A 144,179-nucleotide genomic window follows, 5' to 3' on the forward strand; every position below is an offset into this window, starting at 1 on the left:
ACTGCAGTTAACTTCAAGCCAAAGCAGGGAATTCCTAGGCAAACAGATTCTAGCAGAGGTACTGCAGGTGCTTTTTCTTAGGGTTAAGAAGAAAGGAAAGTAATTGAACAAAGCAACAAGATAGCCAGGAATGAAAGGAAAAGTTAAGAGAATGAAGGCCCCTTAGATTTTCTAATTATTATTATTTTATAATTTTTTTTATTTATATATAAGAGAGATTGCTTCATGTTCTTGGGCATAGAAATAAATCACTGTTACATGCACTGAAAATTACTTTAACGTGACGTATTTAAGTCACTAATAAGGAAGAATCAGATAAGGTAAATAAAACAAATCTGAAAGCAAAACTCAGGTGAAAATACTTCTTTTCAGGAAGAATGTGAGGGCCTTATCTGCAGATGCTTGCAGAATGATTCTTGCTCAAAGCTCTGTGCACAGAGCTAGCTATGTCTACAGGTTTCCACAGCCACAAATAGAGTATTTTACTATTAAACCCATTGACATTACTTTTACTTTATGTGCTTCAGGATAAGACACATTCTCTCTCCCCCAGCAAAGTCTCAGAGGAATTAGAGTACTACACAACTCAAACACGGTGAAAGTTTTCTCACCAACCCAAGCAATAAGATGGAAGTCTTTCTCACAGTTGGCATGCCCAAGAGTTACTGGCAGTCTTACTCTGATTAGGTAAAGAAGACTGGGCTTCATGTCTGTTACCCAGGAAGACTGAACCAATCCTACATGTACCCTGCTTTTACTTAAGACTTTTTGCCATCAAAACCAGATAGCTTTACTACACATAAAAAAGGAAAATACTTTCCTTTAGATCACACCATTCTCCTATTATCCTACTTAATATTACGACTGCCTATGCCAATTCAAAAGTCATCTCTTTTCATGCATTAGTTGGACTTTATTCCACTAAACAACATGAAGAAAACCCCACCACGTTGCTTTTGCCTCCAAGTCCTGTTGCATGCATTATCCAAAATAAAAATCAGTTGCAAGTTAAAAATCAGAAAAGTTATGGAATAGTTGTGGAAAAGTTATGGAATAGTAAGCATCAGTGGAAGCACATGAACATTCAATAGTTGTCGAATAGAACCAGGTTGTATGTAACCAGGTCAACTGAAGATCAAAACATTTTTTCCCCTTTCACCCCAGCTGGAGATACTGTTCCCTTTAAAAAGCCTTTAACAAGCATAAGAGTAGATAAAGTCTTAAGTGTTATGATGACAATGGTTTTTTCCATTCAAATATAACTTGAGTATATCTGGATTTACCTCTACATTCTGAGTATCACTTATTTAGTAAAAGACATACACTTTCAAGAAGCAGCATAAGGCAGGATGAATCTTGCAGTCCTGACTCAGGCAAAACTGCCACAAACTTTAAAGGAGATGGAGCTTTACAGCTTCAATCATTAGCACCAGGGGTACAACTGCAAGACTATCAACCTAGTACAAGAAATTGGAGAGTTTTCCTTATATCATGACATACAGCATACAGAGCGCTTCTTTCCCCCCCTTCAGAGTCCAAACAATTTTCTGGATCCAGCCTTCTTCACACCTCTGAGACAAAAAAGGATAGGCACATTTAAAGGCTTTTTTTTTTTTTCAAACACTGTTAGGCAGTTATTAAAAATAAAGCGGCAAAAGCTTCACCATGTTTCCTGTAAGGTCACATAACGTGCATAAAATGCAAACAAACACCTTAATGAAACAAGGCAACTCCCCACCTCCACGTACTGGTAATTTTCTCTCTAACCTCCTGTAAATGGCTATTTACAACGACCCTGAAACACGGTCTCTTTCTCACTGACACAAAGCAGTTCTGACTCGTAACGTCGGCCCCACTACGGAATGCCGAACACCTGAGGGACACCCCCTCAGAGCCCGCCGTGCTGCCACCTTCCAGCCAGCGAGGCACTGCCTGGCCTCTCCGGCGGCCGGCGCTTCCCCCTTAGCGCACCCACCGCTCCTCATTCGGGGGACACGCCTCCCCGGCCCGCCTCACGGCCAGAACGCCGCAGCAAGCAGATAAATCCCCACCACCACCACCACACACACCCCTCCTCCTTCTCCTCCCTCCCGCCCCTGTGAGGCGTCCTGACACCCTCTCACCTCGGGGCATCAGCCCAGCGCAGCGCATCCCCCGCCTCCTTGGCCGTCCCTCCCTTCTCTCGTTTAAACCTAGCGCTCTGCTCTTCCCCTGCAGCCCTGCCCGCCTCAGGGCTGCCCCCCCGCTTTTAACTGCCTCGCGGGCGCGCGCACAACGGCTGCCGCTCGCACAGAGGCGGTGCCCGCGCGCGCCTCACCTGCCTGAGGCGCGTGCGCTGCCTCCCTCCCTCCCTCCCTCCCTCCGCGGCGCGCGCTCGCGGCGCCATCAAGCGGGGCCGGGGCGGGCGGGAGCGCGGCTCCATCCGGGTCTCCTCCGCTCCTCCTCGGCGGCGGCCGCGGCCGTCCCCAGGAGAGCCGGGGGAGGAGGGAAGCAGGGCCACCATGCATCTTCACCAGGTGCTCACCGGCGCCGTCAACCCGGGGGACAACTGCTACTCGGTGGGCAGCGTTGAGGACATCCCCTTCACGGTAATGGCGGCGAGGCAGAGGCGCCCGGCCTGAGGCGGGGTGGGGGGTGTTTTGTAGGCCCGAGGTGAGCGGTGGGAGGGGCTGGAGGGGATTAACCTGCGGGAGCGGTTGGCGGGCCCTTGCAGCGGGGTCGTTAAGGCAGGGATTACAAGCGAGGCCTCGGGGCGGTGGGGGGAAGGCGGAGGAGGGGGAGCGGGCGGAGGGTTGAGAGCCGGCACGTCTGCAGCTGGGGCGGTAGGAGCGCTGCTCCAGTGGGGGCAGTGGGGGCTCCCGGCCCGGAGGAGGCGGCGCGGCCCCGCCGTCTGCTGCAGCCCCCGGAGGGGTCTCGCCGCTTGCCCTTCCCAGGGCGCAGCTGCAGGTGCAGGCTGGGTCCGTGGATGTGTCCGCCCCCTCGGGCGAGTGCTCCCTGGATCCACGGAATTCCAGTAGGGAACACCCCCCCAAGTGATGCGTCCCCAGATTTTGCTGGGTGCCTTTTTTTTTTTTTGTATGGTCCTCCTGCAAAGAGAAAATAGTCTGTTGCACTAGGCTCCTTAAGAAGCCTATCCACTATTGATGAGCGTGTGGCTTCGGTTTCTGTGGTTAATAAAACACAAATTTGTCAAATGCATCTCTTAAACTAGAAGAGAAAAGAAATGGAAAGAGATACACTAACTAAATATCAAGAGTCCAGTAATTTATATAATAAAATCTGTTTATCATCCACAGACTATTTTTGTCAATTCTAATGTCAATTTCTACTTTTTAGCTTACGATATGCTCTCTGATTTTAATGAACGATCAGCTTCAGCAGTGTTTTGCATACTATCATCTAATCAGTATGTTATTATTTGGGAATAAATTGTCTCATTAGATTTTGTATTAAGATTTACAAGATTATATCCCAACCACAAACCAATTCCAAGCTATATGATACAGAGCATCATTTTTAGTCTAAGATAACTGTCAGCACACTTGTCAGACATTTTAAAGCCTTACTTTAGATTATCACAGATGTCTAATTTCAGTAATGAATGCTTGAAAGTCTTAAGAAATAAAAGGTGCCATGTCTGTCTGTATTTTCCTTGTTCTGCTGCTATGCAGCCATACTGCTATTAAAGGGACCTCTGTTACTTTTGATATTTATATAAGAAGTGGTTTACTCATATTCATATTCTAATGTGTTTCTTTTTACTGTGACAATTTGAAGAGTCAATCAAACGGTATTATAAAAGACAACTTTATGCTAGTTCTTGTAATAGTTTTGATGTTAGGATATTTGTTTAAAATATGTAAGAACTAGTTCAAAATTGCTACCACTGATTCATCATAGCGACTTAAAAATACGTCTTTTTTCTGTGTAGAAATGAATCACTCATGTTAAAGTTACTCCACTAAACAATAGAATGTGTGTTATATATATTCACTAGTTAATAGTTTGGGAGCTATTTTCCTTTTTTGAAGGAGGAGGAGAAATCTCCTCCTAAGATGAACTTGATTTAAATGCATAACTCCAGTAATCTTAGGATTCTGGAGAAGGAACACGTTTTCTTCTGACCTGATTAGAGACATTGCAATGCTCAGGTTCTTCATCCTTCCTTTCCTGTATGGTTTGCTGTTGGCCTGTTTACATGGTTGAGGATAAAGGTAGGCTTTTAGTTTCCAGATCAGTGTAGCCAGAGCTAGGATGATAACATGTTCTGCCTCAACAGTACTTTTTTAAAGCTTTAGTGAAATTCATCTAGTTTTTCTGAGAATAAGAAAGGGAAAAGACGTAATTTTGCCATTAATTTTTCTTTACCTATTAAAAACCAAGTATTAGTGACTGCATCAAGCAAAACAAATCCAAAGAAAGAGCTAGGATCAGACAGTTGCTGTAGGCTGGCAACAAACGTTTTGTGCATCCTTTATCTGAAATGCACATGGTGTTCCTTCCTCCCTATGCTCCCACATCTGCCTGCAGCAATCCTAACGTGTACCTAGCATTTCCTAAATAAGGGACGAAACACAGAGATGTTTGGTTAACAAACTGGCTTGTGGATGTATTGCACCCAGTCTAATAGAGTGGGTAATACACAGGAAAAAATGTTTGAAGGGTGATTAGATACAAAATAGCTTTGTAATGCTGTTTTCTACCAGGCAGTCTCTTCAGCTTCCCTTTGTTTGAGCTCCAGACAGGACACTGCATAAGTAGAGGGTTTAAGTACTAAATGACAGAAGTTCTGGTTTTCTCATTTCTGGTAGTAATTCTGTGCACTATTCAACTTGCTGTTGCTTCATGTTCTTATTTCAGCAAATATTGTTAACCATGTTTCACAAGTGAGTTTACAGAAGGTCAGGGTTGAGCTTTATACAGAAGGTCCTTACAGCACACACCCTGCCTTGACAGAAGAAGGGTATATTACTTGAACCTCACAGTCTAACCAGAGGCTAATAAGTTTTTAAAGGTAGCAAACTGCATTTTTCAAACCATCATTGATTTCACTTAGCTTTTGTTGTTAAGCAGCTGTTTTACATTGAGCCAATTTCAGTCACTGACCCTAACTCTGAGTGGGGTATATGTTACCAACCTGAATTTTCATGATGTGGCCTAAGGTGATTTGAAATAAAGATGATAAGCTGTTCTGATTCTGTTTCTATAAATTCTGCCCTTTGTCCAAGCTCGGGGTTGTTTTTTTCCCGTGAAACTCTGAACAGAATGTAGCCGTTTATAAGATCAGTTTAGGTTTAAAAAAAAAAATAAATAAAAAAACCCATGGGTATATCAGTTACCTAAAGGCTAGATTCTACAAGTATAAAAATTCCAAGTTCTGGCTAGCGTCCCACAAAGAGAAGATAAAGAATGTTTACTTCTTGTAAGAGGGGCTACAAAATGCACAAAACACAGAGCTCTAAATATTATTATTGAAAAAACTCAGAATATCAGATTTCAGGTGTATCTGTACATAAGAACTTTTCTGATAGTGAAAAAAGTGAAAAAAAAAAAATTATTATTTATCATTTTTGAAAAGGACAAGCTTCTTGGCATCTTCCTTGCCAGTACTGACACTTGGCCTGGAACTGTGTGTAATGAATTTCAGAAGCTGTTGCAGAAGAGTCTCCCACACCCATGTAAACTTTTTTACCTCATTGAAAGCAGCAAAGTCTTCATCCACACCATTTTGTCCACAAGATACAGCAACTGAGAATAGATTATCTCTGCTGTGTAGGGTTCTCCTCTGCCTCATCCTTTTTGAAAAATTACTTATGAAACCCCTGATTTGCAAATCCTTCTCAGTTATTTATTAATACTTGCATATATCTATATGTTCCCCGCTGTGTCATGTTTATGTGAACTGGATTACAAATGCTTAACATCTGAATCCTTGCCACATTCTTTTTTCTCTTAAGTTCTGTGTGTAAGCATATTGTAAAGTATTTAATCATGAATTCATCTCAAACGTCAGTTTAGGAAAGCCTGTTGTACAGGCTAGTAGTGGGTTGGCGTTCTTTTTCAGTTACTTTGCTAGTTTGCTTTAAGTGTATGTAATTCTACTAGTACTTAGCTGGAGGAGGGGGGAAGTGTAAGTGTTGTGCCCTTTGAGAGTTTGGAAGTGTTTCGGAATTCAGGTGTCTTCATCATTAACAGGAAGGTGGAGGAATTTTTGCATCTTGCATGTTTACTAAAAACTTAAGGATAATTTTGTTATACTGGAGAAGTACCATAAGGCCATTACAGGCTTTAATTCAGTTTTTAATACAGATTTTAGTTAATTTATGTCATTTTAGATGTTTATGAACTTTTTTTTTTTTTAAATACCGCTGTGAGCTGATTCTGTTTCTTCCACATCATTTAACATCTTGAAATGCCTCTGTACCTTTAATAGCACACACTGGAGCTTGAGGACTTCTGGTCTGTTTCACTTATGCCAAATTTGTAAAGAGTTGCAGGTTATAGAAAGAGAAGAATTTTGTTATTTTTTTTTACACAGAGAAAAATATTTTTATAAAGAAAACCAAGTTGAAAATGTGAAGGAATGTTGTTTCCCTGTCTAGTAGTTCCGGTCTTCAACATTAAAGTTAGAGAACCAAACAGGAAAAAATGGGCAGCTGAAGATGCACATGCTGCTTTCATATTATCTGAAAATTGAGGATATAGCATAAACTCTTGCAGTAGGACAGAATGTCCTACTTCTGTCTGGTGCTTCTGCATTCAATTAGAGCTTTGTCATTGTTCATTTCAGTGGTCTCAGATCTTGACAGTTAGAGTAGACATTGGCAAACTACAGCTTATTAGTTGCTTATGGATCCTGCAAGTCATCCTTGCGTTCTGGCAGTTTTGCAACTCCATTTAATTTTCTCTTTGAAGTTATCAGTGACATTAGAAATGGAGGTTGGCAGATACTCCATGTGGGTGGTTTTTACTGCACTTGCTTCATTCAGTGACTGCGTATAATTCTGTTTATCAGAGACCTCAGGGCTGCTCTCATCCATTACGGTATCTCAGCATCTTATTTTCCATCTTTCCTTTTTGTATGGCTTACCAATTTGCCATTCCTTTATCAGGCTATGCAGATTGTTAGTCTGTTACCACAAATATTGTGGCCACTGTTATTCTGGTGGGAGGGACCTGTGGTGGCAAGAATGATCTCCCTGAAGACGTTGTCAGCTGAATCCTTAAGAAGGAACCACTGATGATGCATATTATGACACTTCCCTATTCTTTGCCAATGGAGGATGCTTCTACTTCATTACCAGCTTAAGGAGTGAAGGACAAAATAAAAAGAGGATTTAGTAGAAATGTATTCTGTTCAAGTATAAACGTGTTAATATATTGAATATATTAGAAAAGCCTCATAAAAGTAATCAAATTGAAAACTTGTATTTAAATGTATAATGTGGATTGTGGAATGTCCTTCAGTACAGAAAAGTATATTGACCTTTTCTGTTTTAAGAAATTTGGAGACTATAAATGTGAAAAAGTGAACACTTGTTTTAAAATGAGGGGACACATTTTCTCAAAGTCAGGGTTATAATAAATGTACTCCTTAAAGTAAATTTTAGATTTAAGGTAAATATACTTTAATATACTTTCAAGAAATGAGAGATATTCTCAGAATAAATATCTACATTGAGAAAATGACCCCAGAACCAAGAGACAGCACTTGCTCAAAGAACCTAGAGCTCAAGGCTGATACCCTGCTGTTTGGAATGTGTTCCGACTAAGGTCTCCAAGGGATTAAATCCTCTCTGTTGGCATAGGACACTTAGGTGTGCTGAGTCACTTGTTGGTGCAGTGCCAAACACAGGCAAAGAGTAGGAGGGATGTGAGTGACAGTAATAAGATTTCACTTTGGAAAGAGGTCTCTACATCTTGATGATTCTTTAACAAAAAAAGAATTTCTACTGTAAAGCACCCTTTTAATTCACAACCACCTTTTAACTTAACTCTGTAGAAATATACTAAATAGTATAATTAGCCAGAAAATACTCCTTTTTTTCTATAATAAGAAGTGCAGATAGGGAACAGGAGAGAAGAGAAACTAAAACATTTAAAAAGGAAGACAGTAAATTATTTTGCGTCACAGAGTCAACAGACGTCCTCCAGTATAAAATATTTTCTGTTTCTTGCATTATCAATTATACACACACACACACACAAATGTGCATGTTTGAGAACTGCAAGCTTAAGAAAATTAAAATTGAGAAGTCTTTTCCTTTCCCTGTATCATTTCTGAGGCATACGTCTGTATCTCCTGCTAACAGGATTGCAACTAGTGATAAATTATGTTAAATTTAGTTTGAAATTTGCAAGTCAAGTTATCAATACCGACAATGAAAAAACGGTGTATCCAAAAGGTTTAAGTCCTCATTTGAAGTGGATTAGTTCCATTTTTTACTGTATTAGATAGCAATTTAAATCATGTCTCTCACTAGGTTTGTATTAGTAGTTATGAGGCAGACTGTTGAAAAGAACATCTTTCAATTCTTTGCTGTTTTAATTGCTCAGCCTTTGAAATAAATAGTAGGAGAATCAATTGCTTGTGAACATCAGAATTCTGAATAAATTAGTGGACAAGAGGACTTGCCTTTATTTTCCTGTCAACTTACGGGCAATCGCATCCTGGTCTCCATCTTCTTCCTGCCCACTTGTGAACGTTTGCTGGCCTGTCCAGCATTCCACACTGCTGGTGGAGTTTGTTTTGTAACAAATTCCAATATGAAAAAATAGGAAAACAACAAAACAAAAAGGCCTCTGTTCAATGCCAGAACTTCTCTCAGAATCTCATATTTCTTTCTCTTACTTTCTGGAAATAATCCTATTCCATTTTAATAATAATTTATTCCCTTCCAGATTGGGTCTAACAATTGCATAGCCTAGTCATCAAGGAACTAGGATATTCTGTTACATAGATAATCTCCTTCTAATAACCTTCTAGCAGTTGCTTTTTTTCCCCTCTCCTGCTTGCATTGTGAGTAACTCCAGTATCAGTTCCTCAGAGCTTCTCAGAACAACGGTTGTGGGCTTGAGGACTCAGGCAGCAATGTGTTGCTTTATTTTTGTGAGATGACCTTGGAAATCTTTTAGACAATCTATGTTTTGTATGCAGTTTTCATTTTTGCCTGTGCAATTATATGGTGTGTTAATTTCTGAGGCCTGAGTTTCTGCTTTGCTGCTTATATTGCTGTTCCTTTCTTGTTTTTAGCAGTGACTGTACTTTCACTAAATTAAGCCTTTTTCTTCAGACTTTCTCACTTGTTGCTCCCTCCTGGGAGGGAGCGGAAGTAGACATAGAAGGTCATGAGACCTAGATTGTCCATTCTAGTTCCAGTGGCTGTCTTGCACCATTATCTTAGTGTGCCCATCAGTGGGTTTTGATCCTGTAAATCTGTAGAAATACTCACAACTGCTCATATACTTCTCAAAAATAATACAGGTAGCCTTTAAACTGATTGACCTCAAAAAAGAGGGCTAGGACTTAGTAATTTGGAAATTATTGTGAAAGAAGCAGGGGACAAGTTAAAATGACAAAAGTAATTTTGTGCCATGTGGAATTGACTTGTTAAGGACTTGCACACTCTGATTAATTCAGCTGTCATAAGATTTCTGCCTACCTATTGGAATCAGTGGAAAACTTACTTTAAGGAAAGTGACTTCTAGCTATAACTGTTTATTTTATGCTAGGGAGGGATTTCTGTGCCTGAATGTGGGAGTTCAGGCACCTGTGGAGCCACATCTGGAGTGATTAAACTTTTGAGAATATTCTGTCACATTAGGACAGGTGAAAGTTTGGCAGATAGATATATATGTTTATCCTGCCAATAAAAAGTGCTGCAAGCTATCATTGTTCTATAACTTATTCTTAAAGAAATTATTTCAACTGTAGTGTATATTACACAAGATACAGTCTTATAGTAATGCCCACTTCTTAAAATTCAGAAAAGCCTAGAAATTGGATTTTTATAGGAAAGAATCACTTAATATTCTTAACAGCAACAACAACAAAAAAAAAGCCGGGGGGAGGGGGATGATACTTAAGAAATGTATGTGCAAATTCAATAATAAGTGCACCTGAATAGTAAACTCTTGCTCTAGTAGGCGGCAAGAATTGGAGGGAAGGAAAAAAAGCCCATCTAAAATCTTAAAAAACAGAGCTTCGGTTCTAGAATAAGTTTGGGGTTTGTTTTCTGTGTTTTGGCTTTTTTTTGCTGCTCTTTCTGTTTGCCCTGATTTAAACCCTGGAAGATTTAAGGTCTCTTTGCTACTTTGTTACTTTAGTTTTATTTGTTTATTCAGCTGGTGCTGTTGAATTGGCCAGGAATAAACCCGCTACATAGAAACATCTTATTTCAATGGCAATTTTCACAGATCTCAAAAACATAAGTCATCTGATAGGTAGTCAGTTAGATTTTAATACAGTTTTAATTGTATCTCTTTTAAAAAAATATTTCAGGCATATGGCTCTGGCTGTGACATTGTTATTCTGGCGAATGACTTTGAATGTGTGCAAATTATTCCTGGTGCTAAACATGGAAACATCCAGGTCAGTTGTGTGGAGTGCTCCCAACGACAAGGCAGGGTAAGGATTTTAATAAATTTATATAGATTTTTTTTTTAAACTCAAATACTCTAAATAATTAAACAGCAACATAATAGATTAATGGTAATAATGAGTTAATTTAAGGCCAAGATCAGGTTTTACTGATCTGTAGCTTTCTAAGTAGCATTTTTTGTGTTACTCAGATAATTGTTTTAATTTAACAGTAATTTATTTTTTAAGGCGGGGGGGAGCAGGACGTATCTTTTAGCAATGATTTTGCTCCTTTGCAGAACCCTCAATAACAGGTCTCAAAAAATGTGGAAATATGTATTAGTTACAGTATAGTACCAGAACCGGAATGCTACTAAAATCATTGTTATTGTCTCCATTATTGTATACTTTCATCTATCTAAAGAAGACATGGAAAAATCAGTCATGTATACATATATATACACACATATGTGTGTTTGTGTGTCCTGCAAAGTAATAAATGAGAAATACGTTATTTTTCAGAAAAGTTTAGGCACGTTTAACATGTTTGGAAGTGCTACAGTATGACTTGTCATAACTACATGGCCCCTTGACTGGCTATGTGGTTTTATTTTTAATCCCTAAACAATGCTAAAGAGACAATTTGGATTGCTGAGAAAAAAATGCTTTCTATGAGTTATGGTAGTGTGCTGAGCAAATGTTGTTTGTCAGTTGTCACTGCCCACTAATACTAGCTAGTTAAAAATCGGTTGCAGTATTGAGAAAGCCCTAGTTAGGAGTCGGGCAGATTTAGCTGGCAAGGCCCCTGCACTGCAGCAGTGTAGTCCCAGTAGGACTGGAAGAGAGATTCCAGCTGCACAGGTGGCCCCTGCAAGATCTCCATGAACCCCTAGGTGGTTCTGCATTCAGAACTCTGAACTGTGGATCTGTTCTTTTCTTTGGGAGTGTGTTGTTGCAATCTCCCCACCCCCCAAAGAGGAAATAAGATTTCATAATAAATGTTGTGGAACTTTACATCATTTCTGTATTGAGGAAGCAAGATCCTGAGTGGGAAGAACTTAAAACAGGTTTTCTTTTAAAAATCTTTTAAGGAAGACAAAGATAGTCAAAAGCATTCATAAGCATATGCGTATTAGGAACATGACCAGATAAATTCCTAATAAAGACCATTTTGTGTATGGAGGTTTCTGTGAAATCAGCGGGTGAAAGAAATTGAGGAGTTCAGCGGTATAAGTACTTCGTTTTTTCTGTTTACCACTTGCCTTCAAAATATATTTAACTGTTCAAAATAGGATTACATTTCCTCCTGTTTCTCATAATTGTTATTTAGTGGTACAAAATGGAATCTGGGAACACAGTGAGACCCAGACACTAATAATTAATTTATTAGTTAGCTGTGAAGTAGACAGAACGTGAGAAGTAGTAGTGAAGGCATCAGCTTTCCCTTATGCATTAATAGTAGTTACCCTAGAAGAATATATTAGATCTGATTGACAGTGTTTATCCCACTGAAGAGCATGTCTTCCCTACTTAGAGTTAAAATCTTAAAGATAGGCTTGTTCAGAAGTATGTATTTCTCCACTTCCTTAGGAAAGTATACCTGTAACACAATTAATGATGTGTATTCATTTCACTTTTCTTGAACAATGGCACATAGAAGAGGTACAGGAAATTCTTCAGCTATTTTGGAATACTAAGGAACAGTTACACTCATCTCCTAACCTTACATTTTGAGTCTTCAATATAATTTTTTTTTCCAGATTGCAGCATCATATGGAAATGCTGTTTGTATTTTTGAACCACTTGGTATAAATTCTCATAAAAGAAATTGTGTAAGTATGTATTTCATGATTGTAATTCGGTTTACGTTCTTAGAAGAGGCAAAAGTCTGTCTGCCAGTTGTTATTATTATATTACATTGGCACACAAAAGACTAATGGATAAACATTTTCCACCATCCATAATAAAATTGGATGGGTAGGATCTTTCACTGCATGAATCGAACTGGGGACTGCACTCCTAAGTTCACAACATGTTGTTCTTGCATCTCCTACTAGAATGACATGGTGACAAGTTGGTCTTTCTTTAACTTGAAGAGGTCGTCAGATCTGTGGTACAGAAATAGGACTTAGGCTTGTGTACGTCTACCCAGGCTTGTTTTAACAGCACAGCCATGGCTGAGCACTCAAGCATTAAGTACGGTCTCAGGCAGGTTTCACAATCTTTGTTGCATCTATACTCTCATGTTGTTATAAATGTATGACCTAACTACTTTAAAGTAATCTACTATATATTTGCATGTGACGGGTCCAGATCTGGTTCACAGGGCACTCTGTGATACATTTAATTTTTATAAAACAACTAAGGAAATTATTAAAACTGGGTTCAGCAATCTGCCACTGAGTCCTGAATGTTTTTGCAACAGGCTTAATAGCAATTTCATAGAGAAAGAAAGAAATAATGATACTTTTGTATTTTGCTGTTGATGTGAGAACTAATCCTTTACTGTTTTTAAACTACAGCAACTAAAGTGTCAGTGGCTTAAAACTGGGCAATTCTTCCTCAGTTCTATGACATACAACCTGGCATGGGATCCTCAAGGTAACGAGAAGTTTGTGAAGTATTTATTCAATGTTTGTAGTTAAGGGAACTTGAACACAAATTATTTTTATTGTAATAAAGTGAGAGCATGAATCTGGGAATTTTAGATTATCTGTTCTCAAGCAGTGTTGCATAAAATGTGAGGCTACAGTTGATGTTTGTGAAGCTGCTGTGCCAAGTGTTTGAGTCTCTTGTGCAAGATCTTAGTTTGGGAATCACAGTGTTAAGTTGCTAATTGACTTAAATTACCACTAATAATCATTTAAATTGAATTTTATCACAATTAAAGTCAGCAGTGTACGCAAACACAGATATTTATAAGACGTCTAACAATGTGTATTTATTTGGATGTGAATGGCTATTTAGCATCTGCCAGATTCGTTATTAAATATGATTTATCATTTGAAGTCACCAAAAAAACTTGATGTTCTTTCTTAAAAGGTATTATAAATTCAAAATGTTTTAATAAAAACCAGATATGATTGAATACCCTATCATATTTCAAATGGACTCTATAAATTGAGTTTTCAACCTGTTTTGAATAATTCTCAACAAAATATGATGACAGGCCTAATCTTTCAACATATGCATCATCTTGGTTTCACAGCTTTGATGCTTCTCACTTTCAGGTAACAGGCTGCTGACAGCAACTGACTTTTTGCAATTGTGGGCCCCTCCCTCTAGTGACATTCTAGAAGAAAATGAAGATTATGATCCTGACAATCAGATCAAAGATGATAAAGTTCTCCCCGTTCTAAATGACTGGAAATGTGTCTGGCAGTGCAAGTGAGTGAGATAATTTTTATTTTAAAAGAAATTGCAATGCCACCTTATATATCAACCCTGTCTTCTCTCCAAAACCATATTTTAAAACCTGCTTTTAAATGATCTTAAAATACTATAAAATTCAAACAATGTCAGTTACTCCAAATAAAAATTCCTCACTTTTTCAAATGACCTATTACCAGATAATGTTGTCAAACTAGTCAAAGGCTTACCCACACTGTAGCACTGTTAACGTATCAAAATTGTCCCCCTTTTCTCATCTTTGAAAGTAATGCTGAGGTACTGGAGGGGACTGAATAGAGGAGCAGTAGCAGGCAGGTATGCTACACTGATAAAGGTGAGCCGCTTCCTGAATCTTAGGAAGAGGGTCCTGAAACTCTTTCTACCTAGTTCTGTTTGAGATCCATGTTATGGAAGTGCTTCATGATCAGCCATTTCTATATATATATGCAGACTTGGGAAGCAGCTGCCTACGAACCTGTTTTCTCTTAACTTTTTTGAAGCTGTTTTAGATTTTGTGCCGACAAAGCACTGTATAGGCTGCTTTCCTCTTTTGGACAGCAGACCCATAAGCTGTAGTCACAGACAAATAGTATCACAAATTATCTAAAAGATCATTACTTTCACTTCTTCCTACTACTTGTCCTGGCCTCACTGGGAGTAGAAGAGCAGTTGAGACAAACTTCATTTCCGCAATCTCATCGGATCTAGCCTAGGCTTGCCCTACATAAAACAATTTGTTTTATGTGCTGTTTTTCTGTAAAACTGTGAAAATACTAAATATTTTGATTCATTGTAACAAATACTTTTTATGCTTCTGCTATTTCTAAAGTATGCTTGAAGCAACAACTATAAAATACTAATACATTAAATAATGAACAGTAATACTTAATCAAGTGAATACATATGGAATAATACTATAGAATAAATAGACTTTACTTACAACTTAAAACTTTACTCTCGTGTTATTTAGGACTGCAATATCAGTACATTTGATGGCATGGTCTCCTGATGGTGAATACTTTGCAACAGCTGGGAAGGTAAGGACAAAAAAAGAGTAATTAAATAAGTGTTTGCAATGTTTTGCATTTGTTTGACAAAAGTAAATGAGTAATATGGAATAGTCTTGGACCATACACTCTGTTGTAGTCTGAGCTAGGTTAAATTATCATTTCATGTGTAATGCTGTATTTTCATGTAATTCCATGAATTTCGACAGCAAGAAATTGGATTTAGCTGCGTACTCTTACTGAATACTTCAGAATCAACCTGGAATACAGTGACAGTGATACAGACTTGCATATATATATTTTAGATAAAGTATACTTAGATGAACTTTCAGACATGCTTAAATATATTTTTCTACTTCTGTTGGAAATCATGAGGGTAAATATTAGATCATTATGATAGAACACGTACACATTTAAACTGGTATAATATATACACCTCAGTGGATAAATTTGGAAAGATTTTCTATTTAGTGAATTCTGGGTTCAATTATCAGTTCTTAACTTCTGTTTCAGTTTGACATATTTTTTATCAAATTGCTATTCAAGCTAAATTTTCAATTAATAACTCTTTAATGTCAACTTCTCATATGAGTGATTCCCTTTGGTTTTCGAGTTTGCTTAGGTAAGCATTTATTGCTTGCACTTCATATCGGTTGAACGATGAGATGAACCTTTGTTTTCTTACACTTACTAAAGAGGACAACTGAATCATGAGCTGTATTGTTTTATGGCTACAAATGTACTTACAGCACCTTAATAAATATTACATTTAGAATCTTTGTGGTTAGTAAATTATCAAAAGATTTGCTTCATTCCATATTTCTATTTCCCATGAATACACTTTTATATAGCTAAGAATTTGACTAAGTAGATGCGGCAGATGGTTCCAGAAGTCATTTTCTGTCTGTAGGACAGCTCTATATTAGTTTTTTCATGAGATACACAGCTTTGATCATAATTCTTACAGGGCTGCCTGTCAGACTTTCCTCTTGCAGAATCTCTGGTCAGGTAGTATAGTTTTTGATGCTTGTCAGGAAATACCATCTTTTATCTACATTCTTGGAGGTTTGTGATTTATTCCTTTATTTACTGTACTTGGTATCTCCACTCCAGCAGCAAGTCCTGAAATCCAGGGATGTGGCATCCTGCTGTGTACAATGTACTGTTGTCATACTAGGGATGTTGTCCTTAGATAACATCAGTATAGTCATACTCTGGTATCGCTTATCAGCATATGTAGTATTGCTGTGTCAGCATTTCAGTTTTGTTTCAATTAATCACATCAGTGGTGCCCAACCATTCAAACCAGAAAGGTGGCATAGGTTGTGCTGATGGAGGGGAAGGTTGCAACGTGCATCTGCTCCTCTGTTGTGTGCCTATGCTCAGGAGGTACAGTGCTTTCCACGAAAATCAGGTTTCCTGTGCATGGGAACCAACAGGGTTGGTTGTCTCATGTCTACAGCATGAGTTGTCTCAGTGGAGAAACTTAACTGTTAATGAGCTTAATATTGTAGTGTGAGTGGCAGCCTATTTCTGGCTTCTGTCTTCACAGGGAAATGGACATGGGATTTAACCATGCATATGTGCTATGCAGAAAATGCATAGAGAACCAAGAGGAAAGTAGGGGGCCAACTGGACTAGAAGAAATATTCCTTATGGGAGTGGAGTGTTGCCAGCAGAATATTTCTTCAGTCCTGTAACTCATTCCAGCATGACCATCAATGAAATAAGTGGTCTCGGAAATGAGTTGCCAGTACTTCAGGCCACAGATCAAGTTTTCATGAAAAATTCCAGAACAGCAGTTTGAGATTTTTCTTTTTGTGACATTTTTAATAATAGCTAGCTAACCCCATGATTTTTTTATTGCTTTACCTAGGATGACTGCCTCTTAAAGGTTTGGTATCCTATGACTGGTTGGAAGTCATCCCTTCTGCCCCAAGAGAATGAAGAGAAGAAAAAATGCTCAGGGGTTGTTCACTTCTCATTTGTTTATTTGGCACATCCTCGAGCAGTGACAGGATTTTCATGGCGTAACATTAGCAAGTACATGCCCAGGTTTGAAAATTTTCTTTTTTAAAAAAACGAGCAAGCCTTTGACCAAGTATTTTTTAACACTGCTCAAAGTTTGGGCATCAAAAACGTGATTAGATTTCTCTGCTTATACTTTCAAGAAATAAAGCATATCAACATCTTCCCATAAGCTTCTGTATTACCTAGTACAATAGTGATAGTCATGTTAATAGGTGAGATTTATTCTAAAATATGGTCTAAACTTCAGTGCCTTCTCAAGTTATGCCAGGAAGCATGTATGTAAGGCTTTGTCTTTACCAAATGGTGCTATGACATTGGAAATAAAATATTTGTTTAAATAATCAGCATTTAGTAAGCTATCTTCTCTGCCTTGTTGGATATACTAGTGTTTAATTAGTTGTTCAATTTCACATTTCATTATTTAGTAAAACCTATGCATTCTTCACATAGTCCAGCAAGTCAGATAATTTAGGCAGTTTCATAACTGCAGTTTTATAATAACTGTTGCATTTATCAAATAATAACCATTCACATGCACTTTTCCCAATCATCTATGGGTTTATTAGCATGCCAAAAATCACTACTGTTATAAAACCTTTAGTTAGGAGAGAGGCAGAAATTTGGATGAAACGGTAACTACTAAATACTTGTATATTCCCTTAATTTCTGCTGTGTCCGTATAGCTAATTTAATTACCTTGAGTAGTAACCTTGACGTGTCTGTCGTTAGGGGTTTGGTCTGTAATGTGTTACTCACATCATGTCTTGATGGCATCTGTCGGCTGTGGGCAGAGACGTTATTACCAGAAGATACTCTTCTCGGTGAGCAGATCTGTGAAACCAGCACTTCCAGCATTAGCAGCACCATCTCTCAATCTGGAAAGCAAAAGGACAAAATACAGCACGCACTAGAGGTACAAGTAGTTACTTATTTTGTCAGTTTTTTATTTCAAGATTCTTAAAACTTTAAATATTTAAAGGATGTAGAACTCTAGGAATGTGTATTATGTAGTTCTTATAAGCATAATAGAATAGTCTGAATTATTTCTTACCAGTTTTTGAAGTTTATTACTAAACACTGAGGAAGTCAGAGACTTTGCATCTCTGCACCCAAGCTCCATGTTCTTAAAACTCAATCTACTTTTTCTGTAGTGCTGGGAAAATACAATGTTTCACATGGAATAGTAAGTGATAGTTTCAATTCTGATTGGGTCTGAAAGTCAGTAATTATAAAAACAGTGGAAGCAGTAAATAAACTCTTTTAATCTTTATCTTTCTGATTTGGTAATTGCATTTTCAAAAGTGGTAATATAAGGCTGCAAATTTCAATGTCAGTCATATCAAGTCTAAGTTTACAGTAACAGAAAATCTATCAATATAAAAACAAGAGGAAAAAAAACCCAACCACCTCAACGCTTATTTGTAGACTACTGTAATCAGACCAAGTTTTTACTTCTTACATATCATGACTATCAACAAATAGAGAGGGTGGAACCAAGTATGCTTTGGGCTGTTGAATCAGCTGTGCTTTCCATGTGCTTTCAGCAATTTTCAGTTACATAATAAGAATTCATTATAAAATGATGTTGCGAAGGTCACTGGTTTTAGATTGTTGTAATCCTGTTTATGAATGTTACACAAAATAGCATGTATTTTTGTGTTGTTGTTGGAGCAGATATTAAGGGGCCTTTCAGAAGACGTTAGAATAGCTTTGCCTTTGACCAGAACTGATGTGCATAAGTGTTACTAATCTCTGTTGAAATCTATTTATAACAATCCTTTTGAAATTAGTCATCACTTCTTAGAAGGAAATGAAAAAGCTTTAGGCTTTATATAAGTGTGAATGCTTACCTTACAGTTTTTTAGTGTTTCTTAATTTTTTTTTTTATAACTATGCCAGACAATTCACCATTTGAAAAATATGAGAAAAGGACAAAGGAGATCTTCGGTTCTTGTTACCCACACAGATGCATTGCCAGATCAACAGGGTACTCATGAAGTTCAGCGTCACATTTCACATCACGCAAATGCACTCGGTCACTTCCATATAGCAGCAAGCATCAACCCTACTACAGGTGAAATACAGCCATTTATTAAACTGTAATAATATATTTGCACAAAATGAGAATGAGATGCGTGTTCTTTGCCTAATTGAATACAAGGAATTTGTAGGAAGACTGTTATTTCATGAGTCTGTTTCTTAGCATAGAGTTTTGTAAGACAAATGAGGCTGAATTTATTCTGAATACCTTCAGCATTTTAAAAAGCCAATTAAATTCATCTTTGCACATCAGAAAGCAAAAGAAACCTAAATTTCAAGCCTGCTTAGCATTTGATTGTTGGGGTTTGGGAGGCAATAGTATATGATGAATAAAATATTTGCATCCTACAGAATATATAGTGCACGAAGAAAAGCTGTGCCAGATGTTTTGGCAGGAAACCAGCTGTTTTTTATAGAATAGTTCAGAATATTTTAGGCAAGGAAAGATTAAAGAGCAATCGCGTGCCTTACCTGAAATCTGACCGTGAAATGACAACACTGCAACATATGAAACTGAGCAATTAGAACTATTGAGTATTATTTGCCATTCACATAAGAATCAATTTTCATGCAAATTTATTGATGTTAAAATATCATTACTTTTTTTATTAAAATTGCACGTAGAAACTTGATCTGCATCTTACCTTTTCTAATCTCACAGGTGCAAATTATGTTCTACCTAAAACAAGTTAAATGTCTTAATTAAGAAATCTGTATATATGTGTGTGTGTGTACATATATATATAAAAAAACCAAAAAGATGGGCAGTTAAATATATTTTTTTTTTATTTGTTTAAAATTGTCCACAGATATTCCATCGGTCTTGGCTGGAACAGCTTTTAATATAGATGAAGGAAATGGAGGCTTCGTTGTTCACTGGTTGAATAATAAAGAATTTAATTTTACATCCTCTATTGAAGTATTTATGCAGCATCTAAGAAAAATTTCTGAACAACAACTAGAACAAGAGTTCGATGTTGAGATTGAAGAGGAAGAAGAAATGGAAGAAAAAGAGAGAGGTTTACATATGAAATTAGATCATGGTTAGTAATATTGAGACATGTAGCACAGGAATTATTTTGAAGCGCTTTAATGCAATAATTAATGCAATTATTTAGCACAAGAATTGCAAGTGCTAACATTTTATCACTAATGTAAAATAAATAGACATTTACAGCTGAAATCTTGCCTGCTGTAATTGTAGGCATGAAAAATTCAATGGTGTACTCTCTGTTGGAATGCAATAGTAATACACACAGTGAAAAAGAAAGTTAGCTTTTGTCTTTCATTTCCATTTTGGATATATTCCACTGAGCTATGAAATTATGACTAAGACCTGCTCTCTTTACCTTACAATCAGATTGTCAGTAATGACATAGCAATTTATGGCAAGCTTTAAGAAGGATTGGTCACAGCTCCATTTTAATGCAGCTGGGCTGTTTCCAGCACTGGTGAGATTTACACCTTAAGCCTTAGATGACCTGATGATCCTAACTGTAGCTGTTCACAAAGGACCAGAGAGACATATTTTGAAATTAATGATGGAACACCTACCCTACCAGAAATACTTTACATTGCTGTGGGAAGGTTACTTGGCCAGTAAGACTGTATAAAAATAAAAAACTATCCACAGAAACCAGTAAGACCAATTAGCGACAGTAAACAGATGATACATTGTGTCATTTATAATGCTTAGGTTCTTAAAATTTAGATTACTAATGCAGTAGTTAAGTGTGTGATAATTCTTACTGAATATGCAATACATAGTACGTCATCAATGATCACATACCACGTATTTGATGATTACCTTTCTAAATACAAGAAATACCCATGTTAATTTGGAACCAGCATTCATATAAATAATGTGTGGGTTTATATAGTTGACCAGAATAATCTTAGGCAGGGCATTGCTCTAAGTATCTAGATTTTTGTGGTTATATTTATTACTATTTGTATTACATAGTTAGGAGCAATAGTCGAAGGCCCAGACTCATATTTTTGTACAGACAGACGAAAGAAAGATGTTTCTACCCTTAATATGCATGAATGTTCTTATCAGATAGCACTGTTAGCAGATTTTAAAATGCTCTGTGGTTTTGAATAGAAACTTACAGGGAAGTCTTTGCAATGGATAAAATGGCACATTTCTGTTGCAGACTTGTCTATAGACAGAGAATCGGAGACAGGGACTGGTACAGGCTCTTCAGAACATGAAGACGGAGAAAGAGAGGGAAGCCCCAAAACATCTCTACTAGCAGGCCCGTGCATGCCTCTTCCAACGGTTTTGTTAGATCGGAAAATTGAGTTGCTCCTAACTGAATGGAACAGAAATCCAGATATGCTTTTTACTATCCATCCTATTGATGGTACCTTTTTGGTGTGGCATGTGAAATACTTAGATGAATACACTCCAGGCATCTTTCGACAAGTTCAGGTATCATATATTTGAAATTGTTTTATTATTTATGATCTTAATCAACAATCATTGTGTCGTTTCTTTAATACCTGAACATCAGTATGAATTTAATTTTAAGTACTTCCTGTGCAACAGCTAACATTTATTCAGACTTAAGATGAGTTGTTATATTCTAATTCTTTTCTTTTTTGTGTGTTTTTTTTTAGGTTTCATTTTCTTCTAGGATTCCTGTTGCATTTCCATCAGGAGATGCTAGTTCCCTTAGCAAAAATATTATGATGTATGCTTGCCCGGTCTTTTTAAAAGATAACAGTAATGCTGTACATCAGAATACAATGGACTTTCCAGATAAGACCCTAGGAAATAAAGGACCAAGCTGTGCCCAGGACAGTGCAAATGTGAATATAATTTCTCCCATCGTAATGATGATTTCCAAACATATAGATGGCTCTCTAAATCAGTGGGCAGTTACTTTTGCTGATAAATCAGCTTTCACTACTGTCCTAACAGTATCACATAAATTTAGGTACTGTGGTCACCGTTTTCATCTCAATGATCTAGCTTGTCATTCTGTTTTACCATTACTGCTAACATCTTCTCATCATAATGCTCTATTAACTCCTGAATCAGACAGTTCCCGGGACTCTGAGAGGATAAACAGAATAATGGATCCTATTAAACATGTGAAAGGTTCTTCTAGGCAGCAACTTAAAAATGCAGCAACCCGTACATTCCATGACCCAAATGCAATCTATAGTGAGCTGATTCTGTGGCGCGTAGACCCTATAGGACCTTTATCGTACACTGGAGGAGTATCTGAATTGGCTCGAATTAACTCTCTTCATACCTCCGCTTTCTCTAACGTAGCCTGGCTTCCAACACTTATTCCCAGTTATTGCCTTGGTGAGTATACTTATTATGTTTCTATCTAGAGTTAACGCCGTGAGTCATAGAATTAATTTTTTTAAATAAGTTACTAGTGTATTTGGAGGATATTTATATTAACTTTTCAGCAATTTCTTTGTATTACACAAATTAAGCATTTTTATTTCATTTGAGGCTAAGCTACTTCAAAACATTTCAGCTGGTCTGAATGTGTCTGTAGTTACTGTGGCTCAGCGGACATTCAGCAACTTCTCTGCATGAGTAAGCAATCATTACTATCACAAAGAACAAGATTATCCCTTTCCTCAATGTTTTAGGCAGCTTCACTGAGCGTTCCCTGCATTGACGTGGTATTAATAATGCAGGTGTTCTGATGACTTGAGTATCTGGGTTGTTGGCCACATAAAATTGCAGGGAGGCAGTGGGTTGAACAGAACTAGCGAGAACTAGTATTTGGACCACTTGAACATCTGAATTATTGGGAAAGACTTTCAGCCAAAATTTACAGTATCAAAATCTTTTAATATGCTGGCTAAGAACTCTGCTTAGAAGATCCTGAAACAATACCAAATTCTTCAGGCCATCAGTGGTTTACAAAAGCCCAGTTAGACACGGAATATTTTTAAAGAAAGAGAGTACATTAACTTTACAGAACTGCAAACAATACTTTTTCAGAGGTCAGGCAGTACAACATCTCACGTGTAATGCCCTAGGACAATTCTTCAGTTTTTGTATTTAATTTTAGGGCTTTCTATTGCAGTTAGGAAAATTTTCTCTACAAATGTTACTCTGTTCAGCCACTCAGATACTTACTTCTGGATTATGCTGTTGTAGTAGTTGTCATCTTTGTATACAGTACTACAAATGTAATTTGTGCCATGGATGTAACATTTAATTTTATACTAATAATGCTACGTTATTTTATTATGCTAAGGCCAGTCTGACCTTTGCAATTATTAAATGGGTGTCAAAGATGTTGTACAATCTCAAAAATCTTAAATATGCTTAATAAATGCATAACATATATTTGATTTAAGATAAATCCATTTTCTGTGCTCATATAGTAACATTCTGTGCTGTCCGAATCCCACAATATCTTCTAAACACAAATAACTATCTGTTTCCCTCTTATAAAATAAGAGGAAAATGTATAGCAGAATACAAAACCTTGGGTCAAGCCTGTTCTTTATACGGTAGAGAAGCAAAAAAGACACTGTTACAGTTTTTCATGTATTATTCGCTACTAAAGATATTTCTCCTTTCTCTCACTTTTATATCTGCACTTTTAACTGGAGGATAGAAGGGAATATTCATAGAGGTTAATATTATCCAACGAGCCTAGAGACAGTAAACAAGGAAAAAAGCCATAGCTAGTACAGCTTTTCTGAACTGGTTACCTTAGACTCCTACTCTAAATCATCTCTGACAACCTAGGGAAGCTAGAATGAGCCCTTCCGAGCACCTCCTTAGAGGTGACAGTGAAGAAAACCTAACCATTTTAAGGAATGGCAGCATTCCATTAGGTGGACTACATACTGGGGTTTCGGTTTTTGCATACATGAACGACATTTGTGAAGATAAATGAATTCTGCTTAGATTATTCAACTTCTATGAGGAATTTCAGTTACATAAATGAGGAGAAAGGGAGTTATTTCAAATAGTGTTTTAATGCACACATTTGCTTAGTTTTTTTCCTCAGTACTGTATGAAAATTATGTTAGGAACACTCAGATATTGTGAATTGGATTGTAATAGACTACCTGATGCCATTTGACTGCCATTTTTTTCTTTAACTATGAAAATTTTGTGTTTTCTATTAGGTACATACTGCAACTCTGCTAGCGCTTGCTTTGTTGCATCTGATGGCAAAAACCTGAGACTTTATCAAGCTGTTGTAGATGCACGAAAACTTCTAGATGAATTATCTGACCCTGAATCATCTGTAAGTTTTATGCAGCAATGGTTTGAAAGTAACTTTTTTTCCCCTCCCTCCAGTGCTTCGTCTTCGCTTAGTTCTGTATAATTTTTGTGCCGGTCCATGTATAGGATCTTATGCATTATACCTTGCATAATTAATGTTTTGCAGCTGTCTGTAAACATTAGCAGACAGAAATGCAGCTATTACTACTAAAAGTGGCTGGACGGAAACAAAATTTCCCTGACTTGTAGCAGGTGGGGAAAAAAAGTCTGTCTAGGAAAAATAGTCTCAAAAGAGGGGAGTCAAGAGCAAGTTGGAAGGTGAAGACACAAGAGGAAGACTTGGGTGTATCTACCTAAGTTACATTGATGTATGAGGAAGGGCAGAGATGCTGGGATAGGAGGGAATCGGTGGGTTATTGCTAAGAGTAATGTTAGATCTTATTTTTTCTGTAATAAACAATTTTTTCATCCTTTTAATCTTTCGTTTGTGTGACTAAGGACAGTAAAGCCTGAACTTCCGCTGCTACTGTATAAAGAAGCACATCTTTCCTTTTTTCCCATTCTTCTGTTATTTTATAAGCTATCCTGCAAGATAGAGCCTGTCATTATTCAGATCAGTCTGAGGAATCTGTTCCAGGAGCAATGATTGTGAACGTTCCAGCAAAAATCAACAGAGCCTTCCATTTATATAAAAGCTGTAGTGATTTTTTTTTTTTTTACATGTTGTGACAAAACCTGGGGCTTTAAACAAAAGTGAAACACTATACTTGAGTTTCTCATAGCACAGATGCTAAGTTATGTTATGAAAAGATAAACCTTTAAATGAAAAACCTTTAGTTTTCATAAAAGCTGGTGTGCTATCCCCATGAATAGCTGCAGGCTCACAACAGTACAAATGTCTTGATAAATGCATTATTCGTAAGTGCCAAAATGACAACAGGAAGGGAATCTGTTACAGTTTATGCCAGCAAGGAAAATTAAAGCATTAGTTTGTTGTAAATGACTGCAATTTCCTTCTGTCTGAAGGAAAAATACACTAACTCTTCTCATTTTGCTCTGTTTCAGAAACTTATTGGGGAAGTGTTTAACATTGTGAGCCAACAATCTACTGCTCGACCAGGATGCATTATTGAACTTGATGTAATAACCAACAAAGTAAGTTAACGGTTAACTCTTTAAGGGTATCACATAAGGGTGTTTAATTGCTTTGTTTGTTAATTAACGTAATCTGTTGAAAAGAGGTAAAAGAGATGACATTTCCTTATGGTAATAATGACTGACTTGAATTTTTGTGAATGTTGAGATACCTTAAACGTTTCTTTTAGCTGCTGGGAGCTCAAAGCATGTTGTTAGAGTGTAAATATTTTCTGAGCATAAATCTTGATGAAAACAAAATTTAACTAAAAGTCTAGTTTACAAACCATCATAATTTAAAGGAAAAAAACCAAAAAATTCCCCCTCAAACCCAAACAAACAAAAAGATGAACAACATGTAAACAAAACCCAAACCTAAAAAATAGACCTAACTATTCCAAAATGTAGGAATCATAGCCATGTATGACTTCTGGGGTTTTTTTTATCTGTTAACCAAAACAGCTATACATTTCAAATAACTATAAGGTAGGTATTATTACACCTTGTTCTTACTCACAGTTATTTTGATCATACATGTTCCAGTGCTGTTTTCTGTTAGGAAGCAGCCTGTGAAAACAGTGTGTTTTACCCTTTCTTAATTAGACATCTGGATGGTTTTGACATATATAAGGAAGTATTTATCTATTTGTCAATACATTTCCATGTCTTTTAAGTATTAATCACATAGGATCTTCAACTTAAGTTCAAATTTACAAAATATTTTTCTATAATTTTTATAGACGATTACAGGGAATACTCTCTTTCCATGTTTCTCTGGAAAAAGAGGGTGTTTTGCAACATGAAAACTTTGCCATCACTGTCTTTGGGGGACGTATTTTTCCCTTGCCTGCAGGAAAGGATCTCACTGCCAGTAGCTTCCTTTGTGGACAGGTAGAAGTACTGCAAAGAGATTTGTTGCTGTCAGGAAGGACAGCTGCTGAGATATCAGAGAGCAGGAAAATCTGCAATTTATTCCCTTAGATTTCCCAAGCAATTCACTGCAGACGTGTCTTCCTACTGAGGAGGGATAGAAGTCTAAGAGTTTTTGCCGCTGTCATTTATTCGACACCTAAAGAAATAAAACCCAATCAGGTTCTAATTCATCTGTCAATAACTGCAGCAAAAATGTAATTACAGAATAGATCTAGCATGGTAGATCTCAGTGAAATTATTTGAACATACAAACATTGGTTCTAGAATATGCTGCTCTTAATATAAGAGGGAAGGGTTTAGTTTTTCTGATGCATTAAAATAATTTTCAACATTATAAAAGAAAGCGATCCTCATCTGTAGCTAGATCGCACAGAAGAACTAATTTGCATCAGTACAAAATGTTGCTCTACTGTTCTTGAAGCGTAACTGTTGCTTAATGTTTCAGTGTGGCTCAAACACACAATTGCTTCATGTCTTTCAAGAAGACTTTATTTTGGGATACAAACCACATAAGGAAGATGTGGAAGGGAAGGAAACTGAGATATTTTTCCAGCCATCACAAGGTATAGCATAAAGATAACTAATATGAATGAAGTAGGTACCAAAAGCGTTCTTAAAGAATACTGAAATCTAGCCGCATATGCTAGTTTCCTTTTTAATGGGAATCTATAGAATCCAGTAAAATGTCTCTTTCCTGTTGCTCATATGAATTATTTACATGGTAACAGTATTAAACAAAGGCATTCTAATTTGCTTAGTGAAACATTTCAACTTATATGACAAAGCCAATTTTTCAAAACGCTGTATGTTATATATAAAAATGTGTACAAAATAGAAACGAGGTGTATTTTCTGTGTCAACATGTAGTTCTAGGTGATAAGGTGACTATATCTCACAAGTTAATACAATAGAATGTAACTGGAATTCTGTAGTAGACTTAACTTTAAAAGAAAAAGGAAGAAAGCAGGCAGGTGGAAAAGAGTCTTTACGATCTAGCAGAAGAGTTCAAACTGACTGTGAAGAGAAATATATCTAATAAATTAGATTGGCCACTAATACTCAGGTTGTCTGTAAGTCAGTCTGTCTCTTTATTTTCATAATTCTTCTGTAGCCATGAGCAAACAAAATGTCCATTAAAAATTATATTAATGGTACTGTTTGACTATATTGTTTTACAAACAAGCAATTTCTTTGAAAGAGGAAAACAGTTTTTTTAATATCAATAATTTTTAGAGATTATTCTGTTACTGAAAACTATTTATGTTGAACATAACCTTCATGATAGTGATAATACGTTTAAATTGCAGGGTATCGTCCACCACCTTTCTCAGAAAAGTTCTACCTAGTAGTAATTGAAAAAGGTAGTAATGGCTGCTCTGTTCTTCAGATGTGGCATCTTCATCTCAAATCTGTGCAAGCTTGTTTAGGTGAGTGAGGGACTGTAACTGTGACATTTCTTTTATTTAAAATACAACTTGAAGCTTTGTGGTTTATTTTAAAATAAATTGTGTCACGTTTGTCAAGCAGAAGCCTCAAAGTCAGGAATCTTCGGGATAATTTATCAGTGCAATACAAGCAGTAAGATTCCTTACAAACATTGGTTGCATTCTATACCAATAGTAATATAAAAATTTGTTGATAGGGTGAGTAATTTACTTAAGCACTGGATTCTTTATTTTAAACTATCAGTATTTCATAATGTTATGGGTATCTTAAAATGAATAGTCAAAGCATATGATAAAACTAACGCAGCCTGCACGTTATATAATTATTTTCTGTGTAACTTAAGCACTGCTAAGAAAAATAAATCTGATTATAGGATATTCGTACCTTGTCTTTACTTATAAACAATTGTTTTAACACTATTTGCAATTTCATTGTATATAGCAAAAACAACTGAGGCTGCTTCATCAGAGAATAAGCTTAGTGTACCTGAGCAAAAGACTGTGGATTCTTCTCCAGATATATCACCTGGCATAAGTCCCATTCCACGATCTTCATCAATTGCTAATCTTCAGACTGCTAGTAAACTCATTCTGAGCTCCAGACTTGTGTATAGCCAACCTCTGGATCTTCCTGTTGGTGTAGAAGTAGTACGAGCAACTCCTTCAGCAGGTAAATTTAACACAATTTTTTTTTCTATCCAGTTGGTCCACTAATTTACCTCCTAGTTTCTAGGATTGTATCTCCTCAGCCTATCGTATTCTGATTTACTGATACAGGGAACACAGGACTAGAAAGGCTCTCTCAAATCATAGTGTCCATGTCATGTTGCCCTTTCATAAACGTGTCAAGTCCCCACAGGAAAACTGTTCTTGAAACTTACTGCTCTAATAGTTGGAAACCTAATTTCTAGTCTTAATCTGTTAATGAACAATTTACACCTGCTTGTTCATCTGCCAGCATTAATGCGTTGGGTGCTTTTTTTACCTGATGCATTTACGCCGCCTTCTGTTTGTTTTTGGTTTTTTTTGTTTCGTTTCCCTTCCCTCTTAGGTTTCATTTTGGTAGGCTATATGAATCTAATCTCTTAACTTCTTTAATCTCATCTGATTAAGGCTTTATATTCCTCTCATTATTCCAACAACCCTTCTTTGAATTATTTCAGTTCCAGTTTATCACCTTTGAAAAGTAACCAGAAATGCAGATGATTAGTAATGTTCAAGTTGCAAGACTGTTATCAGTCTTAGTACACTTGCCCTTACCCAACTCCAGATTAGAAAAATAATACCAGGCTGTAAAGTTCTCTGTCAGTAGTTAGACAGTGTTACGTCTGCTTTATGCACATAGGCATTCTACTTCGTATTACTAAAAGTAAATATGTTTCTTCTAACTTCAGGTCACCTGAGTTCTTCATCAATATACCCAGTCTGCCTTGCACCTTATTTGATAGTGACATCATGTTCAGACAACAAAGTGCGGTTCTGGAGATGTACTGTCGAGACAGAACTAAACAGCAAAAATGAAGAAAGGGAAACATATCATTGGAGAAAATGGCCTCTAATGAACGATGAAGGAGAAGACAACAGCAGTACAGTGAGCATAGTAGGAAGGCCAGTTGCCGTTAGCTGTTCTTACACAGGGCGCCTTGCAGTAGCATATAAACAACCCATACAGCATAATGGTTTTGTTTCCAAAGAATTTTCCATGCATGTTTGTATACTTGAATGTGAGTCTACAGGAGGATCAGAATGGGTTTTGGAACAGACAATTCATCTGGATGATTTAGTTAAGGTTGGAAGTGTACTTGATTCAAGGGTCAGTGTAGATAGTAATTTATTTGTTTACAGTAAATCAGATGCTTGCTTGAATAAAGACAAATACCTGGTGCCCAGTATCAAGCATTTGGTGCATTTGGACTGGGTATCAAAAGAAGATGGCTCACATATATTAACAGTTGGAGTTGGTGCCAACATCTTCATGTACGGAAGACTTTCGGGAATTGTAACGGATCAAACTAGCAGCAAAGAGGGAGTAGCTGTCATTACTTTACCACTAGGTGGTAGCATAAAACAAGGTATAAAGTCAAAGTGGGTGCTGCTTAGATCAATTGATTTGGTATCATCTGTGGATGGCACTCCTTCACTGCCTGTTTCTCTGTCCTGGGTGAGAGATGGTATACTGGTAGTTGGAATGGACTGTGAAATGCATGTTTATGCCCAGTGGAAACATGCTGTCAAGTTTGGTGATGGAGAAAGTGATGTTTTTACTACTGAAGACTCAACAACACAAGATCCACTCAAAACAAGCTTGATAGCAAAGAAGACCAGTGTAATTGATGGGGCGGGTATTGTGGATGATGTTTTTGGCACTCCAACTGTAATTCAGGATGGTGGCCTTTTTGAAGCTGCTCATGTTCTTTCACCTACTCTACCCCAGTATCATCCAACCCAGTTATTGGAACTTATGGATCTGGGTAAAGTTCGCCGAGCCAAAGCCATTCTATCACATTTAGTTAAATGTATTGCAGGAGAAGTTGCAATAGTTAAAGACACAGAAGCTGGAGAAGGAACCGGTCCTAAACGCCACCTTTCTCGCACCATTAGTGTAAGTGGTAGTACTGCAAAGGATACCATCACAGCTGGAAAAGATGGTACTCGAGACTACACAGAGATAGACTCAATTCCTCCACTGCCACTGTATGCGCTGCTTGCTGCAGATCAAGATGCCACTTATGTTTCTGAAGAAACTTCTAAAATACCTCAGGGCTCTGAAGATCATGCTAAGAGAAAAGCAGAGGATCAGTACTCAGATCTATTCCAGATTCAGCCTGTTACAACTGAAGACTTTATTGATTTTGAGCCTGAAAAGAGGGAGAGTAAATCCAAAGTTATTAATCTGTCACAGTATGGTCCGACTTACTTTGGCCGAGAACATGCTAGTGTCCTTTCAAGCCACCTGATGCACTCAAGTCTGCCAGGCCTCACTCGACTGGAGCAGATGTTCCTTGTAGCTTTGGCAGACACTGTGGCCACAACAAGCACTGAACTAGATGAGAACAGAGATAAGAATTACTCAGGTTAGTAGATCACATATTATTGAATTAACATTCTTGTTCTCAGCAAAGGTAAACTTAGTCCTGGCGTATTTTGGGATAACAAAGCTGAAAGCTAGCATCAGTTACTCGGATTAGATACAGTAAGAAAGAAAAACACTTAAATATAAATTTCTAATTATATTTCATACATAATAAATAACTCGTAGTTCAGGTTTTCAGCAAGTTTAGAAAAGTATGTTCCTCCCACACTGCATGTGATAAGTTGTATATATGCCTCTTGTAGGCACCTGCATGTTCAAAAGTCAGCATTTTATATTTCACAGGAAGAGATACCTTGGATGAATGTGGCTTACGATATTTGTTGGCTATGCGCTTGCACACCTGCCTTCTGACATCACTCCCACCTCTGTATCGAGTTCAGCTGCTTCACCAAGGTAATTCTTAGAGCAAAGTACTGCTTTCATTTGATCCACTTGAGCTGACAGGATCTGGTTATGTTTGATTTATAATATGATATTTTTATTATCTGCATATTCATTTTAGATTATATCTATTCCATTAAGGCCTTTATCGTGCAAAGGCTTAGTATAGGCTTCCCTACATATATTGTGAATAGCAAAAAAAGTATAGCTGTAAAACAGAAGAAAGGAAGAAGAAAGAATAAGAAATGTTCAGTTTCATGCATGAATAAGTTCCCCAATCAGTGTTACGTCTGCCTTACGCACATAGGCATTCTACTTCATATTACTAAAAGTAAATATGTTTGTTCTAACTTCAGGTCAACCTCCAGCTATTCTGTCTGCAGATGTCTGAGTGTGTGTTTATTTCGTTGTTTTTGCTGGAGGAATGAAGATATTGCTTTACATTAGCATGTTATCTTACCTTAAAGATTATTTTGTTATTTTCATCACAAGAGTTTTTTTTTCCCCTTGCTGAATCCCAGTAAGTTCTGTTGTGAAATACAGGAAAGAAAAGCACTTAACCACCTAAACAGCAGACAGAAAGGTTTCTGGCCCAGAATGGGTCTGCCTCTGCACTATCGGAATACTTTTCCTTCAGTCTTTCACTATATAATTCTAGTACATGTATGAAACGGGTACTAGAAAATGATAGAAGCAGCACAGAGGAGTGGGTATCCCTAGTGAGAAAAAGATATCTCAGCTGTTCCTTTAGCAGATCTACTTCCTGTAGAGGGAAACGGTCTCTCTCAGATCTACCTGGAGATTCCACTTTGCATCTCTACCATATTCCATTTGCTTATTAGCAAGCCTTTATCTTCTGAATTTTATTATGTTGTTGTTTAGGCCTATCAACTTGCCATTTTGCATGGGCTTTTCACTCTGAGGCTGAGGAGGAGTTGATCAATATGATTCCTGCTATCCAGAAGGGAGACCCACAGTGGTCTGAATTAAGAGCTATGGGTATTGGTTGGTGGGTCAGGAATATCAACACACTCCGAAGGTGCATTGAGAAGGTACTTTCTGTTGCTTACAAATTATACTTAAATGCTCTTAGGTGTGCCTTAACAGATGCGCTCAGTGACTTGTATGTAGCAGATTCCTTTGTACTTCAGCCCAGCCAAGAGATGCGTAACTAGTTTTTTCTATGCCAACTGATGTTGGTGTCCTGGCTTATATATGTTGTTATTCAATAGTAAAATATAATACAGTTGATGTAGGGAAGAGCTATTTCTGAAGCATGTAATTCCTCCCCCTCTCATATTTTACAGTATGTTAAAGATCGTATTAAGTACTCTATTTTAAGAAGAATCTTGTTTTCAGATATGAGACATCTGCAGATTAAACACAAGTGCTTTGAGTTCAGCAGTGGGTTTTATTTAAGAAATCAATACATCTAAAAATATTAGTCAATAAAAACTATATAAATGGTGTTTTTTCAAATTTTGTATTTTTTATAATGGAGTACTATAGAACATAAAAGGTCTGAACTGCAAATAAATACAGGTTTTACTCTTCTGAAGAATCACAAAATTACTGTTTTATAGAAATATGCACCTATATTATGTAAAACCAAAATAACACCAAATCTCATTTGTATGCAGAGTTTTCTTATGGGAGGTCTAATAATGGATAAAATGCAGTATATTTTTGAGATAATATCTAAAACTTTCCTGTAGCTACAAAGGAGATTTAAATTCTTGCTTTAATAAGAATTTCAGCTTTCTTATAACTTGAAGTTTAATGGATTTGAATAATTACTAGCTTTTGCTTTGAATTACAACAAATAATGCAATCTCTGAAATGTCTGTGGAACAGAAGTACTTACTAGTTTACTAAACTTCCAAGTCACCTGCTGTAAAAACACATTTTAAAAAGTTATAGGATACTCAAAGAATCCAGGAGCAAAACTTATTATCCTAATACTCCAAATCAAATGCAATTACATCTTTGAGTCCTATATGAAAACTAAACAGTATTCACTAAAGAAATACTTAAATTAGCTTAAGTATATGTAAATAAGGGGTTGCAAGAGGAATTTCACCTAATAGTATGAGTTACTGTAACAGTTTTAAAGAAAAGATTTTTATTTCCACCTTTGTAATGTCCCACTGGTTGAGAAGGATTAACGTCTGCAATAGTGCTGCTTTTCTGACTCTTAAGAACATTTACAGCGTAATGAGAGCTGTCACATATGAATAAAATATTCTGACAGAAATTACTGTTGCTTTGTAGTAATAATACAGTCACCTAGACCATCCTCCCTGACAGAGAACATATGTTATTTAGCTAAAAGCAGCCTTTATATTCTCAGTAATAATAGTAGGCTTTGTATACTACAGGTTGCAAAAGCTTCATTCCAGAGGAACAATGATGCCTTAGATGCTGCACTTTTTTACCTTGCTATGAAGAAAAAGGCAGTGGTGTGGGGTCTGTTTAGGTGAGTTCTGCTAACTGTAAGTTTGTTTAAATCTTAATTGAACCAGGAATGCAAAGCAGAACTCATTCAAGATTAGAGTTGAATTTAAAGTGATGTTGTTCAAGTGACTGCGTGCTAAGGTTATATAAGCAGTTGTGTACATTGCATTTCTTTATGCAGGTCCCAGCATGACGAAAAAATGACCGCCTTTTTCAGCCACAACTTCAGTGAAGATAGATGGCGCAAAGCTGCTTTAAAAAATGCTTTTGCTTTGTTGGGAAAACAACGCTTTGAACAATCAGCTGCATTTTTCTTGCTGGCAGGTTCACTGAAAGATGCTATAGAGGTATCCACTTTTGAGAAATTAAATTTCAGTTTCTTATTTGACCTGTGTAACTGCATCCTTACAAGCTGTTCACTGCTCATGTTCTCACAAATTGTGGCAGCACAAATGGTATGGTATGCCCACACATGACCCCCTTGTGCCCTGCAGACATACCATTTACCTCCACACTACTGCGAAAAGCAGCTTGGAAGCTGCCAGCCTGGAAGAAGGCCAGAATAATTGTTCAGATACATCAGTCCTGAGTGAAAGCACTCTTGGGAATACCAGTCATGATCCTTCTGTCAAAACTTTCTGTTTGATCAGCACAGTCAAGTTGTAGCATGCTGTTCAACCTCCAGCTATTCTGCATGACCTATTGTTACAACACTAGTTTAAAAAAGAAGTCAGAGTTCTCTTCTAAAGCAGCCCTAGAATCCCTCTTTAGTGGAGCTGTGATGTTGCCTGCAACAAGGGAAGTGAGAGCTGTAAGCAGGATCATAACCTAAACACTACCTCTCAGGAGAGAACGGGAATGAGAGAACATTTAGTTATCCTGCCTATTTATATGCAGTACATTTGTCTTTACCTGAGAATGTAAAAGAAATGTATGAATGTAAAGAATTTTCATGAGAGATGTAATTCTGCAGATGAGACAGTGTGAACAATATCTTACCAGTGATGTATTAACATTAAAGTTGGAAGTTTTGTTTATTCTACTAGGTAGAATAAGCATCTTTATCTTTTCTTCTGCCGTAATAATTTTTGACATGCTGATGTACTTCTATGCATAATTCCTGAAATAGAAGAAAGTATACCTCTTACCTCAGAAGAAAATATGTTAATTAGGTATATATCACCACATTTTTGACCCACAGATGAATGTATACTTTAAAGAACAGATATGATGAGAAAAAAATTATCTGTTCTGTAAACATATATTGCTATTCACTTTGTTATTTTAAAGAACTACCTTTCCCTCATAAAACAACCTTTTCCCCACTTCTTATCATAGGTGTGCCTTGAGAAAATGGAAGACATCCAGTTGGCTATGGTTATTGCTCGTTTATATGAATCAGAGTTTGAAACCTCTGTCACATACACCTCCATTCTTTATGAAAAGATTCTGGGTTGCTGTAAGGATGGGAGTGGGTTCAGCTGTACTAAATTGCATCCTGATCCATTTCTGAGAAGCATTGCGTACTGGATAATGAAAGATTACACAAGAGCACTGGACACGTTATTGGAACAAACACCGAAAGATGATGACGAAAACCCAGGTAAGGGAAAAACATTAGTCTGATGGGACAAACTTATTAAGACAAAGTAGAGAAAGAGAATACTTTCTGTGTATGCATGCAGTCCCTTCTTCTGAGATGCCATTACGCTGAAATCATTAATTGGCTTATGTACTGGCCGGCTCAATTTCTACTTCTTATTAAAAAAAAGAAAATATAAAATCTTTTTCCAGTTTCTTCCAAGGACTTGTCTCCGAACCCCCAATACCTGACTTAGTTCTACTGTTAAATAAGCTCAGGAAGGCCTCTTTGTTTGGTACTTCCCTACAATACCTCTCTACTAGTGAATGCTGGCTGTCTCTTTTGAGATTAATGTTATGTGACGCTGTGGCTACATAAGTTTCTGTGGCATATTCCCTCCCTTGGAAACTTCTATCTGGCTGATCATCTTGGCTTTTTTTTTTTTTTTTTTAGGCTTAGCTGAGTGGAATATAACAGTGAGGCAAATGAGAAAGTATCTTTCTACTCATCCAGCTCATACCTTTAATCTTTTTGTGGGGAATAAGTAATTCTTTCATTTTGTTTTGGCAACCAGACCCAAAACTGTCTTTGGTTTTGTGTTTTGACAAATCTCTGTAACGTAGGAAATACTGCAAAACAGAATAATACCATCTTAAAGCCGTTTTCAATAGATGTCATATCTGTTTCATTCCTTAGTTATCGTCAAGTCATGCAATCCTGTGGTATTCAGTTTCTACAATTATCTTCGGACCCACCCTTTGCTCATCCGAAGATACTTCAGTTCACCAGAAGGGACTTTGGCCACCTTAGGTCTAAAAACGGAGAAAAGCTTTGTTGATAAAATTAATCTTATAGAAAGAAAGTTATTCTTCACTACTGCAAATGCACATTTTAAAGTGGGCTGCCCTGTACTAGCTCTTGAAGTCCTTTCCAAAATTCCAAAAGTAAGAAAAAAGAGTACTGTAGCTGCAGAGAAAGATTCATCTAGTCCCCCAGTACAGGCTGGTGTTTCAGATTCCAAAGCTTTAAGGGATGGTCCTGGAAGTGGTGACATAGACTGGTCAAAGCCAGTTTCAACTTCCTTTGCTTTGGAGAATACTGTTGAGTCTTCAGCACAATTTGACTGGAGTCAACCAGCAGTAAAATTTGATGATGAGCCCCTTACTCTTGACTGGGGTGAAGACAAAAACGGGTCAGATGAAGAGGACAAGGATGTTGGTATAACGATGAAAACCTCGAAATCTGATTTTAAGAATGGAGAAGATGATGAGAGAACCTCAGACACCAACATCCCACAAACACCACTTGGGGACATTTCTGATGCAGGAGACACTGAAGTTGATGTTATTGCTGAACAACTGAAGTTCAGAGCCTGTTTGAAGATCCTTATGACTGAACTGAGGACTTTGGCTACAGGTTATGAAGTAGATGGAGGAAAGCTCAGATTTCAGCTGTACAACTGGCTTGAAAAAGAGATTGCTGCCATGCATGAAATATGCAACCATGACGCAGGGGGCAAAGATTATTGTAAAACTTATACCAAAGTAAATGGGGATCTACTTGATCACGATGATATTATGGATAAGCCAGACATTGGTTCGTATGAACGGCACCAGATAGAAAGACGTAGGTTACAAGCAAAACGAGAACATGCTGAAAGACGGAAGTGGTGGCTGCAGAAGAATCAAGCTCTTCTAAGAGTTTTTCTAAGTTATTGTAGTCTTCATGGGGCCCAAGGTGGTGGTTTAGCATCTGTAAGAATGGAGCTCAAGTTCTTGCTGCAAGAGTCACAGCAGGTAAAGCAAATTCAACTAACTTCTATTTACAAGTGTGAACAGTTCTGGACCGTCAGTTTTGTCAAATACTTAAGTTTGTGTCTAGATAGATGCTTCTTATGTTCTGCAAGTCTAATGGTCAAGATCATTTTAATGCTCTTAGAGAAGGAACCTGGTATTTAGGTGTGCTGCATTTCCACATCCCGATTACTTGGTTCTTAAGAATTTGTTATATGACATTGAGAATTAGGCTACCAATAACTATGGAATATAAATGTTGCTGTTTCTATTATAGCTGTAGCATTATATGAGTGTTCCAATGAAATGGTAATTTTGATCACAACATTCTGGGTATGTATATATTAAATTGAATTCACAGTTGCAGAAATACGACAAAATATCATTCATTACACCTCTGCAGGTCATGCAAGGGAGCTACAAGGAATAGGATCTTAGCTGCAAGGCTCAACAAATAATACCAAGTCAGACAGGGTAGTGCTCCCTTTTACTATATTATGGCATTTTCTACATTCATTTCATACAGAAAGAGATATTTTCCAGCAAATGTTAAGACTAACCTGAGCTGCAGCAGATAATCTGATACTGGGCAAGTCATTTAACTTGCTCTAGTCCTAGATTTCTCACATTTCAAATAGGAGCAGTAGACAGCTGTTTTGGTGGTACTAGGCTTAGCGCATACTTTCAAGAATAAAAGAAAAGAATAAAAAAAACCCTCTGTTTGTTTCCACTTGAGAAACTCAGATTAACAACAAAAGTCAAATTTGCACTAAACTTAGAACAATGAGTATTATGTCAACTTATGCTACTGCAAGTACATTTTTAGTTAGTGTTTCTTAGTAAACAATCCCAACACTTCCTAATGAACTACATAAAAATACTCTTTCTGCACTAATTCAAAAAGTGTTCCAGCAACCTTGGCTATCAGGTCTGATCCATGTTATTATAGTAAATGAGAACTTACTTTTGACATCATTCACAGTAAAATCTTGTCTGCACCGAGTAGACAGCAGTGGAAGAGGATAAATAACCCCGTAAAAACATTCAAGATGTAAAATTATCATTTCTTTAAAACCTTTTTTCTCAAAGCAGTAATTTTAAATACAGTCTTTTCTTTTAAACAGGAAACTACTGTAAAACAACTTCAGTCTCCACTTCCATTACCAACAACACTACCGTTACTTTCTGCAAGCATAGCATCCACAAAAACTGTGATAGCTAATCCTGTGCTGTACTTAAACAACCACATCCATGATATTCTTTACACTATTGTGCAGATGAAATCACCACCGCATCCTAACGTTGAAGATGTCAAGGTAATGAAAAGCTTTCAGGAAATGCTAAATGATTTTTGTATAAAATGAGGAACGAGCATGTGAAAAATAAAATGTGGTGTTAACTTTTCAACACTTACCCTTTCACAATACTGACTTCTCCCGTAAGTCTGGCAAACTGAAAATGCTAGTTTACCACTTGCTTTCTGATGTCTTTTTGAATATGGTTAGTTCCCTTTCATCCAGATGCTGGTCACGCTCAGGAAACTATTCCAAATGTGAATGTTTACTGAAACAGTGAATTCTTGCCTCTTAAAACATAATCATATACGTTAAGTAACTGTTATCATTCTGGTCAAATCCTGTAGGGGAGGCTAATGAAAGTAGACATGGGAGACTGTAAGTTAGGTTATAACCTTCTATTAGTACAGATACTATAAACCTTACTCTAGCGCAGATTTCCTCAAGTGTACTCATTTTTAAGGAATTGTGGTGAATTACTTTATCTGACTCCATACTCAGGGGTGAATAAATTCTGTTCAGATTCAGTAAATAGAGGGGGAGAAAAAGCCAAAGAGACTATGACACGGTTAATTAGTAAGAAGCTAAATCATTATTTCATATGTTTAGATCAGTATACGTATGCATTAAATTAACTTGAATTTCTATTGACTAAATGAAAGTAGGGAAAAACTAGGAAACAAAATGGACTGTCCCGCTGCAAGGCAGTTAAGTTTCTAAAACTGTAACCCAGGCTCATTTTTTGTCTTCTATCAGTTGACTCCTTTTGCATCCTGCTACATACATTTCCATCTGTGCTACAGCAAGCATATTTTTCTTACTCTAAACACTCACATGCATTTTCTTTTAAAAGAGAATTCAGAAAGAAGAGCTGACATTTTCTAACTGCAAAACAACTACTTAGATAATTCATAGCTTTAATCTAAGGTCTAGTATTTGATTAAATGGATAGATGGTAGGAAAAGATGGAAACGAACACAGGATGCGTTTTAAAAAGTTTACATTTTTAACAGTTTGACAGTACCATTTTCTTCACACCGTGGATTTCAGCGGACTTTCCAAGAAATCCTTGCATTTCTTCTGTTAAAGAACTGTAATGGTTCTTGTTGCATTGTGAGGCAGTCACAGAGTATTATTCTTGTTAGTCCTAGAGACTTTGGGAAATTTATAAGCACGTAACTGAGGTAAAAATGAGATCATAGACAAAACAATCATACAGTGATTACACTACTACTACATTGAACTGTGATACTATATAATAAGGCTTCCAGGAACCATTCTGTCAAATTCATTATCATAACAGGACATACTTAATCACTCCTTCAGTATACTTATTCAGTGTGGCACTTCTGTATTGGAATAAAGTTAATTATCTTGACATAATATTGGAAGGTTTTGACTGCAATCAAATGACCAAGCAGTTGCAATTTTTCAAAGTACTGTATTGTAAACCGAAAGTAACATTCAGTTACTATTTCCTGCACTGAGTTTAAAACTAGGACATTCCTGCATAACACCTTTTCAGTGCTGTTTAGAAAGAACTGTAGTTTGCTCACCTTTATATAAGCTTCTGTATAGCTTATTGGCTCTTTTTATTTTAGGTGTACACCCTTCATTCTTTAGCAGCTTCACTTTCTGCATCCATTTATCAAGCACTATGTGACAGCCACAGCTACAGGTAAAACCAGAAGTTTTCTTTTTTCTTATTTGGAGTATACGCTTTCTGTATCCAACATGGAAATTATTCATGTATGTGTCTTAAAAAAAAGATTAAATGTCTGTGTATGGGTATAGATACTTACACAGTTTACACATTGCTAGCTTTGATATGCTAGATTAGTTTTACATGGAGAAAATAACACCAATCATTCAGGTTTTTTCCAATAAATAATAGGAAAATCTGGTGTCACTCTCACTTGGGATGTTTATGAAAAATATTTGAATGCTGTTTTCCACAGCACATTCGTTGCTGAATAGGGGTGCAGGGGAAACATTTGACACTGACGGAAGTAAGGTTTCAGGCAGTTTATACTCCAAACTGGAGCTGAAAGACAATGTGGTAAAAACATTAAAAAAAATTATTCGGAACAAATATATTATTAACATTTTTGAAAAAGCCTTTTTCATATCTGTAGCAATGCACATAATAATATGTTAATAATAACATATTAAAATTGATAATGCCACATGGAAACACCTCAAATTTTAATTAAAAATTTATTTTGTATACAATAAAATTATGAAATTCTTGACTTAGTCCTATAGAATTCTAAATGTTGCATTTTCTGATTAAAATAAGCAGCATGTATATATACTATACTTTATTACAAAAATATTCTAAAATCCTTTCTCATCAGAAAAAAATTAATTTCTATTTAGCAGTCAAACAGAAGCGAATCAGTTTACAGGGATGGTTTATCAAGGACTGCTTTTGAGTGATCGACGCAGACTGAGGACAGAAAGCATTGAAGAGCATGCAACTCCAAACTCATCCCCTGCTCAGTGGCCTGGTGAGACAAAAATAAGGTTATTCTTAGCACCACTGGACCAGCTTCATATTTCAAAATGATTTCACTGTTCTGTAATATGATGGATGATCAATGATGGATAAGTGTTCTTAAGTCTGACTTAGTTCTCAAATTAATAACAACTTTTAATGTTTTTATGTATCAAAACAAACTCTCTATATGGCAAACATCTTGCTTGAAGAAGAAACCACGACCTTTAGGATAAGCTTAATAAGCTGATAATTTGTCATCCTAGAATGTTTTCCTCCCGTACACCTCACCCCCTAGCAAAGCTATTTCTGCAGTACTGTCTTACATCTATGCTTTACTTGGTGTAGCTATCAAAACAACTACTCTAATGTACAAGCATAAATTTAGTAATTTGAGGTCAACTGTGGAAACAGTGCAGGAATGTCGTAGGCAAGCTGAACTGCCCATAGTATTTGCAGAAAGGTACAATCCAGAAATCCCACGCCCAAGAAGGCTTTTTAAAATTTTTAAGAAAAGTATTAATAGTATGTTTCATCTGAATAAAAGCATCGTGTGGCTATTCATATATGTTTAACATAAAATGTAGAGGTGAAACATTTCCCTTTTTTTTTTAATGTAGAACTCTTGCTCTTTTCTTTTTGCAGGTGTGAGTTCACTTATAAATCTCTTAAGTTCAGCTCAGGATGAAGATCAACCAAAGTTGAACATCCTCCTTTGTGAAGCTGTTGTAGCTGTCTACCTGAGTCTCCTTATACACGCCCTTGCAACCAATTCATGTAATGAATTATTTCGACTGGCAGCCCACCCCTTGAACAGTCGAATGTGGGCTGCTGTTTTTGGCGGAGGAGTGAAACTTCTCGTAAAACCTCGAAGGCAGTCAGAAAATATTCCAGGTACTTTTGTTCTCTCCAAGGTCATACTAATGATTTGCGTTTTATACCTTTTAGTTACCTAGTAGGAGAGGTTCCCTTCCTTTTAAAGACAAAAACCAAGCAAGCAGAATTTAAGTATCTACTGGCAAGAAAAATTTTATATTAAAAGCAGAAAAAATATTAATCATGCAGTTGTCATTTGTAATGGCACCCAGCACATTTTGAATTTATCATAAAACCTGTACACCTATTATATTGCTAATATTGCTATTAGATGCTTACTTATAATACCACTCGGGACTTTCGATCATTATTTTTTCGTGAAAAAAAAATAGATGGTATAAATGAATGCTATACCTATGGTTTTCTGTATGTGAGAGATGAGTGTTACTGTTTAACAACTGCAGTAACTTGGAAACAGTATTTCTGAAACCAATTTCTATTGCAAGATATGATTTCACCTTGCACAAGACCACAGAGAAGAAATATCAGCTTCATCTGTCAGAAAAATAGTTGATGCATATGTAAGCTCCAACTAAAAACAGGAATTTCGCAAAGACAGATGAGCATGTCTTAATATGCTGTGTGGGGAAAAGCAAAAGTGGAGATTGATTTCAGGCTCTGGAGACAAAAGCAAATACAACCATTTGTCATAGACTTCACACTGCAACAATACTGCAAATCATGTCACATAGACCTTCAAAACAGAAACAGGCTTGAAAATTATGCAAAAATTAGATGTTCCATATCTGAAATACAAAACAGTAATAAGGCCATGCACCATTTTAAGTACGCACAACAGATATTTGTCATTCATGGAATAACTTAAACTCATCTAGGGCAGTTATTTTCACAAGATGTTAATTTGAATAACTTATATAAAGTCATGTCTTCATTTGAGATGTATTCTGTTTTCCTTTAACCTACAAGCTGCTACAGCTTCTGATGTTTCAGAGGATGGTAATGAAGGTTTGTAAAAACTTGCAGTGTAGATGAATGTTAGTAGTGGCTTTTTAACAAAAAAAAAGTCTTTAAATATATAGCTCCTTTGTAATAAAGTAAGCGTGATCTTCAGTATTGCCTGGCCAATAACACTTCAAAAAACAAATTCCACGTTAATATTTTGGTAACTATTACGATATTTTAAATTGTAACACTTTAAAATAGACCTCAGTTGTCAAAAAGCCTGTCCCTCTATTCAAATTTTCTTTGCTGTCTTAAGAGTTCCTTGGCTTATATTTCAAATGCCTACTGCTACTTGTGCAGTTTACAGTTTAGTGAAAGTTTATGCATTACTTTTATTTCTCAACAAAATTTCTTAATTTCTTTCTTGGGAAATTTTACAGCTAAAAACTTTTTATTTAAAAGCTATATCTCCCAAGAACTTAATCCAGAGAATAAAATGAATTTCTCATGATATATCCAATGCACACAGTTATTCAATTTATCATAAGTGAACTTTTTGTATGATTACACTTACTTTATTTAGGCTGGCTTTGATTTCTGAAACAGTAGAAATTAGTACTAATAACAGGGGGTTTAGTTGCTTCAATTATAAAATACAGCCATTTCTAAAGATGCAGTATTAATATCAGCTTTTCAAATTACCTGAATTTAGCGCCACCTCTTCCATCAGAAGAAATGGATAAACATCGCCGTCGGTTTAATATGAGAATGCTAGTGCCAGGAAGACCAGTAAAAGATAGCACTGTACCACCACCTGTACCTGCAGAAAGACCCTCTTACAAAGAAAAGTTTATCCCTCCAGAACTCAGCATGTGGGACTATTTTATGGCAAAGGTATTTTAAATGGAAAATATAAGTCACAGTTCATAAAAGCATTATTTTTTCTGTGCTAAGTTTTAAAGGACAAAAATAATGTGAAAATTTTGAGTGCTCTTCATAGTAAGCTGCAGAATATTATCCTTGTGGTAAAAGATGAAGAGTCTACAAGTCTGTTACTTAAGCTTCAAAACACGTCTCTTGCCAATAATAGAGATTAACACTTTTCCCCTTGCTACTTGTTTATACTAAAGTAAGAATTGAATATTAAGAGATCAGAAAATTGCTTTTATAGCAGACTTTTATTTTGCATTGCAGCCATTTCTTCCTTTATCAGACAGTGGTGTTATATATGATTCCGATGAAAGCATTCACAGTGATGAGGAAGAGGATGATGCTTTCCTCTCTGATGTACAGATCCAGGAACACAAAGATGCCAATTCTTACAGGTTAGCAGAAATTGCCACTGTTTTAGAATAATCATATTGTGCACTTACTTTTGCTTCCAAATTAAAGAAAATACAGGTCTTCTGCACTATCCAGTTTAAGTCAAATGATTTTAGTACTGTGAATAGACTTCTCTGTGGCAACGGAATTACAGAAGTGACAAATTCTTATCACAGTAAAAATGGGATTAGGAAGTCAAAGCTGCATGATTTGCATTTGGGGGGGGGGGGGCGGGGGGGGGGAATAAAACCCACCTATCTTAATTTTTAAGACACAACGACCATGAGGTGCCACAGTGCCAGCTCTAGAATGATGTTTTAGACTACTGATTCAAGCATGACCTTTAGTTTTTGAATGAGGGGCAGATTAAATAGAACACTCAAAAGAGAAAACGCTGCAAGATAAAATGAAATAAAGTATATGACCTCAGCTTTATAATAATGATATAAAAAACGATGGCTCCTTTATGTGTTCTTCAAGTCTCTCATTAGTTCTTACACCTCTACTGTATAGGATTTGTATCTTTAATATCTATGGGACTCTTTCAGTGTGAAAGTTTCTGCCATGAATGCCAAACTCAAGTAATGTCTGTATTCAATGTGATTTCATGGAGATGTTTCAGGGGGCTTAATTCTCAGCCTTGCAGAGGCTCACACGCGCGCACTCTTTTATCTGGGGGAAGAGTACAATAATATGGATTTTGTAAAAGAGAAGGGGATACAAGCTGTTACAGCGAGGCGCCCTCATAGGCATCCTTACGCTGCATAGTTAATATATAAGTAGCTTTCTCTAGTTCTCTGGTAAGCCTCAGTGAACCACCTACACTGTTTTTCTAATCTATGCATTTGGTACAAGGAGAAAAATAATTTGCAGGTAACTGTGTTAATGTTCTTTTAACACAACTAAACCTATTCTTTTTATACAGTTGGGCTCTTCTGCATCTGACAATGGTCAAATTAGTTCTGCACAATGTTAAGAACTTCTTTCCCATTGCTGGTCTGGAATTCACTGGTACGTTAAATTATGCTTTACATTTTAGTTTTCTGTATAAGTGGCTTTCTGTCAGACTTTGCTTTTTAATTTTAATTTTTAAATTTAAATAATTTAGTACATTATTTTTTACAATTGACAACAAGTACATTTCCTTTCAAGAATTTTTTTGGATGGTTGCATTATTCTGGTTTTTTATACACAATTTTTTTTTTCCTCTAAGCCTTACTTTATTAATGTTTCTGTGTAGATCTGCCTGTAACATCACCACTGGGCATTGCTGTAATAAAAAATTTGGAACACTGGGAACAGATTCTTCAAGACAGAATGGACCAGTTTGAAGGCCCACCACCAAACTACATCAATACTTATCCTAGTGACCTTGGCGTAGGTGCAGGACCAGCCATTCTCCGCAATAAAGCAATGATTGAACCTGAAAACACACCATTCAAGTAAGTATTTTTCCTAACAAAAACACAGTCTTTGATCACAGAAATACTAAGGAGTATTTCCAGCGAAAGTTAAACAGCCAAAGGAAGGTTGGTTAGATCTTAGTTCTAGACAACGCGTTACAGCGACCACTTTCCCATGTCCCTTTGTTCCTTCTTATGCAGCTGTCTCCTGCAGCAGCCTGCACCTATTCTGCTGCACCATTCACAACTGCAGCAAGAAAGGAAAATAAGAAGGAAAGAGCGGAGCTTGGAGGACTACAAATCAAGGGTAATGGCTGCTGCTGGGAAGACCTTATTCAACCTCTTTTACTATTCCTCCAGTAGCAGCTGTCTCCCAGGCTACCTCAGCAACAAAAGCAAGGAGTTATACAATAAGGCAGATGTCAGGAGGAGGAGAGAAAAAAGTTGTAGTACAGTCCATGTAAAGCCAATCCTCCTGTGTTCAGACCAATGTCATGCTTGCAGGTATCTTTAAATGCAGATAGGGAACCATGTTTTCAACTCAAAAATAGCTTGCTTTTCTCAATATACTAAAATACAACTTTAGGTTTCCTCATTATATATGACTTTGGATTTGCATGGTTGATACTGCTATAGGATTTTATTAAAATATTCTTACAAACATGCACTGTTTCTTTAGAAATATTTATTTGGCCTCAAAGCTGAGGCAATGAATTTTATTTGGCTTATATCTGAGCTAACTACTTCTGAATTCTTTTGAATACTGAAAGAAATACATAAGGAAATTCTGTACAGCCAGCATAATTCCAACATAAAAGCAGTTTTAGCGGAGTGCAAATACAAACATAAATGCAAGTCAGCAGATTAAACCGTAGTACTTGTAAGTTAGTGACATAATGTGGATTTTAAAAAAATTGCAAGAAAAAAGCATCTCAGTATTTGCCTTGAACAAATTGGAGATTAAACTTTGGTTGTTTTTTTTTTTTTTATTCTTCAAATTTGTAATTTCGTTCAGAGTCTTTCTTTAGATTAATTTTTTTTGTCCACCTTTAATTACATTGACGCTTTTTCCCTCTTCCCCGCCGCACCCCTTGTGTTTTATCCAGATCAAAGGATTATTCAGCTCTTCCAGCAAAAAGGCTCTGGCATTTTCTTGTGAAGCAAGAACTTCTTCAGGAGACTTTCATAAGATATATATTCACAAAAAAAAGAAAGCAAAGTGAGGTAAACAAAGGATGTAACTTACTTTTTAAAGGACAGCTCAGTTATAACTGTTCCTCAGTCTCTTCATTATTTCTTTTAATTTTTCTTCCCATCTTTTCGTTGGCATTTCCTTTCTTTCATTTAACAATGTGTGGATTTTTTTTAAATCAACATGACTGTCATGTTGTTTATTGAAATACCAACTGAACCAAATATTTTTAGACGAGACATATCTCAACTTACCTTTATGTATTTGAATACTGTCCTAATAAAGAAACAGAACGTTTGCAATAATGGTAATAAGTAAAGAAATTTGAGTATTCACATAATATTTTTTGTGTGTGTCATATCGAAAAAGAAATTTAAATGAGCTATTACTTTATGTATATGTATATATGCATGAGTAATATATACATATAAAAGTAATATTATATAGTAATATATAATATGGGGCTTTATGAATTGTACCAGTTACAACTGTAATGAGTTCGAACTGAAAATTTAAACCAACACATAAAAACCATGGGAAATAAGTATACTACTTAATATCTTTAGGAATTCCTGTAAGTATGGAGTTTGTGTGTGTATTACCCCTCCATTTATTTACTATATCATACATTTTGTGTTCATCTAGGAGGCATTACATTTTAAGTGAGTTTGTTTAGATTCCTGTCTTAGTTTCTGTGCCTTTTATAAAAAGTTAAAAATACATTTGTCATCATTTACTGACAGAGTGGCCTTTAAAATCTAGTTTGGAATGTTTCATTCTTTTTTTATATTTGTTTGTGCATGTGTTTTGTGTTTGTGACTGTGTGATGTTATGTAGTCTGTAGAAGATCGTGTGGAGCAGGTCAAACAAAACTGCGTAGCAGAAGATCACAAAAACAAGGTAGTATCCCTTCTCCCAAACCTCGAGCACATTCTTAAAAGTTCTGTGGAACTGGCTTTTCTTTCTCTAATGTGACTAACAGAAGCTCTATGTTCTGTGTAGTCTGTGTGGCAGGCTTTTAATCAGTGAATTAACTTTGGATGTCCTGATAATTGGGATGAGTGAACACCTTGTAAATAGTGTTGCACACACAACTTTGTGTTTCTTACACTCAAATATAACTTTTGGCTTCCAGAACACCAAAGAGTATGAGAAGTCTAAAGTTTAGCTTCCTAAACGATGCTGAGGCCACTGAACTTTTCTTGCATGAATTTTGTATAGATTTTTGCAGTCTGAATATACCACTACAAAATGGATTTTCATGCTAATTGAAATTTCTTACAAATGTTTTGTAGGTTGAAGCAGATCTCGGCTACCCTGGAGGAAAAGCAAAAGTAATTCACAAAGAATCGGATATGATAATGGCGTTCGCAGTTAATAAGGTAAGCCTCAAATACTATAAGTGTAAGAAAAATATTTTAATTATAGTTAGTATTAATTTTCTATTTGTGCTGCATAGGCAAACAGCAATGAGATTGTTTTGGCATCTACACACGATGTTCAAGAACTTGATATTTCAGCTCTACTGGCTGCTCAGTCATTTATATGGATTGGGGAAGAATATGACAGAGAATCTAAAAGGTAGGATTGTTTCTTTGTGATTACATTAAAAGTATTGGTTTTCTGTGAGGCTGCTTATACAATACCTGTGTAAGCACAAGTGGATCATACAAAAAAGTCAATTACTCTTCTTCAGTAGGTTTCAGATTGCTTTACAAAGGAGTGAGGGAAGGCAAAGGAATAATTACAATTACTGTCTTTGTTGTTTTACACATGGAGAAACTAAGGTTTTGAGGGGGTTGAGTATTTGGGGTATGTGTGCACGGCACAGTGCAGTAAAATCCCGTGGTGCATAAGCTGATAAAGGAAGTGCTACTTTATAAACACATCAGTTGCATCATTGCAGTGCTGAGGCGAGTTGTGGTAGCTGATGCTAATTGTATAATGCAGCAGCCTGAATTGCTGTCTCCTCCATTACTGTGCTGAGAACTGTGACTGTATCAGCTGCAGCAAGCACTCATCTGTACCACACTCCGTTGCACAGATCAGATACACGTATACACACGCAGGTCAGGAATATTCCAACAATATTCTTCTCAAGAGAGCTTATCTTCTCAACGTCTACCTACCACAGTTAGGATCATCTGTTGAGGCTGAACACCGATAGCTTTGGAGCACGTGGGAAGTGTTTGTACAATGTAAGTGCAGGAGTCTCATTTATAGTCTCATTATAATCACTTCCTCTATCCACTGCCAGTAGGCTCTTGACAATGACATAAGCAAACAGAATTGGTAGCAAAGCAACATTTGCTTAAAGCAGAACACTGCTGTTCTTTCACAGTTCTGATGATATTGACTTCCGTGGTTCTACCACAACACTAACTCAGTCAACTGCACCATCTTTTGGAGTGAATCAGATACAACCATCCCCATCCATGCCGTGGCTGGGCAGTGGCCAAACCAGCACTGGAGCTGGTGTGGTAAGTGCTTTTGTTGCGTGCAGCTCAGGACACTGCTGCTTTTTTCAGTGTACTATTTAGTAGAGAGACCTGGTGTGCATTAGTCATTATACTGTTAATTCAATGGTGACATAAAAGGCCTAGACCTCTCCAAAAAGGCAGCCAAACTAAGCATTTTCTTGCATATTGTGGCACAGAGTTACTGTGACCTAGAAAATAACAGGGCAATCAGGTTTTTTCTCTTTCTTGTGGGGAATTTCAGGCAGGACCTGGAGTTTCTGGGGACAAAACAAAACAAAGCCAAACAAAACCAGAACAATCCCAAACTTTAAATTCTTGCATTGGACTAATATCAAAAGCATACACATCAGCATCTGCTTAAGTTCTTTGTATAATAGAAGATAATATTCATACTGTTTGAACTTTCACGTTTATAAAAGCTGTCATAAACAGGCTTTAATTACCATACTGCAACTAAACATAATTAGATGCAAATAATGTTAGCTTAACCGGTTTTTTTTAACTGGGGAACACTCACTATGTAGTGGTATAAACAAAATTGAAGACTGTGTGTGTCTTTTTTTAAAAATTATTTTAATTTTTTTTATATGAAGCTTATTAAAAGGAATCTGAATAACGTCAAGAGAATGGCTTCACATCCAGTCCATCAGTATTGTAAGTGAATCACACTTACTAGTACAGAGTAGATAATTTTCTATAAAATACGGTAGTACGTAGTATTAATGAAGATCTATCTTTGAATCTTAGATCTTACAGGAGCACAAGATGGTAGTGTTCGAATGTTTGAGTGGACAAGGCCGCAGCAGTTGGTATGCTTCCGGCAGGCTGGGAATGCCAGGGTTACAAGAATGTATTTCAATTCCCAGGGCAATAAGGCAAGTACGACATCTAGGATTTTTCCTTTTTTCATTCCTAAGGAAACATTTGGTTGTGCTGTGACCTCTAAAACAGTTTTAACCGGTGACACGCAAAACTGTTAAGATATCCTAGAATGATGGCATAAGCAGTATCATATCGTTCATTTTGGCTGCATATGGAAGCTTTGTAATAAACGCTGACCCTTATTCTCCTTTCTCTTCTGTGAACTTCACGCTGCTAACCTATATCCCATTTGCCGCATTTTCAGACTTTTTGTTCTCCCTGTTCTGAAATCTGTGTTCCCATGTGGTGACCTTTTTAAATGAAACATTTAAGAAAAAATATTGAGCTTACTTATTTTGTAGAAGCAAACTTGTACAATCTGGGCACAGGTCTTCAAGAAGTGCTTCACGCTTCTCATTCTGGCCAAGATAAAGTTTTGACGGAATGCATTACCGAGAAGATACTTGTAATGCAGCCTATTAGTTGAAGAATTAAGTATACTCCAGTACAGTGAAGAGCAGAGAGTACAAAAGAGCCATACATTTTGGCCGGAAATGATTCTGTGAGGTATACGAGATACCGAGTGGTCAAAGAAAGAAATTGGGAGGAATACCCACCTCTCCAGTTTTTCATATTGTCCATTCCGTTACTTCAGCAGGTCTTGTCTGCATTTTACTGACAAACTATTTAACTTCATTATACTTAAAAGCCATTAAAAGTGGATTAAATTGATTGGTGCATGACTGTAAGACAGCTATAAAACAGCAAAAGCTCAACATTTAGAAATAGCTGGAAATATAATGTATCTTCTAGCATACCTATTTTCAGGTAGCATAAAATCTCATTTGAACTTCTATTAAAAATCAGTGTTTTGATTATGTTTTGAGATACTGCAATCTTAACGTCACATGGGAATCAATTTTAAGTAAGAAATTAAGATGTACTAGTTGTTCCTGCTGCTTCACATGCAGGTCACTCAGGCAGGACTCATAAAACCTGACTAAAAGGAGAAAATACAAAAAATAATTATAAAGATTTCTAAAAACATTTTGGAAAGTGCTTATAGGTATAGAATACACTGTATAGAACGTACAGCATTAATTGTATGCATTCATGATATAGCATACTTGTTCCATAATTGTTTTGATCATGCTTTTATGGCATGCATCTTACCTTACTAGCATTTTCAAGTAGAGTCCTAGAATAATGATGCCTCTGTAAGTTTGAGTATTTAAAATGAGGATTTGAAAGGTAAGCCTCTGCACTTAAAAAGCCTGCATTTCCAGAAAAGAGTTAGGTATGTAGGAGAGCAACAATCATTAAATAATCAGCACTGAACTCACTTGGCTTCTAAGTTACTTTTTTTTTTTGTACCTGACAGTCATTGTTGTTGATGTTTAATGTGCCGGCAATGGTCTGGTGGGTTAGGTGGGTTTTTTCCTGCAGTCAGGTGTTTACTGCCATGAAGTAAGCATCTGGTAACCGAGTACGTTATGCTAATAAATGCAGTTCATCCCTTGCAGTGTGGTGTTGCTGATGGTGAAGGATTTCTAAGTATTTGGCAAGTAAACCAAACCACCTCAAATCCTAAGCCCTATCTGGTAAGTAAACACAAATTTATTTTTTTTTTTTCTTTTTATAGAGGAAAGTTAAGTCTCTGAGACTTCAGACAGGCCAAGAGCATAAGAGTTTCAATGAGACATTTTGCATTTTTCTGCTTTTTAATTGGCGTACTTTATCAAAACAACTGGAGTGTTTCAATGATACGTCTTTGGAAAACTAATTGTACAATAATCATACGCTGTACTGTAATTACAAATACTACTTCAGCATTGCCCTTGAATAAATTAAAAATCAGAGCTGACAGTAATGACTTTACAACCCAAAAAGTTAGTAAAAATACACGCTTCAGTTCTTTTCACTGCTTCTTAACAGTACGCGAAGACCGTGCTAAATTTGAAATTCAGGCTATTGTGATACACTATATTATGGATTTGTTATAGTTGATTTATTTCAGTATCTTTTTATTTTATACTGGTTATTTAATCCATTGCTCCATTCTCTGAGGTTTCAAACTGCATTGCCTCTCAGTTTTTAAACTTTGTTTAAAAGACTGCTTGTGTTTGACTGCTTGTCACTGCTATCAGTGACATCAGGCTGATAGTAACTTTTGATGCAGACTACAACTGGTAAGATTGCATCTTTTTTGTTTGTTTTGTTTTTAATAGAGTTGGCAGTGCCACAGTAAAACCACAAGTGACTTTGCATTTATTACCTCTTCAAGTCTAGTTGCAACATCGGGACAGTCCAATGATAACAGGTGTGTTTAAAGAAACAACAAGGAATTTCACCAAAGCTACCTATTCATCTCCATTAACTTGCTGGCTCTTGTGCTTACATGTGTGGCTGATGTTTTAAGGCTTTGTTACAGCTTGAACTTGCCAGATGATTTCTTTGACCATCATTCCTTCAGCCACTTGTTTCCCAAATTTAGTTTTTGTGAGGAGTGGTCAACAGTTAAACAGGTTTTTTTTCAAGGTGTATTCGAAACGCAACTAGTTTTACATAACACTGTTGCTGGGGGGAGAAATATGTTCAGCAAAGGCAAGATAATTCTTTTTCTCTGGAAAGAACAACTTCTGTAATTTCTTGATACAACCTAGGATTAATACACATCTTAAAGGTAGAAAGTATAGTTTCACTAAGAAGCATAAAAAAGCATAGAAAGAATTAAAGCTTTTAACTCTTTGCACGTGCTCTCCAATGACTGCAGAGAGTCAAGAACTCCTTGTTCAGTTCTACCTGCCAGGCTTTGACATAAAATGTGAACGCTTTCTGAGTCACATCACCCCAGGAATCACTTAGCAACAGGCCATAATGACTTTTTTTTCCCCCCTCAGAAATGTGTGCCTCTGGGACACTTTGGTTTCATCTGGTAACAGTCTTATACATGGTAAGTATCGCAGTGAAAATTAAACTTCTGCTTCTTATTGACTAAGGCAATACAGCATGTGTGTGCATTTGGGGCAAGGGGAAGAATTTGCAGTGGGGGACTGGTGTACTAATGCATGCACCAGAGCCGAGACTATAGAGTCTCTGGCATGATGTTAATCTGCTCTCTATAGAGAAAAGTATGAAGAATGAACGTCATATACAAAGCTAGGTTTGTGAGTATTAATAAAGTCTGAAATATTTCAATACGGTCCTTAAAAAAAATAATTAACAGTTGACTAATGAAGGCTGCATTATGGAACTCTTATGTGAATGCAGGCTTTCACTTAAACTAGCACTGACTTAATATATCCAGTACTCTGCTGAAGCACAGAGGGAAGGACAACTGTAGGTAGCAGAAGCAGCTCCTTCTGTCTCCTGCCCTTGTCTTTTCAGCACTTGGACTGGATTACTTAAAAAGATGTTTGTGTCTATTTGACCAAGTTCAATAATTTAATCTTTATGTAACAAACTAAAGCAAAAGTCTATCTTGTTGCACTATGAAAGAAAAATACGTACAAATCCAAATATAATGACCTGGGCTTTTAAAAGATTGTAAACATCTACAAACAACTGCAGTACTTGAATAAGCAACAGGTACATTCTGAGATCCCTATTTTAAAACTAGCACATTGCACAGAAGTTCACCCTTATTGTAAAGAAATCGTGTCATGGCTCCTATGAAAAATAGGTTAGGAAATTAGAAAATACTACTACATAACTATAAGGTAATTCTTATTTACTTTGATTTTTCTAGTTCAGCTATATTATTTTCTTTCTAACTCAGGAATTTAATTGAACTTAATATGGTGAACTTTATATTTTCTCAATTTTTTAAATTCAGTTATGTGCCTGTATTCTAAAATAAATTAGACTGCACATCATGCTTTCTTGTGCATTAGATCTATGTAGCTCTTACAGAGCAAAAAGCTGTCCGCTGATATGACATTGCCCATACAAATGAATGTATCTGTCAAGTTAGAAAATATTCAGATAACAATTTCTAGAAGAAATGCATTTTAAGATCAAAAGGTACTTACAGTTTCAAGTCTATTAAATTCTGGCATCCTCCTTCTTCAGCCTTCACTTGTCACGATCACGGTGCCACAGTACTTCAGTACGCACCTAAACATCAGCTGCTCATTTCTGGAGGCAGGAAGGGATATATCTGCGTCTTTGACATCAGACAGAGGCAAATCCTTTACACCTTCCAAGCACATGAATCAGCCGTTAAGGCCCTTGCACTGGATCCTTCTGAGGACTATTTTGTTACAGGCTCAGCGGAAGGTAACATGAAGGTAAGGTATCGGAGGAGCCGAGTTGTAGAGGGTAGTATTTAGCTGAAGTAATGCATTGACATATGTTGATCAGCATGCTGTAAATAGCCAGATGAACGCAGTAACAAAACAAAAACCCAAAAGCCGAAACCTACACTTGATATGCAGGATGCTTGCCTTACATGTATAACGTAAACTTCAATATCCTAATATCCTTCCTAAAACAAGTAGGTTTTGTTCTCCACTAAAGAAGATTAAACAGTCTTTTTAAAGTTGTGTGACTGAATTTTAAGCGCATAAAGCAAAGTGCATGACTCCAAAACCTTAACTTTTTTTTTTTCCCCTCTTAAAATGTTCTGGTTTTGCCTTTGGATGTTTCTCTTTGTAATACAGGGGGCGCTCAGTAACTTACACATTGTGTAAAGTTTCCGTAGCACCAGAGTGGTTTTTCTCTTGGTGCTGTAGCCCCAGACAGATACTGAGATGTCATAGTATTAAGGAACAAAAAAAACCAAACCAAAAAACCCCAAAAAAACCAACCCAACAAAAACGAACAAAAAAAACCCCCATAAATACAGTTTTAAAGGGTGCATTTCCTGAATACGAAAGGAAGGAAATACAAGAATATGGTAAAGAGAAGGAGAATACAGTTTCTTTCCTTTTACCTGGGCTGCAACTGTTTAATAGGTGCTTTCTGTGCCTCCACACGCTTCGTGGCCTGGTCTTGATGAGGACAGAGCAGAGAGCTCAGCCAGCCGTACCACCACTCTGCAGGCTTTCTAATTATGCAGCTTATTCTCTGCAGCGTTTCTTAGCAGAAAAGCATTTCCACCTGCTGGAAAGCTGACAATACCAGCTCGGATAAAAATGCACCCTGGCCATTTCTGCAGGTTGCTGGGGGGAAGCTGGGAGAGGCACTAGCTTCAGCCTGCCGGGTAACCAGCTGGCCCGCGTTAAGGTAGCCTTATGCTTCATCAGGAGCCTCTCAAGATTCTTGGACTTGTTGTAATTGTTGTTAATAGACAACAAAAAATACCCTTTATCTTTGCTGAATAAGGTTTAAAACACGCAGGAATCTGAAACATTAGGAAAAAATACAAATCCTAATTTTAATCTCCTTTTGTTATTTGTCATTCTTTTGATACAGGTGTGGAGGCTGACTGGCTATAATTTAATTCACTCATTTAAAAATGAGCATGCTAAGCAGTCCATTTTCAGAAACATCGGTGCTGGTGTCACCCAGATTGAAACTGTGCAAGGGAATCGTATCTTCTCCTGTGGAGCAGATGGCACACTGAAAATGAGGGTTCTTCCCAATGCTTTCAATGTACCTTCGGGCATTTTTGACATTCTGTAGTGTTATGTGAGCTAAGCCTGGGTTTCTAGAAATGTCCCTTTAAGTAGCTAAAATCACGGTGATACGCAACTGTGGGAAGGAGACATTCTGTTTCCTTTCAGAGCAGTTACTGCAGCATTAAGTATTATGGGGAAAAAAGATTAAAAAAAAAATACTTTTACAACAGGTGTATTTTGAGTATGCCCCTAGGGATCACTGGGGTGGAAATGCATGTAGGGTATTGTAAAAGCAAAGACTTAAACCCAGTGCAGTCAGTCGCAGGTGGGGTTACTGCTCAGTAACCCCCGAGCTGCATTTAGTAGGTGTATTGTAAAGATTCTGACGATTGTCAGTCACTTAACAAGCACTGTGGCTCTACAAGTCAGTAAGCATTTCTGATGTGATTCTGATTATTTTTATTCCACTTTTCCCACTAATTGAAGCATGTGTACAACTTCTCATTGTAAAATAGTTTAGTTTTAATTAAGGGTACTCAGTGTATTTGATTTTCGCAAGAAAGTGTAATGGATGCAAATGCCGTGGAACATGTGCAATCAAGAACGTACTGAGACATGTATTGTTTTATGCTGAGATATTATTTTTCCCAGTTAGTATTAATACACAGTTGATACTGTAACTTGCACATCAACACATTTTTAAATGCGATGTTTTTTAATTTGCACACTATTTTCCTTTCTTTCTGACAGCTATGTTTTCTACTGGAAACCTGCCTTTACTTTAGGAATGTATCGTAAGCACTAAATGTTTGTAGTGAAGACATCCATGATTCTAGTCAGCTTTTAGTTTTGAAATTCATTTGTCCAGGAAATACTTCATTAAATGAAGCTGTTAAGAGAATACCAATGGAACGTATAATGCCACATTTCAGATGAATGTCAGGCTTTATGTGGCCAGCTAGTAAATAGTGGATAAAACTGGTAATTAAATTATTACCACAGTATATTGTATAAACTATGCAGAGTTCAATATTGTTTGCTTGTAATATAACTAGCTACTGTTGTCAGATGTATTTTTCTGTTGTAAACAAAAACCATGTTCTTAAGAGACTGGAACGGATGTCTGCGTATTTAAATGTTAACAAACTGTCTTATTCCTCCAATGAAAATTTTGATGTCTGTGCTGTATTGTAAAATATACTAGAACAAAAAGCACCTTTCTCCAAAGGTGATTTTAAATTGCAGGCTGTGAAGTATGGGAAGTATGAAAAGAAAGAAGAGTAAATGTCATTGTTTAGTTTTCCCTTTGTAAGTTAAATAAATTACTTTTATTTCGTGGAACAGTCCATTCCAGAACTCTTCTTTGCATTTAAAGATTTAACTAAACCTCCAGTAGATTGACTGGATGGTATCTGAGCTAGCTTTAACTTGACCTCAGACTGTACTGAGATAAAAAGGATTAGCTGTTTGCACTTTATTTTCAGCTGTCCTAGAAAAGCATAAGGTTAACAGAACTTAGTTCTTCTCCAACAAAGGCACCTGCAAGAAACACAGCCTGGTTCTGTCACTGAGACAAGAGGCAGAATTTGGTGGCCTGCCTTCTCCAAGAGGTTGAGCTGAGTGGCTCAACAATGACGTTCAGAAATTTAACATAATTTAAGGTAGGCATGTGATCTAGAACCTGTCACATCTGGTATGAACTGTATTTGCCCAAGTATATAGCCGAGCTTTTTTTTTTTTAGCCAGAAAGTCTATTTTAGTACCATAATTCAATTTAAAAAAAAAAGCAACAACCAAAAACCCCATGAAAAAGCCCACCAACCAAAAGAAACCCCACAAAAGTCAAAAGAAGCCCACGTACACAAACTGGAGCTCTGGACTGTGAAGTTTTGCACTTTACAGGTATAGACAGAGTTCTTGGTATACGAGTTTTCATGTATATACTGGTTCAAAGTATTAATTACACATTTTTGTTTCCCTCTGCATCTCTCTCCATAGCACGCAAGGCCTGAATCCTGGCCGTAGCGAAAGCAGCAAGTATATGCTGAGAAGAGAGGATGCAGCCCAGGCCCAGCCGTCACCGTGTCACACACGGAAGCTTTAGCTGCAGCACAGGGATTTTTCCAGCACATCTGCTAGACAAGGTTCTGCAGGCACAGACATGCCCCAACTCACTAATCCCCGTGATGGTGCCTGGATGTCACACGGGTATTAAACAGCTCAGTGCAGTTCAGGGTTTAAGTGATACTTTGCTTCTAAACGTTTGGATGAGTTCCATGAACTTTAACAATATCACTTAGAAATTCAGGTAGGGGTTTTCTGAGAGTGTGATTTTTGAATACAGATACACAAAGCAACAGTAGGGATTTACGTTTCAATGTTGAATTTAGAAATCTGAAATAAAAATCAGAACAAAATTAAAATCAAAAAACTCCTATTATTTCTCTCAAAAATTGGAATGTGAGTGGGCAATCTCTGAATTAAGATTAACAACAAATGAAGTCACCAAGCACTATGATGAATACATGCATTCCTGCTCCAGATTTCATTTTTCTAAGAATAGCAGCAAAAAAGTATACCCTTCATTTTAGGATTCCATTTGTATGGATGAACATGGGAAAAATTTTTTTTAGACATATACCTTACTATAATTAAGTATAGTTATAAGCAAGTTGTAGTGGTATAGTTTACATGGCAGCGGGGGGCAAGGAAGCATCTGTAGCAACACAAGCAACTCAAACTGTTAAAAAGGGAATTTTAATCATAAATTTTACATCTTCAATTTTATACCTTGTTACTTTTCTTCCCACACTCCATTCACTAAACACAATTTCGTATCTATTCAATATTTAATAATGCCATTATTCCCATTTTCCAAGTACTTCGGCTGGATTTTCCTTTTTATTTCACTGGACTTGTCAAATTTGAAGCTTTATGCCTTTTTTTTTTTTTTCTATTTAAACAACTACTTCCATCCCATTTATTTTTAACAGCTGTGTATCTTTGTCCAGAAAAATGTTCACAGAAAATCAGTGGAAAGTATTAAGTGAAAATGACAAAGGTATTTGTACACAAAAGTTCATTATTTAGACATTTATACTAGACCATAATCACTGACTAGAAAATGACTGCAGATAAGATGATTGCAACTGAAAGTTATAAATAGTCTCTGCTGAGCATATAACCATGGAATAATCAACGTACATTAGATATAATTATTGGCTGAATATCAGGGGAAAAACAAAAGCAAGTCTGTGCTAACTGTGTGCCAGCTGCAATATTCAACAGCTATTCTTTTAAAAGACGAGAATGGCCTATACAATTGAAGTGTGTTTGTACAAAGGCCCCTGATCTCCCTTTTATGCACGCTCACAAACCACCATCGGTGAACAGAAAGTTATACCAAGTGAGGAGACCCCCGTGTGTATAGCATATAGCTTTAAATAATCTATTTAGTCAAACGTGGCTGCCATACATGACATTTTAAAATACATTCATCTGCCAAAATGTACAGGGTATACCATTAAGCTCCCGTTCTCCCACGTATACAAATTCTTATCTCTTAGGCTGTATGAAAGCATAGCAAGAACAGACTGTGAAGACCGTAACTCAAACCTTGCATCAATCTGCTTCTCTTTCAATAAATCAAAAGCAAAACTTACTGTCATATCCTTAGTATCGGTGACATACATAATGCCACACGCTATGAACGCATTACCAGCCTTGGACTTCGGATACGTAGTATTGATATGCCGAATGACTGAAAATGTCTCTTCATCAACACGTGCTACTATTATATTTTCATCAGTGCTTGAGGCATATATAATCCAAAGACCTTTCTCATCCACTGCTACGTTGAAATATGTCTTCGAGTTAGAAAAGAGGTAGTTACGACCATGATATAAGGCATTTTCAATTAGCAGTGTGCCCAACGATGCTTTATCGAGCCCGAGTCTGAAATGAGATAAAGTATTCAGTATGCTGCGTTAAAAATTCATTTGTGTACACACCAGTTGGTTGAATCAATTCAGAGTGCGTTACTGATAAATCATTGTTGAAAATACTCGAGTTCAAGGAGCATTCGAATGTCTTTTAAAATGAAGTATTACACTCAAAGCACCTTCCAAAACACCAGGAGAAAATTCCAAGGTAATAACCAGCCTAAAAGATGCCCAAGAGCATGAACTCCCTTTGGTAGGTTTCACTTTATTTAGTCTATGAGCTTTATTATCACTAGGATGAAAGAGGCAACTAAAAAGAATGGGTATGAAAAAGAATTCGATACCAGGTGAAGGCCCAAACTTGGGAAATAAAATCTGTACAGAAGTTTGCTTTCTACTAGGTGGGAACTAAAGGCAGAAAATGTGATTCACCAAACCAGCGTGAATTCTGGGCAGGTTCACCTAGTCTTAGAGTTCCTCTTTTGAAAACAGTTCAGATAATGCGGTGATTTGCTCAAGCAAACATCAAAGGAATAAAAATTGTACTTCTGCAGAGCCAAAACGCTGACCTCATGCTGGCCTCCAACAGGACAGCCTGAATGTCTCATCTCTGATGTATAAAATTGTTTTTATTCCTTGAAATTCCTTAATAGGAAGATAATCTGAGGACAGCGGCATTGAGCAGCTAAACTGAGTTCCTCTGGTAGTTTAAGAGGGTAATCAGCTACTATCAAGACACATTTGCAGTGAGCATTTAATCACTGAAAAATGCAGTGCTTTAGCAAAGGCAGAGAGAGGACACTTTATCCTTTTAAGTAATGCCTTCTGTAATGAAGCACATTGCATTGTCTGACTTTCATCTACCTGTAGAGCTCCACGTTCCTCAAATAAAGCAAAAACATTACTCAATACAGTTACAAAAGATTTCTGAAAAAAACAGGCTTAATGACAGGAACTTTTCAGATCGAGGAACAATAGAAGAAAAAATACTGGAAGAATAATTTTTCTGTGGAAGCGGCGTTGACAGCCTATAGTGGAAAAATCATCCTAAGAAAAGTCAAGAATGACTAACTAGATGGTTCCCCTCAGCTTTTGTAAAACTCATGTCTGCAGCAACTCCCTATTCCAGCAGCACGTATGTGCAATAGAAAAAGGCTTCAAGGCTGGAGGTTTCTGAGAAACGTGTATCAACCCAGTTAATCTGGTTAGCTGCTTCACATTTGTAAATAACCTCATGCAAGGGCTAGAAGGACAGCCCTTAGCAGGAACAGTCACAGAGAAATGCAGATTTTCTTCCGGATTTATTTTCTATAAAGAGACAACAAGATAAAAAGCATCTCAAGATTCATTAGAAACATGACAGATCTGCAACACAGAACACCCTGTCTTTTCCTCTTTTATTTGAAAATCCTGCTCTGAAGGGAGCAGAAAAGTGAGGTTTCACTCATGAAGGTTCTCTTCCACTCCTCCAGTCAAGGGCAGTCTAGCCTCAAACTCCCGTTGGCTCAGAGATTCCTTAATCTTTTGGCACCTTGGGGTAAATGAGGAGATATAATGTAATATTTTCACCAACTGCAGGGGACTCAAGCTACAAACACTTCTCTGATCATGCAGATGAACAAAGTTAACCAAAAATAACAGGTGGGAACAAAACACCCATCAGAACAAAACATCCTTTGTTACAAAAAAAAGGAAGGATGAAGCAATCAATGTCAGGGATCTGACCATCATGAGAAAACCTGCCAAATGTCAGACAAACCTAGTTTTACCAGCTTTTAAATATGACTGGAAACTCCTTTTAAATATTTTTTTCAACATTTGCAAAACAAACCAACCAGGTGCTCATCTGTTCTTTCTACATACAAAACTCCCAGAAGCTCTTCTGCAGCCCAAAACCAAGGACTGCCACAGAATTCTTAGTGCCTCATCCTATCTGTGCTGAAGGCAAATAATCTTGGAGTGAATAACTGAACAGAAAGGCCATCTCTCAGCAGCTTTAGAGAGGTTTTGAAAATTCGACGAATAGTTTGCGTTCATCTGTACGTGAAGGCGTTTCCCAACTAACGGTGCCCAAGCAAAGGCATGGAACCTCTGTCCTATCACACTGTATTGCTTACACAGAAGATGGTTTTTTACAGATGTATAAACAAAAAGCCCCAAAGATATTTAAAGGAGGTTGCCAAAAAGTGGGCTTGTCTTTGACAGAATAAACATTATAGAATCCAAGCAGCTTGCTCACATTCCTTGGCATCCAAATGAATATAGGAAGGCAGCACTCACACCTGCTTGGGAATAGACATCAAAGTACGGTACAGTAACGTTCTTGGCTCTAACATCAGAGTCGTGTAAGAGGACTTGAAAGCAGATGCAGTCTTGCACTTGCCCTTGGCCTGTCTTTCTTTGGCTCTTCCCACAAGATGAGATTTTGTTTTTGATTTGTATTGTCTGTCTCTGTCCTCGGTAGAAGCTGAAGAAATAGAGATGTAATTCCCAGGTCCAATTCAGGGAGATACACTGGGGGAACTGTAGGAGCTTCTTATTACAAGGAAATCAGACAGCAGAGCCACCCCTCCACAACGGAATGTGCAATCCACCAGGTCGCCATGTCCTCAGCTGGTGCCCGAGTGCACTCCTCTGCACCAGCAGCATTAACTCAACCCCTGCCGGCTCAGACCAGTGCAAGGCACCTGCACCAGCCCAGCAAGAAGCTCTAGAAAGCCAAGTTCCACATGTAGGCTACAATCATTTAACCACTCATCTGGGTCCCCCAAAATGCAGCTGAACCAATTCTTACTCTGATGCAGGTGGATGCACAGCTTTTGTTTTTTTTAAACAAATACTTTTTTCTGACCTCCAGATTCCTTAGTCAGTTCCCTTTTCTTTCTCACAATTACGAACACAGCAAAGAATCCAAGCGCAACAACACCCACAGCAATGTAACGTATAACAGAAACCTGCTGGACCCCAGGATCAACAAAAGAAAAATCTCTTGTCACCTCTGCACGTGGTGTCTTGTTAATCTGGAGGCCCAGTTGTCCTATCACATACTAAACTGCTCACGTTCGCCGCTTGGACACAGAGCTGAGCAATGCTCAAAGAACTGACTGACACGGCAGAGTAACAGACCTGGACTACCCTCCCCGCTCCTCTCCTCCCACAGCATCTGCACACGCAGATGGAAGGCCGGTGGCCCACATTCTAGTTACAGATTGGAAAAAATTAGTTGTTCTACAAATTCTGAACCATTCCTCCATTCTTCCTATTCTAGGTAGGACCAAAAAGATATATAAAATGGTACAAGGAAGTGCTCTGCTTTTCCCAGGTTGACCTCTGTCACTCTAACCCATTGCTCCTTCTTCCACAACATCACTTGCCTTAAGCCAGCTGTGTTTGACTTACTTCAGAATGACATTGGTTCCTCCCTTTTGATAGTACAGGTAGTTGTTTTGTACTGCATGACCACATCCATAAAAGAATCCTGTGATGTTAATGATCCTGTAGCTGTCATTCAGCAAGGCATTGGAATTCTCATATTCTTTTATAGAGTTTCCTAAACGAAGGGGAAAACATGAAAAAAGGACTATCATTTGGTTCATCTAATTTTGAAATCTCTACCCTAAAATTCAGTCTCTACTAAAAGTCAATCTCAATCAAATATCTGACAGACAACAATTGTATTTGTGTTTTCAATAGTGATTCAACTTGCTAGAACATGATAAAATAATCCACAAACACCCCAAAAAATCTATAGAGGTGTTCAAGGGCCTGCTTCCCACTGACCTGACGGGCCCTAATTCTGAACATAATTGGTAAATATACAGAAACTATTTCCTTTTTCCACATAGATCCTGGAAATTTTCCTGCACTAGATGTAGTTCATGGAGCATCTGATTCGTTTTCATGCCTGGCTAAATGAAAAGGCAAAAATTCTAGCTACAATTGAGGGAAGTAAAGCCATAGGAAACTGCTGAAAGAAAAGAATAAAAAGGCACGAACAACAGCCATTTAAACCTGGATTAGTTAAAAAACCTAAAATCCTCAAACTATTTTCAAAATCAGATGTTGTCTCTGAAAATGTCTAAAGATACTACAAATATCTATAACCGTATGTACAGTCAAGTGTTATACAGGTAATATGGAAAATATTCTGAAACAGATGTGGGTAAAACACCCATCATACGTGATTAGAAATACTAGTTTATGTTGAAGGAATTAAGAAAGCGCTGTTAGCGTAACAACTCATTTTTGATCAGTGACTAGTACTAGCGTACCTGAAAAATGCATGGTAAGCCAAATCCTTTCATCGCTTATATTTGCAGGTTCCCGCATCCACGTTCCAAACGTTTGCTGTACACTGACAAAGTGAACAGGACTTCCTACAGATGTTATGACACATTCTAATAGAGAAAAAGCACATGTCCATTATCTGTGACATTAAAACAGTAAGTCGCAGTTAGTCACGCTCTGTAGCAGGTTACCGGCTTTTTTTGAAGGAACAGAGGTTCTGTCTTCAGCTTTTCCAGCCAGGGTATCATCATTCGGTACAGCACACGTGTCACCTAGAGTTCAGAGAGAAAGGGTAACACGTGTCATTTTTCCATATTTGATGTGACAGATGTGCACATCAATGACACCACTAAAATAAAGGAATGACAACTGGGATTTTGTTTCATCTGGGGGAAAAAAGCTTAGGTTGGTCTAGTCAAAAATTGAGATTAAAAAAACTTGCTCTCACTTCTACCCAGGAAATGAAGTGTTCGGGCTGGTTTGTCTCCTTAAAATTGTCAGGCTGATAGTCAACGTTGAGGAGTAACTAATTTTGCTCAACAGATTCAATTCCTTAGCCGTGAATTTCGGAGTAGCTGCTTAGAAAGACAGGGTTGTCCCTTTCCTTAGATAACGTCAGACAACTGAGAAAGCTGGCAGCTGGCTGACTTAGCAGTAATACCAAAAATGGTTTCTTGGGAATGAGTGATGGCTACACTCAAAAGCTTCATACCCAAATCCCCGTACCCCAGCAGAGGGGGTGCATCCTGCAGGCAACACTGCAACTTTTGCTTAAACTGTTAATGCCCAAGACAGTAACAAAGCACTGGCGCATGCACTGAGCACATAACGCGTAAGAATGCGGGTCAGTCACCCATGGCATTAAAGAAGGAATATGAAAGACTAAGGGAAATCCCACTGTATTCCTTACACACAGAGAAATGGTTCACATCAGAAACAAATGTGGAAACATCTTTCTAGAAACATTTTTCCAGAAACATTTTTCCCCACCCCTCAACTATCTAAAGAGTAACTGGTTGGGTTTTCTCTTAGCATTTACCGTTAAAACAATGCCTGAATGAAAATACTTATGGACCTTTTTCTATAAACCCAGATGCCTCTTCTGCCTTTAAAATAATGTGACACGTTTCATTTTGCTTAGAATGAATAGTGAGAGAGAACAGTTCTCAGCTCTTTGCTGAAGGCATCCTGATTTCATTGTAGCCTTGTTTTCTCATTCCATTCTTAACGTTCATCTCCTTACGCATTTCACACTGCTTGACATGCAGGCTGCAAATTCTTTTGCGCATGCATTTTAATTGTTGCCTTCCAATATATTTCTAGGATTTACAGGCTTGTGATGTAGTTTAAATGAAAAAGACAGTAAAACTATGAAATAACTATAAAGTAATGCTGAAAGGGTAGTGTGACGTTCAGGAAAAAAAGGGCAGATTATACTGCATTGTTGTTTTCTCCTTCAGGTTATATCCTCTCTCTGTTCACGCAGAAGAAAACTAGTCCAAGATAGAGGAAGAACACCACGTGTTCCTCCCACCCATTTATCCAGGACATTTGGTGATATGACTTTAAAAGTTTGTAAGTGTCACAGCGTATCTCCAAAATAAGGCACAAACAGTCAGCCCAACCACGGGAAGGTGAAAACCGATAGCAATCCGTCTAGATCCCTTTCCAGCTTCTGATCTCAAAATATCTCAAAAAAGGAATCCACACGCAGAAATTATAAGCTGCACAATGCACAAGTTCATTTTCTTGTGCTGAGTCCAATAGATAGAGTTAACTGAATGAGCAGCTCCCCATACAGTAGTTTATCTAAGACTATAGAATAGTCAAGGACTGGGTCAGTGTTTGTAATGAAGCCGAGTGCGCTATTTGGATTTGAGAATATTTGCAACGTTTTCTGAGAACTTCCAGGTGCCTGAAACAGAAAGCAACTAACATTAAAAATACAGAGACTCTCATGTGGAATTTTCACTGCTTTCTTTCCATCAAAAAAAGATAAGTAACCTACTATTCTGATCATAAAATATTCTGGCTGAGAGTTCGTGGAGTTTACAAGACATTAAAACTATTGATCCGGTTTGTCTGGAGAGGGTGGGAAGGATGGAGCGAGGGACTGTGGAGCAGGGATGTTTTGTTTCCTTCAGGATCAGCTAACTACCACTGAGCAAAAATACACCTGAGATTCCAACTAATTATTCTCGTCTCTTCAAGAAATAAAGTCTTACCCCATTCAAAATTCAGTTTAGAGAAACCATGCTTGTATTCTTATGTAATAAGTTAATTACAGTTGTAAATCAGCATGTGTATTCTCTCTTCTTCAAAGGCATATGAATATTTAATTATAAAAGCTGCTTTATACTTTGCATTTTGGTGATAAGATCTCACAGCCCACTGACTCATAAAACATAAATGCTCATTGAGGAAGATCTCCTCTCTTTGCAGAGTTATTTGCGTATAACTCCCATTTGCACTCTGGGATTTAAAACCCCTCAGAAATCCATCAGACAGCTTACCCTCCAAAGCACTTCAGTCTGTTTCAACACTTGAAAAGAGGCTACCTGAGTAAACGGTCCAATGCGATCTTGGATAACAGTCGATGCATTTCTGAATTTCAAACAGGATGAGATTTCTGCCCCAGCTGTCTACTTTCCATTCTAAGGAGGCTCTTTGGGCTCTGTTCTAACACTTCAATACTCAGCATCTCCTGATTGAGGTTCTTACATGCTACCACAATTACAATTACATGCTATATTAAAAATAAGAGGCAGAAGTAATTGATATATGTTCCACTCGGTATTAAATATCCTCTGGCTAACAGCATTTATAATAATAATAAAAAAGTGTTTTTCATCTCAGCAAACTGTGCAGAATGGCGGTGACATAAAAACTTATCACCCCATTAATTCGTCCCAGATCTGCAGGGGTAGCAACAGCCACTGAAAGCCACAACCATCCGGAATGCAACACCATCCAGGGGTAAAGGGCAAGGACAGACAGATCCAGTACGTAGATCCAAACCCAAAAGTTTGCTTCCTTTCTCAAGCTGGAGTAAGCCAGAAATACGATGTAGCTTCTCTTTGCTTTCCATAATCAGTTAATAGCTTGAACCAAAGTTTTCGACTTATCGCTATTCCACAATGTTTGTAGAACCCCATGGCCTGAGCAGCCAAACCACCAGCTCCTCTCGTCTTCTACCGCTAATTCTTCACTGGCCAAAAAAAAAAAAAAAAAAAAAAGGCTCTCCTCTTCCAGTATGTAGAGATGATTTGAAATGCAAGCCTCAAAACCGGTATGTTTTTGGAGGGAGAGCTTTCAGGAATGTATGATAACATTTTTGGCCAGAAGTTTCAAAAGTCCAGCAACTTCAGACTTTTCATCTTGAAATTGTTTTAAAACACGTCTGCTGGTTTTCACGACAAGATGAGTAAGAACATCCTTGATTTCCAAGCACCAGCCTTCCCAACTGCAACCATTCTTCCCCCTCAATGTGCCCAAAGTGGCATTTGGAAGCATTAGAAAAATCAAACCCTGATTTTATACTTCTAATTCAAAACAGAATTGTTCACAGCGTTAGAGAGATCAAAGATTACAGAAATTACATTTTCTTTTCAATGTTGCTGAAAATAAAGTTGATTACAAAAGTTGCAAATGTTTTCAGTGAGTCTCAATGTCCCTGTTAACCTCTCAGAAGCTATTCCCACTCAAACATGCAAAAAGAAATTCAAGCCTATCTGAAAAATCCAGTTTAAAATGAAATTTTTCTATGATAAATACTAACATCTGTAAAAACACAGTAAGAAATGTGCGTACTATAGAAGGGTTTTAGAACATTAATATAGTCTTTGCTATCACATTGACACCAACACTTTCTTCCACAAAGTATTTAGCTACTATTAATATATTTAAATCCATATAAACTTCAGGCATGGAAGAATATGCTCAGTACACTATATCTGTCAATGTATTTACAACATACTGTTCAAGACAGCAGACTACTTCCAACCAGCCACCTGCGGGAGGAGGAGGTACGTGCCAACTAACCTTCTCCAGATGTGCTCCACACAGCGGAGGCAGCATTTTACTCACTAAAACACCCGCACGGGCACATGCACACACAAACGCAGATTTTATCTGAGGCACAGTTTTAATCTATTTGAGAAAAAGATTTTCTAAAACACGGATAGAAGTTGTGACGTGAAACACTGACGTGATTTTTCCAACAACACACAGTATCAAGTGCAATCCATGAGTATTTACTGGTATCCAGCACACCTGAAAATCACACCAGAGATATCTCATGACAAACTCTTAATTATGTCAGCACTCTAATCAGTGATTTTATTAAAAAAAAAAAAAAAAAAAAGCGCGTAGCAGCTGCTACACTTCAGCATACAGCCTATGACCTGGCAGTCTGGATACTCATATTTTGGTTCTAACAGTAGCTGATGTGAAATCTGCAGCCCCAGTTTGAAGAGAATCTACTCTGTCTTTAATTTTTCCTTTCTTAATATTAGCCATATATCTCACCAACACAGCTACAGTAAAGGAAATAAAAGGGACTTGTGATCCAGCTGTCATTCAGGATACAATAATGATAAACAGCAACAATGGAAAAAGAACTCAAGATCACCTCGCTCCCAAACTTACATATTCAAATGGACTCAAAGTCTCAGAGAATCCTTTTGTATTCCTCCAGCTTTTAAAAGTCTTTGCTAGTTCAAGCTTGCTTCAGTTCTGCCAATGACCAGGTAATTTTGTTTTGTAGAATACAGTGAAATGTTGCCTGATTAACAGGTGTTCTATTTACATGTAAAATTAAAGTTCAGCATTTAAAATCTAAAACTTTCAATTACATTTCTCTTACTTTCCAAATATACCCCACCTAACAGAAAATAACGTGTGTAAATACTTTGCCTGAGCATTAGCATAGCACAATTAAAAGGCTAACGATATACTGCAGATAGCTTGCTGCCTTACCCAGATCATATTTCAGCAAAACACCTTAACACATGCTCACCTTTAAGTTTGTGCAGTTTTACTGATGCCAGCAAAATGAAACACATGCTTATGGTTTTGTGAGACTTGGAGCCATGGCTTTAATCTTCAACCTGTTTATAATTCTAGAAAGAACTAACCTGTGCATTTGCTGCTGTATATCTTCTCCTGAAGCTTTGCTTTACCTTTACGTTTTCCTGGGGGCCCCGGGGGTCCAGGTGGTCCAGGGGGCCCTGGCGGTCCAGGTTCACCTTTTGCACCTATGTACAAAACAGAGTACGATGTCGCAGGCCCTGCAGGCAACCTGCAGAGAACTGCACGTGCCCACGGGATGGACTTTGACAGATCTCTAAAACAGCCTCTCTCTTCTGAAGAGGTTTCTGCCTACAGAAATACGGTGCAATAAACTCAGTGGGATGCTATCTGTCAGAAGGTGAACAAGACGGAACTTCACAAGTTGAAGGACATCGATGCAATTTATCTGTCTGGATTACAGGCACATTAGAGAGTTATAAAGCACTGTTGTCTTTTACTTACTGTATTCTAAGACCTCAACTTCAGATGCTACAGTGCCATAATTGTACACGGCTTATATTTGTGGCTTCTTCATGTATTCCTGAGTGGAAATCTGCCCCTCATTTAAAATTCACGTACACCTCAACCCAAAGCCCAAGCAGAGAAGTTTTTGTGAAGACTTGCATTAAAAAGAGAACATAATCTCCTGGGCAGAGCGATACTCAAACTTCACTGTGGATGACATGGTTATGCTGGTTGGTCCCGCTCCTGCAGATCCCATTCATGCCTCAGAAGCAGAGTATATATTTCTTTGTCAAGGTCACTGTTGCGAAAGAGCTCCTGAGAGCACTTCTTCCTACCTTCTAATATCACATCGTTGCTTGCATCCCCCTTTTCACCCTTGGCTCCTCTCGCGCCTTTTCCTCCTGGCATCCCATCCTTGCCAGGTAAACCCATTTCTCCAGGTTCTCCTTTCTGTCCTTGATCACCTTTTGGTCCTGGAACACCTAGAAATAAAAAGCATTTTCGTACCAAGAACAACTGTTGCAGTATTAAGTAGCAATCAACACATTTTTTTTTAATACAAAATGTATTCACTCTACTTGTTTTGTTCACCTGTATTTAACTGGGTAGCTATAATTTATTTCTGATATTTGCAATATTCTGTAGCGTATATGTACCATCTTCTGTAGAATTCTGTAACATGCAACTTTGTAAACATGAAACCCTTCTCCCTGTACAAAGACCTAAAAGTAGCTACATCTGAATAAACAGTAAGAAAAGATTTCTTCTTTAAACACACCCCCACACCCAAAAAGAAAAATTACCTATTTTTCCTCTTTTTCCATTTATTCCTGGTTCTCCCTTTTGTCCTGGTATACCTGGGACTCCATCTGATCCATTGTAGCCAGGCAGTCCATCAAGTCCAGGAGGCCCTGAACAAACCAAACAGCATAACTGAATTTTCACTGTTAAACACAATTTATCCTTAAATCTACCATACTTACATATAGTGTGTTTTTTTTTTATATATATATATATATATTCCTTAGACATACCAAGTCCTCTAACTGGCCATTATGTTCTCCATGTGAATAGAATATCTTCCTTAAAACAAAACAACACAACAACAAAAAAAAACCAACAACCCACTGCTACAACCAAAACACCAACAAAAAACCCACCACCAAACCAAACCAAAAATAGCCAGCCACAACAAACAAACAAAAAAGTATGGGTTTTGATAGGGTACACTAAGTAGGGTGCACTAGGTAGGGTGCTGGTTTGCCCTGGCCTTAGCATAAGAAAACTGGACGAAATGAATACTGCACGCATTTTGCATCAAGGCCAGTGCAGACCAGCCTTTTGGGTTCCAGCTGAAGGACAAACACAGCAGAACCCATCCTGTTTCTGAATTTGACAGGGACTATAACACCTTCCACAAGCCACAAAAGCTTTAATGCTGCGTATAATGTGGCCACACTCATCTAACAGGAAAAGCATTTACCTACTTGTCCAGAGCACTGCAGTGCCAAACCACGTTTGGTTGATAGAGAAGGTATGGCTCCCTCTTTGTCGCTATTTGAAACCCCACAAACAAAAAGTACCCCATACTTTTCTGTTACAGAGAATTCTTCTAAGCAGACCCACAGCTAAAGCACTGGAAGAGAAAGGAAGTGACCGTTCGTATAGCCTAGCAACCACACGAGTGAGAACCGAGAGAGAGAATTAAATAAGAAAGGAGGAAAGTTGATGGGTGAGGTGGGAGGGGGGAATCAGTAACCAACGTTTTTAAAGAGATGTTTTAAGTGTTAAAATTATAATATCAGGTTACTTGGGAGGTTTTTTATATATATACTCATCTCTTCAGCTAAATGCTACTTAAACACTCTTAATTCCATTTGGTTTTGATCAACTAGATTTTAGCAAATGCGAAACTATTCTATTCCCTCCACTAGAAAAGTATGATGTCTAAAACCTCCCCCCTCAGAAGGGGCACAAGTTGACCTAAATACAAAAATTATGAAGGCAGGCAGTCATTCAACCCTCCCTCATTCCAATTAGCAAAGGAAGACTATTCCATAAAAGACACATTTCTACGTTTCAACATTTTGTACCGGCAGCTGTTTCAATTACCCAAAAACGTTACGGCAATTGTCCAAGCATCTTACCTGGGGGACCTGGGGGGCCTACAAGAACAAGCAAAAGAAAGAAGAAATGATGAGTTAAACCTGGCAAGAAGACAAAAAGCAATTCCAAATTGAATTGATTAACACTAGGATCAGAATAGTAACAGGGGAGGAAAGCCCCTAAAATTTAAAATTAACACCTACAGATTTAACTGCTTTGTATTATACATAACAAGGCACGTAAGAATCACTACATTTCTTTTATGTAAGCACTCTCCAAGATCCTGTTATAGTAGAAGACTAGCCTTGCAATACTGATGAAGTCACAATTAAAAATCCTGTTGAAAGTACACACAAAAACACATGCTACACTTCTCTGGGCTTTATGGATATTTCATTGCAGTTCAGGGTTCAGACTATTTAAAATAGGAAAAAAAGAAAAGTCTTGTCATTCCTATTAACTACACCTAAATCACAATCAGGCTTTTCACGTGTAATTGTTCTCCAGACTGGACCCAGCTCCCCACAGAACCCGGCTGGTGTAACAGAAATGGCATTTGCTTCAGTTATTCAGCTACACGTAACACAATAAAGTCTGTCTCGCTCTCTCTGACTTGGGTCAAGTGTAGGGCCGTAACGAGAAGAGAGCATGGCAGACAAGAGTAAAGCAAAAGTAAGCCAGAAAATGTTTCTCTAATAAGATTTATCTTACGTGATCCCCAATACACATTTTATAAAACCAAAAAAAAAAAACCAACCAACCAACCAAACAAAAAAAACCCACAAAACAAAAACACCACAAAAACCAAACAGGAGAAGCAGGTTAGGAGAACAGAAAGATAGGTGGTAGTTGCAATTAAAGAATCAAATTAGTTCTGTGAACGTTTTTATCCAGCCAACAAAGTACTGTCTTGTTTCAACAAAACTCTCTACAATAGAAAATAACTGTAATTACCAGATTTCCCTAAAGATGACAATTTTCAGCATTAATTAGAAAGCATTATGAGTAAAGTGAAAACCATTTTATAATACCATTACAGCAATTATCCCTTTTAATCAGTACAGGCAGTAACATCAGTTAACATGTTTCTGCCAGTTTTCCAGTAAATGACCTTTTTTTTCCACACTACAATGTTACGTCCATTAGTGCATTCAATTACTTCCTCATCTCAAAACCTGAGGATCTGGGTTCTCCTTGCATAAGCACAAGATAAATAAGAAAGGTGCTTGAAAAGCAGCAAATGTCACATAGCAGAGAAAGGCAGTAACAGAGGCAAAATTTGATAGCGTCAAGAGAGCAAAAAGGTGCAGAAGACACCAAGTAGCACGAATTCAGAAGTCTGGAGCCCAAAGAAACACTTTCAGGTTGTCTGTGGTTCAGCCCCAGCTGCAATCAGAGCCAATCTACAGTTTCAGAAGTAGCGCCTAAAATCTGTGTGCACCAGGGTAATTCTCATTGATGTTGAAGTCAGTTGAGCCAAGTGGACCTTACAGCCATTTGAAAATACAAGACAGACAGCAAGTGAAGCATTTTCTTAAACTCATAAAAAGTGGCTTATTTCTTATTTTCTCATTTCCAAAAAGAACATGTGACTCTGTGTCATAGACTTCAAAGCTGGACCGTAGCCCTTAAATTTGCTACGACCTGACATTTTCTTCAGCAAATCAAATAGAAATGTCTCACATCATCTCTTGTCCCAGGCACCAGCTGTTCCAGCTCCCCACCAGTAACACGTGAAACCCACCGTCCTGTTACCGTGATCCAAGGCAGGGGGGACAAACACGCTGCTCATCGAAGTCCCGCTGCTCCACAGCAGTTACAACAATGGAAGCAAGGTTCTACACCCTCTAAGTTCATCATGTTAGCCTTGAAGTGTGGGGACACACACAGAAATAGCAAGACTAAACCTCAACTAGTATTTGAAACGTCCAAATCTATAAGATTTCCTTATGAAAACGGGAAAGAAATAGCTCAGAAAAGAAAGTAACATCAACTGAGCTCCAGCATTTATAGTAAGTAGGTATAGGTAAGTCCCAGAGCAACACCTGTTATCTTTTTTAAATAAATAACTCAATTGATATGTAATTCTGATAAACAGCATAGTTCTTTGACGAAGTCATTGACCTCAACTTCTTTTAAAACATTGTAATTCTCTATTCCTGAAGGTAACGTAAGTGTAACGCGTAAGGCAATGAACATACCTGTTAAGCATACCCCTTTTGTGCTGTTACATAAATCCACCATCACTCGCACCTAATGTTGCAAAGAAAGTAAAGTTGAAAACAACACGTGCCATAAGAGTATCTAGTTTACTTTGCCTACAGAAATTATTCCAAAAACAAGGATACAACTGTCCACTCTGTGCTTATACGAATAAACTATTTAGAACTCCTTTAACACTGTGACAACATCCATCTTTTCACGGCAGTGATTCTCTCACAGGAATCTGTCCAATATACCTCATTTTAAACCTTACTGAAAATAAGAAAATATCAGGCAGCCAACCCCATACATCATCTAGACATTAAAGTTCACACGTTACTGTAAAACACGTGTGGTTGTCCATGCATTGACTCCGTCAGTAGAAGGTATTAAGAGGCAACATCAGCTAATAAAAACTACATTCAATTTTATTTTATATTCTTATCAAATGACAGAAACTTTTCAAACATAGCATATCCACTGAGAAAGATGACCTGTGTTCCAAGTAAGCGATTTCTTTTCTTGGAATAACCAAGATCTGCAAATTTAGAATGGACCTTTGTCCATTCAAAATACTTCATCCCAACATACCAATCCCAAATCCTGACTTCATAAAAATCAAGCTGGAAGAGACATTCATACAGATGCTTTTAATCTAGAGTAGACTAAAATTTATGAATTTAAAAGTCATCTTTACAAAATACATGGGGTTTGGCTGGGCAAACATTCATGTCACACGTCCTGCATGCCAAGAGTCCACACTAAAATGTTTTGCAACTCATCAAAACATCCAGCAGAAATAAGAATATTATGAACATGAGCACTGGAAGTACCTCAACTCTTTATGGGAAAATCTAATGTTTATAGTCAGAAAAGAAAAAGATTATTATTTCAGGGCTGTGCAATATATGATAATTTATGACCACATTTACCCAGAGTTGCACATGTATTTGCACACTTGTACAGTTACTCTATTTACAAATAACGGAATGCGCTAGTCCCAAAAGACAGAAGAAGTGCAAGTTAATCTGAAAGGCAGACCGATGTTTAATCCTAGCAAGGTTATTTGCCGCCGTCAATCTTTATTTTTAAAATTAATGCATCACTAGCTTCAAGTGACAAATCTTACAGACTCAAATAAAGGACAATTATTTTGATGGCAAGTATTCCTTTGCTGCAAAATCAAACTATATTTGACTATGGATTTCAATTCTGCCAGATACATACCGAGAATTTACTGGATTGCAGACTGTACTGGAACAGCTCTTCTATTTAGAAGTTTTAGACTCAATTTAAATTGGCTGAGAAGAACTAACTGGTTTTGAATACCAGAATTTGCTTGTTCTCTTTCCCCTCGCACCTCTCAAAAACACTTGGCTTCTACCTTATAATTTGTAAAATACACATTATCCATGTGTGCTCTAATTCAAACTGCATTTTAAACTAAATGGTTTTGTTGAGGTTGCTGAAGTGATTACAACCTGCTTTGGGGCCCTCTAATTAGCTCAGCAGCATTATTTTTACCAATCCCTGCAATTCAGGTGACAATTAAAAAACACGGCCCTCAAGCAGGGGGCACCCAGCCTACAGCAGAGCCTCCAGCTTAGCTACGGAAGATGGGTACGTCAGTCATCCAACCAGCCAGCATCACCTCTGCCACGAAGAAAAGCTACAGATAAAAGTATCTTATTTAAAGGCTAAAAGCTTAGTTTTCTCATGAAGAGAGGGTGAAAAAAGAAAAAAAAAAAAAAAAAGACAACTTAAACTATGGGGCCACTACTCAGATAATTAGATGTCCATAAACCACCACTTCTTGCGCTGTTTTACATCGCACTTTCAAACTTACTGCTGACAAACTTATAGGAGCGTTAGCCTCGCCAGCCTTTCTACAGCAGCGGATTTGCCAATTTCCTATATTTATTCTCTTATAAGATAAATATATATATGTATATAAATATAGAAATAAATAAACAAAAGGCACGGAACCAAAAATATACTCATGCTATTAAAGGTAAAATATGATTTTTGATGCCCAAAGTTATTTCAAAGAAATCTGTGCCTCCACCACAGGAGAGACCCTGCTCAGGCAAAGCCTCCATTGAGAGCCCACCTTCAACAGCGGCTGGGACATGGCTCTAAGGCCCACCAATGCAGCAGGGATCGTCTCCCCACCCGTAAGGAGCTTTGTCTCACCCTACAGAAGTGTTCAGGGCTTCGCATTAGTGGGAGTTCGATACAAAATACAGAACTGAAGGGGTGGGAGGGGGACGCTTGAAAATTTTTCTAAGGACTTTTTCCCCTTGAGCAAGCGGGTCTGCGCACAGCGACACACGCTTCTGAGCAGCAGCCAGAATGAAAAACCATTTGACGGGCACGCTGCAAGAACAAAAAGGCACAAAAAAAGCCTCAAGCAACTCCCTGCAGGATACACAGATTTAAATGAAGCACGCGGCACACGGCAATACTCATGGCCATGATTTAGACGGAGGAGCAGCACAAGTGAACAGTCTTTCCCCATGCTGTTACAATACACACCGTGTCACTCGGTGCTATTTGGAGAGGGCAATAAAATTCATTTAATCCATACGTGCTACCCCACGACAGCAGAGAAGCATATTGAACTGCCGCTGTCAACATGACCCACGCAGCCAACTGCCATTGAAGCCTGAGCACCCAGCAGTAAGTGGCATTAACAGCGCTCAGCCCCTGTCAGGATCTGAATCTTTCCTCTGGATAATTTTATTTGTGGATCCCTTTGACTCAAAGAAAGGATTCATAGTGGATGGAACACAATGGGCTATGCTGCCAAACGCAAAGATGATTTCTTAAAAGAAACAGGACGAAGCTTTGACTAAATGTTTTGATGAAAAGCTTAGGTACCGCGCACAGAAGTATTTCACTGGGGCAGCAAATTTTTCAACATTGCCTGATCCAAAAAGATCTAAAGAAAACATACTGGTTCTTTACAAATTTTTTTGGTATATGTTTCTAGAAAGTCATTTAAGTTTTCACATTTGAAATAGTCCTCTTCAGTAACAGTAACTTGAGCATTATGGTTCAAAAAATAATCGTTTACATTCCACTTTGACCTAAAATGATGTATCATTTCTTTTCTGAATTGACAAAGAGCTGAAATGTGTATTACTGATATTATTTTTAAGACCATTTTGAGTACAAAACCAGATGATTTTAAGACTTCAGGAAATTAAATGCTCCCACATAAGATGCACATAGACCAGTGAAAAATGTTGCTAGTTTGGTAAGTGTAATTAGAAACTAGAACCAAATATCCAGTACCTTTCAGTTTTGCCTCTCAATAAAAAAGACATTCTTCGGATTGCAGACTTCTTGTTCTGCAAATTCTAAACTCAAAGCACAAGGACTTAAATAGCCTTAGGTAAAAGTAATAATTATTTATTCTAAAACCCCAAAAACCTGCATTATCAAATCTCTATGCTACAAACACCTGTGCTCTACAATCTCATTAGCTCTAATATTACTGGAGATGTTAGCACTGTTAAATCATCACTGCAATGGTATATTAACAAAAATGCCAGCAGAACATCGCTGAAAAGGTATTTTCTGTAAGTAATTTTTTATACCAGTAATATCAGTTACATCAGTAACAGCTTGAGTCAGCCTTTCCTGCTTTTTGGGGGGCCTAGGCTCACAATCCTTACTGGGACAGAACTTGCGCTAGGTTTCCCTCAATGGGTAATATTTTTCTTGCGTTTCTTCTGACTGAGAACTTAAAAGCTTTTCAATCTATTCGAAGTTTTTCGACTGTATGACCTGTATAGTTTTTCAACCGCATGACCTAGTTCCTCCCGAGCAAGGCTAATCTTCTCACTGAAGTGCAAAAAACTACGCAGTTTTGCCAGAGAAAGGACATACAGCTCTCCTCTTCTGACCCGTCAGAAACTGCCTTACATTTAACACTTAATGAAAGGCCACGGATCAATTCCAAAGAAATATGATGGTAAAGTAACAACCAGCACCTCATGCTGGGGTGCTGAGGAGCAGAAAACATGGTTGGGGGGATGCCCATTAGTGGTGCAGAGATTTAATAATCTGAAATCTTGGAAACTGGAAGGCTGACTTTTTACTGTAACTAAGTTTTTGAAGTTTCATTAAATCCATGCTACTACAAATGACTCCATTTGCCTATGTGACTATCATTTTAACAGTTTAATCATAACCTTTAGGCTACGTGGCCCATGGACTCTTAAGACCTCAGATAACCTCCTCTCTTCAGTCTGGAAAAAAGACGACTGAGGGGGGATCTTATCAACACTTATAAATACTTCAAGGGTGGGTGTCAGGAGGGTGGGGCCAGGCTCTTTTCAGTGGTGCCCGGGGACAGGACAAGAGGTAATGGGCACAAACTTGAACATAGGAAGTTCCACCTAAACATGAGGAGGAACTTCTTTACCCTGAGGGTGTCAGAGCCCTGGCACAGGCTGCCCAGAGAGGTGGTGGAGTCTCCTTCTCTGGAGACATTCAAAACCCGCCTGGACGCGTTCCTGTGCAACCTGCTCTGGGTGAGCCTGCTCTGGCAGGGGGTTGGACTAGATGATCTCCAGAGGTCCCTTCCAACCCTATGATTCTATGAACAGCAGGCAACTGCTGTTTCTTAGGTACCATATTCAGTAGGCACCTACTGAAAGCATCCTGTAGGTATTTTTGCTCAACACAAACCTCGCAGCAGCAGGAATGGGCCAGACCTGGCACCGCAGCTGCCAGCATGCCACGTCCAGCAGACTCTTCAGGCCGAAGCTGGGACCAGCCTCAGCTCCGCTGTCCCCAAAGCCCCCAGCCCCGGGGGCACCGAGGGGTGTCGTTGCCGGGTCCCCTCCCTCCCACCCGCGACCCGGCTCTGCGCAGGCCCCCTCCGGGACACCCCCGCCGCTGCCCCGGCCCCAGCGGGAGCCTTTCGCGGGCAGTGCCCGCAGAGGGCAGCGCCGCCCTACCGGCACCATGGAGTAGGTCAGCAGCATCAGCATCTCCTCGTTCTCGGCGCGCACCTCTCCGCGGCCGCGCTCCCCGCGCCGGCTCCGCTTGCTGCGGGCGGGGGGAGCCGGGCCGGGCCCGAGGGGAGCGGGGTGGCCCGGCGGGTCCCGCAGGTCGCCGTTGGCCACCTCCAGCTGCCGCAGCGCCGCCCCCAGCTGCCGCCACTGCGCCAGGAGGAAGAGGGTGCCGGCGGCGCTGAGCGCCGAGAGCAGCCCCAGGGCGGCCAGCAGGCACGGCAGCGCCCGCCCGCCCGCCATCGCCGCCGGCAGCCCAGCGACGGGCGGGGAGGGATTTATGTCCCCCCCTCCGGGGGCCGTGGGACGCCGGCGGGGCGGAGGGGAGTGGCGGCGGGAGCGGGCCGGGGGCGAGGGCAGGGAGCGCGGCCCGGGCACCCCCCAGCCGCGGCGGGCACGGCGGGGGCGCCGGCGGGAGGGGGGGACTGCGGTCAGTCGTTTCCGGAGGGGAACGGCCGGGACGGCCTTTAGCTGCCCCTGCCTGGAGTCAGGGCAGGCTTTTAAACGACTCGAATGGCGCATGGCTTGGCGCGGGTACGAAGGTTCTCGGCCGCTTCGTTCCCCAAAGCTGCGATGCAGGCAGTGGATGGCGGCGCAGGGTCAGAACCCCCCCTGGGTACGCAGACCCTCGTTCTGCAGCTCACACAGGCACTTTCCTGCTTTAAGAACATCGCATGTCATTCACTAATAGCACTTTACCTGTTGGCTTTGCATGCTCAAGCACAAGCTTTTCCCAAATTATTCCTGCCAACCCTTCTGTGACATGGGATGTCTAATATAATAGGCTTTGCTCCCAATTAATTCATAGTAAAGAAAAGGAAATGAATTATCCAGAATTTCACTGTTGTAAAGAACAGCAGAATTTGAGTGAATATGAAGACTTCATGAAGAATACAAAAGTTACTAAACTCAGAATAGTTTTTAGAAGAGTTATTTAAAATGCTGACATTTTAATTTCAAAGACAAAGCAGATGTGCTTTCTTACATTGTTACTACTTCAAATCGATCTCAAGAAATTCACAGCTTTTTGAACACCAAGTTTCCTACAAGAGCGAGTTCTTGATCCCAACTTTGTCAAAGTGACAGTTTTCTGCAGATCTCTACAGCTGATCAGGTACATTTTGTCTTCATTCAAACCACGCCACCAACCTGCAATTCACACTAATCCCACGGTGCACCAAAGTCAAGTCAAATTTGAACTGAATACATGCAGTTCTGCTGCAGTTGGTTAAACACAATAGAGAAGCCAACAGAGGAGAAACAACTCCATCATATTAAAGGTCTCATCTCTCTGAAATAAAAAATTACTGCAAAAAGCATTGATGTCCTCAGGCATTGCATTGGAGACTTTCCTTCTGGAACAGCCATGATAGGTTTAGGTAGAGCAGGGTGAAAGTAGAGGGGACAAACATCATTCCATCTCCTCCCGTAATAACAGATGAGACAGAAGAAAATCATCATACATCCAAAGACGTAAGGCTCACCAGCACAGAATCACAGAATAGTTTGGGTGGGAAGGGCCCTTTAAAAGCCATCTAGTCCAACCCCCCTGCCGTACGCAGGGACATCTTCAACTAGATCAGGTTGCTCAGAGCGCCGTCCAACCTGACCTTGAATGTTTCCAGGGATGGGGCATCGACCACCTCTCTGGGCAACCCGTGCCAGTGTATGCCTTCATCATAAAAAACATCTTTCTTCTACGTAGTCTGAATCTTCCCTCTTTTAGTTTAAAGCCATTACCCCTTGTCTTAACTCAACAGGCCCTGCCAAAAGGTTTGTCCCCATCTTTCTGGTAGGCCCCCTTTCAGTACTGAATGGCCACAATAAGCGGAGCCTTCTCTTCTCCAGGCTGAACAACCCCAACTCTCTCAAGCCTGTCCTCACAGGAATCTCCCTGTGATCATCTTTGTGGCCTCCTCTGGGCCCACTCCAACAATGCTAATCTCTTTCTCAAAATTCTGAACGGATGTCCTGTAACATCACTGCACAATCTTAAAAGTCTACTCTTGCGTGTGCTGTAACACAGGATCACGGGGATCTCTTTGGTAGCACATACACATTGCAAATATATACAAAATGCCTTTTTCATTTCACCCTGTACGGCAGACAGATTTGTGGGGGGAAAAAAAAAAAAAGTTTCACCAGTTTCCCCGTCTTAGATCTGTTCTGCTCAACTTTTCCTACATCACAGTAAGCTTTTCAGCTTGTATGTTTTACAAAATCAGGAATTTACTGGCTCCATTGCTATTTCCAGAAAAGAGTACGCTATTTAAAACTTAATTTGACTATTTAAAAAAAAACCCCAAACATCTTGACAAAATTGCAACTTCAGTATCTGATTCTATTTATATTCCCACTACTAGCCTCCTATGAGATGTTCACCAAAAGAAGAATCTCACTGAAGTTTAAATTACTGCTTGAGCTCTTTACCATACTTTGTTGCAGATAATCTATTTTACGTAAGAGGACTGGCATCATACACACGTGTATATCTTTTTGCAGGATGAACACTCTTAGAATGTGTTCCACCAGTAAAACATTGACATTCTAAGGAATAATAACAAAACCAAAGATGTAAAAACCTCCTGAAAAATCACGTCTGAAGCCTTGGGCCTTGACACCTTATTCTGAAGTTATCACGAAGTTCTACTTATATGCGGAGAGTCTTTCTGACGCCAAAGATTACAAGAATAATTGTTTACTCTGCAGTTGATATCCTAGCTTAGCACAGAAGTGCATATTTCAGTTTTACTTATAGTATTAATCCTGTGAAGGAAAAAAAAAGAAATACAACCTTGCATAGAATTCCCAGAAGACATTATGTCTTAAGCAACCTTAGTGTATAATTTCATAGATATAATAAAACAAGTAAGTATCTATCATAACAGGAAAATAAAGCTTTCTCTCTGAGAACATAAATAGAACGGCACTCCAGAGACCATATAGCATAACAAACAGCAATTCTTCATCTTTATTGTCCATTTCAGAGCATAATGATTGAGTAAAAAGATTATAATAATCATGAGCTACCATTTGGAGAATAACAGAAGCAATACAGCACTCTTGTTTCCCCATCTGTCTAATCTTGCAGGATTTTCTCTGCATCACAGTCAAAAAGAAATTGAACATTGCTCATTAAAAAAAGGAGCCATTGGATCACTGTGTAGACCCTGACCAAGGCTGCGGTACGGAACCTGCTCAGTTGGCAGAGTTGTGGGATTCTTCCCCAGGCTGTTAATTGCTCTTCCACAGGTTACGTGGTTATATGGCAGTCTGGGCAGTAGGGCGCTTCGTTTGCTAGGACACAAGGAGCTTCACCTCTGTCAAGGAATTGCCCTATTTTTGAAAGTCAGGAATCAGTTGACAGCACAATTTTGCGGTAAAGGGGTTCCCAAGCTCAGACTGCTTAGAAAGTCCTATCAGCTCCTCCCTCCAGTGGCAGAAGCAGGTGCCCTACTGGGCTGTGGACACGCCTTTCCCAGCTTTCTACTGAGTCTCTCTCCCCATACCATATAACCAGCACTTCATCCAAATGTATCCATATCCTCTCACCCTCTGCTGCTGCCCTATAATCCAATGTCTCCTTCTAGATCTCCTATCCCTGTATAACACACCTGAAATTTTGGTCCATTTGTCATCAGCTGCAATGCAGCTTCGTGCTTGATGTCTCCATTCCTTCTCCATGAAGAAAATCAAAGGTCCCATTGGTAGACTGGGGATTAGCAAAGCAGAGAGGAAGCTTGGGAATGCTGCTGATATGTTCTGGAGACCTTACTATTTCCTTACCAAAAGGACAGAAAAAATATGCTCAGTAGCAATCTCAACCAATGTGAGAAAACTGTTATCCCATATACCCATCAGTCTTTCTTTTTCAGGTAGGCAGAATGCCAGCAAGCCGCACTTCAATTATTTCCTGGCATTTCAGCATTTGTTTCTCTAAAGCACGTCCTAACACAAACGTGCATCATCACTGACATGCAGTGAAGCATGGTATATAAAGATGATGCAAATCTGCCAGTGTTATACAGGAACTAGAAAGAAACTATCAATATAAATATGCAAACTACAGATCTGACATCACATTTATGCTTTTCACGATTCCAGCTTAGCTGTACAGTTGAAATAAATTGTTAGGAGATAAAACATAGCTTCACCACAAGAGGTATTTCTGTAACCAAATTACACACTTTGAGTATAATGAAGAATATCACTTGATTATTCTGAGGCTGCGAATGTATTCACATCATGTCACGCTTAACTAATGCTCCCACTGATGTTTTACTTTGCAAAAACGGTTATTACTGAAATCTCATCTATTTAGGCAGCTGTCCCAGTGATAACAGCACACTGGAGACCAGCATGTTGTTTTCAGTTGGATAACTAATGCTGAAAGATGGGCTGAGTTGCTGAGGATGAAGCTCTTATTAGATAACCAAACTTCCTCTAATGATGCCATTTAAAGGTTATACAGATTATAATCTTTGAGAGTGCCATTAGGAAGGAGGTATTCTCTTTTCCTGAACTACTTAAAGTGAAAAAAGGTCTTACAAAGCTTTCATAACCTCCTATAACGGCCAGATTTTATTGAATCCCCTCCTTCTCAGGAAACATCATAGTGGTTCAATGTATTCCAAATCTTCTCTAATCTCCAAACTGACAAAGTAGAAGGGGAAAGACCATTCTTTGGACTCTCAAACTGATGATCAGTTAATGCTTTCCAGTTTCTTGTGCTTTCCTTTGCAACAGTTGATACTGGTACATGTTGCAACTCCATGTTCAGCCTGGACATACTCAGGAAGGCAAGCCCCAGTAAGAGCTAGACATGCCCTTTCTCTTCATCTCTGTTACCACTGCTCCAACTATGTGACACGTTGGCAGCCGAGCAGCTGCAGAGTTCCTCCATCCCAATCACAGTTGCAATCCAATATTGGCACTGAAACCAACATTGTGCCTATAGCAAAGGCTTAGCTTTAAAATGTTAAAGGGCTTCTGACCACATGCAAAAAGAAAGGCTTGATTTTGAAATTCATATTAGGTCCTAGTCTATTCATGTTTGGAAAAAATGGAATACGTAGGTTTGAAATGTCTTTGCAGTGACCATAGGTCAACTACAATGGCAGACTTGTCATTCAGACTACACTAAGCTCCGTGATTAACCTCACCCCACAGAATTACTCCAGGCTTGTATCAGACACCAGAACGCAACCCACTCCATTTCTGCACATGCATTCCACACAGATTATAGCACATTGGATACACAGCCTTGCATTTCAAGAAAGGAGATTAAAAAAAAAAAAAAAGGTTTTTTTAAGAATTAGAGGAAATAAAATATACAGAAAATAGTATAATTTTGACCATTTTATATCAGAGAAGGCAGGTGGTTTTTTTCTTGGAAGCAGCCTTGGATGCTCCTATATAGTACTGCAGAAAGGTTAATGCAAGTAGTTTTATTTTTTCATTGCAATACTTAGTCAGGAAGACTTAATCATTAATTCAGTTCCAGAAAATGGACAGGCCCTAAACAAATATATATTATTACCAAAACAGCAGCCAATTACAAATTGAACAGTACTGGAATAAGTGAAATTGGTGATATGACTATTTAATTAGATAGGGTAACATCCTTTCAAGCAATAGCATGGAAAGAGTTGGAATTGCTAGATAATGCAAGAAAAGATTGCTAAACAAATTACTATCTGAAAAAGGGGGAGCTATACACCAACCCCTTTAAGCTTCCATTGGGTGTATCAGTGGCACAAGGACGTAAAGCTCCTTAAGGAATCAGCAACATATACCTTAAGTACCGGCTCTGATTTCAGGAAATTCCTACATAATACAGAGTTGCAAGAATAAATAAATTTATGCAGAGCAAAGGATGTATCAGGTGTTGTTTTGGAATATCTGGTCTTAATGATAAATCATAAGTTAAGAGCGAATGAAAAACAATTTCTTCCTAGGTAAGCCAAGCCAGTGTTTAAAATTGAAAATAAAACCTATAAATATCTGCAAGTAGTACAGCACAAAGAGTACTATTCAATGGCATCAGCAGAATATTTCATTGTCTTGGAGTGAACATTCAATAATCTCGGAGGAAGATGCCTTAGAGATGCATCACTGGGGCACTGGCAGCTAAAGACTATTTTCCCAGAAAACTGCTCAGAATTCCTCCAACACACATACGTATGTTATTGAAAAAAATCAAAGCTGAATCATAGAAAAAGACGACTTAAGGAGCAAAGTCAAACAGAATGATTCAAACACCATGGCTACAACCTCCCATTCATAATTGAAACTATGGGAACAAAAGCAACTGATCAAAACACATGACAAATGATAAGCAGCTCAACAGATCTAGCACATCTTCATAACACCACCGGAATCTGAAAACGAGTAATAGAACTGGAGAAATCCATGGATAGCTACCCTTGAAAAATAGGCCTTGCTTTTTGCAGAGGGTCCTGCAGTTCAGTAAGGAATCAAAGGAAGAAGAGGACACTCCTCAACCACCCCAAAACCCAATCAGGAATGAAATACTGAATAATCATTATCAAACAAATTATCAAACCTAAATTGTCTCTATATTGAGAGTGGCAGACAAAATAACAAAAAATATTTTGGGTAAAGGTATTCCAACAGCAAAGGAAAAATTTGGAGTTTGTATACAATGGGAACCCTCTTACGTCATCCACTTTCCAGGAATCTGTCCAAGGAGAAAGCGTGGATATCTCTGCGTCCCAAGGACACCAGACTGGAAGAAGAAAAATATCTGGATATAAAGTAGAGCAGCATTCAGGTTGCCTCTCTACTTCAGAAATGTCTCCTCCTCTCCACGTTATATCACGCGTACATTGCGTCCATCCTCTTACAGCTAGTATTGCACATAGCTTTAATCAGCTCTCTGTTAGATTGCACTGTCTGTATCTCTTGGTAATTTTAAATCAGACCATATTGAATACAAACAGCATTCCAGCTTCTTTCCCCCTCGCCTTTCTGTCATTCGTTTTAATTACCACTGTGATTCACAGGGAATTAAAACTGGTTTTTGTCTATTTGAGCACTTGTAACATATTACTTTGATATATTACTAATCACACATAAATATACATCATAAGACTATATAAAGCCAAGAGAAAGAAATAGCACTATATAATCTGTTTAACAAATCATACAGAAGAAATTTCAAATAATGAATTTATTACAGGTATCTACAACTTTCAGAAAACTAAACACAATATTAGCAGCAAAGACAGCTGCAAAAGAACTGCTCCAACTGCACTGGGATAATTTATAAAAATGGAGAAGATGGCAACGTGATCTCAGAACATGCCCAAGAAAAAGAGAACTGCTAGCCATATTGGGTAGATTATTATTATCAACATTATATATCAACTCGAGTCAAAACCACAGAACATATTCGTTGAGGTCCTGATAGTAAAACATATTGTAATGTTCAAGATCCGGAAGAATGATGGAAAGGTAACTGAAAGACTCTATTAAAAATAGCAGTGAAATCATGCGTTAGAGTGATGTTAAAAACAACTATATTAAAGCAATTTAAATTAACCTGCCATTTTCATCTTTAAAGTCTACTAATAATCTAGAATTGGATCTTCTTCAGTCTGAAGAGTTAGAGTTTCCATTAGTAACCAAATATTTACCCATAATCAGGATAAAAATCACATATGCTGGATTAACTAACAAGGAACCTTATATGAACTTCTCCATGATACCTCAATGCCTCTTACAGACAGGTTTGGAAACTGAGCAACCACCCAGACTTCTACCTCAGAACAAGAGGAATCACGTCCTAGAGATGACTTCTACTCCTCTATGGCTAACAAAGCAAGTCCAGAAGACAGATTTAGACTTACAGTTCTAAAGTTAAGGAAGATTAATTGTATTCATAGCAGCATTACCACTCAGGGAAATGGGGATACTAAGGATAGACCTTATTCAGACACATTTCTTAGAAGATTGTCTCAAAGATTTTCATTACCTCATCTCAAGTCATCACAGAACAGGAACAGCATCCAAGCAAAGACGCAAGAGATGGAGTCCTCATATATTAGATTTTTTTATTATTAGATTAGACTTTGAATTTAAGTCGGGTTTTTTATATAAATTATCTAGATGCACAATTTTCAGGAAAGCTGTGCACACAACTCAATAACAGAATATACACACATAAAACTGCATTTTGAATATTTTGCCTTATTTAGGGAGAAAGCATGGAAGGGACTGAGGTTTTTCCAGAGGGAAGAAGGGGCTCATTCCCTCCCCTTCCCCAAACGCTCTTGTTTCAGAGCTGCGTATGTCTTAATTTGCAAAGTAGAAAATGTGCAAGTCTGTGCAGATCTCAAAATGGCACATGGCTATGACACAACATTCCAATTGTTCTGGGAATACAGGATGGAGGGGGCACTCTGGCAGAATGCTCAGTTCCTTTACAGGCATTGTAGCTACAGCCCACGGCAACAAGCAAGCAATTTGGCACATTCCGTGTCTGGGAAGAACCTCCTCAGATTGCACTCTCTGAATTTATGTTTCTTGTCTCCTCATTAAAAGATCTAAAGATACCACAAAAGGATAAGAAATGCCACAAATCGTGACTTAAAAAAATAGGAATTTTCTAAACAAGTAGATCAAGTCAGAAAGACTTTTAAGAAAAGAGTAATTTTATCAGACTTTTGGATGAGATGCGATGCGATAGGACTGCAGTCTCAAAGGCGCTGAGAATCTATACCTTCTGCGGGTGCAGAGGTCCTCTTATAAGGAAGAGGTTGGGAGTAATAACCAGATCTAACAATATTCTCGGTAACGGTAAGAGGTCGTATTGGCAGGCACATTTTATATTACAGACAACAGCAACAGGATATTTGGGCAGCTGAGCTCAAACTTTTCTGCTATCCAGCCTTATTTACTCTATAGTCTTTTAGCCTTAAGCTAACATTTTTTTGCTCTGTAAGCTATTCTATGCTAGTCAGTGTTTCCCTAAAAGAGGAACCAGAGAGCTAAGGACAGTTGCCCAGGACATTCAGCCCTGCTGTTTGTTTCCTCTGTTCCCCCAGTTTTCTTATTGTACGGTTATTTTTCACTGTCACTTTGAAAATTTTGCATTGTTCCTGCAGAAGCTAGTTTATGGACACATTTCAATAAAATCTGCCTTAGTACGAGCTCTGCTTTTTTTCTTCTTTTTTCTTGTTTGTTTAAACAAAATATGTCTACGGGATATTTGTCTTATCGAAGCAGCATTACCAAGAATACAGAAGAACAGTACTGAGACTGACCCAGGGCCTTGTATTTGTATCCTGCGCTTTATAAAGAAAGCAATCAGCACAGCCTATTCAGAAAGTTTCTTTTTAGAACCCTGCAGTTAATTGTTGGCTATACTAAGAGAAGAGCTTAAGAGTTCATCTGTGACAATGAGAAGGGCCGTTAGGAAACCTGAGAGCAGCCCAGCCTGTATTTGTGCTTGGGGTTGCCCCGATCCACGTGCAGGACCCTGCAACTTGGCCTTGTTGAACTTCATGAGGTTTGCATGGGCCCACCTCTCAAGCCTATCCAAATCCCTTTGGATGGCTTCCCCATCCCTCCAGTGTGTTGGCTGCTCCACACAGCTTGATGTTGTCAGCAAACTTGCTGAGGGTGTGCTCAATCCCACTATCCATGTCGCCGACAAAGATGTTAAACAGCACCGGTCCCAGTTCCTTGAGGAATGCCACTCATCACTGGTTGCCACATGGACACCAAGCTGTTGACTGCAACACTTTGAGTGCTGCCATCCAGTCAATTCCTTGTCCATTGAGTGGTCCATCCGTCAAATCCATGTCTCTCCAATTTAGAGACAAGGATGTTGTGCAGGACAGTGTCAAATGCTTAGTACAGGTAGATGATGTCAGTTGCTCTTCTCTTATCTTAACAACACTGTAACGCCGTCATAGAAGGCCAACAAATTTGTCCAGGCGTGATTTGCCTTTAGTGAAGCCATGTCGTCTGTCACCAATAACCTGCTTATTTTCCATGTGCCTTGGTGTAGTTTCCAGGAGAATCTGCTCTGTGATCCTGCTGGGCACAGAAGTGAGACTGACTTGCCTGTAGTTCCCTGAGTCTTCCTTTTTTCCACCCTTTTTAAAAATGACAGTTATTTTTCATTCAGCGGGAACTTCACCAGACTGCCACAACTTCTCAAATGTGATGGAGAGTGGCTTAGCAACTTCATTTGCCAGTTCCCTCAAGACCTGCAGATCAGGTCCCATGGATTTGTGCACCTTCAGGTTCCTCTGGTGGCCTTGAACCTGGTCTTTTACAATGGGCAGTCCCTCATTCTCCCAGTCCCTGCCTTTGCCTTCTGTGACTTAGTGAATCTTGACAATTCAGAAGTCTTACCAGTGCAGGCTATGATAAATTCTGCTTTGTTTGCATTTCACAGCCTATAAGAAAAGGCCCAGATTAAGCATACTTACCTCATATAACTTCAAAGTAAAAAATAATATTTTATAGATCCCAGCACTTGGGATACATTCTGGGTCACATAAGAGATTCCCTCAGAGCTTGTGAATTCTGAGCTCATAACCAAAGGGCAATTTTGGTTGTTTTGGTACATAACCATACGTAACTATTTTGGTTTTACCAGCAGCTGCTTCTGCAGAAAACTACAACTATCACACTGTTGTACAGCATGAAGTTGTAATATTCCATCTAATACTTACATGAGAGGGCCTAATACTTACATGAGAGAGCTTTTATTCATACGTGTTCTCGCATACGTGCACATCATTTTGTAAAGAAAAAGTTGACTCTTGCATTTTCTAACTGTGATGAAGAATTATTTTTGTTGTGCAAAAAAAACATACAACAGGCGTGTTTCTACAAAACTGACTTTCAGTCTTTACAAGGTGAAGGTAATACAGAAACTTAGAACAATATATCTCAACACAGAGGGAATTATTTTAAAGGAGCATTTTCAACCTGAAATTCTACAGAGCTTTAAGTTGGATTCATGGTATTTTTTCTATCCATAGCCCACTTCAAAATATTTGCTTCTTGTATTTGCCAAAACAGCACAAATGGAAAAACTCCAGCATTTTATGAGAAGCTGATCAGTCACAAAATACTTCATAACTTGGACTGATGTACAGGCAAATTTATATAACAGTAAAAAACCACTTACTGAAAAACCTTTTTAGTTAAGCAACAAGAACCATGCACAGAAAATGCTTTCGCAGCCCTCCTATGCCTCCAAGCAGTACGGTGGTTAGGAAGCAGGTGTGGAGAGACTTCTCCGAACCCTGTCCATTTCAGAGCTTGTGCAGCCAAGGCTGTCTTGACAGAGAAATTGGTGCCATTAGCAAAAGAACCATCAGCACTTGAAAAAGCAGTTTAGAGGATTCAGAACAACCCAAAGCGGTCAATAGCATTTTCATTTGATTATTGCGTATCTTCTTTCCAAGCTAAACTCGAGTATTGTACTGAGCATTTTAATTCTACTGAGGAAATGCCTGCAGCACCTTCAGCATTGAAGATGTTCTGTTCTGTAAGCACTCTTAAAATGACTGCTTTGACTGGTTGGGATTACATGCACTAGAGGCTTGACTAGACTTCCCTTTTAGCAAAAGTTTAACATTTTTGTTTTGAACTTTTGGTAGAAAGTATCCCTATTTGTTAAAAAACTGCTTGAAACATCTACATCTCCTTTAAAAGCAGGCCAAGGAACTGGAATTATAGTGCAAAGAGAGCTGAGAGAGACATATCCCCAGCCTTCCCTAGTTCTCTATAGGATGAACTGATAGGAGTTAGGGAAGGGAGGAGGTTTGTTCACAAGTCCATCAAGTATGAGTAATTAAAGCAACAGAAACAGTGCTTAGCAATTTAAACTTTTGAAGAGGTAAGTAGCAACAGACAAGCTCCAAAAGTAAGGGAAAACCTTAACAATGGAAGAAAGAGATACCTAGCAGCACGGTGTATTATCTCTTTGGGAACTTCCCTCAAAGACAGACAGAAGAAACTGAATCCTGCCAACAGGCTGAGAAAAATGCATTCAAACTACGTACTGCAGAAGAGGAGGCTGCAGCCATTGCAGTGGGCCCACGTATATATGTGCTTAGTTATATTAATGTAACCTGGGATGAGCTTTTATTCGTACGTGTTCTCGCATACATGCACATCATTTTGTAAAGAAAAAGTTGACTCTTGCATTTTCTAACTGTGATGAAGAATTATTTTGAACCTCATGTTGTGCAAAAAAATAAATTAATTTACCAGCATGAAGTGCTCAGCCATTCAAGCAGTTACAATGTGGAGTAGACAATATTAACATTGAATCAATGTGATAAAATCCTGAGTAAACCAAGTTCTTATAAACAATAATAAGAAATACTTGTATAGCATGCATGTTACTTCAAAGAAATTAAAATGGGAAAAAAATGGGGGAAGTGGTTTAAAAGTTCAGCAGAACCTACTCTGCCTCTGGCTGCACGTCCAAGTACAAATTCTGTATCACTTTTATTGTCAGCATCACATAAGAGAATGCTGCACAAGACTTGCAGAGATAGTCACTCCACTGTGGCAGCAGAGCTTACTCACCAAAACAAAAAAACAAAAAAAAAACCAAACAAACAAACAAAAAAAAAAACCCCAGAGGTGGAAAAAAAAAGTATTTAGCTGTCAAAGAAACCTGGACCAATCTGAAGACTCATCCTAAACTATCTGAATAGCCTGCACATTTTTCCCTGACAAGAGAACAGGTTGTCTCTCAAAGCACCTTTCCCCATACGCCAGAGAGCTGCTCTCTAATTAGTCTTATATAGGTGGACAAAGAGAGAAAAATCTGAGACAGTCCTCACTAGTTCCTGCCCATCAGGGACGAAGTCTTCACATACCTCTTCCTTTTTTCTTGCCCGCTGCAATACAAGTTCAGGAGAATAAAAAAAAATGAAAACAAGTTGAACAGGTAACAAGCTGAAACTGTAGATGCTCAGATACTTAATACAGAGTTAGTTTTACACAGCACATCTGTGACCTGTTCCTATAATACTTCATTACAGCTGCTTCAGCCTGTGACAAGAACACACTGTCCCCATCTTCAAAATAAGTAGTACTTCTTGAATTAACAAGTGTAGTCTACCATAGTCTGAAGATCTGAACTTATGCAGGCAGACTAATAGGAGAAAAATATCCATATTGTTAACTCTTTGCATTTTGACTTTCATTAGGAGTTTTTTTAATGCTGTTCTACCAACCTGATGTGGACAGAATGAGAAGAGTGATTTTGGGGGGCGGAGTCACCAAGAAAAACACAGCTTAATTTTATTATAAGGTTTGAATCCTCTGAATAGGCAAGAAAATTGCTGAACAACAGCTACCCAATGCCTATTTCAAAAGGCAATAGCAACAGAAATCCAAAATACTCTTTTTTCTTTTTTTTTTTTTCTTCTTCAAGGATCTCAAAGCCCAGTACATCCCTTCAGCCCTAGGACCCCTTTGGTCATTAAAAAATGAATAATAACCTTATTAGATATATTTGGAAAACACGGCAGGTAAGTGAAATTGTTTTCTAGAAAACCGTGAATTAGGCTGAAGGATAAGTTACTAATGCACCCCACTAGCATATGATTGATTTCTGAGAGAAGATTATGAGGTAAAAATAGGCAGAGATAAGTAAAGCCTTAGCAATCAAGCTTCAATCAAAATCCTGTTCCTGAAACCTTACCTTATCATCGGTGCCTATATTTTAAAGGACACCTATCCTATTCTTACTGAAGTTAGGACAAAAAGTCCATCATTTCAAGTGGAAACACCATTGAACTTTATTGTCTTCTTAGTGCTCCTCTAGTATATAGACTTTTATATTTTATATCAGGAAAACTATAAGTACGGAGCCAACAGCATTATGCCTTACGTATGCCTTAGCACAGAGAGACTTTTTACCACATCCTTCAGTCACGTTTTGTGTGAGCGCTGAAGCAAAATGCTTTCAAATTGGTAGATGGGCACCACGTAGTAGTGTAACCACATACAAATACATAATCTTTCCATTATCCATTCCCTCCCTCTTTCCTACCCTACCATTTCTTCTCAAAAGCTTTCCATTAATTTTTTTGCCTTTTCTAAATTACAACATATATTTAGTGTTAAGAAAAAGCTATTTTGTTGTTAACTGCCATAAGCACGAGGAGTATAACAAAATACTAGTGAAAGTTACCAATAAGTCAAACTCTCAAAAGTTAGAAGAAATGTCAAAATTATTTCCTTATTCATCAAACAAAAGAATCCACCAATCTGATATTCAAGTAGTACACCGATACAACCTTCAGAGGTCAGAATCGGGTATTTTGATATGGACTAGCATCTTTCCTGATTAAATACTGGGGAAGCAGCCCGCCACCTCCTTATCGTTATACTGTAGCTTCAGAAAAGTTTTTATGTTTTTGGAGGCCTGACAATGGGTTTCTCACCACCTCCTACAGAAAATACTGCCAAGAAAAGAGGCAGTTTTTCTCTACAAGTGTTTCTAAGACTTATCAATGAACATCATCACTAGTCCCTTCGCAGAAGGGCTGTTAGATATTCAAATATTTTTGAAAATCCAGTCAAAATATTCCAAAGTACAGTCCAAAATAGTAATCAGTTCATGCAGTAACGGCTGAGGTAGGCAATTATCAAGTAACAGTTAACATTCTGATAGTAATACAATGCCACAGTGAATTACGTATTTTTTATCAGTAACTAAAATAGCTAGTCATCAAAACTGCAATGTGGTGTGTGCAGCTCCTCCTTTAAGCTAAGTGATACAGGTTTGGGGTGAAAACGACCCTCAAAAGAAAAGCTGAACTAGCCCACTGGCTCCTGTGCAGCTACACACAAATGTATTATTTAGGAAAGAACGGCCGTAATGAAGCACAGAGCACCCAAACACCGAGTGAGACCTGGTTTTAAGAGAATAAAACCACATGTACACAAATGTCTCCTAAAGAAGCTGCATTCAGCCATACCACTTACAGTTTTTCCTGCATCTGTTCCAGACAGATACAATTACTGAAGAGATCCTTCTGAGTGCTCAAGCCCACATAGAACTTTCTTTCCATCAACAACAGAAGCAACCAAAAAGCCCCAACAAAAACATAAACTCCAAATCCACAAAGTTGATAATCTCTGAAGACTTGTGCCTATCTCAAGGCAGTACAGGCAGAAAGGATTTCAAGAGGCACTTATCAACTGTTTCGTACCTGACAGTATAATGAGCTTCTCCCAAAGCTTTTCTTTCTTTTTTGTACTCTTTAAACATTTCTAAAGAATTTTCAGCAAGCAGAGATTCTGTGGAAGCATCCCGTAACTCGTGGAAGCATGTGGAATGTCTACTTAAGACCACTGCACCGAACACAAAGACATTTTGATTTGATATATTAACAGAGTAGAAGCCACCACAAATATTCAGCTGCTACGCGAAGCAGTGTTACAGCAAACTTACCCAGAAATTTTCTCTTTGTCGGTTAAAGAGGAAGGAGTAGGAGATAGTAGTCAAAATTTTTGACTAAGTAGAATCCTGAATTACGGATGACAGAAGAATGGGATCTGAAACCCCCTCCATTTCCAAGCCACAGGTGTAAGGTTGAGACAGGTTGGATTGGGACCAGAGAAGCAGATATGCTGCCGGAAAGATGTCAGAATAATAGGAACACAGAAAAATTAAGGTTGAAGTGGACCTCAGGAGGTTGCGTAGCCGAGCCTCCTGCCTAATGCAGGCGCAGCTTTAGGATGATTTTACATGGAGAAGTGTTTGCTTCACAGAACTCAATGCTGTATAGAGCGGCTTCATCAGATGAGGGAGCAAAATGGAACGCATTCTGGATTGCCTTCTTGTTCCAATACAGTGGTCTTTCCATGCCACAGTAGATGCAGACTACCTGGGGGGCTGCAGAGAAAACTAGGATTTTTTTCTTCTATTATTTATTATTCTTCAAGGGGAGAAAAAAAGATGCATATTATCTGACTTTTATTTGGCTGATCTGGGCTTTTTTCTAACCCATTTAAATGCAAAATAGAAACATAAAAGGCAGAAAGCACTTACGGCTTAGATGTTATGGAAATAACTAGACGTCTGTGGAAAGAGCAGAAACAAGGGGCTTACGGCACACATCTAGCCCATTCTTTGTTAATCTAATTTACAAGGTAGATTACTTTTATTTTAATACAATTGGCAGATTGTATAAACCTGGCTAGCAATCACCACATACAACAAATCCATTGTGTCTAGTTGACATAGACCAAATAACAAGTCAAAGTTACCCACCAATGATTATTTTCTTCATTGAATTCTAGAAAAAGTTCACTTTCTGCAGAATTGGAATTTCCTACCCAACTACATTTTGCTTTAAAGCAGATGTATTTTCTGCCATTATTACTCTGTTCACCCAGCACTAAAAAAATAAACAAAACCCCCCAAATAAATAAAATTCATTTCCTAGCATTAAACATCCAGAATAACAGCTAATGTACTTTACTGAAACAGACGGGCCACCATGACACTCCAGATGTTGAGCATCCACATAGAACACTTTCCAACACCCTCTAAAGTTTGGGGGGTTTGGAAGATACTTGAGAAAGCGAGTTGTGAAGATCTGAGACACGGAATTGCCAAATCAGTCTGGTGTTAGAACCGCAAGCAATAGAGATCTTCTAAAGCTAGGCGTTGAAGAAAAACTGTGGGCAGTATAAATGGATTCAGTCAAGCCCATGATACAAGAGTCCTTAGGTGATCTTTTTAAAATGGTGTTAGCTAGAGAAGCCAAACTCTTAATTTGCACTAAGAAAAACTTGCTGGGGTGGCAAAAAAGGGATCATCTCTGAGAGCATAATGTTAGAACAGACAAAGAGGCCAGCTCCTTCTGAGACACTGAACAAGAAAAATTTATGCACAAAATGTGAAATGAGTGATTTCCAATATTGTGTGCTACTAACTCCTTCAAAATTCACCTGCATGTGTACACACTGTTCTTTGAAAGGGTGAATTTATGACAATGAATAGATATGTTATTGTAAAAGGATGAAAGAGTAACTTGCAGAAATGCTAACGGAAAAGATACAAGCAAGTTCCAGAGTGCAGTGGATGCCGGCCAAATGAAGGAGCTGCTCAGAAGAAGCACTCAGGCACCTGCCAAGGCAGCGCTGCAAGTTGTGACTGGAAATGGAAGACAATGGCTAAAAGCAGATTGCCTGCAAACATTCTGCTGGACTTTGCACTTTACCAGTAATAATTACTTTAACAGTGGACTGAAACAGAATCAAAACAAACAAAAATTGCAAGCAGTTCACCTGATACAATTTTAAGGGAATTATAAAGCTTTGACATATCCAGTGTATGTTTTGTTGAACAATTTTGCTTGTCACGACAGTTTTACTATTAGTTGTTCCACGACTGATACACACTTCTAAATTATAAAGTAGTTACAGGAAGTATTTGAATACAGATACTTGCAGTAGTCTCAGCTCTCTCAGTACTTGACAACTGACTTGTTTAGGAGAACAAGAAAATAGTACATATGGTAAAAGTTAAGAGAAAAGGTAGGAGTAAAATGCCTGGTTAAATTACTACAATGACTTTCTTGAAGTTCCTAGAAAAGACAGGTAACCATTACTGCAATCACAGGGATGACTAAGACTGTCACTTTAAATTCCTTTATCCTTAAATAGTGGAGGGAAGTCAGGGAGAGGAAAGTATATATGTTTGCCTGATACTTATACTCACCAATTGGCATCTGGTTTTGGCCACTTGGCATCTGGTTTTGGCTCTGTGATGCAGCACCAAGCTAGACGGATCTTTAGCGTGACCTTGTGCTGAGAGTCTACGTTCATACACATGTCTTTGTTTCCTTTTATCCTAAACCAACACGGAGTATATTAGGGACAGATTTACCACTGGCTATCCATCCTTGGGGTAAGGCGAGCATTTATCTCATACCCTAATGACTGCAGTGAAACCATCAGGACATAAAAAGAATTAAGATCTGACCCTGATCCCATCCTACTAGTTTCACAATAAGGATTCTTGTATTAGTGATTTTCATTTCCACTGATTTAACTGAAGTTAATTTCTTTCTACGCAGCTAGTTAGTAGATCAAATTCAAGCCCTTGTTACTAAAGCAGAACTTTAATCAATTTTATCATATGAGCCACATGGTCTCTACAGGGTTTCATACCCTTCTGCTCAACTGTGAAGAGCATTTGTTTTTTTTTTCCTCAAAAGTCTATTGTAAAATATTTAGGGAAAAAAACCTGGCTTATTTTTAATAGCATAAAAAAGAACTTTGTTAATTCAGTGAATGCCTACTCAGGCTCTGAAGAATTTGTAGTATTCAACCATAGATCTTTGTAGTGAACAACAAGTCCAATCATTCCAGTTGCATTATACAAAGTTCCAGGAATTCTTTGGCATGAAAGAACTTAAATACATTTTATCTGGTATATGGAAATAATATTTGATTTAAAGATATATCCCACAGAAGTCAGTGTTGACAAAACCTAGTTTAACTACAGCAAGTATTTTCACATTATTTAACTCTTGTGACTTCTTCATCACCAATTCAACCGGCTTCTTGGCCCTGAATTACGATTCATGCACAAATTCTTTATATCAGTGAGTAGATACAAAGCACTAACAGAAGAAGGAGCCCCAACAAACACTTTACCAGATTTTTCCTTTTAGAAATCAAGACTTTTGATTAAATAAATGATCACAAACTCCTCGTGCTGAAGTTTCTTAAAAGAACATGACTAATTAATTAGTTTTTGCTTACCATTTGCACGCATAATAAAGAGTATCCAAGGATATAGGTGTTTCCAAATTAAGCTAATATTTGTTTTAATTGTAATTCAGCAATAATTAAAGTAATTCCTCCCAGAGCTCTTTTTCCAATAGCCATGATATGGTCTAATACAGTAGTATTAGGCTGTACAGTACAGTATTAGGCTGTACAGTAGTACAGGCTATACAGTAATACAGTGTAGCCTGACCCAACGCTGATAAAACAATATACCATCTCCACAGTCAGTGAGCGACAGCTGCAAGCACACAAGGATTTGAGGTATCATAACTTCCTTTTATAACCTAGACAAAACACACAAAGCATGAGATGTGTTTGCAGTGGCAACAAATACTTAGAAAAAAAAAACACAACAAGAAAACTCACAAGCAAAGTTCAACACAAGCTGTTCTTCTCAGCAGCTGAAACCAAAGCAACACTAAATGCAGTAAACTAGTTTCAAACTATGGGAAAGAGCTAAAAACTTTCTACGGTAACTTTCTTATGCGGCTACATAAGGCTTTCTTGATTCAGTGTCCATGGAACAATTACTGATCGCTCATACTACTTTGTCCACATTAACAATCTGGAAGAAAAATAACATGAAATGGACCAAAACCAGCCTCCAAATCTAGCTCCTCCAGAATGTTAATATATTTTGTTTACAAGCAGTAAATCATACAGTTGGCTTGTTAAAACAAAAAATATTCATGCATGACTTCCCCCAAAATTTTTAGGTAGGCATAAAGATTAAAACTAGCTATCATCTCTTTTTGAAATAAAACAAAGTAATTTTATCCCTTTCAGAACATCAGATACTATACAACAGGTTTTAATCATTATTGTGACCAGCTCTAAGTACAGGACACAATAGAATTGTTCACTAAAGTTCCGCCCATTTCTGCTTGTACTTTCAATTCCAGGAAAATTATACAGAGAAATTATTCTGAAAAAGAATTCTCTGCATAATAAATAGATATGGAAGAGTGTGTGCACATGGAAAAAGAACAAGAGTTCAGTTCTCAGACTGAAATTATGTTGGCTTCTGCTTGTGCAAGCTGTGTATCTTCAATGAGGCTGCAGTAATGCCGGAAGCATTTCCGCATGAATTCAGTCCTTATTCTCCCCAAACTGTCTGCATTATTTATTTCTTTACTTACTTACTTTAAGAAAGGCTTCTCAAAAGAGATTTCACATTCAATAAAATTCTAGGCCTCTTCCATCCTTCCCCGCGTTAAAAATATTCCAATCACTAGAACTACTGTGCGTAACTCTTAAATACCTTTTGTTCCAAGTGAGATCATAGTCCTTTAGATATAAGACCCTTTTACCCATTAGATGGGTTTTCTTATTAAAAGTGTTTTATTTTGTTTTTATTTATTCCTTTTAAATGCTAATGCTAAAGCCTTAAGTGAATTCAGAAAAGGAAGAATGAAAACATTTTACGGGAATCTTTTACTCTTGTGGGCTGATAGCGAAAGACAAGGATGCGTAGTGTCTCACTGCCAGAGGACGTAACACAGCCTTGCTGAAAACAGACTCGAGTGACTGGATTTCCTAAATGTGAGAGCGCTAAGCAAAAAAAGATGATTTTGACCTATTTCACAACACAGTCTATTTGGACTCTTAGGGATAAGTTCATAGAAGAGGCAGCTGAGTCAGCTAAGGATTTTTCATAGCAGAAAACGAGAAAATTCAGACTTCTGTTGGTGTGTCAAAAGAGTAAGTAACAGGCACAACTACCTTATTCATACATCACCACCTTTTCCTATAAATCTTTGGTCATTATTTTAATGTTTCCTGTAATTGCTTAATGCAGTTCTTGAAAACATTTGGAATTTCCTAAGTTAAGTTTCTTCAAGTTGCCCAAGGCTACAGCAAAAAAGAGAAGCATCACAAAGCAGAGAAACCAGCCTCTAGTTTGCATAGTTTTTCTAAAGAGTTAGCAAACCAAGTGGGAATACAAAGGAAACAGTATATACAAAAATATACAGGATAGTCAGTAAGCCTTTCCAATGCAGTGCAGGATTGTATCTTACAAAAGGTTATCAACAACTTTGTGCATCACAATGTTAGAATAAAACTTTCGGACTTTTCTTCCTTTCTGTCAGAAATTAAAAATACATTTAGATATGCTAGGCAAAGCGTTAATATAATTTCTGCTGGTTGCACCTGTTAAATGACAAATCTATTTCCTTGATATTCAGGGCCATCAAACGTAATTACAAACTTTGTTTACTTTTCTCTTTTACTCTCCAGTTACAGTTCTAATCAGCATTAGGCATGTGTATCTCTATCATTGGCTATTTCGCAGCAGAGGTAAAATTACAAAATTTTCTTTTCAATAGCAATGGCCCCTGATCTATTACAAAAAACAAACTTCCATCTCTAAGCAACTGATCTCTTAGCAACAAGAAGCACCTGCATAAAAGATGCCACAGAGAGTGATCACCAGAAAACCTATTCAGATCTTTGAAGGGAGCACATCAGTAACGACGATAGCACTCTTCACTGGTAAAAATCAAGAAGTAACAAGACGACACAGGTAAATTCTTAATTCATTTTCTAGCATTTTTCTTCAAACCATGTAAGTAGAAGATTACAGAAATGGTTTTTATTTTGTTTTTGAGTGGGAAGTGTGCCTTCTGGGGCTGCTTTGATCTGAGTTGCTGTAATTAACTTTGTCTAAATTATATGTTGTCGCTGTCTAAATTGAGTTTTTTTCTTTTAGTAGAAAATCGTCAGGTCTTAAACCAAATCCTTGTATTAAAATAACAATAACACGTTATATATTTTGTAAGTATTCTACAAAGTTTCTTTAAAAAAAAATAGCCCAACGTTCTTGAAGAATAGTCATCCTTCAAAAGTGTTCACATCATTCAACCTTTCAAACTGTTTATTTTACATCGAGAAATACTAAAACTTTTTAGGTTTTATAGATGCTATAATCAGGCTCCACTGATTAAAAAAAACAAACCTGCCCAGTGTTTCTGTGGTCTCTGATTTTGTTCTGTGTACTCTAAAGTGGATTTTGTTCCATTCACTACATTTCATGCAAAGATTTGAATCATGTCAAAGTTAAGGTAGAATACACAGCATGGAATGGACACTGCTAACTGTTGATGATGTAGAGCAATGTAGAATTAGTTGGAAAGTGAGTAAATTTGGACAAACCAACATTTCCAAGCATCATTGTCACAGCAGGGAAAAAATGGATGAGTGAGGTCAAAAGAAAAGTCATCAGGTAGAACAAATCTGGAACTGACGCAGAGAATTCGTTTATTCTATCCTAGCTTGACCTCTCTCAGTTGGTGCTTGCTATGGAAAAGTGCTGTCTTTCTTTAAGCTACTACATGTTAATTAATAATTAGTATAATTATTATTATTATATATATAACATATATATAATAATAATGCATATTATAACGTTATATATTCTGATTGCAGGAAGAATGGTTTGAGAATACGTTCTTCCTTAGCCTTGTTTTTTTCAAATACTCAGATAAATTTTCTTCAGGATTAATTTACATACTTTGATAGCGTACTTGGTATTTATAGCCAGGAAAAAAGCCAAAAATTTAATTTACATTTCTTACAGAGGGGTCCCTTCTGTGGCAACTAACTTTTTGCTTAAGTTGGTCAAGGTATTTACCAGCAATAAAAGTACTACAGCAGACATAATTACAGCAGAGAGAACTGCCTTCAATGTGCCAAATTAGAAACCAAACCACCCCCCCAGTAGTGATAAGAACCCGATAGTAGCTACATACAGAAACACCTCCTGATATAGGTCTGCTTTGCCATAGTCACAACAAGGAAGTCTGATAAAAAGTGCATTAGAGAGAAATTTCAGTTGTCTATCCACAACTCATTTTCTGGTTAGATTTGAGTTAATTAGAGCTTATGGTGTTCCAAGGAAACTCCGAGGCAGACAGGCAGTAAAATACATTTTTACCAATGCTGCAGAAGTTTGCATATCTCCATAGCTCATTTGATGGCTTACGAGCACTGAGATACCTATTCCACTTCAGGAGATCTACATTTCAGATGAAACCCTTTTACTATCTAATGTGGATAGTACTTTTCATGGACATTATGTTGGTTCCTAAGCAACAACGAGACCTTTTGTGAAAGGTACTGAAACTGGCAAGTTATTTTTCCAAATCATACATCAGACTGCAACTAAAAACTCACAAGAGGACATAGTCTAAATTCTAATTTCAGATCATTATTCTTCTGAAAGAAAAATCACCATATAATTACAGACTGTTCAGAAAGCAGAAACCCTTATTGTACAGTTACTTGGGAAGCACATGGCGTACCTTGCCTCGCACATCCGTGTTGTATAAATAGCTACAACAAAATAGTATGGATACTGGCCAGAAATGAGAGATGGCTACCAAATTTTTAGTTACACAGAGCACATTATCACTCCAAGTCTTGCGCACTACAAGCAATCGTGTTTTTACGACTGGATAATTACTTTCAAGACTTAACATTCTAGTGGAAAGTGATTTTTCAGGATGTGAATATTCATCTTCTAAAGATCAATTTAGACATCTAAAGTAACTAGCAATTTCTAGAAGGAAACATTTGAATCAAGACTTTCAGAATATGAAAACTTTCACTGGCTAGTCCCAAAAACAACATCCAAACCAACCTGACACTACATTATAAATACTTTATTTTGGAACCGCACTAAGCTCCATGATCAATAGCAACATAAAAACTTCATTTAGCCATTTCAGCAATAATTTATCATCTTGATCAATACTTGGTTATATGTCAGCAGCATCAGATCTTTGGCGCTAAGGATCACTAAAAGGATCCAGTAACTTCTTTGGAATGTTTAAAGGCAGGACTTACAGCTTCATTCTACCAGAAAGACCATTTACAGAAATCACAAGAGCAGCCTGTAGGATACCCATTTGACTATCAACTTGCAGAAAGTACAGCTCCATTACATGGCTCCTGCATGATACCTAAACGTGTGTGTGCACAACTCCCTCTTTGAAACGTGACGGCTTCTGATTTCACCCAAAAGGTATCTCAGTAGATGGCCTGGAATGATAGGCACAAAGACGGCAAGTTCACAAAATGAGGGTTGCAACCACCATAGAATCATAGAATTGCTGAGGTTGGAAGGGACCTTTAAGATCACTGAGTCCAACCTTTAGCCTACCCTGACAAGAGCCACTTCTAAACCATGTCCCTAAGTGCCCCATCTACCCTTTTTTTAAACACCTCCAGGGATGGTGAATCCACCACCTCCCTGGGCAGCCTATTCCAATGTTTAATAACCCTTTCAGTGAAAAAATGTTTCCTAATATCCAATCTAAACCTCCCCTGACATAACTTGAACCCGTTTCCTCTCGTCCTATCACTTGTCACCAGGGAGAAGAGGTCAGCCCCCATCTCTCTACAGCCTCCTGTCAGGTAGTTGTAGAGGGTGATGAGGTCTCCCCTCAGCCTCCTCTTCTCCAAGCTAAACAACCCCAGCTCCCTCAGTCGTTCTTCATAAGGTTTGTCCTCCAGACCCCTCACCAGCTTTGTAGCCCTTCTCTGGACACGCTCCAACACCTCAATGTCCCTCTTGTAGCGAGGGTCCCAAAACTGAACGCAGTACTCGAGGTGGGGCCTCACCAGTGCCGAGTACAGGGGGATGATCACTTCCCTATGTAAAGGCACAGAAAACAGGCATTGCCTTTATTACAGTTATCCAAACAAATAGTAATATTCTTATAGAGTCCTACATTCATAGAAGATATTCTTAACGTATTTGCCTCCCTGTCAATGGGTTCAATCTGCATCGACCAGTTAAGTCCCAGACACATGCTAGTACTAGTTTTGTCATTTGAATCCCTGTTAAAAACTGGTGTGTATGAGACACAGCTTTGGAGTGCATTACCTGATTTATTTTCATCCAAAAAGACCCCCGGTTTGCATGCTCTGAGATTTCTCTGTGATACGTACTGAAGCAAGGGAATAGGAACAATCTGAAGGTTTGCTATCAAAGCATACCCCGATACGAACTCAACCACCAGCACAGACACCATGAGCCACTGTCCTCCCGGACTATTGCTCAGGCAGCATCCACAGAACAAATACAAGAAAACCACTGCTTACCTAGCTAGACATTAGTCTTCTAGTTGTGAAATGCCCAGTAAAAGCTATCTACACACTTAAACGTAGAAGGCTAAAGCTTTACAGTCTGCATGAAGACTGCCTATCTTAATTGCGTGAAAACAGGCAATTATGTAGAATTGGCTTCTAAAAAGACAGGAAGGCTACAACATTTTGTCTGAAAAAATAGAGACTTACTGGGGTTATATAAGCCAACAGATTTATTTTTGTTTGAAATCAGTCTATTTAAAATTTTGTTTTTCCAAATTGTTTAGTTAAACCTAAGTCAGTTGCTTCAGATGCTGCTGATACCGGTCACTAACATTTGGGGATTTAAAACACGTAGCAGATTTTTTTCCCCATGTCTCTCCTGACAGATGAACCACTACAGAGGAAAGAATTCCAGCACTCAAGAATGGGTCTTCAAGAGTTTTCAGGAAGTTTTATGACCTCCTCCTCAAATTTATCAGAAATTTTCAGCTCCAATGCTATAATATGATTCATAATGACTGTGTCAGTAAAAGAGCAAATTAAGTACAAAGCTCTAACTGGAATAAAAGGGGTCAACACAATTATCCTTTAGATAGGTGGACTTTTTTCTTTACTGTGGACTCTGTCACCATTTACCATATCACCTTTTGCAAGAAAACATTTAAACGAACCTAGAATTTTCTCACAGTGCTTTATAGTCACGACTTAAAGATCAGTAATCTATAGGGCCCTCTGCTGGCAAATGCTTTCTCAGCTGTTAAGATCCACAATTATTGTTGGGTCAAGCAGCCTATGCACATCCATCTCTTGTCACAAAAGTACTTCCTTATAATAAAGTCTCTTTGCTCCCACTATTTGATTTTAAAAGCTTTTTTGCCCCACTCCTGTCCCTCCTCCACCATATAAGTAACAATCAGAACCAACAAACCCCTCTGATCAGACACATATCTCAACCAATTGCAAGGAAAGGAAAATGACCTATAGAAGATTTCAAGACAAAATGAGCAAGAATAGCGAAAGCTTCTTTCACGCACAATCGGCGCTCTAGCTTTGTTCCATTTCTAAACTTCTTCAATCTATTCAGTGACTACTTACTATCAAAATTTACTTGGCTGAGTTTTTCTTAGGAGTGGTTTACCTCATGGACAATTCTTAAAAAATATAATGGGTACAAGCAGGATCAGCAGTTCAGCTGAAATATTTTAAGGTGAATTTTTCAATGTCCAGTTGGCTTTTGCAATTAAAAAAGCATTAGAAATCCCATCCCTGAAAGTCTGCTTGGATCATACTCATGGAAATGAGGCAAAGAACTCAATACAAGAAATGCCAATTGTTTGTTTTAAGATCTTGAGGAGCCACTTTGACTAAAAATAAGACTGCTTCAGATCAGTTCAAGAGTATAAAAAGGATTTAAATTTAATCCAGTGCCTTTAATACCCTTTATCTACATAAAAGCATGATCCAGGATATAAAAATTACAAATCTAACAGCAAGGTGCACACTGATATATTGGATATCATATCACAGCAAAAAAAGATTTTATTCTTTTACTAAAAAATTATAAAATTATGAAGTTGGGGTAATCTAGAACCTAATCTATTACCATCTGTGTATTTTGAAAAGATACAAACTTGCCTCCATTTCTCTGACAATACAAAGATAAGCTTTAGCTGTGAATCACTAAGAACTGAGCAAGATCAAAACTCGGGGTTGATTTTTTGAAAATAAAAAGGGGAGCCTCATGCTTGCAAAGTACACCAGGCAAACATATCAGCACCTTGAACTCTAGCAGAGCTTAACCTACACATTTAATATTCATAGATACCGGTTTGTACATACAGGTGTGTTTGTTTCATACCACCCAAATGCATAACCACCTACATACTTCTTTTCATAGGGAATATGAGGCAGAGAAACTACTGCACAGACACACCAGAATGTCTTGGAGACCAAAAAAAAAAAAAAAACAACAAAAAACAATGAACATCAGAGCCTATCTGTGGCGATGGCATACAAAGATGAAGTTTATCCAGATCCAGAGAGAAAGCAATAAAAAAGTGAAACTATATGCCCTAAGTGTAGTTATTTTCTCCTATAATGCTGTAAGCTCATATAGTGAAAGGGACTGAAACTAATAAAAGTATTTACATACACATGCAGGCATGCTTTTATTGTGGTAACCAATAGTCCTCAAGGAAGTTTAAAGCTAGCATTTTTATTGTACTAAACAAACATCATTAGCGAGCAACAGTACGTTAGCAAAACTAATAAATACCATTACATGATAAAAAAATGCTTGTGAGTACAAAAACATTTTTCACAATATGCAAGACAATACAACAGTTGAAGGTGTACAAGATGCGATGTGTACATGAACACTCTCATAAGAGATGTACTGCTAGCTCTTGGAATAGCATGCAGGTTTCTAAAAGGTCACCTGGCACATTCTGTCATGGTCATTTTGGATCAGAGCAATACCAGAAGCCTTGCATAGCAACCATCCAAAATACCGGAGCGCTGATTGCACCTGCAAGGTTCTGAGCCACCGCTCGCTCTCTTCCCGAGGGTTTTGCCTGTACTCTATACATTTTCTACTCGGACCATAAATGCTAATCTTCTTACTATCTAGAAAGCATCTATTGCATTCTTGGCTTAGTTTAATATAACCATAGCACTGACGGTCACTACAAATAAACTGTAGTTTCTTCTGCTATATGAGATCAAAGTAAAAGATCAACAAGAAAGCACTTGCTGAAAGTAAACAATAACAAAAAGCTTCCTATTAAATAAATACATCCTTCAATTTTGAAATACTGTCGCTGGAAAGAACAAAGCAAATCTATTCTTAATTACTGTCAGAGGAGGGTTAAGAAGGTGTTGTATTAATAAATTACTGTGCAGGTGCAAGCAGTATCTTTCAGTGGTTACCCGAGTTCTCATTCATAGAATAACATCTTCCTTCTCAGGGACAATCACCCCTCATATTTTATGACTTAAAGTCAAAAACATGCAAAACAAATTTGAAAGAGTCCTTCCGCTCTCCCTTTGCATAGACATAGGACCTGATAGGATCCGTGGACAGGACAGACCTGTCCATTTGCTTGGGTTTTCTTTCCTGTGCCAAGTGCTGGTTACTGCCTGAGGGAAAATATGGTAACAGACAACCCATGATCCTGTTTGTTATGGCATACACTATATTTTTCAAAGTATTTAGCAGAAGAATCATAAAAGAAATGCAATGCATTATAGTACATCCAAAGGCTGACAATAAAAAAACCCCACCATAATACATTGTTTCAAACAAAAACCTGGAGTACACTCTATCTGCATCACGAAAGACTAACAGTTATTCTGGAAATTCAAGGACTCTGGCACTACAGGCATGCAGGAAGGAAAAGGGCTAAGTAACAGAGATAAAAGCTTGTGAGTGAACTCATTCAGTGCTTCCACATGTGCTGAAAGTTTAATTTCTTGTGTTTTGGTTAGAAATTTGCAAGGAGTAAACCTCAGTATTGGCCAGCCAAGTCAATATCACAGATAAGAGGTCTGTCAGCTAAAGCATCCAAAACTATGCTTCAATATCAAGGTCAGAAAAGCTTTGTTATTTCTAAGCAAAAAAAGCATCTGCTGCATGTCTGTTTTGACTTGTGATGTAGCTTGTCCTGGCAAGCAGTCCAGGCAGTCACTCTCATTATAAAATAAAGCTACCTCAAGAGCTAATTTGCTCATTTACAGGACGTACAAAGGGGTTGAGAGGTACCGACTAAAGCTGAATGTATCATTGAAAAACTGCCTCCTTCCCATTTCTCTCTCTCCAAAGCAAAGCGGAATCTCTTGGAAAAGATGGTACTGGAAACTCTGAATCCAATGCACTACAACATCACCAGCCTAGTACCAGATACGATGCCTGTGGCCACAGTGCCCATACTCATTCTCATGTGCTTTCTCTTTCTAATATGGAATCATGAAGAAACTTCATCAATACCAGGTAAATTAACTTTAGCTGTAGTATCACCTAAAAGCTTTTGTTTCTCAAATTTAAGTGGGAAAGTAATGCTGAATAATTATTGTATGCCCACAAAATTTACTGAGTCAGTTTAAATAAACCAGCTTTTTAAAATAACTGATAAGAGAAATCAGGCTCTATTTAACCTCATTACTTCCATAATAAACCTGGCTTGGCTATATAAATATATGACATTTAGTTTTCTGCTTTATTATGTACATGCTACAAAGATATAATACCATTTTACAAAGTCTAGATGTTCATGTTTTGATGTGCATTATAAACGTCTACTTTTTACATGTTTTAATTTTAAAGCCTTCTAAATGGTCTTTACTAGAAACAAAATATTATTGATTAAATTATTCTGGTTTTAGTAGGTTATCAACTTTTCTCTCCATGTTTGGCACCAAAGACCCTCCAGAAAAGAACACCATCAAATGGTTTCCCTTTCGGAGGGACCCTCTGTAATGTTTTGGGGACTTCTGGTAGATGTTACTGATTCAGGCTGTTCTTCATTAGCTGCAACGCAGTGACCAACTGCATGAATGAGAAGAGTGTACACATCTCACAAAGGTGTTGGACAGGAATAATCCTGAACTAATGCAGTAGCACCTGAATGAAATCCCGAGAAAAGATCCTGGCCAAACATCCTTCAATATGTTAAAACTCTTCAAAAGTTAGAGAACAGGGGGAAGTATTCACAGCAGGTTATGTATTCTCTTTGAATGCTTGATTGGATTAACAAGAAGATAAATCTAAATTAACATGGCTTAAGTTTACAGCTATTTAAATAATCTAGGTTCTTGCGATTCCTATTAGTACACAATGGAGCCATAAGCAACTTTTACGCTTTTTAAACAGTATGCAGAAGTTTTGTAAGTACTTAATTTGTTTCATTTTATAGAGTTAGATTTACGTTTTACAGACAAAAGAGGCAAATTAAGCTTTCCCTGAAAAAGGAAACTTTCTTTTAAAAGTAATTACAGGCAAATTCGCTCCTGCTGTCTCTGCTTTCTCCTTTTTGTTGTAAGGGGGAAATTTGGTGCTGAGTTACAGTGGAAGGATTTAGTTGAGAATGTTGTTGACTAAAGGCTTACTAATCCCTTCTCAGCTCCTGCTTAAGCATGTTTTCATAAATTCACAGCAGTAAAGTACTTTTTCCTTTAAATATCTTTTCTCTCTCTAGTATCAATAACTTTAAGAGAAAGGTAATTAATTACATTTAATTACATCAAAAGGATATTGACTTTTGTAGGTGTTACTATGACACTTAAACACAAAAAAAGTCACTCAAAGGATTTCTTAAAATCACAAATTAATAAACCATATGCAGTTTTTCTAGATCATTTCTTCTTTCTGATATCTAGCCATTGTCCCTCCAAATGTAAGCAATCTCAAAGCAGGCATGTGAAGTTGTACAAAGTAGTAATGAGTGTCATTTGTTGTATGTACATTGAAGACTATCGGCTTACATAGATATTAATATAGGTGAATAATATAGGATAATAATATAGGCTAATATAGGTTTCAACAATGTAGATGCAAGTTTCTCTAAGACGGAACTTGAGAATGGGATTGTATATGTGAACTGCCCAACGCAGACCCGGACTGTCATGTTAAAAAGCTCCTTTGAAAAGGGTGATGATCAGAGATAAATCCTTGTCAGTGAGCACTGCTGAGACCAAACTTTTCTTACCCTCTTTCTTAGGGCCAGGATACTGTATGGGAATCGGGCCCCTCATTTCACATGGGAGATTTCTCTGGATGGGAGTAGGTAATGCCTGCAACTACTACAATAAGACATACGGAGAATTTGTGAGAGTTTGGATCAGCGGTGAAGAAACATTTATAATTAGCAAGTAAATCCTTATTTTCTATCCTTAATAATAAGAACTTTTTCATATCTTTACAACTTTGCTACTTTTTTTTCCTAAAGTAGAATTGAAGTTTTTATTTTCAAAAGTTAACCTAAAACTTTTTAGTTCCTTCAGACCTTTTTCTAATCTTTTCTTTCTTTAAAGACTCTACTATTGAATTCTATGTGAATTCTCTCATTTTCTTTGTGGAAAGGAAGATTAAGCAGTCTGGCTCAATCCTAAAAAATATTTACTGTCCCTTTTACTAATTCTATTTAATATTAGGGTTACATACTATACAGGAACCTAGACTGACTGCAATGTAGGATTAAGCCATATTTTAGTTTCCTGTGTTCTTAAATTTCTCCTTAAAATGGGAGTAATGCTTGAAGATTATGGCTCCAATTCAGTAGGCTAATTAAACAAATGCAGCGTTATAGGATTATGAGTAATTCCACTCCAATTAATGAGATTGCTCATAGACTTTGATTATACCCAGTATTAAACAAAATGCTAAACCGCAGTCTATCATTTTATTAACTCCAGTGGATGGTTGCTTTCTTCTTACATTGGATCTTCCGGATGATTATGAGTTATGCCATGAAAAAAAATATAGTAAAACATTTACTATATGTAATCGATAAACAATCACAACCTTTTTATTAGCAGTATCAATCAATCCATACTTAGCTTTCATTAAGTAAAAGGTTTTGAAAGGCAACGTAGTATAGAGGGCTATGAGAGGATTAGCCATGTGAAGCAAGTCAGCTTCATCTCTGGTTTTACTCTATAAAAAGAGGTAATCATGACAGAAAAACTCTTTACATTCCTATCCTACATAGGTGTTATAAATATCAACTAATGTGCTGATAATGTAAAAAGCTATGAACTCTTACTGCTGTCTTCCACCTTCTGTACTGACAACTCATCAGAAACAAATCAGGAGCGCTGATAAACAATGCCACAGCTGCAGCGGACTTTACAGCCAATACAGCATTTTTCTTCGGACATATTTTTTGCTTAAAAACATTGACAGCACATAGTATTTAACTTTTATTTTTTTAAAAAAACAATAACGTAGAATAAAGTTTTCAGTGGATCATAAATTCACTGCAAAAAGTAACCTGAATTCTGTAAAAGTATACTATTTCCACCAATGTTATCTGAATTTTTACCATCAAATCTAATGATACTAAGATGCTAATGCACAGAGAGAAGGACTAGCAGTCTTGGTTACAACAGATATTGTCTTCTAGAGGACTTCATAAAAAAGTTTCATAAGGAAAATCTGCTTATACAAGGTCATATGTCAAAATCCTTCTTTAAAGCATTATTATGTGTCTCCTGTGTAGATACGTGCAACGGAAGGAAGCAAAATGAGCCTCCTGCACCTTCCCATTCCTCAGGACAGCTGTCATAATTCAACTAAATCAACATAATTCAACATATATCATAATGTCATAATGAAAATACAGATGATGTTCCTTGACATGCAAAAAACCTTTAAGGAAGTTAGAAAAGAGCGCAGATGTGGGGAAGTGTAGGAAAGGGAGAATATGCTGAATTTCTTGCAAGGCTGAACCTGCAGACACGCTCCTCCCTGTTTTTACTCCAATCTTTAATCCACGTTTGTCTATTTGTACCATATAGCATCTCACTGTTAACTTTACCTCTGGTCATGCAAAACTATGGGGAAAACCCAGCACTGCCAAAGTCAATAGTAAAAGCCACATTTACTTTGCCTGACTGAAAAATTAAACTAATCCGTGTAAGAAGCCTGGGATTTGGTCCCTAGAGTATGCGACATGGTACAGAAATCTCTGTTCTGATTTTCTTTCTTTTTGTTGGATTTCATTTGATCAGGTTTTCGTCATGTCAGCATTTCTAAAATGCTAGCTCCCTCTAAAGGAAAGTATATCTTAAAGCAATAATGCTGGTCACAACCTGTTTGCTAGCACATGTAAATAAACGTCATCAACTGTAAGAAGAATTACACATATCAGGAATTTCCTTAACATTTCTATTTAGAAATATTTATCCCACTCATATCATCATATTATGATGTTGCATATTTAAACGACGCATGTATATGCTTTTTGTATGTGCCTGGGAATGGCCAAATAGCTAATGAATGTATGGCTGTAATTTCATACACATCATGATGAAATGATCAACTGTCAAATATTTTACACCTCATCTTCTGAAATATCTGACACTCATCATTGCCCAAGCGTATCTACATGTATATACACTATTCCTATTAAAATCGTTCGGTGATCATTTCTATTTTAACTGAAATGCAGTTTTAAATCTGAACAGAATACATTATTGCTCTATTATACATTCAGAACGCATTTATCATCAAGCTTTTTAATTATGTAAAAGTGGCAATAGTTAATGTCAAGCATTGTACTTCCTGCTAAACTGAAAACGTAAGTCAGCACTACAGAGCAACTATAAAATGTCAGAATAAAAATTCTGTGTACAGTCTACAAAACAGTATTTTCGTTTTGGGCTTTTTTCTCCCCCTCTTTCTTTCCCAGATCCTCAAGTGTGTTCCATGTAATGAAACATTGGCATTATGTTTCTCGATTTGGGAGCAAGCTTGGATTACAGTGCATTGGCATGTATGAAAACGGGATCATATTTAACAACAACCCAGCACACTGGAAAGAAATTCGACCCTTTTTCACCAAAGGTAAATCAGTGTGCCTTAGTACCCTGTATCACTGTAGCACACAGTGATATGAAATCAGAAATGCTGTTTGTCCTTTGCATACTTAAATTACAGAAATCAGTTCTCTATATATATGTCTCATATAAATATTTTATTGCACATGTTCTTTCATGCTTATCCTGCTTGGTATGTTATTTGAAATGGTCCTGAAGTAGTTTTGAAGATTCTTAATTTCATCCAATTAAAACAAAATTAAATGATGCCCACAAGCCATGTTTTTAAACGTTTTTACATTTTTCAAGTGCAGCGCTTACATTAGCTCAACTGGCACTTCCATAAATGTAGTTGGCTGTTCCTATCACAGCCTCCACTGAGTTCAAAGATTTTTCTGTCTTATTCTAGTTGAAAAAAAAAACCCAAGAAAAAAGCTTTGGTTTCAAAATTAATTTAGAACATCTGCACAGCAGAACTACTTATTGATCCCTTTAATATGCTGGGAATCAATGTAGTAACAGAGAAAATGATTGAAGTAATTAATATCACTAGGTTGAAACCAAATAGAAAATTACATAAATAAACTCCAGTGTTACTATTTTATGAGTCTGCTGGTTTTTGATTCACCTTCTTCCCACAAATTAGAGAAGTTTCAGCATTTGCATATCATTAGAATTAGCTACTTCTGATGACGTTACAGCCTTCCTAACAAAACTGCCACAGCTCAGAAAAGATTCTCACCACCTGAGACCGCAGTAGTTCATGACAGTGATTCCAGAGCCTGGAAATGAAAGTAAAGCAGCACCTAAAAGAAATTAATTACCTGTTGGTTTGACTTTTCTATACTGTTTTGTTGACATATCTGTGCTCCTTTATGACACTTTCCTACATGATTTTGCTATTGAAAGGTATCAGCAACTTTGTACTGGTTGAAGATGTCAAGAAAAAAAGAATGTATTTCTACTTATTCCTAGAACTACCAGTTCTATTTACAAAACAGACCTCCTCTCTTCTCAGTTACAAACATACAACCCCTCTCAATGCCTATTTGATAAAATGTCCTTGAGGCAATTACAGCAATGTATGGAAAAGTAATTCAAATAGAGTACTTGGGACAAGATTTCCAAAGCAATTCAAAAATTATCTGAATCCATTCCAGCTGGAGCTTGTCAAAATCCCACTGAATTGCATAGCAGCAGAACTGACCACTGCTTTTAGTTGCTTTTGAATTCTTAAAATGCAATAAATCCATCATGACACTATCTCCACTGTTCGTAGGTGGGCAGACTAAGGCAGGCTAACGCACAGCTCACTGCCAGGCTAGGCTTCAGTATGTCCAGAGCAATGTTACATGTTGCCAGTAGGTTCCTGCAAAGCTACCATGCTGTTTAAGAGCACCCAGGAATTGTGTTTTCAGAAACACCCCACAAATCCCCAAACTGTCTTCCCTGTTCAGTGTCATTGCAAGGAAACGAGACAGGACATCCACTGTGCCTGTAATGGAGATGAGGAGATGGATACCATCGCACACAGAAAGGCAGCACAAACGATGCCAAATATCTTTCCTTACCATGGTATGAACCTAGCATAAAAGGTGTGTCTGAGATGCAAGGGAAGTTTGGTCTTGGAGTTCATTGCCCATTTAACTCAAAATGCTTACATTTTTCTTTCAAAAGATGAAAAATCAGTGAGTTTCAGAATTATTTTATACCAGTCACTCACACAATAAGACTTTAGATTTCATTAACACCGTTACCACCAATTGTTAAGTTGTAAATAAGTATGAAAGTTAACCAATCTTTTGATCGTTTTGCACATACATTTCAGCTCTGTCTGGTCCTGGTCTCGTGCGTATGATAGCAATTTGTGTTGAATCAACAATTGACCACCTGGACAAACTAGAGGAGGTAACCACTGAAGTAGGAAACATCAACGTGTTGAATCTCATGAGACGGATCATGCTCGACACATCTAACAAGCTTTTTCTTGGGATCCCTTTGGACGGTACTAACAGCTTTATTTTTATACCTTGTGATGGATCTAAAGTGCATGTCCAAAGAAGTCTCACTGACATCACTCAGCAGTTTGTTTCAGAAAACAGACCAAGAACAAACTCTTACATCACCATATAAATTAATTGAAATTGATTATGAGTGATTTTAGTTCTGAAAGAGAATTTTATATGACCAAAACCATACATTTAGCTTGTCACCTTAATTCACCTTAATAAATAATACCATTTAAAGAGATTTTTATGCACTGAGTTGGTACAATCCCAATATTATATGCGTCTAAGAATCAGAAATCTTTCCACCACGCTTAATGATTGCCTTGAAAAGTTCACCTGACAATTTACATCTTCTATGATTTCTTTATCCTCAAAACCATATGACAGAAATAACATTATCCTGATGTATAATTTATCCCATTTCAATATACTGCAAGAGTTCTGCTTCGGCTTTCCTGTGGGAGACTAACTGGCTCTGGTTGACACATCACTATCTCCTTTTTGCTACCTACCAGGAATTTTTACAAAGATCTATACCTTTTCTACAGTCTGCTACAATTGTTTCCTAATGTTGTCTATCACATATTAAAACCAATTGTTTATCAAATTCCTGTGAATTTAGTCAAAGTAGGGAACAATGCCTTATTAATAATTTTTGAAGCATTTTATTATTTGACTATTGAGGTTTATATTTTATACTGCTTTTTGTTAACATTTCTTTTCAGAAAATGCCATTGTACTTAAGATCCAGAACTACTTTGATGCTTGGCAAGCACTTTTATTAAAGCCCGACATCTTTTTTAAGATTTCTTGGCTGTGCAAGAAATATGAAGAGGCAGTGTAAGTATTAACAGTGTTACAAATCATTTGCATAAGATTCTTTCTAAGAAGGAGATCTTCCTTGATATTTTCCTCTGCCTTTTAGAAAATAAACTGTGAAACTTGCAGAGGCAGCTGGCTGAAGTCCCCTATCTGCAGACCCAAGATAGCAACAGAACAAGATTTGCCACTGATGCTACAAGTGGGCTGATCTCGGGGGATGATTTAAAGCACGTGCCTATTGAGTCCTAGTTTACTCACCAAAATGTTAGTTAATGCCAGCTCAAATGGGAAACTAAATTGAAATCTCTGGTTCGGTTCAAACAGCCATCAGATGGGGTGAAGTTACATTTGCTATCTAGTTGAGGACAGTCAAATAGTAGGCTACAGTTCATCAAAACAAGAAAACCCGTCCACATTCCTGGCACTGTCCCAGAAGAGGTAACCCCTGAGCACAATTCTATTTATTGATGCTCCCAACGTGCATTTTTGAGTCAGCAACTCATTTTTGAGTTAAAACTTGGTGCTCAGCATGATAGTCAATTTCGAGGGTGTTTTTTTTTTTTCCCCCTAAATAAGGAACAAATATGTTTTGCCATCTTCCTCTTTGCAAAAATACGAAATGCCTCTTCTCTTTTTATGATCTCATTTGCTGCCTTCTGCCGAAAGAGGACCGGCTATAAAAAGAACTGGCAATCAGTTTGTTCATTTTGGATTTAGATTCCATCTAGTGAGAGAAACTACTACTCTTGAAGCATGTGTAATAAATTGTTTTGATAGTGCTATATAACATAAAGGCTTTAAGGGAAAGATGGAGGTTCATCTAAAGTAATTGACAACTCTTAGGAACTAGACACAAGATTTACCTTCTCTGACATTTGCTTGCCAGTTTTATTACGGCACTGATCAGTGCTCTATCCTGTGATTCTAATAATAGATAACTGCGGTGGCCCAGTTATTACTAGAAAGCCCCTGCAGGCCAATATTGACGTTTCAAAAGCAATTCCATTAAAACAACCTTATTCATAAATTTCTACTGCAAAATAAAGACTGATGGACTTAAAGCAATGCAAAGAACCACCACAGGATATGATGACTTTGTATATTCTTCTGAGAAATTTGGCACAAAGGACCATTTGATATTTCTAATACACAAAAAAATGTTATAAGTAATAAGAACTGTAGCAGGTTTGAAGTTTTAAATGTATTTACCCCTACAAACCCAGTCAAATTTTCTATCCCAACAAACACAAATAAAAAGCCTGAGAATTTCATTCAGAAACTTTTCAAAATGCTTTTTAAAAAAAGAATTGCCTTCAAATCTATAGATAATTGAAAATCCCAAATAACATTATACAAACTGTTGGACTTTGATTTTTTTTTTCCCACCACTAAAATCCAACCGGTTGACACAGTATTACTGACTATTTAAACATGAAAAATTTAGATCAACTCTACCTTCAAGATAGTACAGCTTTTCTAACATTTATCTACATTTTCCCAAGAATTGTCCCTCATGTTCTTGAAGTTCATTTTATTCACTGATAAAATACAGTACAAAATAGAAGGAAATAAACACATTATTTGGAAGTGTTAATAAATCTTTAAAAACCCTATTCATTATTAGGATATACAGATACATTTTCATCCTTTTCAGTCTATCCTATAAAAAGAAAATAAGATTTCAGTCGAAAATAACAAGCAATTATTTGATAAGAAATCATAAGAAAATACACCTTCCCTTAGTATTACTGCTTTTGCAGAGACCATTATAACCACTCAGGAAAACTTTATTTCTGCCATTCTTAGATGTTTTTATTGGTATAATCTCTATGTTTCTAATCATATGCTAGTATATACTAGAAGTCTGTAGATATTTATCAATATGTTGGATTTCACCTGTTTTCAGCAAGGATCTGAAAGGAGCAATGGAAACCTTAATAGAACAGAAACGACAAAAACTTTCCACCGTTGAAAAGTTGGATGAACACATGGATTTTGCATCCCAGTTGATTTTTGCACAGGTATTAGCAATGTACTCAAAATATGGTTAACTTTGACTTTTTCGACATTCTCCTGTCACTAACAGCACAGGCTTTGCAACTTAAATTTCATGTATCTATTTGAAAGTCATGTCATCAGAAAGGGATACAAATTAGTCGGTTCTGGGGAGTCCCTAATAGCAATTCAAACATTGAATAGTTGTGTTTTCGGGAATAGGCGCTTGTCCTATTTTTTTCACAGCTTGAGAAACATCCTTAAAACTGTTGCATCTATCCCTGAACGTCCTCCAGACTGTCCCTAAGCCCTGTATTTTATCTTGATGTATTGCCTTTTGCTCGCAAAGGCTTCAAATGTTATGAAAATCCTGCCTTGTATAATCGCTGACAGCTCACAAACTCTGCGAGAAAAGGCAATAAATCAATAAGGATCTGAGCTAAGAACAAACTCTTGCTTTTCTGTAAGACAATACACACCCATCAAAACACGAGTTTTCTGTTTTTCTCTGAAAGGCAAAAAATATATGCTATTTAGCATATGAGATAGAAAGACTGTCAAGATTTTAACTTTTGTTTAAAGCAGATATTCTAGGTCCTTCCCATTCTACTGCTATAGGACCTTTGTTGGCATCAGAGGTCAGCAATCAACATTTTCCCCAAAATTTCCAATTTTTTCAGAACAGAGGGGATCTGACTGCCGAGAATGTGAACCAGTGTGTGCTGGAGATGATGATTGCTGCTCCTGATACTCTGTCTGTGACTCTCTTCTTCATGCTAATACTGATTGCAGAGCACCCCACAGTGGAAGAGGAGATGATGAGAGAAATTGAGACTGTCATGGGTAAGCAGGAGCTGCAAAGTCAGTGACATGGGAATATAATTTTGCTTCAGCAGTGATCTAATTTTGATTCTTCAAAGACTGAAAATTCTAAGCATTTGCTGTAAAATACGTGAACTGCCATTATATCTAAAAGATTTTATTCAAGATCAAATGAAAGAAGATGAGCAATTTGCAAGATAAATTCAAATAGGAATCATCAGAATTGACAATCTATTAGAAAGAATGTGCTATATTCACTCCTCAGCAACGGAAGTGCAAATCGGCACTCACCTCATAAATTCCATTGAAATTATTTTCCATTTACCTTGAAATAGCAAAAGGGGACACTCATTTCAAATACTTCTAATCACCAATATTTCTCTGTGTATATATAGAAGCTGTCTAAATTTCACTATGACTGCAGAAGGAAAAAATTAGAGAAAATTAAAATTATATTCTGCTGTCATCCATTTATGATATCAAACTGGTCTCCTCCTGAAGTACTAATTACTAACTACTCTAAACACAATCAGGATATTCCAAATTTCTATTCTTCTCTTTCTCTAGACCTCATTCAAAGCCTGACACTGAATTAATATAGAAACCAATTTCATCCAGTCTTTTTCAACATTCACTTCTGGTCAGTTAAACACTGGAAAGTGTATAAAAAGTCCTTTACTCTTTTTTCTAAGGTACTTTTAATTAACCTTATGTTATTGTCCTCATGAGAGTTGAGCACTCACTTATTCACCTTGCCAATTTCTTTCTCATAGCTTGGATTTCTAAGGCAGTAGGAATATAGTTGCCTTTTCCTTAAGCAAATGACCAGCTGGGGTAGCAAAGCTGCCTTTTATCCTGAAAACCTGCCACTGCAGTGGTCAGCCTGGAGTTCTTGAGCTGCTCATGGCTTGAAAGTTGAAGTAAGGCTCCCACTGGCAGCGCTGATACTGCTGCTGATGGAATCAAGCTGGGAGGAAGTTACTCCTCGTAACGAAAATAGTCAGGCCGCAGTAGGACCCTACCCACACATCCAGCCAAACCCAATCACATGGTGAAAATTTAAGGTCCCTACAAAGTTATCTCCCATCTGCAGACTATTCCCACATTCTGTTTGCCGTCAGCTCTCCAAAGATTTATTTGCTGTGTCTTGTTGCCCTTAGTCATATCAAAGTCAAGGAAGGACTTTCAGAGTTTTGTCATGGAAAAGAAAGCAGAACAAAGACTCATAATGTATTAAGAAGATAAGGTGAGAATAGCATAAACTAATAAACTAGGCTTCATGCTGATGAAAAATATACCAGATTTCCCAAATACGTACGGTTACACAGAACTCCTTAGAAGCTGTTTCATCCTTCCTACCATTTTGGGAACTGAGAATATTATGAAAATGTTTTGGTATTTGTATGATGAAATAATTAAATTCATAACCAACTTCGTCACCATCTGTTTTATTCCTCAAGGTGACAGAGACATACAGAGTGATGACATGCCAAACTTAAAAATCGTGGAGAATTTTATTTATGAGAGCATGAGATACCAGCCAGTTGTGGACTTGATCATGCGAAAAGCTTTACAAGATGATGTAATTGATGGCTATCCTGTGAAAAAGGGGACAAACATTATTCTCAATATTGGACGGATGCATAAGCTTGAATTCTTCCCAAAGCCGAATGAGTTTTCTCTTGAAAACTTTGAGAAAAATGTAAGTTTTCTATCTTATTTCTTACAGGAAATTGGTTATTATTTATTGACAATGTATCTTCCTCTTATTTTGATCAAGAACATTGTGACCGTAAAACTGTTCTTTCTTTGTCTAAGTGCCCAGTTAGCTATACATCCTGCTTATTACCGTTATTATTACTAAAGCTGTGTGGATATTATCCTATCAAAGCACCTCTTAAAAAATAATTATGATATTGAACACAAAGTTTTCCCAGACGTCTTAATTCCGGTGACAAATTTCTGGTTGAATTTGTCAAAGACACACATAGTTCTCATTATATCCTCTGACATTGGACAATACGAAGAGTCTCTGGGGAGCTAGAGCCATGCAAGCAGTACAACACAGAGCTGAGGCCATGTGAGGATTCTCTGGACAGGTGAAGTGGTATATTAACTCCTGAGAGACTGAGAATCTACCACCCATTTTATTCTCTCTTCTTTTTTTAATCCCTAAATAAAAATAAGCAACTTTTCTAGACAAAAATAGAAATCCGAAAATTTAACCAACTAAATACTGCAGATGTTGAGTAATTCAGTCCCAGTTCAGCACAGCATTTCAATTTAAGTTAGAATATAATTCCCAAAACAACAAGAATTTCCTTTAGTTGACATTACCGACTCCTGTATCAAAAGCAATACGTGAACTTTTTTCCTACTTGTAAATCCACTATTATTGAAAATCACCCTTCAGTCCTTCAGATTATTTACTTTCATTTAGACCTCTACTTTTCTGATTACTGATTAAAAATACTGTTTTGCAAAACTGTATTTGTTCAGCAATAATCATCTTGAGAGATGAAATCTGTATTGAAAGAAAATAGATTCATTCTATGACTTGTTTGACTCCTTGTTTTTGACTGTGAACCAGTGCAGATGCAAGTGGAAGATACTGCTACGCATGTGACAGAGAGCACAAAATATGGAAGACTAAGGTTTGGTGAGCACTTCTGTGAGGGAATTAGAAAAGATCTCTGGAATAAATAGCCAAGCAAGAGTGGAGAGCATAATCAGCTTAGTTCTATGAAAGGAATTTAACTGCAGAATGTTACATTTTTCCTATCAAAAATCTAGGAGTACCATGTATACCACACACACCAGTGAGCACTAAACAACCTGGTTAACATTTCTAAACTGCTGGTTGATTACCCATAGCAATCTCTGCACACCATATTAAAAACAGCAGATCAAGAAAAAGGTCATTGTAGAAAATTAAAGCAGAGAGTAAGTGACTAAATTTATTGAAATAACTATTCACTGTGAATAGTTCCCATTTTGCCATCCGTTATTTTCATTCTAAGTATTTCTATCAAAATGGATTTCTTGCTTATTTTATAAGTACACTTTGCTACTGAAAATATTTCCCCTTGACCAGATATTTAACCACACATTTTCTATCTGACTTGATGCATTCTGTTTGCCACGTAATTATTCCAGCAGGCACAATTTTCACCCAGTCCTCATAAGTGAGTAGCAATCCACACCATTATTTATGATAAGATGGCATTGTTAGAATCTCAGCGTTTTCCCATTTTCCCAGGCTGTGCACTTGCCATTGTGCTGTACCGCCAGCTGTACTTGCTCTGTATTAGAATACTTGTATTTACCTATCATTTTTCAAAAAGTACAGCTCCATTATTTGAAAAAAAGTTAAACAGAAAACATTTTTCTCAGTCTGAAAATGAGAAAAGGGACACTTTTTCCTAGACAATTTAATATAAAGCAGCCTTTTCTACACTCTTCTTAGGTTAAACAGGAAATCAGAACATAGCTGATACCTTACTTTTTTTAAAAGAAAGCTACATAGCTGAAGAAAAATCATTCATTTATAGCCAGACTTGCTTTTTCTTACTGCTAACAAGTACCTTTGTACCTCATTAGAGTATTATTCATGCTGTTGGGACCGTCTTGGATAACTGATCTAGCCAATGTCAATAAAAGTAGCAGAAACCGTCTGTGCGTTCTTCAACAGTTCTGGGAATCCTGCATTTGATATTTTAGTTGATAGGACAGGACACAATCATTTTATAAGTGTTATCTCTCTATTAGAATATATAAAATTTTCAACGCTACATTTTATGGCAAAGTAATTCTCAGGAACACTAACTTCTTAATGACAATTGTAGTAGGTGTGTGGCTTTAAGATTATCTTTAGACAAGGCATCAGCGTGTATCTCAGGCATTTATGAGCTTTGTAATGAACATTTTCTGGAAAAGTTTTTAATGAACTTTAACATATATTGAAAAGCAAAAGCTTCACTCCATGTCACAGCCTGTGATAAAACCCCTGTAGTTCACAGGACGAACAGACTGAAATACATGGGCAGAATTCAACTGCTTGACATTCCCTGCTCTCTTAGCATTTAAAGTGGTGTACCTTCTGTAGGACTCTCTATATTTTGGCCTGACTTGGGTGGAAGACCTGTTCACAGCGTAAAGGGAAGAAGTAAGAGCTCCTAAGAGATTCTTTCCACAAGCTTTTCAGAATAGATTTACTACCAATTTCCATCATAATTTTGCCTACTTGTATGAAGAAAAAACTGTCTTAAAGTTTATTCTTCACGTTATTCTGTGCAGGTTCCTTCACGCTACTTCCAACCGTTTGGATTTGGCCCGCGGGGCTGTGTAGGAAAGTTTATTGCCATGGTAATGATGAAAGCAATTCTGGTGACTCTTCTGAGACGGTGCAGAGTACAGACAATGAAAGGAAGAGGCCTTAACAACATCCAGAAAAACAATGACTTATCCATGCACCCAATAGAAAGGCAGCCTCTGCTGGAGATGGTTTTTACACCAAGAAGAAACACAAACAAAAACCAGGATGACTAAAATGGATCAGCACCAGCATTAAAGTTACAGGGCTTTCTCAGCCGCAGCCACTAAGAAATCCCCATCATTCCTAGGTAAAGTTATAAAGTAAAACATTTTGTTGCCCCTAAATCACTATGGCTTCAGATGACAACTTGTTCTGCCTGCACAACAGAACCAGGCTCTGGCCACAACTTCAAGTGTAATAAAGTAAAACTAAAATTACAAAATAGTTGCTAGGTGATGTCACACTATATGCAAGATTCCTGACTACTTTTTAAAACCATCAAGTTCAGACAAAGTTATTGCTTGCTTTTCAAACAGCACAAGTTCAGAGGTTTGGGGGTCAACAAAGAAACATGCCTGATGTGTATTTAATTCCAGGACTACGTGTGTCCCCCTTCCCCCCACCTCCCCAGAGTTGGACCTAGCAGTATTTAACTACCGCAAAAACTTTAATTATCTGGTTTTGAAAACATCTGACTGAATAATATTAAAGTTGACTTTAACACTATGAAACAACTTAAAATAATTAGGACATATACAAGATATAAAAAAAATGTTTGTACAAGAAGTCATTCAAATTTTTTTCTCTACCGTGTTTTGCTTTCATATTAAACAGATACCAAAGACTTACAGCGTCAGATAGATTTTACTGACAGTAATAATTTTCAGAGCACTAGGTAATATAACAATTGAGATAATGGTTCTATGTTCTTAAAACCCAGCATCCTGCTACACAGGCTCTGTAAACATCTAAGCAATGATCAGCTGAGAAAAAGGTAATCAATATGAAACATTACTACTAGTATTACACAGGATGGGGGGAAAAAATGCTCACAGCTCCACCTCATCTGGTTAACTGGAGAAATTTCCCACCTCACCTCAGTTTGGTGAAGCAGTTCAAATTCTCTCTAAGCTGCCTAAGCAGTACCAAATCCTGTTTCAATCTGGTTTTAATTGCTCAATTCTACTTCCGAGAGTAAGACTTGGAGTCATTGCCCCATGTTCCTACACCACAGCAGGGAAAAAGAGTTATTGACATAGCTCTTATTGCTTCTCCTGAAAGAGCACTGGGCTGCATCCTGCTCTCAAGCATCTTGCTTCACACCCACAGACTTCAAGGGAGTCAGTGGCATACTTTTTTCAAAGTAAAATGGGCTTCACTTATCTACTCAAGGTAAGATGGAAATCTTATTGAGAAAACGCTCAGAGTTTTATAGTGTCAAAAGAGAGAAATTCTGAAGCAACAAGCAGATTTCTAGAAAACATTTTTTAAAGGGTTTTCGCATACACAGATTTTTATTTTAATTATAAATTAGGCTCAGTTTTATACTTAGCCCTTAACAGGAAAGCTACATAACTACCCAAAATTTCGTGTTGAAAATGGACCTATCTTGAAATCTGTAGAATCTTGACACTCATTGATATCTCTATTAGCCTGATGATGAGTTATTAGTTTGGTCAAGAAGAAAAAGACCTTCCTAGCTTAATGATCACATTCCTTGTAAGAGACTTTTCATGTTCAGTAAGCTTGAGTTTTCATACCGTGTAACCCAAAGAAAGGGGTTTTCTGGATAAAGTGCCTTGATAAAGCCAACCAACCATTGTACAATAGGCTTTATATTAACCTTTTCTTTCCAAGTCACTTAAACTGTAAAAAGAAAAAAAGAGAAATTGTTTATGTATTGTCCATGGCCTTTAAAAATCTAATTAAAATTAATGAGATTAATTAACCTGCTCCCTCAGACCACTGCTCTGGCGTGCAGGTTCAGCAGAGTAAGATCTGTCCAGTAGCATATAAAAATTGCATAAACCAGGCAAATAAATATGTGTTCCAGACAAAGGTAATGAGTTTGGTCAGTCTGGCACTGCTGACAAAGAAAAGGAGCTGCACATTTAGGTCATTTATGAAAACAGCACGCAAGTTTTCTAGAGTAATTAAAAAAATAATCAAACTTGAAAGCACAATAATTTATTGTAGCTAGGTTGCTTTTAAAGCTTTCTCCATAGCATTTGCACAGTACCCAAAACTGAAAATAGCAAAGTGCAATTTTCATACCACCTGTAAACACAGACAGAATCGGGCATTTGAAGATGTGTAGAAATACAGGACTTTTATTAAGTCATGAAGTGACGCAGTGGTATGAACCTTTGGAATATCTAATATAACCTCTATTTCTACATTATCTGTAGCCTTTAAACTAGGAAATTTTTAGAGCTGTTGGGAGAAGACAATAAAACAACAGCAACAACAACAACAAAAAAAAAACCAACTAAAAAAACCTTATTAAATCCCATTCTTACTCATTCTGTATTGTAAAACACCAAAAAGGGTACTTCAGTGGATACACATTCCTTATTTGTACAAGAACTTTAAAAAGAAACTCACTGAAGTGTCTTTTTTCTTGGGAATAAACTACTATTTTATACACAGTATGTATCTTCATTTGTTTCACAGACAAAAACATTTTTTTATAGTGATAATTTATTCTCTCATTTTCCATCTCATAATTATAGGTTTCTCCCTGAGTAAAATTTTTCACAAGGTTGGAATTAATAAATTACTTTTATCATTCAAATTTTGAAATAGTTATATAAAATCATGTAGATGTATGAAAAATGCATGCTGCTCTGATTTCTTTAATGTATTATATATTGTTGAATTCATAGACTGAAATTTCAGAAACATGATTACCATAATTATTCTATGGAAGAAATAAAGCAGGTTCGTTTCTTACTTTTTGTAAGCAAGCCTGCAGAATTATTTCTCATTGTATTTTAAGTATATTCTTTCTGATATGCTTTGCACGCTGTGTTTCTGGTCCTCAAATTTCTACAGTACTTAATTTTGTCCAAATGTGGACAACAGATCTGTTTAATTAATCTCAGCTGTTAGCTAATCTGAGCCATTAGCTAATCTGAGCCCCCTTCTCCCTATCTTTATTATGGCTGTTATGCAGTGGTCTATTTGCATGAATATTTGCACGATGAGATTCATTTCCCCTCCTCGCATACTTACATATGTTTGAGAACTGCCATTGGTGAAGCAGCGTTCCAAAGCTTGCCATGTAGATATAAACAGTTTAAATCTTTTCAATGTATATATGCCATTGTACAAAACAGAGCTCTGATTTTAAATGGTGTTTTATTACCAGGTACTGTAAAAATTTAAGTGACTCAAAACCGCATCAAGTCTACTGTCATCAAGTGACTAGTCTATTAACGTTCAATACACCAACACAGACCAAACTTGAAGACTATGTTTTATACATCACTGCGATTATGGGCTGCTCACAGCACATAAATGTGGATGTTGTTAGAAAATAAAATAATCATGAAATAAAAGTTGTATGCTCCAAACCAAGCTTTAAATCATGTTTCTTTGTGTTTTCCCAATCTAAGAATCACAAAAAAGTATTTAAATGTATGAGTGTGTGTGTATGCATGCATGAATTGATTGTTAAAAATATCAGATACAAGGATGAACTCTGGGATGTTGTAAACTCAGATTTCCCACTGATTTCAGAAGATATGCTATTGCAAAGATTTAATAACAGTAAGAAAGCAGAAATCGATTAAGTAATTTAAGTTCTTACAAGGCTGCTTACCTAGGAATGCATTTTATCAAAACTTTAAAGGGGGGAGAAGGGAGAAGAGAGAGTTTTTATTGATTCTTAAGATAATTGGGATTTGTGGATGTAACAAAAAAAGCTTGGCTTGATGATACAAACAATGGGCTCAGCTATCTGTGAGAAAAGTATAACAAAAAAGGAAACAAAGCAAGAAATCAACTGACTACATAGTTCAAAGTAAATTTCATCTCTTTTTCTACTCATATCATGATGGCATAACAAATTCAGCTTGTACTGTATAACTAACTTATTTCACTTTCAAAGGAAAGCCTTCAGAGTAATAACTCTTGTATTTGGCTAAGTGACAGAAAACTGGAAGGTAGGAAATGGCTCGCTAAAATAAATAAATAAATTTAAAAAACATAAGAATTCTTTAACATAAGTGCAAATGGATAGATTTTTCAGACAGTAACCTGATCACGAGATACTCCCAGTGAAAACATTTATCACGGAATTTTACAATCTCTATTAGTAATTTTTAAACACTAATAAATATTTCTCAGTTTTATTAGATTGTTCACTTTCTGCATTCTCCAATACAACCAGTGTTATAGACTCAGTTAATATTCCATTAAATTCAATTCTTAACTTTAAAAGAAAATCCCTATTGAAAGTTTACGGCAGAAAGGAACATATGACTGTGGATAGAGGAAAACAGTTAATATGCTGGGCCAAATCTGCTGTGATCTATGGTGAGATAAATCCTTCTCTAATCTAAGATTGGAATTTGCTGCTGACATACTCATTTTAAAGTGGCAGTTACACAGGACTTGAGACGTTAAGACTGTTAGGGCTCAAAACAACATTACCTATCCACTTATTATTGTAAGCCTTAAACTTTATGATATCTATTTATAAAAGTGCTAGTTTTACATACTGTTAGAACTCCAATGTTTTCAAACATAGACCTTTAATTTTACAATGTAGACAAGCACCCTATTCCACAGATCCACACTACTGTAGCAATAATTCCCTTCAAATGCATCAATGCATAAAAGAAAAAAAGATCCAGAATTGTGTTTTTTAGAACTAGATATTGTGAACTACCGTCACTCAATAAACCCTGCTGCCTTCATAAAGTGAGATGATGTTATGCTGTTCATATTTTTGCTATCATCTCTTTAGGTGGAGATAACTTTATTTAGGTACAAATATAATTGAAAAGACCTATGAGTTAACATTGCACTCGGAGCAGGGTCCAGCAGATGGCACACACAGAAAACTTGTTCATGCAACAGGAACAGCTTATGTATTACTGAAGTCCCTGTTTATACAAAAAAAAGCTAAAAGCCAATAAAATCCTATAGTCTTATTCAGTTCCTAAACACTGCTTTAGGAAGAGATGGAGACATTCTAGAGTGCTTGAAAGCAGAGAGGTGGAGAGAAATCTAAGCACCAATAATATGGGCAGAATTTATTGGCATTATTCCAATTAGTGCTGGCGTTAGAATGTTATTTTCAAATACCACCTTTTACTGAAGCGTTCTCCCAGTCTACTTGAGTGGAATCGGTGTGGCAGATTGAATTTGGCATCAAGATTGATAGAACACTGCTTAGTAAGCTTCAAAATGATTTCTGAGAAATTGGAAGGCTCTGCTGGTATTTTAAGTATAATTCAGTTTAACTTAATTCATTAACTTATTAATTGATACTAACTCACTTTCTCTTAATATGATATTTTAGATTATTTTACCTTGTCACTTGATTAATTTACTTTAGTGACTCTATGGCATTCTTCCATAGTCCACAGTAAAACAGGAATCTCTAATGAAACGTTAGCCTTTAGTGGATTTTTGTGTATTGATCCTTCAGTGAGTAATGCGGGTCCCAATACTTCACGCAGCCTCACCACACTTCTACAGCAGTTATGAACTTCGCAGTCCAAGAATTGAGCAGATCTTCATAATAACTCTCTATTCATTAAATAATTGCTGGTCAAAACCAAGACCAGTGAACTCAGCTGCAAAAAAGGATATGTTTGGCACAATGTGCATAACTCCATTAAACTGCCTGATGAGAGCTGAAAATACCTCCCATTGGATTTCAATCATTTAATTCCTCTTTAGTTTTAGAAGAGCTGATTAGCATCTCACTCAATGCTTTATAAACTTATCCTTACCTTGTAATGATATGTAGATGGAGTTGAATTTCATTCTCCATTTAGCAGCCATTGAAAGATTCTTGGCAAGTAATTATAGATCAAAATAGCTAAATTCAGAAACTGCACCTCCTAACACCTCTATGCGTATTTGTATTTATATTCATCTTTTTTCATTACAGCAAATGTTAGGAGATATTTTTGAGTGTTAAACAATAGTTCAAGAGAGACATGAGAAGAGTATAAATCAGTATTATTGTAATATTAAGTATGGTGCTAACTGCATTAAGAAAATTGCCACTTACTTCCATTTCAGAAAGCACATAATTAAATTTTGCAAAAGGATTAGATCCAGCTACTGAATGAATGCTAAAGCAGCTGCAAATAGATATTTTTCTGTTTGATGTGAAATGTTTTCAAATGAAATCTCACCAGCTCAGATGTATAAATACAAATGAAACTATATTCATTGGTCTTGTCTTCCTTATTCCACAAGGAATAATGCAAAGAAGATAAATTTATACTACAGAAATGCTTTCAATCCACTATATTACTTCACCTAAGGATCTCAAAGCATGTTATGAGTATCAATTAAATCTTCAAAACAGAAATGACTTGCTAATCCCATGCCCCAGACAAAGGTTACAGCAAAAAAAAAAAAAAAAAAAGTGTACTGTGTGGTTCAGGAACTAATTGCCCGAGAGTCTCTTCACTCCAATGACAATCTTTGGTCAAAACCCCATGACACCGGGACCATAATCCAGTTAAAATGCCTTTGCTTAGATGCCAGGATATATGGCCAGAGACTGCATCTATGAGGATGTACGCATGGTGGGAGTAAATAAGATTATGTATAGAGGAAAAAAATCATATGATCTAACAATTTAAGCAAAGATTAGTAGAGCAGGAAATATATAATAAATATATGCCAATACTTTGGTTAGAATGTTCAGTAAAACTCAGGAATAACAGAAAGTTGCAGCCTAAAGAAAAATGAGAAGGGATAAACCAACCATTATTGCAAATGTGTATGTGTGGCTCCCGGGGAACCTACAGGTGAAGATGATGACAACATCATCAGGAATAACACCTCCTTGTCAGAACTGGGGACACTAATGTCTTGTTTCAAAACTCCACCTAGGGAAGAATAGCCATCAACCTTGGGACTCCACACATAATCAAGATGTGCCCTTGTGGCCAAGACGACCAGTGGTCTCCTGGGGTGCATTAAAAAGAGGACGACCTTGAGGGAGGTCCTCCTCCCCCTCTACTCTGCCCTGGTATGGCCACGTCTGGAGTACTGCGTCCAGTTCTGGGCTCCCTGGACAAGACAAGAAAGACAAGGAACTACTGGAGGGAGTCCAGTGGAGGGCTATGAAGATGATCAGGGGACCGGAGCATTTCTCTTATGAAAAAAGGCTGAGAGACCTGGGTCTGTTCAGCCTGGAGAAGAGAAGCTTATAAACATCTAAAGGGCGGATGTCAAGAGGATGGGCCAGGCTCTTTTCAGTGGTGCCCAGCTTTGGGATAAGGGGCAACGGGCACAAACTGTAACACAGGAAATGTCATCTCAACATGAGGAAAAACTTTTACTTTGAGGGTGGCAGAGCACTGGCACAGGCTGCCCAGAGAGGCTGTGGGGGTCTCCTTCTCTGGAGATATTCAAAACCCACCTGGGTTCCTGTCCAACCTGCTCCAGGTGACCCTGCTCTGGCAGGGGGATTGGACTAGATGATCTCCAGAGGCCCCTTCCAACCCCTACCATTTTGTGATTCTGTGAAGATGAAAGGAGAACACTTTAAGAGGGATATATATACAACTTGCTAATATGTACCAGCTGTAGTTTATTTTTGCTTGCTTATTGTTATTAAGTAGGTTACCAGTAAATTATTGTCTCTATACCATGCATTTTCCTTCATTGCTGGCAAGTATCCTGCTTCAAAATAACAAGTGCAAGAACCTCAAGGGTTTTATGGCTGATTGGTTGTTTTTTTTAACAGACACTTAAAATTATATCAAGGAATGACAACTCCCCATTTTTCAGTTCCAGCTACACACGAGTTCTTTGCCATGATAGAAGAATGTCACCTAGCAAATACAAAAGCCTGTGAAAGTGTCTAAAATTTGAGTCATTTATCATCAATCATTTCTGAAAAGTTCCATGGGAACTGTAACACGACCCAACAAAGGATAAATTGTCTGGGAGAACAACACCTTACAGGGTTAAAAGATTTTCATACAGCGTGCTGCTACAAAACATTGGCATGCATGAGATACCATGAAATAGTGAGGCTTGTGATTCATGGGATGAGGAGGTTTATGCAGACCACACAGAGAAGATATACTCCCTAGTGACTATTCTTTCCTGAGCGCTCTCTGCTCTTTGGAAACTGTGCTCATCGTCAAAAGCCCTGTGAAGGGTTCGAGTTTAAGAAGGCCAAGGCTTTGCAATTTAGCTACTACCTCCAACAATAGAATCCAAGGTTGGGTAATTGTAAGAAAAAATAAGATAAATAAACAAACATACCAACCCACAACCCACCATATTCTGTGAAAGAGAGGGCAATGATGCAGTATTGATGTGCAGGAATAGTCTCCAAACTTTATAACCTATTGAAAGCCGAAGTTTGCCATGTTCTTTCAAGTTATCAGGCTGCAGATCATCAATTTGTGAGCAGCTTAAAGCATAATATTGGTCCTATTAAAATTTTCAAACATTAACTGAATTTTCTTTTTGAAGTCTGCTAACATGAGTCCATTTCCACATTATCTTTTTTTTTATTAAATGATTAAATTCCCAATTGTCCTCCGAGAATCCAAGCAGTTCTCTGTAGAACAGAGAGTAAGGACAGAGCATGAATAGGAGCAATAGGAGATAAAACCAATCCAAGACGCTACCGTGGTATTTGGCTACTGAAGAGGCTGATTAATTAGCATGGTGTTTTTGTGACACCATAGTCTTTCAAACAAAATACCACAGACTGGACTTGGATCAGAGTAAAAACTCTTAATGAATATTACTGCAGTGGAGCCTTTGCAGGTCCAATGACTATTTATATCTTAGTCTACAGTTTAAAAAGTTAAAAAAAAAAAAAAATCAACTGCAGTGTGACATTGATTCACCAAGCCTTTTCAGAACTTACAATGAGTGGTTTACAAGGGTTCATTTCAGTATTCTGAGCCAGCCTAATGAAATGTCACGTAAAGTCAGTGGGATTTAGAATTCTAAGTGTCACAATTGCTCCTGAGAGCAAGGAAAAATTAATTCTAAATGTATTTTTAAATTAATAGCAAAGACATCATGTTCATTTAACTGATTAGCAATAAACAGCAGTACATATGTACAACATAAAACCTAGAGTAAGTCTTCTTACAGCCTATCATACGAGACATTTTATGCTTTACCTCATCTGTAAAGCATTGCCATTATTAGTTTTCACAGTATTTTAATTCTGAAATATTAAGGCTGTACTTTGTGCCACAACCTGGCTTTGTGCGCCAAGTCCAAACATTCTCTATTTTTTTGCAGTGATCATTCTACTGCAGACCTATTTTACTATTTTATAACTACTTCCTATTTGCAGTTTCATTGTGCTATTTCATGACACTAATAAAGGTTTCAGAATGCTACAGAAAAATAATTTAATTTACTTATCCATCCATTTTGCAGTAACATGACAAAATACAATTACAACAGCTTATCAAGGGAGATACTTTCCAGAGCAGAGAGTTAGGCCACATACTACACAGCAATTTTTTCCCCCACTTATGAATGTCTGAAATAACGTAAGTGCTGTACTAGAGCCTCCCAAAGCAGCACTTTTTATGCTTAAAACTACACAAAATCAAAGGTTTTAATGCATGCTTTGAGATAAATACGAGATCACATGAAAGATGCAAAGCCTGTTGGCATAATGGAGAAAACAATACTTGGATTCTGGAGGAGATTTATCTATCTCACTATTCCGCTGTCCTGGAGAGAGCTAGTTGAGGCTCTCCGAAATACGGCCAAGGGACAGACTAACATTACTACAGCACAGGCAAACAAGAGGCCTAGTGCTCAAGCTCATTCCTTAACCCTCTCATTTAGGAGCAGACGACTCCTAAAATCAGGGAGTTACTGGTGCACACGTAAACATCTCCAAACATGCAGAGTCATTATAATGCATTTTAAAAGGAAGAAACCATAGAATACATCAGGAAGAACATGTGATACATAATAAATATGTATTTTGAAGATTTTTAAAAGTGTTTCGTTGCCTTTTTGAATGAAGTCAATTTCCAATGGAATTCATGATAGTTTACCAAGCCTTTTTTCCCCCCTCTACGGAATTACATTTAAATGGCTTGCTGAGAGAAGAAATAAAACCAAATAAACCCCAAGCCTTTCTATATAAGCCTAGTTAATTTTCTTTAGTTTTGGTTAAAAGTAGATTTAAGACTAACACGTTAAATGGGTTCACATTCTGAACTCCCTTTGAGAAAAAGGCACTCATATCTGCTACTGGCTTCAAATCCATTTCCAGTGGATAAAACAAACAAAAAGGAATATTTAAACCTTTTCAACTCTTGGAGATTTAACTTCAGGTAAACATTCACGCAGTGACATATTTTTACAGGCTCCTGTAGTAGCCAGATATCTATATAAATCTCTGTTTAAAATTTAAAGCATGTATCTAGAAAAACTAAGAATTTAATTAACACCTCTTAATAGCCATTTCTGAAATCACCATGTGACCACAGATACATTCTAACCCTTCAGTATAATTTTGAGCTTTGTTGTTACAGAAGATGCAGAAATGGATATGTATTAGCTATGCACGACTACAAAGCATACAGTCTCCTGATTACTTCAGAATAAGCACTTAGAAATTTAATGAAGAGAAATAATTGCCTTCCCCTTACTAATGATGATTCTGCTAGGTTATTAAAAGAAATCTGATGCATTGCGTCTTTTGTATGTAAACTAGTAGGACACTGAAATGGAGAAACATGGATTGGTTTACCTACTGTATCCATAGAGAAGCACGGAAATCAAAGAATGACACAGATTGCCAATCCCATTTACTCCAGAAATAAGGATTATACCATCATGCGTTCTTTTCATTTGTGTGCTCTCTACCCAAAAACTTTTGCACTAAAAATAAAATAAAGAGGAAGGGAAAAGGATTTTTAAAAAATTTTCAAATCCTACAATTTTTCTAAAACGTGCAGCAAGATAGAAGAGAGAAATGCTATAACGGGGGGGGGGGAACAAAACAAAAAAAAAAACCACCAACCCTCTTAATTTCTCAGACATCAGAACATGTCTAATGGAGATGTGATCAAGCCTTTTTACATAGATACAACTTTGGTGCTCAGAGTTCATTAAACAAGAGAAAGCTCAAGAAATAAATCAGACTTTCCTAGTCCTGGTGCCCCAGAACTATCTATTTAGTTTCACCAAACAGAACTTTTGTGTCTTCTTTCCAGCTCTCAGGGACTCACGTACCAGGGAGAGAAACCGGCTTTGTAAACCCCAAACTGCAACAAAGACTAAAATGGGACAGCTAGATCTAAACCACTGAACTTACTGAGCAAAAGGAATTGCTTCTATTGAGAATAAACTGGATGGACACTTGAACCCCTTTGTTATCCTCTAGAGGATGACAGAGTGTCACTTGGATGAAATATAGCCATCAAGAATCATGCTTAGACAGTACACTTCCCAAACAATCTTCAGTTTAATAATCCCTCAGAAGTAACAATATCAGATAATAAATCTAGACTGTAAAGTAGGGCCAATTGTGCGTTCAAAATTAACTGTACAAAAGAAACTACATCAAGACTTTTTAAAATTAATTAGGGAACAAGTTGTGTCAGATCTATTTTAAATCCCCAGCCTCCAATATCTCTTTAGAATTAAATACCTTTTAAAGACAAAAAACAAGAACAAAGTAATCATTGCAAAATGGCTCAAATTATTTTTCAGAGCAGATTTCATATATTAATAGCAATCTGTTTTTGCCAAGTGGGCATAGTATCTTTGGGCCTAGAACAATGACTCACAAAAATAATTATTTTTGTGTAGACTAATGCTCATGCACAAGATATACAGCTGATAAGCAACAGAGTTGTCCATGACAACTATACTGTTAGGTTATTACTAAAGAATATCAAAGGAAGGATGCAGACAAGCTGAGAGAGTTGTGGTTGTTCAGCCTGGAGAAGAGAAGGCTCCGGGGAGACCTTAGAGCCCCTTCCAGTACCTAAAGGGGCTACAGGAAAGATGGGGAGGGTCTTTATCAGGGGGTGGAGCGATAGGATGAGGGGTAACGGTTTTAAACTGAAAGAGGGGAGATTTAGATTGGATATTAGGAAGAAATTCTTTCCTGTGAGGGTTGTGAGCCACTGGCCCAGGTTGTCGAGAGAAGCTGTGGCTGCCCCATCCCTGGAGGTGTTCAAGGCCAGGCTGGATGGGGCTTGGAGCAGCCTGGTCTAGTGGGAGGTGTCCCTGCCCAGGGCAGGGGGTTGGCACTAGATGAGCTTTAAGGTCTCTTCCAACTCAAACCATTCTATGATAGGGTGGTGATTATATTAAGTGTGTGTATGTATATAAAAGGTTGTATGCTTTTTATTTACCCATTACAGTCTATGGCAAAACCTCATCAGGCTTCACTGGATGCTTGGTCAGAACATTCACAACAAAAATACTTTTTGAAAAACAAAACTTTCCCACTCAATTTTGCACAAAAACACTGCGGGAAAAAACCCCAAAGTCTCAAAAAATGTTTTTAAAGATGCAGTAAGATTTTTGCCTCACAACAGGCAGTCAAACCAGATTACCTAAGACATCTTCACTGTGTTTAATTTTTAAAAGTAACTAAAAAGCAATACAAAAGCCTAACCAGACTTCATCCTGCTCCCACTTCAACCAAAAGAGGTTTTGCCAGTGCAAAAATCTCAAAAAAGCCAGGTTTTTACTCCTCCTTAAAAATGTAATTGAAGTACAAGCCACATGGATACAAGAGAACTGAAAACAGGTAACATTGTTTCATATGAAGTTTTAAACCTTTTGATGCCAAATTTTGTGAGAGGGAAGAGAGGGAAAACAGACCAAGACCGATTTTGCTGTGCTCCAACGTGGTATTATTGCATGCTGGACCTCGTTCAGCTCCAGTTGCTGCTCTGTCAGAGGAAACCAAATCTTTAGTTTTTGACTAGGATAAAGAGGATGACAGCGTGAAATTAAGAACTTTCGTTGGTTGCTGTGGTTTTGTTTGGTTTTTTTTAAATCTGTGCAGCAAAAGTTCAACTAGCCCATGGACAAGGCAAGATTTATTGTTGTAAAAGCTGTTATGCAAACTCAAACCCATAATCTAACCACCAGTAGAACATACTTTGAATTGTGTGTTGAGATGGGTTTCGAAGGAAAAAAAGTCACACATTTTAAAAGAAAAGACAAAAAGTAACATTAGACCACACTATTTACCACAAGCACAGCACACAGAAAAAAAAACACATGTAGGATCTCTTTTCGGCCTGTAGATGAATTTGCATTTACTTGACTGGTACATAATATCTAGTATTGCGTGCTATGTTCAGTTTGATTATTTTATCCTAAGTCTCAGTTATTAGCAGTTATGACAAAAAAACCTGCATGATTATCAAACTCTGCTCATAAAGGCATCAGAGGGAAAGACAAAGATTTATTTGACATCAAGAACTGTCAATATATGGGAAAAATCACACAGAGTTCCCAATTCCAAACTAGATTTTTCCTTTTTGTCAGGAATATTTTTTTTTCCTTCCTTTTGAAAGGAAAACAAGCCTTTCCTTGCTAGGAAAGACTCCTTTTCTTTGTGTGCCATTGTATGTTTGAATACATGTAGTAAATCAAACTGCTTATTTTTAGTCATATCCTTCTGCTCATACACCGGAATCGTATCTTTCAACATTAACAATTTTACAAGAAAGACGTCTTGCTGTTCTCTTGTCTTTTCTGCTATATTAGTCTTCTCTTCACCTTTGCAACTGTTATTAACAGAGAATAAACAGGGAGCTAATTTTACATGAGACATTCAGTTCCAAGGAAAGTCTAAACCATCTGGAATGGATGTGAGAGGATTGTTGACACTCAGTTTTATTAGACTCCCATATGGTCCTGAATTATTCTCCCTTTTTTTTTTTCCCCCAGAATTGGGAAGCAACGATACACCACAGCAAGATTTTCCACATCAAAGCTCATTTCCTCCCAGCACTAACGTGTGGTACTGTGAAGTACATGACATATTTTGTTTATTCTACTTTATCTGGTCAGCCTGGTAATGCCATTACAGGATAAATACATTTAACTTTTTTTTTTTTTTTTAGCTAATGTTCAAAGTCACATTCTTTAATTACAGTCTTTCAGCTACTCTGCATCCTGATTTCAGGCTGATCAGTAGCAACAGTTGCTTCAAAACAACATTAGAAAAGGATACTCTTACCCTCATCTTTGTAGAACCCAGACTTATGTAGATAGTTCCACTACTACAATCCAGCATAAATCCACAGGAGATTCTAAAGCCATTAAAGCTTTTGAGAAATTTTCCAAACCAAAAGATGAGGTGTAGTAACATCAGCAGATATCAATGCTTTCTCGTCTTTCACCATTATGATGCACAGAACACACCAAGCATGACAACTGAAAGCCATTCAGTAGTAGAGCAGTACGTCATGCTCTCGCTTTCCAAAATGTTTGCCATTAAGGAAAAAAAAAAATATATTTGGTCTTATAGTTTACAAAAACAAAATGGAAAACATTTACATGGAAAAAGTGGCCACTTCATACAACTCTTATACAAATTAATTTTTCATTTCCATGCCTACATGAGCACAATATGTTCACAGCAAAGATACAGGAGCACTAGTTATCCTCTTTAGCTGAAAACAGAAAAAATATTATGTGAAACACATCCCTGAATAAAAGCAAAAGCTTACCAGAAATTATCTTTACTAGAACAACCAGAGATGATAAATTCTATCTGTAATGATCTTTGTTCTTAATAATCAAATACTGGTCACAACAGGGGTTGCATGAAGCCCACTGAAGGCACGAGAAGCTTTTCATTTTGCGCACTTTAGCTCAAGCTCTGTATGCTTTATAAAAATAAGAAAAACTCATGAGTAACAAGGTGAAGGAACAATGGAATCATATCAGAGCACAGACATTTCCTGCACTGCCAAATGCTGCTTAAAAAGCCTGAATAAGGTTCCACTAGGACTACCATATTGCTTGCAGGAGCAGACATCATAGCATAGTTTATTCCAGGAATGGATTGCTCTCCTGTTGCTCAGCTGTTAGTTTTGGCAACCAGCAGTCTAATTTTCATCTCTTCTCTAGCTGTTGACTTGTCTAAGGTAGCCCTTAGTACGAGTTATAACATGGTAAGGCACTGCTCACCTGATCACAGGGACACACAGGGCCCTCCTCACAAGCCATCCCAATGTCACATCAATAAAGCTTTAATAATATGCTTTAGAAAGAGTATGGTTTTATTCTTTTTTTTTTTTTTTTTTTTTTAAACAGCTTTACCGTGCTCATCAATGATAAAAACCAGAACAGAAATGTTGTCTTAATCAAATGAGATTGATTCTTTAGCTATCCAATACGATGGAACTAATCAGTAGTAACTTACATTTTTTGCTATCAAAAAGTCTTATAAGGATGCCCTTGCCTTTTTTCATAAAGGTGTGTGTCTCTGTCTTCCCTACCTACAGTCTCAGAAATCAGGATCTTTTCCTGACATAACACGTACTGTTGACACACAGAAACCTGAGGGTCTACAGCTGGGACATAACGTATTATTTTGCTTTGTTCAAGTCAGCGAGCTGCCGACAGACAATGGCTGGCTTTCAGCAGTACTAGGAAATCTTGTGGAGTGTTCTCTTTCCCCTCTTATTGAAGCTATCCCTTTTGCTACTTAGATGTTTCAGACACTGTAGTTCTTAAAACTAGGTATTATGTAGGACATATTGTACAGACCTCAAAGTCAGATGGCACTCAGAGCCATTATATCACCACAGCAAGTTGTGAAAGGTTCTTTTATCAAAATTACTAAAGACATCCCTTATGCGTCCTATTGGAACAACTTCTAAAAAAAAGGCTCTCCTGACTGCCTGGCCCTAGTGTGTCTCTTGATGAGAAGTTTACACAGAGCCTACTCCTTCCCTTTGCTTTTCATCAAAGCTGCTGTTTGACAGTTCAAAAATATTTTGTCTCACATGAAATCTCAGATACTTGTCCCATCACAGCAGCCAGTAATAAGTGATATTTCACATAATTCTCAGGCGTGGCTCACTCAAAGTAGATGTAAAATTCTACACAATCCAGTAGACAAGACCAGTAAAATACATAGAACTGATTGATTAGGCTACAGAAAATCTTGCTGAAACAAGTATATAGCCATCAAAAGGTTCTCTCTCTCTCTGTTACCTGTGTCTATGTATTTCTGTCATAACATAGAAGTATTTCCCCTAAAGTCAAAGAGAATTTCCATAATGGGGCATATCAACCTTCTGTCATAAATTACTACACACTGCATTTTTTTCAGAAGTGACAAACACTAAACTTACTTTAGTAAATTCATCACGTTTTACCGATGATGAGGAATTGAGCCATTAGTTCTGTGCACTTTCATTGAAATCAAAGGCTCATTGAAATGATATTGAATTTTTACTGGGAGTACTGGATGCTTTTTTTTTTTTTTTTTTTAAGTGCCTCTTTCAAAACTCCTATATTATATTACCAAATGACAGAGAAGATTTTTATTTTTTAAGCACATTCTAGGAAAACAGAACACTGTAAGTATCCAAAACTCTTGCATCTGTGAAGGCTTACAGGCTAATTTATCTTTCTTTTCTATTGTTCTCCTATAGAACAACATCAAGCGTACATATTATCACGGTGTAGAGGTTGTACCAACTACATCTCTTTTCTTCCCAGTACTCCATATATGTATATACTGCTCCATAATGCTTCAGCACTTATTATTTTTTCTGCAGAAAAACAAGCTGAAAATTGTACTATGCTTTAAACCATTTTATGCTTATGTTAAGGTTGTCTCTAATGGTCAGATAGTGGATCAATAAATACTTAGTTGGCTGCTGTATTTCCAATGCTCCATAAATGGCAAAATATTGCAGCTGTATTCAGTGCAAATGACATTTGCATATGATACACTGAGCAGACTAGTATTTCAGTAGGAGTTCTTCTAGAAGTAAAAAGATGAGGCTTTTCCTTGTCCAGGTCCTTTCAAACCACCTTATAAATTAATCTATAAAATCAGTACAAAATAATAACGAACAGGACTTAAAACATTAGTATGAATTATACAGTAGGGTGTTGTTCTAGACTTGTGATTCACTTCACTAAATTACTGGGTGAAAATCTTTAAACTTAACTGCCTCTTCTTCCCACTAACGCCGCCAAGGTACTGGGAGGGAGGTGTGAGCGTGCTTTGTCCATGGTTCTGAACCCGGAGGGAATCACGCAATTTCATGAATGAAATTCACAATGAACCCCCTTCTCAGCGCGTTTTGGTAGCTTGGGCATGGCATTACAATAATTGCAGTTAAGTTCTTGCAGTCATCTTGGAGCCGGAGCAGGGGGCGGGGGGGGAAGTAGTATTTTCAACCTATGCTAGAAAGTACAGAAGACAGATACTACTTGCTCTACTTCCTTATGGCCAAAAGTACCACTGTCCCCCAAAGACTCAAGGCGTAAATTCCATGGGGACAGAAAGATGCAGCGGTCAATGCTGCAATACCTATCTTTTAGGTAGCCTGAATCTGTTCTTTCCCTAGCCCTACTCAACAGTCCAAACGCTCCGACATAATGAAAGGAGGGCCAGAAGTCTTCAAGGCCAGCCTGGATGAGGCTTTGAGCAGCCTGGTCTAGTGGGAGGTGTCCCTGCCCAGGGCAGGGGGACTGAAACTATATGATCTTTAAGGTCCCTTCCAACCCGAACCATTCTGTGACTTGAATCTATTCCTTACAACCAGACACACTAAATTTTCATGCAGAAATTTTCAAATAGTCTCTGGACAAACAAAGACCAGATAATCCAAAAACTCAACGTGTCAAACTTTCTAAGAATTTTTTTTTTTTTTTTTCTTAATCTTCAGGCAGCTATTCAAGAGTGCTGAAATAGTAAAATTTGAAACTTCTTTGTGACAAGGTAAAATATACATAATGATGCTAACATAGCTCCACAGTCTCTACTTGAATGTAATGAATTATCAAACTGAAAGCACTGAAGCGCTCAGAATGATTACATCCAGGATAAAGTCTAATTAATGCAACTGCTACAAAAGGAGTATTGCATCTTTTGATAATTAAGATTTTAGAAATGGAGGAGCAGAGGCACAGTATTAAATTGCTTGATTAAATTGATCCATTGTTTTCTGGATGAGAACGAACAATAGCTAATGCTTGGCACACATGAAAGGAATCATAATTTTTGAGAGACTGAAGGGTAAGACTCCAACAAACCTTTTTAAAAGAACAAAATCTTTCTAAAATCAATTAAAAAAAAAAGGGAAGAAAAAGCTTTAAATTGCATTCTGAACAATCTACTTAAAATAATGTCTTTTTGCTGGTCAGTCACCACAACACAGTTACCACTGCACTTTTCCACCTACCAATCACAGCAGAAGTGCCAGCTTCTCAGACTAACTTATAGTTAAGAGAATCCATAAAGTGTTGATCAAGCTGTAAAATTCCAATATCCTGGACTGTTATACGTAAATAAGTTTATTCTGATGAGCAAAATTAATCACACTACCTTGACTCCACAAGTCCTAAAAAGGACTGATATTCAACAATAATTTTGATGAAGAAGCCAAAAATAGTAATTCAACTGTCAGTCCATACTGGGCAGCAAAATAGTGGGGAATAATTTAGCAATACATATTTTGTTCATTCCCATGAAAGAATAACATTTCAGTAAGACATTTTTCCTGTTTTTTAAAGACAGCCCTCACCTGTGAGTGGTCATTGGCTCATTGTCTCTTCAGAATAACACACAGTGTAAAAACAAAAACCCCAGCCAGGTAGCAAAGATTTACACATAAAAAAGAGCTTTTTGTGGCATCTCCTCTTAAGCACTGTGCTGTGATATCACTGACCTGAGGTAGTTCAATATCAAATAATGAAGATGACATTCGGATACTAAATATGTATATAAATTTATTTCTGGCCTGTGAGGAAGGCAAAGCCCTGTAAATTTACAAAGCTACCACATGTACAAACAACTCTCAGTTTTTCAGGAACTGGATACAGCGGACTTTATTCAACCCCATACTGATTTTTCCTCATCTGTACTTGAAACAGCACAGGACAAACTTGAAATAATTTATCTAAACTTCCTGATTTTCCAAGTTTTGTTAAATTCAAACAATTTCATAGAGATAAAACATTAATGAGATAATGGCTCAGGGAAAGATCAAAGTAACAATGTTCTGGAACTGGGATTATGTTGCATGCCTTTATATATTGCATTTATGCAATTAGGAGTTGTGCTTCAGAGATTAAAGGTGGGCTCAATTTATCAGCAATTATGCAAAGAAAACGGATCAACAAATGAAACTTTGCTACAGGATAAAAATGAACACATCGATTGAGCTTTTTTTATCAGTTTCTATTTTTATTGTGTTCCTATTTTCCTCTTTGTTCAATAATAAAGGGGAGGGGATGTAGGCGTCCAAGCTTGAGCCCCTGTATGTAGAACAAAGTTTCCATTGCTGCACATTAGCAAACTGGGTGTTAATTTCTTCCAATTTTATTTAAACTTTGCTACGGGACATCTGTTCTTGTGTGCTGTGTTACATTATTAATACTTTCTACATACCCTTACGGGAACACGGACAATCATTTTGAAAGAATGTTTCTGCTTTAACTTAAGTATTCCAGAATGTGCTTTTTAAAAATTAAAATGCCAGCACAGCTCTCTCCTTTCATTATGGTAACAGCTGAATTTCTATTTCTAAATTGAGGATGTAAGGAGAAACCAGATGTAGCACAATATGCACTGCAGTGACAAACTTAGGTACTTAATGGGCTGTGTTATACAGAACAAATAAGAGATACTTTCTCCCTGCTAAGCCCTTGGAATTTGCGAACAACAAATGGGACCCAGCTCCAAATCATTCCAGGTTCTTCTTTCAGAGACAAAACCCAACTGTAGTACACTTTTCTACAGCAAAATAAGCCCTATTCGTTCTTAACTTTTAGTGAAAGGGAGACTGGCCAAAGGTGGAACTAATCATCCAGATTCCTTTTCCGCTCAAATTTCAAGGAATTTCAGTTTATATAATTGAGGCTGAACCCAAACCAGCTTTTGTCTGAATTTTCAAAATTAACACTGCAAAGACTACTTTGTGTAGGTAGTCTTATATAGCATTAAGTTAGAGCTGGTTGTCAATTTCTAATAACGTATCTTTTTATCTGAAAATGTCATTTGCCTAAAACTGAGCATCCTCAGAACAGCAGCATTATTTGAGAAAAGGGAGGCAGTAATCCCCAAAGTAAGACTGGTTTATTTAAAGCTGTTCTCTCTGTTGGCAGAAGCTTAGATTGAAGCCTGTACCCTAATGAGCATTTCCATGCTCTTTTGTTTCATAGTTTAAAAAAATGTCAGTGTAAAAAGGTTTCCAGACTAACACGGATTGTGCTAAACTTAAGTCAGGGAAAACAATGACAAAATATTTTGATCAGATTCCTAAATATGAGTGTATGATTGCAAATACCTTTCACTGATAAGATCTAGCAGAATTGCATTGGTAGCTGAAACCCAAGGCTGTGTGTCAGATAAAATAGGTGCAGGGTTTATTAGCAATGCATCACTTCACTAAAGCCATTAGGTTAATGGGCTGGGGCAGGAAAGAAAATAAAGGTCCTAGCTTCCAAAGTCTCTTTCTTTGGATTCCTTAGATACACGTCTTCTGTGTCAACTTGCTTATGCAGTGAAAGAAAGAACATACGTGCAAACACATATGTAAGCCTGCACTGTCCATGTTACAGGAATCAGGCTTTGGATTACTGTCTTGGCCTAACAATAAGGAGGACATGAATACAAATGTGATCCCATGTTTTAGAACCGAAACAAACTAAGAAAGTCTACACATCAAAACCATGACATGTGCCATGTTGTCCCGAACAGTAGGGAACCTGCTCTCCAGCCTGCTTTCCTCAGCCTCTTTCTAGCTCCAAATCTGATCTCTTTCTCCCCACTGCACCATCACGCACATTCCCGCAATCATCCTTGATGACTCTTTCCTACTGTGTTACTCACTTCTCTGGTTGCTCATGCTACAGCTCAATCCCCTGGTTGCTCCTCATATACCACTGCTACAGTGCCCCACTCCCTAGTGCCAGATTTAGCTGGTTACCCTATTTTTGTCATCTGCTGAATGATTGGGATCCTTGCAGAGGGGCAGGCAGATCATAGTGCTACATGTACACATGACACCCAAGTCAACTGACCTGCTACATCAGCGCGTCACCCCTCACCAGGTCTTCCAACAAGAGTGAGCTTAAGGCTCAAGCTGAAGTTGCCCAACCACCCCACTCACCCCTCAGACCCACTGCTGCCCTACAGCTTACTTCTCCCACAGTATGCCACCGCTGTTTACAGGTTGTTCTTTGGCTCCGAACTTCAATAGTGGTTAGCAAGAGGACTAGAAGGCTCTTAACTGCTTTTTGGACTTTGAGCAGGTCACAATCTTCCCACCTTTCTGCCAGACCAATATTTCAAACAAGTCCTGAATTCCAGGTGCAGCTCCACCAGAAGCTCCCACTGCTGTTTTTACCAGAATAGCCATTGTGGGGTTTAAAGGAAACTTGACAGTTTTGCCAAACAATTGCTGTTCATTCGAACTTAGGCACCAACAGAACTTTGGGCTGGAACCAAAGCCAATGAGTAGCAGTGCTTGTTAAAACAAATTTGGTACCAGGCAACAAAACATTTACCATCTCCAAGTTTTACTCTGAGGAATAAGGCAAGGGACATTATTTCAGATTTTACTTTCTGATGAAGCCTCAGTCTTATGTTCAGGCCAAAAGAATGAATAACTGCAGGAGAAATGACATTTAAAAGTTTGGATTTCATTTTTTTTTTTCTTTTTTTAGAAAACTGAGTGCAGAATTAGCCAATATTCCACTGAATTAGATTGACAGCTCTTTGGCTGAGGAGTCAGGCCTTGTTTTATGTGTTGTAAAGCCTCAAGCCACTATCA

At 37.6% G+C, this 144,179-nt stretch overlaps 3 protein-coding genes across 5 annotated transcripts; 2 read left to right on the forward strand and 1 right to left on the reverse strand.

The window, feature by feature from the left end:
- The first annotated feature begins 2,415 nt into the window (after positions 1 to 2,415).
- On the forward strand, positions 2,416 to 57,722 carry DMXL2 (Dmx like 2). 3 transcript variants are annotated; one of them, XM_054214261.1, is made up of 44 exons: positions 2,416 to 2,588; positions 10,502 to 10,627; positions 12,340 to 12,411; positions 13,102 to 13,180; positions 13,810 to 13,966; positions 14,940 to 15,006; positions 16,853 to 17,031; positions 17,737 to 17,920; positions 18,907 to 19,081; positions 19,857 to 20,090; positions 21,204 to 21,481; positions 21,670 to 22,366; positions 24,169 to 24,290; positions 25,334 to 25,423; positions 26,781 to 26,898; positions 27,643 to 27,762; positions 28,223 to 28,450; positions 29,175 to 30,854; positions 31,157 to 31,267; positions 32,138 to 32,307; positions 33,634 to 33,731; positions 33,891 to 34,056; positions 35,048 to 35,312; positions 35,988 to 37,087; positions 38,209 to 38,400; positions 39,981 to 40,057; positions 40,762 to 40,889; positions 41,522 to 41,770; positions 43,368 to 43,549; positions 43,850 to 43,980; positions 44,904 to 44,989; positions 45,219 to 45,420; positions 46,488 to 46,605; positions 47,411 to 47,473; positions 47,869 to 47,955; positions 48,033 to 48,154; positions 48,915 to 49,053; positions 49,647 to 49,707; positions 49,801 to 49,928; positions 51,438 to 51,515; positions 52,143 to 52,234; positions 52,815 to 52,867; positions 53,986 to 54,203; positions 55,330 to 57,722. In XM_054214261.1, exons 1-44 carry the CDS (start codon positions 2,502 to 2,504, stop codon positions 55,537 to 55,539), a joined length of 9,219 nt encoding a protein of 3,072 aa, XP_054070236.1. In that variant the 5' UTR covers positions 2,416 to 2,501; the 3' UTR covers positions 55,540 to 57,722. The 3 variants fall into 3 exon arrangements, with proteins under 3 accessions (XP_054070236.1, XP_054070235.1, XP_054070237.1); XM_054214260.1 differs by having other exon boundaries at positions 40,759 to 40,889; positions 55,330 to 57,718; XM_054214262.1 differs by lacking the exons at positions 2,416 to 2,588; positions 10,502 to 10,627; positions 12,340 to 12,411; positions 13,102 to 13,180; positions 16,853 to 17,031 and having other exon boundaries at positions 13,830 to 13,966; positions 40,759 to 40,889; positions 55,330 to 57,716.
- Positions 57,723 to 58,270: 548 nt separating this feature from the next.
- Positions 58,271 to 78,749, reverse strand: GLDN (gliomedin). The gene is made up of 10 exons (XM_054214263.1): positions 78,517 to 78,749; positions 73,546 to 73,597; positions 71,386 to 71,403; positions 70,042 to 70,149; positions 69,574 to 69,720; positions 68,839 to 68,958; positions 63,895 to 63,975; positions 63,688 to 63,813; positions 62,816 to 62,966; positions 58,271 to 59,429 (listed from the first exon to the last, which is right to left on the reverse strand). The coding sequence occupies exons 1-10, from the start codon at positions 78,547 to 78,549 to the stop codon at positions 58,970 to 58,972; spliced, it is 1,296 nt and encodes a 431-aa protein (XP_054070238.1). The 5' UTR covers positions 78,550 to 78,749; the 3' UTR covers positions 58,271 to 58,969.
- Positions 78,750 to 107,113: 28,364 nt separating this feature from the next.
- On the forward strand, positions 107,114 to 122,210 carry LOC128914969 (aromatase). The gene is made up of 9 exons (XM_054214709.1): positions 107,114 to 107,470; positions 109,197 to 109,347; positions 111,888 to 112,042; positions 113,843 to 114,019; positions 114,749 to 114,863; positions 116,752 to 116,866; positions 117,521 to 117,683; positions 119,123 to 119,364; positions 121,959 to 122,210. Exons 1-9 carry the CDS (start codon positions 107,326 to 107,328, stop codon positions 122,208 to 122,210), a joined length of 1,515 nt encoding a protein of 504 aa, XP_054070684.1. The 5' UTR covers positions 107,114 to 107,325.
- The last annotated feature ends 21,969 nt before the right edge of the window (positions 122,211 to 144,179 follow it).

Source organism: Rissa tridactyla, chromosome 9 (assembly GCF_028500815.1).
Source record: "Rissa tridactyla isolate bRisTri1 chromosome 9, bRisTri1.patW.cur.20221130, whole genome shotgun sequence".
Lineage (NCBI taxonomy): Eukaryota > Metazoa > Chordata > Aves > Charadriiformes > Laridae > Rissa > Rissa tridactyla.

What these genes read in the sequence shown, in the direction of transcription:
- DMXL2 (XM_054214260.1), top strand. Translation starts at nt 2,502, where the DNA reads ATGCATCTTCACCAGGTGCTCACCGGCGCCGTCAACCCGGGGGACAAC. An exon ending in ATTCTCATAAAAGAAATTGT is followed by an intron (nt 12,412 to 13,101) that starts GTAAGTATGTAT and finishes TTTAAACTACAG; the next exon opens with CAACTAAAGTGTCAGTGGCT. An exon ending in AGATGATGACGAAAACCCAG is followed by an intron (nt 35,313 to 35,987) that starts GTAAGGGAAAAA and finishes TTCATTCCTTAG; the next exon opens with TTATCGTCAAGTCATGCAAT.
- GLDN (XM_054214263.1), bottom strand. Translation starts at nt 78,549, where the DNA reads ATGCTGATGCTGCTGACCTACTCCATGGTGCCG. An exon ending in CAACGATGTGATATTAGAAG is followed by an intron (nt 68,959 to 69,573) that starts GTAGGAAGAAGT and finishes TTTTGTACATAG; the next exon opens with GTGCAAAAGGTGAACCTGGA. An exon ending in TGTTCCTTCAAAAAAAGCCG is followed by an intron (nt 63,814 to 63,894) that starts GTAACCTGCTAC and finishes TTTCTCTATTAG; the next exon opens with AATGTGTCATAACATCTGTA.
- LOC128914969 (XM_054214709.1), top strand. Translation starts at nt 107,326, where the DNA reads ATGGTACTGGAAACTCTGAATCCAATGCACTACAACATCACCAGCCTA. An exon ending in AAGAAATATGAAGAGGCAGT is followed by an intron (nt 114,864 to 116,751) that starts GTAAGTATTAAC and finishes ACCTGTTTTCAG; the next exon opens with CAAGGATCTGAAAGGAGCAA. An exon ending in TTGAAAACTTTGAGAAAAAT is followed by an intron (nt 119,365 to 121,958) that starts GTAAGTTTTCTA and finishes TATTCTGTGCAG; the next exon opens with GTTCCTTCACGCTACTTCCA.